General features: G+C 39.8%; 1 protein-coding gene and 2 long non-coding RNA genes across 9 annotated transcripts; 1 reads left to right on the top strand and 2 right to left on the bottom strand.

Moving 5' to 3' along the window:
• Positions 1 to 42,162: 42,162 nt before the first annotated feature.
• Positions 42,163 to 67,001, bottom strand: LOC137167088 (uncharacterized). The gene is made up of 3 exons (XR_010923985.1): positions 66,932 to 67,001; positions 51,809 to 51,888; positions 42,163 to 42,217 (listed from the first exon to the last, which is right to left on the bottom strand). It is a non-coding gene; the product is annotated as an uncharacterized lncRNA (long non-coding RNA).
• Positions 67,002 to 81,871: 14,870 nt separating this feature from the next.
• TUT7 (terminal uridylyl transferase 7) lies at positions 81,872 to 141,292 on the top strand. 7 transcript variants are annotated; one of them, XM_067568516.1, is made up of 29 exons: positions 81,872 to 81,981; positions 94,538 to 95,058; positions 100,768 to 100,946; positions 101,359 to 101,475; positions 102,603 to 102,780; positions 103,240 to 103,328; positions 105,293 to 105,344; positions 107,962 to 108,031; positions 108,973 to 109,099; positions 111,173 to 111,292; positions 112,859 to 112,990; positions 115,819 to 115,999; positions 116,908 to 118,055; positions 118,180 to 118,330; positions 119,116 to 119,202; positions 121,528 to 121,628; positions 122,331 to 122,388; positions 123,154 to 123,257; positions 124,852 to 124,941; positions 125,019 to 125,132; positions 125,258 to 125,335; positions 126,875 to 127,052; positions 128,032 to 128,079; positions 128,168 to 128,259; positions 129,802 to 129,917; positions 132,534 to 132,856; positions 135,100 to 135,176; positions 135,383 to 135,446; positions 140,266 to 141,292. In XM_067568516.1, exons 2-29 carry the CDS (start codon positions 94,569 to 94,571, stop codon positions 140,331 to 140,333), a joined length of 4,632 nt encoding a protein of 1,543 aa, XP_067424617.1. In that variant the 5' UTR covers positions 81,872 to 81,981; positions 94,538 to 94,568; the 3' UTR covers positions 140,334 to 141,292. The 7 variants fall into 7 exon arrangements, with proteins under 7 accessions (XP_067424617.1, XP_067424615.1, XP_067424616.1 ...); XM_067568514.1 differs by lacking the exon at positions 81,872 to 81,981 and adding an exon at positions 83,792 to 83,926; XM_067568515.1 differs by lacking the exon at positions 81,872 to 81,981 and adding an exon at positions 91,641 to 91,688.
• Positions 86,959 to 87,725, bottom strand: LOC137167117 (uncharacterized). The gene is made up of 2 exons (XR_010924007.1): positions 87,626 to 87,725; positions 86,959 to 87,103 (listed from the first exon to the last, which is right to left on the bottom strand). It is a non-coding gene; the product is annotated as an uncharacterized lncRNA (long non-coding RNA).
• Positions 141,293 to 144,179: the final 2,887 nt, after the last annotated feature.

Here is a 144,179-nt window from a genome sequence, read left to right as displayed (position 1 = left end):
TCACTTTTTGCCTTGCACTTTCTACAGTCTTTTTTATAGACCTCTCTCTCCTACTTTTAGGGTTCTGCTGGTTTATCAACCATTCTTCATGTAGGCTCAGGTGCTGTCTGTCTCTATTTCTACTGTAGCATTAGCAGCACATTCAGATATATTAAGTTGTTCCTTATGTAGTTCTGGGATGTTCTCATGTTCTGAACACCATTGCTATTAGGGGAATGGATGGAACAGGCCTAGTGAAGGCTCCTGAGAGGTAAGAGCCAGGAGGCTGGGAACCAGGACAACTGCTCTGTCTGACTGTGTTAGATAAAATGGTCCAGGAGTCATTTGTTAAATGTACTGTGTAATGTTATTGCAAACATTTCAGAGGAGGAGAACATAACTCTACTCTTGCTGCTCTGTCTAGTGTCACCACTATTAAGAAGAATATGTCTTGTTAGAACAACATGGTGTTAGTTCTGGCTGCCAATCCTAAAAATGCTGTCATACTTTTGGAGCAAAGCAAATGCCCATTCATCCTTCCCTGTCTCCTCTACTGCTAAGCAAGCCAGGTAAGGACAAAGAGCTGTTATAGCCATAACACTGCAGGTGTTATGCATGGAGGCACTGAGCCCATCTAATTGCAGCCAAAACAATCACCCACCTCATTATGAAGAACATTCAAAGAGTCTGAGGATAGAAGTCAAGAAGGGAAAGTGAGATTAAGAGCTCAGTCATCGAGTCTAGAGGTGAGAAAGGAGATAGTGATGAGAGAGATGCTTTTAAAACTGCATGTAAAGAGGAGTATGTGTGGAAACATAAGGGATGTTTTTCAGTAGGGGTTGGACAGGGAGCTGGATGTTTTAGGGCAGTGTTTCTCAACCCGAGGGGAGTCGTGGGATGGTTTGGGGGGGTTGCAAGTGTAGGACAGGCGTTAGGGGGTGGCAAGCAGGGCAATTGCTTGAGGCTGCGCGCTACAGGGGACTCCATGAAGCTAAATGGCGGGGCTCCAGCTTTGGGGGTATTGTAGTCTGGAAAGGCTGAGAACCACTGTTTTAGGGAACTGTTAACTCCCCAGACTGCCGTACACAGAGCTGTAATTATTGATGGCCAAAGCTCAGATTTCTTGTGGGTTCCATTTGGAGAACAATTGAAAAGTATCAAGATTATCCCAACATCTTTGGTCCAGAAACAGGGCCAGAAATCTAGCAATAGTAGACTCTGAGATCTGTGGAAATGGTTGGCTCCAGCCTGGTTGGAAATACCCAATAGTTTTTCTCATGATTTGTTTTGGAACAGCCACTACCACACCAGGATAAAAATAAGAGGCATGTGATATTGTTTGTTTGAAAAGTGAATTGGACTATGTCATACTGCAAAAAAAGATGTTAGTATTTAGGGAAGCTTTAGCTAAGTTCTTACTTTATACAAATCGCTTCATCCATCCCTAGTGAGAAGCTGACTTCACTGACCACAAACACAAGGAATCACTGTAGCTGAGGCTGTTATTGATAAAAAGGAACAGGGATCATCTATATTGCTTCTGAGTCCTGGAAGATGATCTACAGGTTTTTTTCCCAGTTGCCCCTTACCATAGAAATCCTGTTGTTGGGGCGCTTTAAAAAGCAACACCAGAGTCTTCTCCAAAGGTTAATGATCCAAGCTTAATGATAATGTATATTGGCATTGAAAAGTGAGAAATGGAATTACACATCTACACAAGCTTGGAATGAGAATCATGAAGAGATAACATGTGGTCTGATGTTGCCAGTTATTTGATTTCAAGAAGCCTTTTATTTCATGGATTCAATTGACTCGCACTATGTTGTTCTCTGTTTATTTGTTTGAATAAAGGGTGGGCGAGTATTTCAGTCTCTATGTCTGCGCAGTTCTTACTCTCTTCAGTTAAACTGTATATAAAAGTGCCATTTGTTGCCAATTATAGTGGTAGGTCTTGGGATGTGGACATTTGTGGAACTGGACTAAAACCAATCATGTAGAAGACTGGATTTTTTTAAGGGATTGATAATGAAGAAGAGATCCTTTCATCCCTAGGTCATTGCTTTAAATACAACCAAGTTCAATTGTAACTGAAACTAATTATTATGTGATGGCAGGTTAGTGGTTTAAGTGAAATGAGGACTAACATCACAAAAAGCCCTCTTTCAAATGTCATTAATTTTCACCAGTATTGGCAGACTCATCAGAGAGGCCCTGGATTAAATAGGCATGGGGCACAAATTAAACATAACCCATGATTTTTGTATATATATACCTGAGTGACATAGTGGATTAGCTTTCACTACTGCTGCCCAAGCTGCATGTTCTCTGTTAATATTCTGTACTATGTTGCTCTTTCTCTGTTAATAGTCTGTATTCCATATCTCCAGGGCTGTCCATCCAACTTTGTTCACAAGCACTACATTTAAAAAACACAAAAGACTGGATTCATTTTGCACAGGCCATTGGACAGCCATCAGATGGTAACAACCCTGAGTGGTTTCTCTTTCCAACCAGTGGTGGCCTCGAGATGAGACTGTCTATATTTCATTACTTGTGCCATCCCATCCCCCTTTGATGTGTCTTCTATTGTTTCTTACTTATTAATGTTTTTGTACAGAGTGGCGGTTCCTTTCTTGCCACGTATGCCACAGTACTGGCTTTGTTCCATTTGAAACTAATGTCATTCTAAAGTCTAATACTCTCAAAGCGGCATGATTCTTGAGTAGGAAACTCCTCTAAAGTAGCAAACCAACACAGCAAGTATGAAGAGACAACCTCTATTCTTCTCCTCACAGTGCTTGCATTGTTATAAGAGGTTTCCTTTAACACTAGTAACTTAACGTTGTGTAATTATTCCACCAGCATTATATTATTCACTCAGATACAGCGGCAACTTTTGCCAGCAGTTACCATACAGTGTTATTTGAAGTGCTACTGTGTTCCCCGTGGTTAGACTAGTAACCACTGTTATACATCCTGTCTATCTACCTTCTAGGCATTTATACCATACTCATCACCATGGTACCTGAGCACCTTAACCATTGTGTAGTATCTGTGCAACAGATTGTGACTTTGCTTATTTCAGTTTATTTATTGGATATTAAAAAAGACTCTCAGTAGTTATATGGGAAAAAAAAGTTGACTTCTTAGTGTTAGCCATTCACTATACAACAATGATTTATTTGACACACTTGCACAAGAGTGTAATATTTTAGTATCTGCATTGTATTCAAATATTTCTTTATATAAGAATACTTCGTAATAATATGGGCTCACATAGTCGGCCTAATTCAATATTCCTTGTCCAAGAGACTCTTCCACTATTAATATCAACAGGAGATTTTCTTGCCCAAGGAGTACAGATATGGAACCATACTCAAATTTTAACCTGAAACGTTTCTGCTATCACACTTGCAGCTTTCACATGATAGGTATTGAATGCTGCTTGTCACAGCTGTAGATTCTGGCACCTAATTATTTGTTATGAGCAACTTTAGCAGGCAAACCATTCCAAGAATTCTATTCTTGATCCAATCAGATATAACATTCCAGTAGTTTTTCACAGCAAACCTGGTAATGAATCGCTCACTTTGTGCACCACTATAAAATGATATCATGATTCTTATCTAACAATATGAGACACAATATTGCCCACTATCATCTGTCTTCTGTGCATACCTGCCCCCAGGGTGACAAGAGCTATATTTGGCCATTTCTCTTCTCTGCCTCTGTCAGGATCAAAATTGGTGCTAAAAGAAAATATCTGCAAACCACAAGCAATAACAAAAGGAAAGCTTTAGGCACAAAGTACATGTATTTCACTTCAAAGGAAAGATACAAATAACAGCTTTTCTCCTCAGTAAGCTGGTAGCAAAAGGTATTATTATTAGGATCACTGATATACAAACATCGGATTCTAGAAAGCTCAGTAGGAACCGCTAGAAGGTGTTGTACATTTAAAAGGACAGCAGTATAAAATACACAAAAGAGCAGGAGAGAAGGCTGAAGAGGTGACATGAGAAAAGAAAACAGGATAAGGATGGAAGAGAGTTTATGAGGTAAGGAAGCAGGGTGACCCAATTGATAGTGACTGAGTCAGAAGACTGGGGTTCTAAGTCCCAGCTCTGTTCCTGATCTGATCTGTGACCTTGGACAAGTCATTTTATTTCTCTGGATCCCCTCACACCCTTCATATATCTTGTGTATTAGGCTGTAAACTCTTCAGGGTAAGGATTCTAGGTACTCCTGGAATACAGATAGTAATAAAATGATCTTTTTTTAGGTTGCGAATACAGCTTTTATCCTTGTTTTAAAATGAGGGAAATTTGTAGTATAATATGCATGTGTATTGAACATTTTTAACTTTGAGATTATGTCATTAAAAATTTTTCCATAAGGATCATAATCTCATGTAGCCACCCTGATTAACATTACACAGGACTTTCTGGGTCTCATTCTTTTATTCCAGTTCCATAGACAGTACAGTTACATAGACTTCAGTGATGTTACTCCTAATTTAAACAAAGCTGAGAAGAGATTCAATCTCTACCAAGTGTGTTTTAAAATAAAATGTACAACTGTAAATTAATTTTGACTCATAAACTTTGTCCTATAACACAGAAGTGGTGCACTCATTATGACTCTCTTCCAGTTTGTCTTTGAAAGGCCAATGATACTGGAGGGAGGGATATGCTGAAATGGATCTAGCTGTGGAATCCCATGACAATCTCATCTTGTACAGTCTGCAGTGCAGTGTACAAAGCGTATACCATTATTGGCTACCAGCTATTTCCTTGGCTTCTGGTCCCATGATTTCAGTATTGCCATCCCTAAGCCTTCAGAAATCATGAGGTTGGCTTAAAAATCATAAGATTTTAAGAAAATTATATGGGGGGGGAGGAGGGAGGGCATTATTTGCCTTTTAGTTTTTAAGTCTTTAGGGTATACTCAGGTCACATTTTCAAGCTTTTCTTTTCAAACATAAGGGCAATAAACTTACTTTTTAAAAATGAAAGCTGAGATTCTCACATAATCACATACCTCCTGGAGCTGGAAAGTTAAAAACCACACAGAATATCAGGAGACTTGAGATAAAACGGTTAGAGTTGGCAATGCTGCCTTTGCCTAGCCAGACTGTGTTCTTTCACAAGCCACCTGGGGAAATGAGCACTTCTGAAAGACCTGAATAAAATGGTACAAGAACTTGAACAGCTGAAAGATGGAAACATGTGAAGAGGTAGAGGGGTAGACTCTGAGTTAGCACTTGCTGGAACAGACTAATGGGAAGTAATGAAGTGGTGAGGGGACGATAGGATGGAGATTATGGAATGGGTGAACCAACTCTTGTTAAGTTTATGGCCATTTAATGTTTGCCATATTCCTGAATCAAACGTTTAGCAAGCATTTTTCTATATTAAGGGCAGTTCTTTGAACAATAGGGCCCTTTTTCTGCAATTCACAGCTGTCAGAGATCATTTCACTCCCTATATAATTCAAAAAAGTGATGCCTTTAATTAACAGCATAAACACTGTTGAACTAGCGTGCACTGAGCCTGGATTTAACTGTCGAGTGGCGTGGCATAGTTTGCATCTGTCTGGATTTTTAAGGAAATGCTGAATAAATAATGTTAGACCTACATTTGAAGATGAAAAAAGTTGCATTCTGAAGTGTTATGGAAGTGCCTTAAGCCCACAATAACCAGGAAACCAAGAGTTAAAGGTGAAATTCTTTCCTAAAGCACCTTTCAAAATAGCCACTTCCCATGTGCAGTGCAGCATCTGCCCAAAAACGGGCTGAGTTAAAGATGGAGTGGCAGCCCTAACTCTGCATTTCCTGGCTTTTGTGTGTTTAACAGGACCCTTAATATTTTAACACAGTTTATATTTAATTTCCTAATTGCTGGTTGTTGGTTGGTTTGTTTGTTTGTTTTTACAACTTCTCATAAAACGATCATAGAAGAACCAAAGGGCCTTTGTGTTATTCTTCCCACACTTACTTATCTTACTGTTCAGAGTTCCACTGAAACCAATGGTGTAAATGTCCTATTCATTCCATCAAGACTCTGCAATGTAAACATACAAAATCCAACTAGTAAAGAACATGAAACTGCCACCTATACAGCTTAACAACACTGTCCTGCAAGTGTCCTTCATCCTAGGTGATGTTCATTTGAACTCAAAGTAAAATCCAGGGTTTATGAAACCATTCACATTGAAAAAAGATACTCCCTGGGGGAGAAAAAACACACACTGCAGTTTGAAAAGCCTTAGATGTAGTCACAAAGCAGTGGATGACTCAGTTAGCAATAAGGCTCTATTCAAGGTATATGACTGAGAGAGCTCTTACCTAATTTAAAGTTTAGTTTGGGACTTTTTTTGTTTGTTTCTTTGTTTTTTGTTTTTTGGGATTTTGTTTGTTTGGGAATGTGCTACAATTTAAAGCATGGGGCCAAATCCTCATTTGGAATAAATCAGCATATCTCTATTGAAGTCCGTGGAATAATGCCATTTGCATCAGTTGAAGAGTTGATCCACTCATCAAATGTCACTGTGTGGTTACCTCCCTCCAGCATTTTTGGACCCCTTTTTGTAAGCTAGCAAATTCAAACAACTCATCCTCTGTTTCAAGGCTCACCTTCTCTCTTGTTTGGACATTTCTGAATTAAATTTTTTTTTAAAATGTCATTGCAGAAAAAAATGATATTTTGACTTTTCCTCCTTATTCAGGTTTCAAACGTAAGTTGGAATACCAGAACTTCCTGTGGGATAGAAATACTGTTTTCCATCCAGCTCTAGTGTAGTCAGCATGTGGGTGGCAGAAGGGAGTGTTGCCAGAGCAGCTTGTGCCCCAATGCTCCTGGGACAGCAGAATAGTTCCCGGGCGCTGTTCATGTCAGCATAGATTAGTGTACCTCTGTGGCTGCTGTAAGTTCCACTGGATACTGAACTGGCCTCTGGTTCAGGGAAACGAGATATTTCTGGCAATCGGGAGAGCACAAAGATGGTTTTAAACCGTGTTATCTCTCCCACTCCCTGCTAGAAGCTTAGCATGGCCGGCGCTGAGGCGCTGGCCCTGTGCCTTTTCTCACACTGTTTCCTGTACCTGAAATAACCTCCCTGATCCTGTAGAAGACACAACCAGGTGGGAACTCCCCACAGTTCTTTGAAGCAACTAAAGACATCTTACTTGGCTTCCAGTTTAACCATATCACTTTCCTCTTTGAATCCTTCTTCAATCTCCCCATATACTAACACATCACATCTAAACTGCTGTTCACCCCTTTCAAAGTTCTGTATAAATCTGCCCCTTGCTCGCTTTCCTTGTCTAGCTTTGCATTCTCCCCACACCCGCTGCTCTGCCCATGTTCCTGTCTTTGTTAACCTCTTGAATAATCGCCTCCATGCCTCCTTCTACATGGTCCTCTATGCATGGTTCAACCTTCCTGCATTCACCCAGAAGAGCCCTAGCCATTTAAGTCCTTCTTAAAAATCTACTTCTGCTGTAATGCCTATAGTGGATCTTGTTGATTTGTATCCCTTTTATTGTTCCTCCTCCCTGATCTTTGTCTGCCTGTCTGTCCACACTTGAACTTTGAGTTCCTTGGGGCAGTGACCATGCCTTCTCATGTGTCACGAAAATGGGGATCACATTGTTTGTGCTATAATCACCATCATCAACATGCTGCTCTCCTTCACATCCCTCCTTAAGACTCACTTCTTTCAGCTAACCTTACAGTGCTATCCTAAATTAATCTTTTGTTGTCTTACATTCTCAAAATTCTTTAATCTACAAACTCCACTTAAGTCTCTATTAGGACCTACGTTTATGTTAATAGAGCACCCGGCACAATAGGACTCTGGTACAGATTGGGGCCAGGTGCTACCACAAACTCAATCTTAGTCACAATGACTGAAATGCGAATTAGCATGTTTTAATATGAATGTAAAAATGAGCCTGTTTTCCCTTTCACATACACCAGTTTCACACTGGTCTGGGACTCCATTGATTCCAATGGAGTTGCTTGCGATTTACACTGACACATGAGGACAATCTGTGTGCTTAAGTAAGTTTGAAAACTTCCATTGTGTACACATTTTTTTTTAAGGGAAGCTATAAGATAAGCTCAGTAATTGTCAGGCATTTTTTACTTACAGGCACATTCCTGACATTTGGCCATCAGGCCTTTTTGCAGGGAAATGTCAGGAATGTGCCTGTGAGTTATAAATGCCTTACAATTACTGAGCTTATCTCTCAACCTGTTTATTTGAAGGTGTGCACATGATAGTTTGATGCTTATATATATACAGACTTATGGCTTAACAGAGAAATCTTTGGTCATCTTAAACACAAAAAGGAAGCTTACAAGAAGTGGAAGCTTGGTTAGATGACTAGGGAGGAGTATAAAAATATTGCTCGAGCATGCAGGGGTGAAATCAGGAAGGCCAAAGCACCATTGGAGTTGCAGCTAGTAAATGAAGTGAAGGATAACAAGAAGGGTTTCTACAGGTATGTTAGCAACAAGAAGAAGGTCAGGAAAAGTGTGGGCCCCCTTACTGAATTGGGGAAGCAACCTAGTGACAGATGATGTGGAAAAAGCTGAAGTACTCAGTGCTTTTTTTGCCTCTGTCTTCACAGACAAGGTCAGCTGCCAAATTATTGCACTGGGCAGCACAGTATGTGGAGGAGGTGAGCAACCCTCAGTGGTGAAAGAATAGGTTCAGAACTATTTAGAAAAGATGGACATGCACAAGTCCATGGGGCCGAATGCAACGCATCCGAGGGTGCTAAGGGAGTTGGCTGATGTGATTCGACCGTTATCTTTGAAAACTCGTGGCAATTGGGGGAGGGCCTGGATGATTGGAAAAAGTCAAATATAGTGCCCACCTTTTAAAAAAGGGAAGGAGGAGTATCCAGGGAACTACAGACCAGTCAGCCTCAACTCACTCCCCGGAAAAATCATGGAATAGGTCCTCAAGGAATCAAGCCTTTGGAGGAGAGGAAGGTGATCAGGAACAGTCAGCATGGATTCACCAAGGGCAAGTCATGCCTGACCAACCTGATTGCCTTCTATGATCAGATGACTGGCTCTATGAATGTGGGGAAAGCGATGGACGTGATATACCTTGACTTTAGCAAAGTTTATGATATGGTCTCCCACAGTATTCTTACCAACAAGTTAAAGAAGTATGGGTTGATTGGTTGGATGAATGGACTAAAAGGTGGATACAAAGCTGGCTAGATCATCAGGCTCAACAAGCAGTGATCAACGGCTTGATGTATAGTTGGCAGCCAGTATCATGCAGAGTGTCCCAGCGGTCAGTCCTGGGGCCAGTTTTGTTCAACATCTTCATTAATTATTTGGATGACAGGGTGGATTGCACCCACAGCAGGTTTGCAGATGACACTAAGATGGGGGGAGTGGTAGATATGCTGGAAGGCAGGGATAGGATACAGAATGACATAGACAAATTGTAGGATTGAGCCAAAAGAAATCTGAATCTGATGAGGTTCAACAAGGACAAATGCAGAAACCTGCATGAAAAAATCCCATGCATTGCCACAGACTGGGGACTGACTGGCTAAGCAGCAGTTCTGCAGAAAAGGACCTGGGGGTTACCGTGGACAAGAACCTAGATATGAGCCAACAGTGTGCCCTTGTTGTCATGAAAGCTAATGGCATATTGGGCTGTATTAGTAGGAGCATTGCCAGCAGATTAAGGGAAGTGATTATTCCCCTCTATTTGGTACTGGTGATGCCACATCTGGAGTATTGTGTCCAGTTTTGGGGTCCCCCCACTACAAAAAGAACGTGGACAAATTGGAGGTAGTCTAGTGGAGGGCAACGAAAATAAATAGGGAGGTGTGGCACATGACTTATGAGGAGAGGCTGAGGGAACTGGTATCATTTAGTCTACAGAAGAGAAAAGTGAGGGGGGAATTGATAGCAGCCTTAAACCAGCTGTAGGAGGGTTCTGAAGAGGATGGAGCTAGGGTGTTCAGTGGTTGCAGATGCCAGAACAAGGAGCAATGGTCTCAAGTTGCAGTGGGGGAGGTTTATTGGATATTAGAAAAAACTTTTGCACTAGGAGGGTGGTGAAGCTCTGGAATGGGTTACCTAGGGAGGTGGTGGAATCTCCATCCTTAGAGGTTTTTAAGGCCCAGCTTGACAAAGCCCTGGCTGGGATGATTTAGTTGGGTTGGTCCTGCTTTGAGCAGGGGGTTGGACTAGATGACCTCCGTTCCTAATCCTAATCTTCTATGATTCTATGATACATGCATATTAAACTTCCTATTACTGTTGCATATGTCAAGTATGACACATTCACATACAAATAAAAATACTTTTAAGCACACAGGACATGAAAGTGACGTGCATTTAAAGTTCTATGCACATCCCCATCTGCTCTCTGATGAGGCCAGATTACTGCCTTTTAAATCAAGTACAGTGTATAAAGATCTGATCATTTAAAAGAAGTACATGGAACACTGGAAGCTTTGTCTACCTCAGAATGCTTTAGTGTAATATTATCTTAACTCAGTGGTTCCCAACCTTTTTGGCTCGAGGGCCACAGAAAACACTTTTACAACCCTGAAGGGCCACCAGTCTCCGCCAGCAGCCCCCCTCTCCCGCCTGCAGCCAGACAGAAGTAGTTCAGCGAGATCTCCCATCCCCCTGGCTGCTGCAGGGAAACTGCACACGTCACTCCACCTGGGTCCCTAGGCAGTGACTCCCTTCTGCAGCCTGGGTAACGGAAGATCAGTGCTCCCCTCCCTGTGGCTCCAGCAGGGACCCAAGCACCTATGGACCCTGGCAGAGCACTTTGCCATGCTCCCTGCTACAGCCGGGGGGGCAGGGGAGCACTGATCTCCTGTCCCTTGGCTGCAGCAAGGAGCCTGCACCCATCTTGTAGTCCCGCGACAACATGCTCCACCTGGGTCCTTGGGCAGCAACTCCTTTCTGCAGCCAGTGGGAGGGGAGCAGCGGGCCACTTTGAAAGACCCCACGGGCCACAGGTTGGGAACCACTGTCTTATCTTATAGCCTCCTAACCAAGGTAAGAGGTTCATCTAGGATCCAAGTGCTCAGCACTCTCAGCTCAATTCTCAGGAGGTATTCAGCATCTTACAGAATCAACCATAAGGTTCAAATCTTGGTGCCATTAAACTCAAGGGGAGTGTTACCACTAACTTTAATAGGATCAGGATTTGGTCTTAAACTAAAGAATTATTGGTACTGTTTTTTTTAAGGAAAAATTCAGACCTGGCTTAATAAGTACAATTCCACTAAAACCATTTTAGTTGCACCTGCTTACTGCAGTAAATCCACCCCGCAGAAAAGAGTAATGCTGCATCGACCTGAAAGCGATTCTGGACGACACAGCGCAGTGCAGACGCCGCGGTAAGTGAAAGTTAGTAAGTCAACAGGGCATACACAAGTTTTAGTACATAGCTTGCATATCTCCCATCAACGCCGCTGACGGTGTAGACCAGGCCAACGCAATAACATTGCTTTTGCACGCTGATCAAACATGGGAAAGCAACTTCACTGAACCAAGCCGTCTATTGGAAATCTATTCAATGCCACGATTCCTATTCTTGTCCCATTAGGCAATATTTTCTTCCAATCAATACCACGGAACATCTATTGTATTTTATTGTAGATTTTATACGTTGTGTTCTCAATTAAACTGGTGTAAATCCAGAATAACTCTAATTAAATCAATAGCTTTAGTCCAGATTTAGAAGGGTGTGACTCAGAGCCAAATTATAACCTAAGCATTTGGAATTTGTATGGTCCTATTGTTGTGTACTTTCTAGTGTTAGTGATGACAAAGGCAGCTTACTTGAATGGCTGCACAGGTGGGGTAAAACAGCCATTAGATGACTATAGAAATGTCTTAAAAGTGATTAGTTGTTCAAAGGAATGGTTTCAAAATAAATAACTGTCAAAGCAGCACTACATCATGTGTGCAAAGGAGGAATGTGACAGAAAATGCCGTGTTAGTATGTATTTCAGTATAGTGTTATGAAAGAGTTTCTGTGGAAAGAGTTAGAAAAAGCCTTACAACACAGCTTGGTTCTTAATTTTTCCAGCCCAATTTCCCCATCCTTAATATTGCTCTCCAATAATACCAGCACATAACATTTATCCATCTACGTACCTCAATTTTTTAATTAGAAATATCAGTGGACTCTCCAGCCAAAGAGCTCCTTTGCTGGAGCATTGGCAGAAAAATGGTTACATTCACTTAAAGTAGAAATCCCAGATGAGGATAAATCTCACGATGACAACGCAATGGAAAGGGATCTGCTAACAATATTAAACTGCCTAACTCTCCACAATCTTTCATTCGACAGCTCTCATTCTCATACCACAATACCAAACAGGTGGGATCATGCTGCAGAGGAATTTTTCTTTGATGAGGCTAAATAAACCTCTCTTACAACAATGAAGGCTTCCTAAACAAAGGATTAAGAACAAGTGGAAAGGAAATGAAGTCTTGTGCTGCCACTCAGCATTCATGCCAGTGCAAAACAAGAGAATTGGTTTATTTATTCTAAGCCTTTATTGCATGTAATTTCTTAAATCTGAATGGGGTAATTTTGGCTTTTCTAATTACGGCAGCCTCAGACAGTCTCGCCCAATCCCTGTTTACCTATGAGTTTTCTTCTCTACTTCTTCTTTCCACATACAGTGTAATGTGATGTTCTGTATTGCCAGAAGAACAGAAGCAAAGATAATGCTTTCTGGCCCTGAATAAGAAGTGGCAGGACAAGTAACAATATCTCATTGTCTTTGCATGGCAGTGTCACTTTCAGAATAGGGCTGGGAACTTGCAAGGTGTTTGCTCCGGAGATGGCTGTAGACAGGTTGATGAACCAGGCTTAGCTGCAGTTACACACAGACACTCAGGGTTACAAGGTAAGAGGTGACACAACACCTTATGATCAGGATTGCACTCAATTCACTCAAGTTATATTCTTTATTTCATATTGAATCATTTACTGTTTGATGATACTTCCAAAAATTCAGAGGTCAGTAAGGACAAGAAAGCTGCAAATATAAGTAACATCAGTTTCAGGGTGAGTCAGATATTCCCTTTGTTAGAACAATCTAATGACAACAATATGTTTCTTTCTCATCACAAGGCAAAAAATTCCATTTCTACAAAGTTCCTCAGTGACAGTCTGAGCTCTTACTGTGGATTCAGACGAACCCCTCTATTAAGACACAGGCATCAGACTTTTGAGGGCATGAGAATGCTTCACAAAGCTGAAGAGAATTCTTGAGATAAAGTTATCTTCCTCTGATTCAGATAAGTAAGAAAACCGGAGCATGACTTTGATGTTGTCAGATTTGGCTCTGTCTCTTTTACCACTTCTGAAGATAATCCTCCTTCCTCTGGACTGCATTGGACAGAGGTTTTAGAACTAAGGCTTGGAAACCAAACTTTTATTTTATTTGGATGCTACACTTTATGCAGCTCTATGGAGAAGAAGAAGCCAAGCTAACTTTACCATAGAACAGTAAACAACATAGGGTCCAAAGAGGGAGTCTGAGAGGGTTCCAATCCTCACGTACCAGATTCAAAACATTTTTATGAGGAATCTCTCTGAGAACCTCATTAAACCTTTTCTCATAAAATCTCATCCACATACTGTGTGAGTCATTTGTGTTCCTACTGCTGCGTACTCATGTAATCAGTTAAAAATTACTTTGAATAGTATTCTTTCTTTCTAGAACTGTGCTAAATATCTGTAACAAAACCCGCAAATCAGACCCAACTCTCCAGGTGTTGATAGAAACTCAAACTTTGTCCCAGGTTTGTTGGAAGGCTTCTTAAGATTTGCACACCCTTTGGAGTCTGGACTGTAAAGTAAACGTGGACTGTTTTATGGTTATGTGTCATAACCAGCTGAAATGTAGTGTTTTCATCAGTATTTCAATTCAGTCAATATGAATCCATGAAGAGCAAAATCATAGACAAGTTCGCATAAATCCCCATGTTTTGCACATCAAGAAGTGATGGGCTCAAGCCACGAAATTTGATCTGTTTCAATATAGAATTTTCTCAAAGTTTCAGAGTGTTCAAACCTGGAGTTTTGGCTCATCCCATTATTAGGAATCTGGATCAGCAACATTCAAATACAAATCCAGATCCAACTGTTCCTGAAGTGCAGAAACATTCAGATCTAGAGTTTAAGTTTGGGTCCATCTCTAAAGACTAGCGGTTCTTTCTGCCTCTATTATAAATTATGCACAAAAAGTCCCATGTAAAAATAATCTTGCTACAGTGAAAATTCAATTTACTTAGAAGTATTCTGGGGCAGGTTTTCTCATCCTTATACTGGTTTCAAATTGATGAAGCTCTGTTAACTTCAGTGAATTACACCAGTGTAAGTGAGAGGAGAATCATATTGACTAATTGTCATGTCACCAGAAAGGCTCATTCACTTTGTGGTGATCACCCAGGGATATTTTAAAGTTTTGTGCAAGGAGGGGAGAGTACCTTTCTCTTTTTAAATCCTCCCCAAAAGCACAAAACATCTGAGAAGAATGAAAATAGAAAGTTTGTGTGACTGGTGATCCTTCTTTAGATAACTTATCTCCAAGACAGTGGGAGTTTTTGATGTTTTACACCCTGTCAGAAGGAACTGGCTCCCAGATACAAGAGATTAGTCGAGCTTTTGATGACAAAGAAACATAGACCAAAAAGAATTTAAAGAAAACAAGAGTCTTTATCCCACTCATGCTGATGTTAGTTTTCTCAGTTCTTTATTTTTTATTGTAAACATTTTTAAATGAAGAACGTTGTTAAACTGAGATAATCTGTTATAGAGTTAATCGCTTTCTCAATATTTGCTATCTTACAATTATCTTCTCAAAGTGATTAAATAACACCTGGCTTCTTGACAGTAAAAAGAAGATGTCAGGGAGACAAGCTTAAGCCTTGTCTACACTGCAAAGATAAGTTGATCTATGCTAGGTTGACTTACAGGCACTACATTAATTACTGCAGTGGCTGATGTCCACACAACCCTCCTTGGGTCGGTGGTATGCGTCCTCACCAGGAGCACTTCCACTGACCTAAAAGGGGCTGTGTGGTGAGCTGATAGCCTGGTCTCTCAGCTCTGCTGGCAGCTTCCTGCCAGGACCCTGGTTGCCCCACAGGCTCCCGGGCTCCCAGTGGGCTCCCCAACCCCATTCCCCACCGGGAGCTGGGGGAAGCCGCCCGTGGCTTCTCCCCTCCCTGTTCCCTGCTGGGAGCCAGAGGAAGCCACCTGAGACTTCTCCCTTCCCCATTTCTCACCAGGAGTGAGGTCCAGCCACTCAGGCTTCTCATTCCGCTTCCAGCCGGGATTGGGGTCCAGCCACTCAGCTCTCCAGAGGACCAGGGGCTGAGCCATGAAAATGACAAGAATGACAGCCAACAACTGATGTAAGGAATACAGTGTCTACCCTGACACTGCATCGCCCTAACTACACTGAAACAAGCCCTACATGTCTCGTTGAAGTGGTTTTATTACGTCTGCATAGCAGGGGAGTTACATTGGTGGGAGGAGCATTTCTGTGTGTGTACCTCCACTGTTTTGTTGACAAAAGCTGACTTTTGTCGACAAAACTCTGTAGGGTAGACCAGCCCTTATTTGCTCTCTCACCGTCCCCTTCTGCAGGATAAACCATGAGACATAAAGTAATAAAATAGGATTGTAATCAGCCCTTCGTAGTCACAAAAGTTGTTCATGAAAGTCATTCTGGGCTACATTTTTAAATTATTGCACCAGGTAATGAGGCCATTGTTCCAACGCTAAGAGAACACAGACTGGGCTATGTTCACAAAGAAACATAGGTATGATGATGTTGAGAGTCACCACACCTAACTTTTAGGCAACTAGAACACCACTGGGATTCAAAAGCCTGAGTTCAGTGTCTAGGCACCTGTATTATGAATGGGGAGAGATAAGCACTTTAGAATACAATTCACAAAAGCAAGCATGCTATGCGGCGCCTTATCTAAATCAGCCAAAGGAAGGAGCCAAGACGTGGCATGTGTGTTAAACCCTGCCCCTCTCTTAAAGGTAAGTGCATAAATTGAGGCTGCATAGAGGCACTTTTCTCTGATTAGGATTCTCAGCTGCAAACCCTTTCTGGGTGGTAGGCACAATGCTGTTTTAGCAAGTGGAACAGCTTCAACAGGAGAGAATGAGGGAGGCTCTTCACAGGCTATCTCCTATAGCTAGGCAGCCAGGGAACCCACCTGAGAGGTAGCAGATTACTATGCAAGTCCTTCTCCCCCTCAGGTGAAGGGGGGACTTTAACTGGGGGGGTCACCCATATCCCAGGTGAATACCCTAATCACTGGACTAAGAATTATAAGGAAGCGCTGCTGCTGCTACCATTTTGTGTAAACTCATCTATAGGGGCCCCATGTGGTAGGCGACTCTGAGCATGCTTACTAGATTGGGGCCCACAGACGAGTTAGGTGTATGGATGACTATTTTTCCCCAGTTCATGAATCTCTCTGGGGCTTATGTGCCTAGACACCTGGCATGGAGCTGCAGTGCACATGCTCAGAGGCAGAAACATAGGCATTTCAGGAATTTCTACTGCAAAAATGTAGCTTTGAGTGAGTTTAGATGCCTACCAGGGTTCAGGGACAGCTGAATGTGAGATATTGGAATCCCTATGGGGCCTGATTCTGGAGTTTAGGTTCCTAAAGTGGCAGGTAGGCACCTACCTCCTTTTGTGAATCTATCCCATGGCGTTTCTGCCCAGAGCAGACTTTTACAGGAAGGCATAAATTCGTGCAGGTGGTTACTGGAGCACAATATTTTACACCAGAAAGTGCATCTGCAAGTGAAGCAGCTCAGACCAGCTGCTTTACATTGCCTCATTAAACCAGCCATTTAACAGAGAGCAGCCAGCCTGATGCAAACATTCACAGTGGCAGGTTGTGGCTGGTCTGCATAGCAATAGAGCTGAATGAATAGTTCAACTTTTTTCTCCAGAAACATTACCTCAAATTAAAAAGCTGAATTCACTTCAGCTGTGCTTGAACTCCTTTTATGTTTGCTTTTCTCAAATATTCTGATGAATGATTCTAGCAGGCATGTTCATGGCAACAGTAAATTTTATGTGAATATCAGGGAATATTTATAGACACCAAATTTTTAATTCTCAGATATGAGCGTTTGCATTAGATGCTTGATTTTAAGAGTTACATTCATCCAATCAAGAAACAAAAACGTGCCATGGGATCAGTGTCCAATAATCACAGTTCAGATTTGGAATATTGAATACTTGCAACCAGCAGCTCATAAAGCATCCACAGGCCAAGAATTATTCATGGAAATTACTCGGCAAATAATGTTGAATAACAAACAATTTTTTAAAGAATCACCATCTACATATAGACAACCTGTGAACATAAAAAGGTTTTATTCATGCAATACATTATCTGCTAAGTGTTGTTCACTCAGTTCTGCAGACGGAAAATTGCTTCCTGCTCACGTTTTTGTCAACCTGGAGCTCAATGAGAAAAAAAAAAGGACCACAGACCTTTAAGTTACACATTGCCTGCAATGCCATATAAGCGGACTGAGCGCCTAGGCTACATATTAGCTTTTTTTGATTTGCCACAGAAGGAAGTCTTTCTAAGACACAGAGCTGACACCCAGGCTCTCTGGAACCTCTACAAAGAGTTGTTAGAAAATCTGACAGCTCAAACACACAGGAGCCATGATACACACCATTGGTGTCAGAACCAGGTGGTCTACCTGGGCCTTGGTCCAACCACTTTTTGACTGACCACAGCCCAGCTCGGGGCAGGCAATCTGACAACAATAGGGTCAGGAAGCAAGCGCTTGGGGCATCACATCATGGGGGAGAGTTCCACCTGCAAGCTGTGACAATAGTCAGCAGGCCAGAGAATGGAGCTGAGAGCTGGGCTATCCTCACACGACAGGAGCCGCTGTGGGATGAATGAAGGGTGGGCTTGCTCTTCAAACCGGGGCGTCCCACCCGTGATGGCAGAACCGTGATGACATTAATTAATTGTATAATATTAAGCACATATATCCTGTTTTCCTAACTACTTATTCACTTGTGTCCCTTCCAGTAATTATCCCCTCAAAACACAAGAAAAGATTACAAAAAAATAAAGGCATAGCTCATGATTCCTGTCTGAAGTCCAGAATCTCTGAGAAGAAAATGATAATGCTAGCCATCAAATCATCAGAGCCATCACTGAAAGAATTTTTGACTTCTTGGAAAAGAGATCCAGGTGCCTGGAGGACCTAGTTCTGGAAAGTTACATTTTATGCAATGTAGCCACGATGTGTGAATGCACTCCATGTGAGGCATTAAAACCTCATATGCAGGCCCAGAATCAGACTGAGTGAACCCCAGCATGTCAGCCCAACATGCCAGAAAACATCAGACAAGGACAGTTTGAACACAGTTTCTGAGGCATTATCAAGATGCAGCCTTACCAATCTGTCCCGAATTCATGATCAAGGGAGATGATGTGATGTGGCAAAAAGAAAGAAATGAAAGAGACACGCCTTCCTCAAGAAATCACTGTATTTGTAAGTAAATTAATGAATGCCTGGCACAGGGGAAAACGCCACAGGCTGCTAAGTATAATTCAGTTTGTCTCAATTTTAAAGTCAAAGACCACAGGCAACCACACTGTAAATAGCACCAGCTCCCATTGGTAGCAATGCAAACATAATTTAAAACGTTAAACTAATTCACTTGGCAATATTAACAAAGGACAAGAAGGATTTTTTTTTTTTTTTTTTTTTGTTGCCAGCCCCTCTTGACTTTATTATTTTAAGAATTTAAGAATTAAAGAATTGTAAATTAAGCCGACAAGCACATTTAAAAAAAAATCACTTTGTGATATTTACGTTTTCTGCTTTTGCTTCTTTCTCAGAATGCAAACATACGGAATGAGACCCCTCCACTTGTGGCTCTCTGCAGCCAGACACTATGTTGCATGGCACAATATCCTGCGGTGACTCTAGACAATCAGCCTCCAACCCGTGATAAATAGACTGTGGGACTGCTAGTGCATCTTTATCAGTCTACACTGAAGCTCTCAAATTGGGAGATGTATCTGTGACAGACATGGCAATTTCCTGCAATATCCTGGACAAACCTTATGGAATGAAGTTAAACTTTAAGTATCATAGGAGTTCATTGTATGAAAAATGTAAAGGTTTATGTATTACTGTGGGATTGTATATCTCGAGGAAGGAGACCCCTGAGAAGTGTTATAAGCTTCAAAAGACTATATGAAGTAATGTGAACCTTTAAAAGTTAAGTGGGTTTCCAGGAAATATCTAGGGGGGAAGTGTATGCAAATGTAATTGCTCCAATTATGCAAAAACTCAGACTTTTAAAGCTTCCTCCTGAGAAAGGGACCTTTTGTCTGCTGATCACCTGTTACTTGAGGATAGATCAAAGTTCCAAACTGTATAAAGAACTGACTGGATGTGCTTGTTGTGAGCAAAGGTCTTTATCAGTCTACACATCTGCTAATTGTTGGAGCTGGGGTGATCTTTGGTAAACTTACTGGCCTGTTTGTAGGTTCTTTTACTGTTTCAGTATGTTTTCTCTGTAATGCTTTCATTTTAATTGGGAGATGTATCTGTTATAGCTTCTGAAGGCAGGCAAAGAGGACTATCTTAGACAGTCTGCCTTTCTGGGGAGTTCATGATGTAGGCATGGAATGGAAGCCTTGGAGAAGTGACAACTGGGGAGCCAGAAGCAAGATTTTAGGCTCCAAATATTCACAACAGATGCCACAAAGTGGTATTTGTATGCTGCTCCTGGCAATGAGTGGGCTTTGAAGCTGCTGAAAGACTATTAGGACCCTGTAAGGGAATGGTTCCATGACCCGAGGACAAATCCAAAGGCCTGGCTCACAGGGCCTCCATCGTGAGGAAGACCACCAGCTGCGTGTCCTGTCAGGCCTGAGGTGCAAAGGGCCAGCATGCTGAACTGTGATCTGGGGAATGGCCCTCCCCAAGGCATGTTAGGCAGAAAGTATGTGCATCCAATTCTGAAAAGGTGGAAGGGACACAAAATTTACTGCTTGAATCTATTCTTTTTTCTCCTGGCATAAAGGCTCACAACCAAACTACATAAAATTATCTATCTAATCTAATCTATCATCTATCTAAAACACCTAAACTACAAGCAGCTAGCATGAGATTTGGGTTAAGACCAATATAATGGAGTGGACTATATACACAGAGCTAGCCATTGAAAGGAAGGAACTGAGGTAACTGTGGCTGGCATGGCCTTTTATAACTTTAGCTCCAAATATTCACTGCCACAAAGTGGTATTTGTATGGCCCCAATGAGTACTGCTGGAAGGTTTTCAGAGTTCAGCCGTGCCAGGAGGCTCATCCCACAAGTGGAAATATAAAGGCTGCCTTGAACAAGAAATATACATTTTGCTAAAGGTGTTCATTTAGATATAGACACCCAAGACCAATTTTTATTGACAATGAGACTCACAATCATCATGGCCGTGTGGAGGTTAAACATAAAAGCAAGAAGTATTGGTGGTATATGACAATTGGATGCTGAGTTTCCTGAACACCCAAGGATAATATCATAATTCATTCCAGGAACATCTCAGCAATTGTTGACTGGTAGAAAGTAAACAGATTTAAGTGTCAGCATGCCATCCCACTGCATGTCATTCTGACATGGGCATTGTTCCTAACTATATTTCCTGTGAGTAGAGAAGTAAAAAAAAATCTAATTTCAAAAAAATTAAGAACAGATATGTACAAGAATATATTTTTAAAAGCCTTTATTTATCATAGATGTCTTGGGCAAATAAAATCACCATATAATTTACTACTGCCTAGATTTAGTAACTCCTTTGTCATCTGAGGATACCAAATACACCCATTTGCTCTCCTTCAGTTTCTCACAACACACCATATGAACAGAGGAATGTAACAAATCCTTATAATTGGTGAAGTCTTTTGGGCTCATCAAAAGTGACTACAGGCTTTCATGTTTCTAGTTACTATTAATGGAGTGAAGTACGTTGCCATATTATGAAAAACTGTTCAGTGTATAAATAACTTCTTATTGTATAACAATCACCCTAGCCCTCCACCCCCAAAACCACCTTTATTTAATATTTGCTGTTAACAGTGTGATTAGGTTCTCTGTTCTGTTCTGTGATAAGAAACCATCTGCAGAGTTTCAGATCAACTAGAATTAATACTCTTGATCGACAGCTAATTTTTAAAGTCATAGTATTTTAATGAGACCAGGTGAGGTAATATTTTAATGGTTACCTAAAACTCACTACACATATTACGCACTACTGGGACTGTGGATGGATCTAAACCATATGGTATTATTTCTGCTCCCTGACTGGACAACAAAGACATTGCTAAAAAGGAAGAGGCTTTGGACACATGTGAATATTAGAGCAAACTTCTGTTTGCCCCAGTGTTTACAAGGATTTCAGTTTCTACAATTAGTCGTATGACTAAAAACTCACTCATAAAGATAGTCACCGACATCTAATTAAAAGAGTTACAAATTCCATTGAAGCCACTTTTCATTTTTTACAGTATTTGACCATTGGGAATGATGTCACAGGAGGCCCTGAGAATGAGGCATTGTGACTCAAAAGGGGAACTCCCAGCTGACAGCTGAGAACTGCAGCTACTAGGCATGGAGGGAAAAGGAAGTCCATCAGGGGAAAGATGGGAGAAAAAGCTACAGAACAGAAAATGAAGGCACACAGCAATTCTCATCTTCCCCCCAAAACTGTAGTTATTATAGCTCCAGCCCATTCTGCCCCGTTCGTAAGAGCCAGGCAGAGCTTACTGCTACCCATGAACTCCTTCCCACAAGACAGCTTCATATCTCCCAACCACATGGCAGGTTCATTTCCCTGCTGCCTAGCCCATACATGGAGTGGGTTATGTATCTCCAAAAATTGAGCTAGAACCTCAGCTGGTGTAAATTGGTGTAGTGCCATTGACATCAGTGGGGCTAATTTAATTCACACCAGCTGAAGATCTGACCCGTTATGAACCACATTTTCATAGCTGCACGCACACTTAATTTGTGCCTGCAGTTCCCATGATTGTGTGAAGAATCACGATAACTGCATATGCAAATGACTAGTTAGAGCCTAAAGGACCATATGTATACCCAGATTTTGCACAGCCATGGTAATTGTGAGTGCAAATTATATAAACGCAGTGTTGTGCACACAACTATGAAAATCTGACCGTCTTGTTATTGGAGTGGATTATGTAACATTCATCAAGCATTAGGAACAGGCTGTTTGAATGGAATGCTGGAATTCCTTTTGAGATACTGTCATCACTAGTAATAGCTAATAGGTAATAAATGTTTCAGGTGGGATTTTCGTCTGAGACATATATTGGATATCTCCACACAAAAATACTGCAGTTACGTCAGTAATATAAATGTTATATTGGGGAAAGAAAAGAAAAAGGACTTTTCACTTTACCATGATGTAATCCCAGGACTTTGGTAGATAGGAATGGGAAAAAATCTGTTACATCATTGAGTCTCTGCCCTTGAAAGTGAGAAGATAGTTCTTTAACGAGGACATGTCAAATATTAAGTTGCTGTTACCCTTAATCTTAGCCTTGGGCCAAGATTCCATCTGGCAGCTGTCACTCTGGAAATCTGTAAGGACTGGCAGCTCTGTGACACATTAGTCCTGGAAAATTCTCCAAAAGGTACAGAGCATATGATAAGGATTAGATTTCCCAGTCATAATCCGCAGTGCTGGGATGGATAATGCATTGCATGCCTGTTATTGACTAATGTTTTTCAGGAATTGGCTCATGTCAGGTATGAAATGGATCTCTGACATTCCAGGTTTGAATGTAGCAGCTAAGCTTTTCACCAACATTTGCATGTTCAGTACTAGAACTGAGTTCCTGTTCCAGCATTCTTAATATTTTCTTTTGATGTGTATGTTATCAAGTCCTGACCTTCACTGTGTCTTCAGTTACAGATGGCAGGATGAAATTCCACAACATTAGACAGGCATCACACTAACTCTTTAATGATTGCGCTGTCCTCTACAAGCTTTTCACTCTACTATACAAGGAGTACTTATGCTGAGCCAGAAACCCATTTTCCTCTTCTCCCCCTTTCCTCCCTCCCACCAGATTGCACAATTCACGGAAAGAAAGAAAGGAAGAAAGAAAACTGCAAGCCCTGTGAACAAATAAAACCTGCATTCATGGCTGCAGTCATTGATGGTGGAAAGCACTAGACACCAATATCTTTCTTTACCTGTCAGGCAAATAAGTTGAAAGTGGAGTGTAGAAACAACTATAGCTCATGAAAAGGAAGATTACGTGATGTGCTTGTTATACTAACAAGAGCAACAAAGGGTTAAGCAATTTACATTACTGTACTTATATGCATGCCTAGTGTGATTGCAGGCCGCCCCTGAGTTGTGCTTGGGTGGTCTAGCACAAATTCTTATGTGGCAATCTATTAGTGGTATCTAGCAGTGATTTATGCAGTTGTCAAGCTGCCTTCATCAGTACAAGTGAATTGTGGGCACCATCAGCTAACGCGGACTGCTTCATAGTGTTTAAAGTAAACGAGGGCCAAAGTAAAAGAAAAACAGCCTAAGGTACCACCCACTCATCTTCTCAGTTCTTTAATGACAAGTTCCCTCTATAAAAAAAACATACAGCTGCTCATATGAGACCACACTTACAGAGATCCTACTGTCTAATCACAGACATCCTGTGAAAGTTAGCTTTCACGGGCTCAGTTGGAGCAAGTAGAACAGGAAGGATTGGCAGAGTTCCACCTAAAACTAAAGTAGGATTGATGGCAAATAAAAATTGACACTGGACCAAATCAGTTAGCTTTCATAATAAATACTGATGCATTATTTTGTCACAGAATATTATAAGCCATCTGATGACAATATAACATACCCCTGCATAGTGTGGCTGTTTCTTTTCTTTTCAATATGTAACCTTACTGTAGTGGTTCCTATGATATGTCAGCATAAGCCACAAATTCAATGGCAGCAACCCATGGTTTGCAATTTTGTGCATACAAACCTACCAGCCTGTTGAAAAACTATGGGAATGGCACAGCACTCCTGGAACAATGTATACTTAAAATGTTGATCCTAGCAATAATTCTTGATCAGCTTGTGTAGAGGTGAACTGAGAGATACTTCTTGGCCTAAATAACTTTGATGCACAGGTGGATCATAAAAACTATTCAACCACTTGTAGGTATGTTTGTGCATGTACACACACACTTTTTCAGAGTAGATTTGCTTGATTAAATTTGCTTCTGAGCTTGGGAAAAAACCCTTCTCTTCAAGACTGCCACCATGAGTCCTCTGAGGACAAACTTCATCTAAGGCCATTTTAAAGCAAGGGAAAATAATATTTGTGCAAAAAAATAATGCATTATTAGTTGCTTCATAATTATATATGAACCCTTTCTCTTAACAGACCCCCTTTTCCTAAACTAACAGAAGTAAAGTAACTAGCAAGTGGCATGTTTGTGTATGGTTCAGCATTTCCAGGAACTTTTTGAATGTAGGTAGGCAGTGTGGAGGAATCAGTCAAAGTTTTTGGAGAGTCAGAGAGCCGTCTATTAACAAAACATTCATAGTACTCCCATTCGGCACCATGATTTAAGGAAGACCTAATAGTCTCACTTTATACTTCCTCCTAAAGACTTGTTCCAAATCCCATTGAAGTCAATGTGAAGATTCCCATTGACTCAGTTGGACTTGGCTCAGACCATATGTCATTCTTATAGTCTCTACCCTCCTCCAAAAAGAGGGGACTGCTTTATCTGGAATCAGATGGGCACCTGATGCAAATCTTTTAGTTGATCTTGGCTTTGTAATAGTCCTTGTCCCTGATCTTTTAACAATTCACTTAAAAGTGGAGGAAAGGGACAATGTGGCTTAGTGTTGTTCAGTAGCATCCCTGCTGATTCAGTTAGATTAGCTACCACCAGCACAGTGCAATGGAAGAAGCACAGCAAAACAATGCTTATGAAGTCTCTAATCTTTGACCAAAGTCAAGGTGTGGCCACTGGAAACAATTGGAACTACACCCACTGACACCAACAATGAATTTGTCCTTCAGTCTTCAGTTGCAAAATACAGGAAATAGATGTGATCTTGACTTTCACATCACCGTTTTAAATATTTCACAAATCCCATTGAGCTATTTCAGGACATTTGCTGTCAAGTGCAAGTGGCCTTAAAGGTGTAGTGCTATGACCCTGTTCTTTAGGACATTTTCTTTCTCTCTGACACTGGACATAGTGTAAATAGCTGCATTGGCAGTAAAAGTCATAGAAGGGATTCTGAGCAACTTTCCCTTTTGTGATTTCCCCCTTTTTCATTATTGTTGAGTCTTGAACTATCAAGCTTTTGTTCGAGATGCAAAATCACAAATATTTCTCCTTTCTTCTCTCCCTGGCAGGTCTCAGATGTAATTGCACAAAGGAAATCTCTGAGCCATGCTGATTTTAGAAGGAGCTCTTTTGCTGGACAGTTCCCTAGTGACCCAACACAGAGAGCAACTAGTTGTAAAAGGCAGTTTCTGCATTTTGAAGACAAAAATTCACTGACTGGTTGTTTTTGGTGAGTGTCTAAAGTACTAATATGGGAGAGAGGGGGACAAAGTGCAGCACAAAAGCCAAATAAGAAAGTCTCCTACAGTGCAGGCCACAATCAAGCTACTCTGGTTGCTTCACAGTGAGGACAAAGCTGAGCAACTGCAAATTTTTCACTCGTGAATTCAAACATCAAACCTATTGAGGTTAATTGGACAACTCACCTGCTTAACATTAAATGTGTGTTATTGACTTTATTAGATTGGGATCAGAGTGCTCAGAATCTCACAGAATCAAGTTCATGGGGTGCAAGATCATGCTGAAATGAGCTCATCTAGAAAACTGCCCTGGAGTCCTTTCACCTGCAGGGTTCTGCATTTTGAAAAGTTTGGATTTTTAACTAGCTCTAAGATGCAATTTTTTATATCTCCAGGGACAAGGAATGGCAGTGGGGGCAGGCTGAGCAGAAGAACGTTAGCCAGATGGAGCAGAAAAAGAATATTTGGGTTTGGGGAGGGTGGTGGGAGACAGGGAAGGAAGTGGGACTGGACCATATTTAAAAGCAGCACATATTCATACATTCTTTAGGGGTCAGGTTTGTGTGAATGACTCTACCCAAAATTACTAAATTCATGTACAAAACTGACTCCAGTTCAGGGAACTATCTCACCTCCAATGGCAAGAACCTATATGACATACAGTGTGTGGGACCTCAGTTAGACAATGGTAACCTCAATGTCTAAGGATGGGAGAGTGTGGCAGTTGGGTGCATAAGGAGTGCTTGTTACTAGGAAGCTATGGGAAGGTGCTCAAGGTCCTTCTCTCAAATGAGTGAGTGAGAAGGGTGCAATCGACTAGAAGGGACTAGTGGTGTTGGAGGAAAAAGCAGGTTTGGGCAATGGGGAAGGAGATTGGGCCCAGCAGTTCTATTTTGGCCACCAGGTGGTGGTACTGGTATTGTTTGTCCCCCTGCCCAATGGCTCACTGAGTGAATGTTGGAAGGACTGTTGACAAAGCAGAATTCTGACAGCACTTTTGACCCATGCCCAGAGCGTATTGTGACAGGCTGGAGCAGCACAGCATGCAGCCATGCAGAGTCACACATCCAGTGATGCAAACTCTTTCCTGTTTGTGTTACTTAAACAAATCATTAAAATAACAATACATTTAAAATAAATTCTTTCACTCTTATTGAGTACCTTACTCAGCAAGTAGTTAACTTCCGTTATGAACTCCCATGATGGCGCAATCTGGCCTTTCATGACTTTGCTTTTTCTTTAACAGTGGTAATATCGTTGTCATGCAACTCATTTTCACTCAGCTGGGTATATTCCCTGTATTGGTTTATGACTTTATAAAAGCTCATTTTTCATACGTGCCAGCATGCAGCTTTGGGAGGCAGTCAGAATTGCTCAGTCTGCTGAATACAATACTTTTTTAAATTTAAGTTTACCATGCTTGGGGTTCTATTATATAATGTAACTCAGCATGACCCTATTACCACCGGGCACTGTGGTGTCGTCTTCTCATGTCCTTGTCACAAATGAGATGTTTTTCCAGAATCGTCCCCAAGTGATGGCTCTTTCCATCACTGCAGCGAGGTCTGCCTTAATACAGAGTCGGCAAATGAGCCATGGTCTGCACCTCACCACACCCACGTATACTCGTGTCATTTACAGTAGCCCCATTTGATCATATTAGTCCTTGATCTGCCAGCTTGTATGTGCAGTCAGTTCAGGCATCGCCACGTTCAGTGGTAGAAGTCTTGCCTGCCACTGTGGTATGACTGGTATAAACTATATCTCCTCCGTGCGAAAAGGCTGTAACTCTGCATGGCTTTCTCCTGCACCAGGGATACTATGGTTTGAACCCATGTAGATTTTGATTCTGCATATGCCTAGCTTTAAGTATAAGCTTAAGTACCCTACTGGGACTACTCATTTGGGAGCAAGATTAGGCATGTGCTTAAGTACCTTGCTGAATCAGGTGTTTAAGTACTAACATGGATTCAAATTTATATGATAGAACCAAGTTTGTGATGTGTGCAATATTTAAAGCTATCCTTGTATGTCTGGGTGAAGTGTGCTGGGATGAGAATTTGAATATTTAACTTATTTAGAACTGTGTACCTGTACCTGACAAGCATATAGAACAGGAAGGAAGGAAATGACTAGTAGCAGGAGGGAAGGGACTATGAGTCGGGCCTCTTGAGGACTGAGGTTGAGCATTAAATGGTGTCAATGGTCCAGAGGTAACACTGGTGAAGTGCACTGGAGGTGTAGAAAGCAGAAAGTGGCCTTGAACAGAGACCCAAGAAGAAAGCCTTAAACAAAGAGAAATGATGTCTCTCAGAAAAGGTACACAAAGAGTCCCAATGCCTGAAGCAAACAGCGGGAGTGCTTGTCATAGAAATAGGGCAGAGAGAGATTGGAGCCCAAAGAGAAGGGTCTAGATCTTGAAGCAGAGACCCATGTGACAAAGGCAGAGCTGATAGCTGAAAGAGTGCCTAACAAGACAGAGAGATAATCAACTTCGAAAAGAGAGAACAAGCATCTTGGAATCAAAGAGCGGTTAGAGAGAGAGAGAGAGAGAGAGCATGCTCACAGCGACAGAGATTAAAGGCATGGAGAGAAAAAACAAAGCTAGAAAGGGTTGTCAAAGTTTCCAACCTCAAGTAATTTATTCAGCCAACAAAATTATAAATCAGAATATTTTATTTTTGGCAGAAGATATAAATGAACCATTTTTAGTCATGAAAGTGTTTTTCATTGTGTTCTGCATAATTTCCCATAAGTAGAGGCATCTTTAAGTTTAAAAATAAAAACCTGTCTAGAATGTTTTGCAAAACATCCTGACTTTCTTCACATTCCTCTGAATCTAAAAGTTTGCTGGCAGCTCATCTTCCTTGGATTCTTTTATCTCTGATTGTTTCCCACAAGATCATGCTCAAATGTCAGGAGAGCTGTTTGGCCAGACTCCAGTGAGTGGAGCCTAGAAAAAGCATATTTTTATAATTTCTTTTAAATGGTCTTTGCTGTCCCATTAAAAGCAGAGAAATGTGTTGCACAGGGATAGAAAATCAGCCTGGGTTTCCTGGATTTTTTAAAATTTGCATCACAGTGTAAGACAGTCTCTTTTAAGGACTAATTGTACCCCAAAAGACACATAAAATAAAACGAGGCCCCTGTGAAACAGCTTTATGAGTTCATTCAAAAGCAGCAGCATTAGAACACCAAAAATATTCAAGGCTTTAAGTACTTTGTTTGGAAGCACTTTAAGTCGTCAATGTGTTTACTATTTGAGCCACACCACTCACATGAAATAATAACAATATGTTTTAAATTAAGAATTAATTTCTCACTGGAGTATATTTTGCCTAATGTTTAACAGTAGTTTCTCTCTCTCTCTCTATTTAAATACATATGCACTCTCTGTACGAATCATAGTCTACTGGGTAAGGCCCTGGAAGCTAGGAGAATTGGATTCAGTTCCCACAGACCTCCATGTGACCTGGGGCAAGTCATGAGCCTCAATCTGCAAGATTTAAGCATGTGCTTCACTTTATGTACTAACAGGCTCAGTTTGTAAAATGAAGCACATGCATGAATCCTTAAGGGCAGGATAAGGACTTTAATTTTTCAGTGCCTCTTCTGTATATCCTATTGGATTTGTTTAAATTGTAAACTCTTTGGGACAGAGACTGTATCTTACTGTGGTCTGGTGTACATTGAAAAGTTTTGCTGGCATAACTATATCAATCAGGAAATCAGTGATTTCCCCACACTCAACTTACATAACTCTGCCAGCAAAAACCCAAGAGTAGATCCTGTTATACTGTAGCTTATTTTTTTCAGGGAATTAGCTTAAACTACACAGGCAAAAGCATTCTTTTGCTGCTATATATTAGGGGAGGTTGCTGAGGGAGTTATGCCAGAAAACATTTTCAAGTGTAGACAAAGCTTTCATGTATATGTGGCGTAGCACAACGGAGGCCTGTCTCATACTATAGTATGAATAATAAAACATAATATTTACATATAGATCTATGTATATTAAGCTCTTACCTGGAAAGGGGCAAAGGAGCAGAATATACTCCGCTCCTTTCTAGGTAAGAGCTCAATGATTAGACTCAACAGTTGCAGTGACTGAGCTCATGCAGTTACAAGCAGCAAGGTCACCTCATCTCCCTTTCAGAGAAAGAACTTGTCATAAAGTTCAGACTTCCATATCAGGCTCTTCAGAGAAATGATGTGGAGATGAAAACTCAGTCTTGCTAAGGAAAAAGATTAATTGTTCAATGGCTTCTGGCCTCCTCTTAGATGACCTGTGGGGGGGGAAATAATCCACTTCGCAGCTGGTGATGGGAGAGGTGTTTTTCTTGTTAACAATTAACCACTTTTCACATTTTTAAATCAATCTATTATCATGGACATCATATAAGTAAACTGCTTCTACTAATGTTTTAGGGCTGGACTCTTTCCCTTCTAATCTTAAAATAAGAATGTTGCCACACACACAAAAAAGTAGCATGACTATGTCATTGTTATGAAATATTACAGCTATGTTGTGCTCTTAAGTCACAGTCCCATACTGGGGCAGCGTGGAGATGCAGTACCCTGGCAGAAGTGCCAGGTCAGGACTTCAGCACATCCAAAGGCTTGCATGGGGATGCTGGCAATGCTGCTGTCTATACCATAACATTTCTCTAGACCAGGGGTTCCCAAACTTTTTTTCCCTGAGGCCCACTTCTGCAACTGCAATAGGCTCTGTGGCCCACTATTAATACTTCTTGAGGAAAATTATTAGTTTTAATTATTACATATACATCAACAATGACACTGTAAATAAACAATGAACATGTTTCCTTTTCATTTTAATGCAAACAATTGTTAACGATAGAAATCCCTAGCAAAACGCACTCCAAGAAATGTTTCAAGATCTTTGAAACCACGCAGTTTTTAGTAAAACTACACTTTTAAAAAATGTTGAGAGCAAAATGTGGTTGTTCAAACAGGGAAAACACAATTTTGTATAAAATGGAACAATAAGCAACACAACGTTAACAAAATCGTTTAAAAAATTGTCATTTGATTGTAAAACAAAATAGTTGCTCAGCTTGGAACACTATATTGTGTTCTCAATATGCTTGTAAAATCTGAATTTCTGTGCTGTGTAAGTAAAGACCCAATCCTACTGTTTCTCTACTATTTAGAAAAGAATCAAACATTGTAAATAAAAATATAAAATAACTTACAGACCAGGAGTCTTCTTAATGGGGTAGATGCGCCTGCTTCTCCTTGCACAGTTTTTCCAGTTTGTCCATATGGGGACTTATGTTAGTGAGTCTCAACCTGATCTCATCTTCAATTTTCAGCCAGCTCTGGGTGCAGGCAGGTGTGTAGCTAGGGGTTTTGTGCCAGGTGGCGTGCAGCTCAGGATGCAGAGAGGGACTGTGTCCGAGGGGGTGCTGCTGCTGTGGAGCCTGGGCGTGCGCTCAGTCCTTAGTTGACATAGCAGGGGTAGCTCCACTCCTTGTGGCTGTGTGTGTGCTGGGCCACGCCAGGCCACCCTACACAGTTACTGTGGCCATCCAGTGGTTTGCGGTCACCAAGGACTACACCGATCTGAGCCTGGAGGGCATGGCAGCTGTTACCCAGCCCACGTGGGGAAACTGACCTAGATGCACAGAGCTCCTGGCATCGCCACTTCCTCTCTCCCTGCAACTCCACCCAAGATGGTGGACCACCCAGGACTGTGTCACAGCCCACCTTTGGGCTGCAGCCCACAGTTTGGGAACCCCTGCTCTAGACAAAGGGCTTCAAGCCCTAAAGCTTCATGAGCAAGGCCCAAGCATAATTTTTTTTGGGCCCAGTACACACTTGTAACACAAGCCCCCTCCCACACACATACCACAATCCCTCATCCCATACATACAATCTCATGAGCCATGAAAAATTTTTTCCTCATGGTAAGGGGGGTTGCAGCCTGGGCCAGGCCCCCCAGGGCCTCCAGGCTCCAGTAAAGTGTACCCTTTTCCCTCCCATGTGGGGGCCCTGTTCGTGAGCACTACACTCACTGGAAAAAAAAATATTAAGTTTGTTGCTGTTTCTTATTTCTGAGAGAGATGTCCGTAAATATACATGAGTTGAGGTCAACCCCTTAGCACAGCAGAGCCCTAATGGTCTGTATAACTTAAAAACCAAAAACCAAAATCAAACAACTGAGGTTAAAACCCATCATGAAAACATTGCCGTTAGAGCTTTTCTATTTTGACCTTGATTATTTTGCCATGTGAAGGCTGCCATTGGTTTGGAGTAACAAATAGGAAACTGAGGCTAATTTGGGGTTTTCTTTTAGGAAGAAAACAGCTCATTTATTTAAAGTACAGCTAAAAATTAAAGTAAATGTAGCATCTCTATTTGGGCCTGATCCATCGTCTACTGCACAGACTCCCTCTGATTTCAATGGGTTTTAGATCAAGCCCTTCCCCAAAAAGGGGGTGTTGGCTCTTCAGAAGTGATGAGATAGGCTATGAAGATTAATTATTATTAGTAACATTGTGTACGGGTCCCTGGAAGCAGGGAGCAGCGTCCAGGCCTCTCCCTCTGGGTCCTTCTCAGAGGGGGACCACCCTTCCCGGCTATCCCCCGCCGGGAGCAGTCCTGAGCCCCTTTCCTGGGCAAACAATCCTTCGCATGGCCCTTATGCAGGGCTGACCAACAGTCAAGCAGTCCAAGCTGACCAAGCAGTCTAGGGCCAGGCCCTCAGGCAGGACCGCCAAGGTGAGCAGGCCGCTCTCTGGAGCAGTATGGAGGGTGAGGCTCTCAGGGCTGTTAGGGAAGGGGGAGGGGGACACAGGCCCACCCATCTCCACTGCGTCTCAGCCCAGGGCCCTTGCAGTGGCAAAAGGCGTTTGCCACGGGGTCAGCGGGGCTCCTGCCGCAACACACTGTCCGGGTTGCCCCAGACTCAGCCACGAACTTGTGGCTGCCCCGGGGCCTCTTCCTCCCCGAAACCCCCGGTACCTGCTTCCTTCGGGTCGCTGGGGCGTGGTAGTCCCACGAGGCCTTCCTCAGCCAGGGGTGGCAGCTCTGCCAGCTCCATGGGTTTGTCCTCAGAGGGCAGCTCTTCCAGGTCCCACAAGATCCATTGCAACCTTTTCAAAGGGCGTCCCTACCAGCAGAAGCGGTACAAGGGGCGCCCTGGGTATGCCCGGGGGAGCCGCCAGTTGGCACTCAGGGCACTCAGGGCAGGAGGCCCTAATTCCCGGCCAATAGAAGTGGGCCAGGATCCGGACGAGGGTTTTGTCCAGTCCCAGGTGCCCAGCTGCAGGAACATCATGGGCCAGTCTTAGCACGGCCCGCCAGTGGAGTCTGGGCACCACCAGTTGGGCTCGAGGTTCCTGGGTCCCACTCCATGCGATATAACCGGTCTTTCCACAGCTCGAAACAGGGCCACTGGTCGGCCCGGTCAGGGCAAACGGCGACCCCATCCTCATAGGCGAGCTGCTCATACGCGTGGCGAAGCGTGGGGTCGTTCCTCTGGTCCTGGCAAAATTCTTCCACTGGGGTCGTCTGCGGGTCTTCCCCACCTGGGGCACGGCCAGCCTCCCAATCCGCTGGGAGGGGGTTGCTGGGTGGTCCTGGGGTCCCCGGGGCTCCTGGGCCCTCCGGCTCTGGGGGCTCCCCTCAGGGTGCAGCCCCCAAGAGGACTACTTGTCCAGGGTCTGCTTGGTGAGTGACGGCCTGGAGGATTCTGGCGAACCCGGGCCAGTCCTGGCCAAGAAGGATGGGGTAGGGCAGCCCCGCGGCAACCCCAACTTGTACCACTTTGCTGATTTAAAAGCCAGAAAAAAGACATTTTAAAATGATGTAATGGTAACATAATATAATAAATATATTAAAAAATATTAGCGAATTCTAATGTAACATTTATTTAATTAGTGAATAACTATTTTGTTTTCTACCTATCCTGTTTTTCTTGAATTATTCTGGCCCTACTATAAAAAATATATTTTACTTTTACAGTATTCTAGTTCAGATAATGAAGAATAAAGGCACAATTATAATGTCTGCCCATGGCGCAAGAATGGCTTGGGCCGGCCCTGGGGCCATGCCCCCACTTGTCCCCCTTGTGCACACCCCTGTTCACGATCACAATTTCTTTTCCCCATGTGGTTGACACCGATGATATGTCAGCAGGACGCTTATTTGCCATAGAGGAGGACTTGCCTGATCAGATGCAATATAGTTCAGTTGGCATCTCTTTTCAGTTTTAGTTTATCTAGTTCAGGATTAGCCATTGCAACATGTTGACAACTCTGAACCAGAAGAATAGGGAATTTTAAAGATTCTTGCATGCTTGGCATTAAAACCCAGATACCAGAAAGCACCTAAGCATGTACTTAAGTGCTTTGTGGAACCAGATTGGTATCACAAAATGGTGACTCAGGTTCTCCAGCTTTACGCATCCAATAAAAAGATTTTTCACAGTTGACGTTTTGCTGACCATTTGAACAGAATGCTCTTGAACTTCTGTACTTTGGCAAGGCAGAAGCAGCAGCAATGATTGCCCATGGTGTTCTTGAAACAACAAACACCCAAAGTTCATAAATGCTCATTATGTTAACCTTATTGGCCTCTTCTTTAAAAGTGACATTTTCACTGGCTCTCTCTCATCATTCTGACAGCACAATGACCTTTAGCAATTATTTTGTCAAACAACCAAAAAAAAGGGTGCAATCTCTAGCATTATGGTGTAAGAGCAGTTCGTTTTGCCAAACATTTCATTCTGATTCAGTAGGAATATCCGTCCATTCACACCCAGGACATAGATTAAGAGCCAGATTTTCAAAAGTATTTTGACACCTAAAGATGCAGATGGGCCCCAAATAGGACTTTCAAAAGTTCAAAGTTTCAAAATTGACTTCAATGGAAGTTAGGCACCTAACCTGCTTGAGTGCTTTTGAAAATCCTTTAGCAACCTAGCTGCATCTTCTGGTACCTATATACTTTTGAACATCTGACCCCAGTGTGTCTACTGAAATGTAAAGCTATGACAATGTTTCTGTGTACTACATGATTTACAAATATCAACAGGGTAGACTGTATGCAGAGACTAGTAGCCATTTAGTTTGAGTTCAACGTAGACTGTTACAAAGGAGACAAGCACACGGTGTGCTCATTGACAGAGATTTTAATTTTCGTTTTTCTTGCTTACTCTCAGTCTAAAAGCAGTTATTCATACTCAGGTATCTAGCTGAAATTTGGTATGGAGAAACATAAGGATAACTGACAAAATAGCCTTAAAATGTACCCGTTTATTACAAATATTTTGCTTTTATGCTTTAACAATTACTCCGCTGTTTTGATCATGTGAAGTAACCTGACATCACAGTCCTCTCTGCTACATCCAGTATTGTGAATATCAGGATTTGTGAAGGCTGAAGTTCAGAGCCTACTAGATCCTACTAAAAATTGCATAATACAAAACTCTCCAACATTTTCATAGATAACTGTATTTTTAGTATCAGTTCTTGATAATTAATAAAACCATTGAACCTACCTTCACCTGGAGAGACAGAATCACCAACCCTGAGGTGCTCAAGTGGGCCAGCATACCCAGCATGCAAACACTCCTTACACAGAGATGCCTCTGCTGGCTTGGGCATGTGTGCCGAATGAATGATGGGCGCATCCCAAAGGACCTCCTCTATGGTGAACTGGCATTTGGAAAAAGATTGAAAGGATGCCCAGAATTCTGTGCAAGCGAGACCTCAAAGAAATGGACATGGATATGGATAACTGGGAAGATCACACTCAAGACCACAGCCTTTGGAAACAAGAGCTCAATAAAGGTCTGCAAAGCTACGAGAGCAAGCAGTCCAGCTTCACAGAGGAGAGAAGAGCTCACCGAAGGTAGAGCCCAAAGGCTTTAAAAAACATGATTTTTAAATGTGACAAATGCAGCAGAGATTGTCTCTCTCGAGACAGTCTTTTCAGCCGCAGCCGTGGCTGCCATAAAACCAGCTGAGTAAACTTTTTACCTCTCAGGGGTGCATACCCCTGGTCTTTTGAAGGATGCCTACTACTACCGCCTTCACTTTATCGTTGATTGTGGTGAGTTCTGTTGCTTTGGTTTTGTATTGAAAAAAAAAGCACATTAAGCTAAACAGAAGTCTTTTTTTATTTGTTTATTAGGGAATAACATGCTGTTAAATGCCATATGTATTTATATACCTTCAGACAAGGAATCTTAGAACAGAGTCATGTAGAAATAAAAAAGCAAAGCTCTCCTTTGAAGCAGTTAGGCCCTGATCCTCAAAGTTATCTAGGTGCCTAATTTCCATGGGAAGATATGGACCTTAGTGCTTTGAGAAGTAGTCCCAAGTTGTCAAAAGCAAGGTATGGTCTTGAGACTAAGCATCAGCTACTACCATTGACTTAAGTCAGAGCAGCAGGTCATCAACACCTTTGAAGAGCAGGTCCACAGACACCAGAATCTCCACAAAAAGCAACAGTACAGAAGAGCTTGCACCATTAAATATACAAATGGCTGTTGTCCAGCCTCTTTCCTCACAATTCTGCCACCCTGGGAATAGGACTTTTTTTTTTTAAAGGTAACAACTATAGTTAAACGAGGCTTAGTTTTATGGCACACTAGTATAAAGAAGAAGTTTACTTGACACTAAACAAGGTGACTGAGGTCATCATTTACTGCTGTGATATTTTAGCAGCAGTCTTTAGACTTAACCAGCAATCTAGCTCGTACAACCCTAAGCAGCCTGGTTTATAAAAAGAAAGTTGGAGTTTTGATAAATTCACACACAACTGTAGCAAGGCAGTTGTGCTTTGTTTTTCTTTTAGAGCAGAAACCCAAAATGTTTTGTACATAGCCACTCCAAACAAACAGAATAAAGGGATGTAAGAATGAGCTCTGAGTTATATTCATGACAAAAATCCAAATGGAGAGAGATTTCCTGCCAAGTTGAGGATACACCATTATTTATATCCAGTTTAGAAATTTTCTTTCTCTCTTAAACGTTGTTGAAATGTAATGAGGCTGGGATTTATTTGTTATTGTTTTGAAGTTGTTTCTCCGCACCCCTCTCTTTTTGGATGCTGTTAAGTATTTTTCCATTTAAAAATGTGGTTTTTTCCAGATTATAGTATGAAGAATGGTTGTTTTCGTTTTCAAGGGAAGAGCTGGTATGGCTTCAATTTTAACATAACTATAAAGGCCTGGTATTGAACTTTCTTTTCTGTACTAACATTGATGGCATTTGCAAGCTGAGAGACCTTTCCATAAACAAGTAGAAATAGTTTACTAGGAGTGTTTATCCACAGGAGCTGGTCAGGGAGCGGCAAGTTATCTAGGCCTTGACCTGTCCACTTTTCCGCCTAGACTGGCAGAGTTCTGGGAGGAGTGCCACAGACTGTTCTGGGGGTGTGTGCAAGTGTAGCACCCTAATGTGCATGCTAACTGTTCTGTGTAGGCACTACTGCAGCAAGCTGAAAGCCACCTACTGCATGCTGATGTCATCCAGTTTGAAACTGGACTATATCAATGTACACTAGGTACCTCTTTTGTTCATGTCAGTAGGGCAGTGAGGGTGCTACACCTTCAAGCGCCCTCCATATGCATCCCCAAGACCAGTCTGCAGTGACACAGAGAAAAGCCCTGCGGGGTAGGAGCAGAAAGCCCAGCTCCCTGACTGCCTCTTTAACCATGGATGGAAAGGGCAGAAGCCCTGTTTTCTCCAGTGGGAGAGGAGAATGGGGAATGGAGCTGGATGGTCCTATTTTTTTTCCAGTGGGAGGATAGGTCTCTCCCCACCTCCCACCCCCACCACTTTAAATGGTGCTCTGCATCCCCTGAAGTTAGTCTTGATTTACACTGCTATAACCAACTTACACACACCTACTGCTTTTCCCTCCTACAAAATAAAATCAATAGTCAGACTATCCCTAAAGAGATTTATGAGTGGAGTACTTACCCGCCTGCTTCCCTCCTTTGGTTTGAACAGTGAGCGTTTCAAAGCTTCTGGTGGCATATCTTGCCCATCTCTGGATATAACTAATATGCTTCCAGGGATGATGAATTCTATCCAAAGCCCTTAATGAACCTTCTGAAGAGCAAATATTTTGTCTTGGAACTGTAACACTTTGCACAAAATGGAATGTGTTTAAATTCTCTAGGGAAGAAAACCCTGGACCCCACTGCAGGTGCTTTACCCTCTTCCCCCTGAAAGTTACTCCATTTCAATAGAACTCAATAGCTGTAAATATAGAAACTTGAATTGTCCCTACTATGTGGGGGTTTTATGCATTTAGACTACCATTTAGACTACCATTGTCTCCTTTTCTTCCTTCCTGGCTGATAAGCTTAGTGATTGGGGGAGGATATTTCGTGTCTGTTCCTTCCTCCAGTGAAGTCAATAGCAAAATTCCCATTAACTTCAACAACAGCAGAGTAGGGGGCCAGGGCACCTCTGTTGTTTAGTGTCTAATGCTCATTGCATCGTGCATAATAGAAAGGAACCAAATGACAGGGATGGGATCCCAAAAACTGTGTTCACCAAATACACACAACTTGCAAGGCCCAGTTACATATGCACACTGTTACTCAGGTTAGGTTCTGGCAACATCTTAAACATAAAACACTAAGTGCCATTAAAGGGCTCACATCCTATTTATGGATACCAGCCTATTCCTAAACACCACACTGATGATTTGCACTACTTATCTAAACGAGAGGCTGAATAAACAGGCATATTCCTCCGGAGAGGGTAAATCTGATGCTGCTTGTTTTCTCTCTGTAATTAGGATGAGTGAATGTTCTCTGTTTCTTATCAGAGCTCTGGTATCTGTTACTCCTTTCAGAGAGCTCATCCAGCTGGCCTGTGGATTTCATGGTTCAGCCAAGAGAGTGGTTGTGTGGGTGGAGGGGAGGGATTATCCCAATAGTTTGAATAAATTACACACATTTATCAGTCCCCTTGAGTTCTACACTCAGGCCAATGCCTTTTATGGCAGACCCAACTACAATGATATAATAGCATGCCATACTGCATCTGCGTGTAGGGAGCCTGGGATGTAATTTATGTCTCTATACACGTCTTGGGTTGCAATCTTTTTCCAACAGGAAAATTCGGAGAAACTGGGTGTGTGTAATTTGGATATACCAATAAATGCAGAATTCAATATTCCTCAGACAAGGGTAAAGTATGTGCTACTGGCAATTTATCAATAGCCTAAACAACATAATCCCCCCCGCCGCATCCCCCCCTCCCCCCCACAATATAGGTTCTAATTATTCTTTCACCTCGTTTCTGTGACTTAGCTTTCTGACAGGGCACATAAACCCTGTGCCTGGTGTCATCCAGTAGCACAGCACAAGTTTTAGCTAAAGAATATCACACATATTCATAACTTACAGTACAAGGACGATACATACATATAGATAAGATTATCATACTTAGCAACTTGTAACCTTTCTATTGGTACTGGCATGGCATATCTTGTAAGAATCATTACAATTTTGTCATATTGGTATTAAATAATATTATAAATGGGCACCCCTAATCCAGACAGCACCACAAGTCCCTCCAAGGTTCAGGGGAAACAAAATGAAAGGTGAAGGAGAAGAAAAGAAACAACCAGTCCCAAAACAGCCTCTCCCCTTCAGAAGGGTCTTGGGTAAGTTGCAGTCTAGCTCTATGTCTTCAAGTCAACTGCCACAGAGTATCTTGGTAACTGTTTATAGTCCAGCCCACCTTTCTCTCAGGATGCTTGAACTGTTGGTAAGCATGGGAGCAGACTCTGCCCTCTGTCAGACCTTTCCCTAGGAGCTGGGGAACTAGAGATCCATCCTCCTCTCAGAACTACCTCTTACTGAGCTGGGCTTCTCCCCTTTTGAACTCTTCCTCCAGTCCTGGTATGCCTGGCAGGTGTGGTTTGGTGGGACGATTCGAGCCCATAGCAACTTTTTAACTGCTTCTTGGCTGCCCGTGTGCCATGAGCTTGTCTTTGAAACACAGAATGTACAAGCCACGTGGCAGAAACTATAAAATGCAGCTTCACCATCTCCATTTTGTCTTCATTCTTGCTTCCCACCTCTGGATCAACTATTCTACATCTGAAGCTGTGAAACAAAGGACTGAGACCCACCCAGGTACTGGATGTATTCCAGAGGAACTGTACAAGCCTGCAAACTCCACAATTCTGCTATGAATCTGATATATATAGATATTGAAGTCATTTGTATGTATCTGATTGCTTGACCATTTCACATCTCTCTTCTTGTTTGTTTGTTTCTTTCGTTTTGTAATAAACCTTTAGTTTTAGTTATTAAAGGATTGGCTGACAGCTTGGTATTTTGGGTAAGATACAAACCAATATTGATTTGTTAATGTGGCTGACCCTTTGGGGATCAGGAGAACATTTTGGTAAAGGGAATAGAGTTTTAAATAACTTATCTCTTTACTGGACCTAGTTGCTGATTGGGAGCCAGAGACTGAAATGCAAAAGGGAGCTTTGTATTTCTTTTTTGGGGCTTCTTGATAACCAGTGCGGGAAATCAGGAGCTCTGTTATGACTGTTTGGTGAATCTAACTTCAATATAAGCCACCAGTGCTGGGAGAATCTGCTCTCCTTTTGCAGCCTGCCCTGACCTTGGCATTTTCAGGTGGACTACCCTAGGCATAGACAGATCACAGGGAAAAACTCCAGAGGAACTCAGCCAGAGGTCCCAACTCAGATGGCAAAAGCCTGACTGAGGACATGACCCCATCACACTCCACGGGGGTGTTACAGAGGGACTAGGCCCTTGACACTTTCTTAATTATTTTGCTTCCAACAATGCTATTCATTTTAGGCCAAATCCAGTACAAGGTGAACATGAGAAAACACGCACCAGCATGCTGAATCTGAACCTTGCCTATGGATTCACAACCAAGTTTGGGTCAGAGAAATTTGTTCAAATCTGTACATTTTCATGCTTCAGGGCCTGCAAATCCACATAAACTGATTTGGATGCAAAATTGACAAACCTGTTCCAGATGCAATCTGGAAGGGCCCACACAGCTCAGGCATATAACCCTCCATTTCCTACACCTTAATAAATGAAATTTTCATTGTTGTCTCCCGCACTCTGAAATATGACTGAAATTATGACTCAGTTATAATTTTAGGCAGCTCAGGGTAGTCATCCTTTACTAGATCTACTTGAGGTTTTCCACAAATAATTTCCCTAGTTTGCCCCATCCCTACTTTATTTCTTTCAAGATCAGATTGCTATAGGTACCCCGTAACCAAAGAGGAAAATGAATGAGAGAGGACCACTTAAAATGAACCATCAAAACTTTAAAGCAGGAAACCATAGGCTAAGTTTAAATTCTGATGGCTTCTCTTTGGAATAACATTTCTTATCTCTGAAAGAGAAATTCCTACTGCCAAAGGTTGCTAATGCCTTGTGAAATGTAACTGAGAAAAATGAAGAGATCAACACTGCCTGGAAGACTGCTGATGGAGCAGTTGCAACTCGCTATTGTGGACAATGAAGATGAGAAAACAGTTACTGTATATCACAACCTTCAGTTACTGAGTCAGAAAAGAAAACAGCCCTCTCCAGAGATTTATACTTCATGTGAGTAGTTTACTGCTATGCTGAAATAAATTACCCTAACCCAGAAGAGGGCAACTAAAAAGAACAAGCCATTGCTCAGAAATTCTGACCAAAGCATGGAATGGAGAATAGGAGAAAGACCCTGGACCATCTCACTTTCTAAAAAGCGGCAGTATTTGGAGGGAGTGGGAAGGGTTCTGTCTGGAAATCTTCTTAAGCATTCTAGCAATACAGAAGTAAACAAAGAAAGGGTAGAAAAAAAGTCACAAAAGTCACAAAAACATAGTAAACTCAGGAAATTCAATAATCATGGTTTCATGTGAGTTGGAAATGGACCTATCTCCCTGCAGTGAGTTGGGATTGATTTAATTAATCCCAAACCAACCCTAATAGATGGGTGTCGAGTAGTCTATCTAGTCTGAAGACTAGATTCCCCTGAAGGCTCAACTAAACACGCATCTCCTGGAGATTAGTTAGATAATTAGTTAGTTAATAGTTAGTTAATAGTTAATTAGTCCTATCATGAGGGATGTGCTCTTAATGAGATTGCATTTCCAGGGAGGAGCAGTTCAATAGGAACAAATTAAGTTACCTACCCACTTAGGAGGTTGACACTTAACTCTGTCACCTTCATAACATCCTGAATTCTATTTTTGGGATAAGCAAATATCAAAGCACATAAATATTAAAATATTGTTAATGTAATATAATAATGATGCCCCTTCTTCCAACACCAGGGTCCCATTCTGACACCAATTTTGCACTTCTGAAAAGTGGTAGCAGGTATCTGGAATCTTGCAGAATGGCTTCCCAGTGGAGAAGAAATCAATGACATGAGTCTGGGTATATTCTAAGTGTAACTTCTTTTATTACACACATTCACCAGCCCTGGAACAGAGATGGGCAGACAGCATGTAGGCAATCCTCTTTCAGGAGTATCAATCCAACACCAATGCCCAGGGAGCAACTCTGCTTCAAGAATTGAGTCCAGTTAGATACCAAGTCAGAAAGGAAATTTTTCTCTTGCTACACAGATCCCTCTCTAGAAGTTGCCTCTACATAAAAATTTAGATAGCCCAAATTCTAACAATAATTTGTCTTCCGAAGATTGAGTATTTGCTTACATGTTAAGAAAAAGGTGGAATAGTATGTGTAATAGTACCACTTGCTGATGCCTGCCATAACAACAACAAAAACCAACAATTCATTGCTTTAGATGCTCTTCAAACGTATAGTAAACTCAAAATTTAAGACAAGATACAACAAGTGAGTGTAACAAAAATGGGGGAGGGAAGACAAGGGTCACAGTGATAGCAAACTATAGCTACGTTGAATAGCTCTGTGTACAATTAGCTGTTTTTGAGTAATTTTTGTTTTTGTTTTTTGTTAGTGATAAGATATAAACAATTGCTACAGGCCACCTGCCTAGCCCCTATTGACAGGACAAAATTGCAGGAAGATGCAGAGATCTATGAAGAACTTGTGTATTGGCCAGAAAATTATGGCCCTGAATTCACAGGAAAATAACATTATCATATCAATTAATATACGTAACTTTGTGGGTATGCATGCTTTGGGAACATTCTCTGAATATGTTCAATATGTAGTTAGCTTTTCAGAATTATGCAAGAGTTACATTTAGATGTCTCAAATTCAAAGGTGTGAGCGCTGTTTTGTGGACTCCTCTGAGTTCAGGATGTTAAAGTTCATAGATCATGCATGAAGCATCTGAAGCCTAGTTCAGTCTGAGAGAAACAGCAGGACAATGGGCTTGTCACATACATGCTGAATAGTTAGAAACATGATCACATGAGGTTAGGGTAGTCCTCATAACTGATGTTAAAGTCATATCTTGCTTCTGATGAATTTCAACTGGTCTTGGTCTGAAAATATTCAGCAGATGTCTTTTTAAGTTCCATAAAACATTGCATGTATATTGTATACAGAATTATGGAATAATTTTACCTAGAAAGTCTAATAACAATTCACCATAGGTCCCTTTGGTTACCTTCCTACCACATTCATTAAGTTGGAAAATAGGCCAGAAGCGCAAAGATTCATAGATTTTTAAGGCCAGAAGGGACCATTATGATAATCTAGTCTGATTTTCCGTATAACACAAGCCACAGGACCTCACCCAAAAATGTCTGCAACAAGCTTATAATTTCTTCTTGAGCTAGAGAAAATCGTTTAGAAAGAACATGCTATCTTGAATTAAAGACTTTGAGTGATGGAATTCTGGTCACCCTATTTCAAAAAAATATATTACAATTGGAAAAGGTACAGAGGAAGGGCAACAAAAATGATTAAAGGGTATGGAATAGCTTCTGTATGAGGAGAGATTAAAAAGACTGGGACTTTTCAGCTTGGAAAAGAGATGACTAATGGGATGTGATACAGGTCTATAAAATTGTGGCTAGTGTGGAGAAAGTGAATAACACATAACACACAAACCAGGGGGCAGCCAATGAAATTAATAGACTGCAGGTTTAAAACAAACAAAAGGAAGTACTTCTTCACATAACATACAACCAAGTTGTGGAACTCCTTGCCAGGGGATGTTGTGACAGCCAAAATTATAACAGCGTTCAAAAAAGAACTAAATAAGTTCCTGGAGGATAGCTCCATCAATGGCTACTAGCCAAGATGGTCAGGGATTCAACCCACTGCTCAGGGTGTCCCTAGCCACTGACTGCCAGAAACTGGGAATGGACAACAGGGGGATGGATCACTCGATAATTGCCTGTTCTGTTCATTTCCTCTGAAGCATCTGGCATTGGCCACTGTTGGAAGACAGGATACTGGGCTAGATGAACCATTGATCTGTCCCAGTATGGCTGTTCTTATGGAGAATCCACAACATCGCTTGGTAATTTTTTGCAAAGATTAATTACTTTCCTTGTTTAAAATGTATGCCTTATTTCTAGTCTGAATTTATCTAGCTTCACCTTCCAACCTTTTGATCTCATTATGACTTTTTTCTGCTAGGTTAAAGAGCCCTCTAATATCAGAAATCTCTTTCCCCATGCAGGTACTTAAAGACTATGTTCAAGTTATCTCTAAACCTTCTCTTGGATGAACTAAATAGATTGAGTTTCTTAAAATCAATCCTATAGATTAAACTTTTTATAGATGGAGATTTATATTCTTAAATCTCTCAATATAAGGCATGTTTTCCAGACCTTGAATCATTCTTATAGTTTTTTTCTGACCCCTTTCCAATATTTCAACATCCTTTTGAAGTGTGGACACCAGAACTGTATTCTAGTACTGGTCTTACTAATGTGGTGTGCAGAAGTAATACCACTCCTTCCTACTCCTACTTGATATTCGCCTATTTATACACCCAGGAATCACCTTCACTAACTTAACAAAAGCATTCCCCTGGGAACTCATGTTCCATTGGTTATCTGCTGTGACCCTCAACTACTTTTCAGAGTCACTGCTTCCCAGGATAAAGTCTATAAATTCTTTGTTCTTAGATGTGTAACCTTACATTTGGCTGAGTTACATACACATTGCTCAAATAAGCCCATCTTACCAAGCAATCCACATTGATCCATATAACTGACCTGCCCTCTATCATTTACTATTCTACTGATTTTGCATCATCTGCAAATTTTACCAACAACGATCTTACATTTTTCTCCAGTTCATTGATAAAGATATTGAATAGCATTTGGCAGAAAACTGGTCCCTGCAGAAACCCACCAGAATCACCCACCATAGGATGTTAATTCTCCATTTACAATTACTTTTGAGTTCTATCTGTTAAATAGCTTTTAATTCACTCTTAATGTGGGCTACATTGATTTTTGTGTAGTGCTAATTTTTTATCCAAAAACTGTATGGGAGCAAGTCAAATGCCTCACTGTTGTGTCTTTGCTCTCTACACAACATTAAGAATATGTGGAAACCACATGGATACAGTTGAGTTCCCAGTTACTGTGTTTATTACAAGGCTTAGCTCCATATATACATGTTTGATTTGTTAGGCTCTACAGGTTTCTGCAACAGAAGACAGGAAGATCCACTAGATGGCTCCCAAACTATTTAGTGGACTATTATCCAATTCCTATTCACTACACTTACAGAAGTCTAAGCAGCACAATTGGGTACTGGTTCATGGCTAGGTGCTACAGTAATACAAATTAATAATAAATAAAGCAACACAGTTATCTTTATCAATCAAAGTTGTAATCACAGCAAAAATTATATCAAATTTGACAAGACCTATTTTCCATAAAACCACACTGACTAGCATTAATTATGCTACCATCCTTAAATTCTTTACTAACTGTGTCCCATAGTAGCCTTTCCATGATTTTGCTTGGGAGCAATATCTAGCTAGCTAGCCTATAGTTACCTAGGTCATCTTATTTACACTTTTTAAATATTGGCACAATATTAGCTTTTTTCCAGTCCTCTGGAACTTCCCCAGTGTTCCAACATTGTTAAAAATCAGCATTAATGGCTAAAAGAACTCCTTGGCCAATTATTTTAATACTCTTGAGTACTGTCTTTAAAATTTATAACTTTAACATTTGCTATTTAACAACCTCCCTAGTTGCTGGTGAAATAGAAGTATTTCCTTTTCACTGTACGATATGATTTCATCATCCTGCTTCTTTCCAAACATAAAACAGAAATGTTTATTGAATACTTCTACCTTTTCTGCACCATGACTGATAATTTTATATAGTTTTAGGTTGTGAACACTGTGTTAATTAGGAGTGATGATTCAAAAATATTATTTTCAGATATAAAAGGTGAATTTATTTATACCCAATAAATTGTGGGTAGAGATTGTGCTTGCTGTTCTATTTTATTCTATGTAAAGTTGGACAAAATTATCTGGCTGTGATTTAACTAGTGCTCTTCATTGCACACAGAGTGACATTTGCCTGCATGGTTCCATTCTCATATGTTTTGCAACTATAGTGAAAGTATTTGATTCCTTGAGGTCAATGAACATGTTTTATCTCTGTTAAGGCTCCAAAATATATAATACAGCAATATAGTACATATCTGAGAGTTTACTGTATTATTACAACCCCATATGCTAGCCTTGATTCTAAGAGTTATTGCTGGAAGGATAACATACAATAAAACCAAAAGTTTCATTTACTGGGTCAAAGAAAACTTCCTCTAAGAATTCAGCGCAAAATAAAGTCTGTTGTCATCTAACTACCTGTGGCAAGCTGGTTCTTCCAGGAACATACTTTCAGGAAGTAAATCCCCTCATACGAATAATGACCAGGTACAAGGATTTTGTTAACATTGAGTAGAGTTGGTTAGATTTTTATTTTTTAACACACAGATTTTTGACTTTTAGTCAAAAACCATAAAGCCTTTGGCTGAAAATCAAAAGATTCTGTTGAAAAAATTTAAATGAAATGTTTTGGTTTGTTGAGCCAAATAGGAATATTTCATTTTGGAGTAGTTCAATAATAAACTGTCCATCTGTGCTGATTCCTGTGAGCTGTAGTTCAGTTGCCTCATGTCTCCATTCTTCCTTATTAGTCAGGCTACATGCTCCTACTGCATCTTCCATGAAGCACATAGTCTCACCTCTTGCTGACTCATCATGGGAGTCACATGGCTTTGATGCATCATGGGAAATGTAGTGTCCAGAGAGTCCAGCCTTGGGGAGAGGGGATGCATGAGGCACCTGAACTACAGCTCACATGAGGCACCACAGCAGCTCAGGGGGATATCATTTCATGTTGAACAAAGCCAAAACGAAACATTTTGATATGGGAATTTTGAAACATTTATTTATGATTGAAAATGTCAGAATGAAATGTTCTGACATTTCTGAATTGAAGAACTTTTCAGATTTTGGGTGTTCTTTTTTTAATGAAAAGTCAAAAATTTCTACAGAAAGTAAACACTTTTCATTAAAAAAAATGTAATCAAAAATCTAATTTTCAATAGAAAAAGAGTTGCAATAGAAACATTTTTTGACCAGTCTTACCACTGAATTTCTAGTTTCTAAGATGCCATCTATACTTGTGTTAAAATTGTTTTTGCTGAAAAGGTTTTAAACACTGTTGAAAACCACTTCAGCTTAAAGCGGTTCAATGTGGTTTAGCTAGTCAGTGTGGAATAATGGTTTGTCCCATCAATAGTGGCCAGCTCAACCACATTAAAATTATGTTAGCCTGAAGTGGTTTTAAACTTACAGTATGTTTAGTCTGTCTCTGGAAATATAGTTCATGGCCCAATACGGATGATGGTGCAATTATAAACCCACAGCTTTGCCCCAGTACATCCCAGTCAAAAATTGATGTTTAAAATGCATTATTCACCTTGGTCATTTGAGCATGTGAGAAACTGTTCAGAAATAAAAAACACGGCTATGCAGATGTGATGACTAACAATGAAAATGTTAACCATTTTCTTTGAAACCTCAGAAATGGTTCAAAGTTCACTTTGGTCCAAATTTTGAATGAAGATTTGTATTGAACAATATTCTGAACAGGTTTTCACGTGTCCCTAACTCCCAGTCCCCAAAACTGCATTCCATAATTTGCCTCAGGCATTGTTTACACTGGGCGTTTTGCACTGGTGTAGTTACACTGATGTAGCTGCACCATCACAACCTCCTAGAGTAGAAACACTGCAACAGAAAAAGCAGGGTAAGCTGTACTGGCACAAGTCACAGTTTATACTGATGAAGTGAATCTATACGAGGGGGTTGTACCAGTATATCTACACTGGTGAAAATGAAGTCAGTGGAGAAAAGGCCTCAGTCCGCCCTTTTTATATAAATGCCATGCATATTTCTGTAAATGCCAAGTCCTTTTGTGTTGAGATGGAATCTTTCCCGTGACCAGTATATTATATTTTAATGCATTTTTGGTCTTGCCTGGACTTCACCCATGAGCTCTAATGTGAAAATTTTGTTTCCAAACCAATTAATCAACCACTTGCAATAAATTTATTTTTTAAAAGCTTCATGGGAAAATACCCACATTAATAAAGTATATAATTCTCAGATGGCATTTATTACATGTTATCAAGTTCAAAGCTCAGATTATTACATATGGTTATAGAAAGCATTGGGCTGGGACTGAAGTACTGATCCATAACCAGTTAACCAATCCCAGGTACCCCTACCTCCAAAGTATAAGTGCAGGTGATCTGTTTGGTATGCACAAGAAATTACCTGAAAAAGATAGCTGCTTATGGCTGGGCTGGACTAACATATCTCATTAATATTCACAGCAAAAAGGAGAGGAAAGCATGCACACAAAAAGTAGGCATAAGTGATAAACATACTTCTTTGGAACTGCACTATTTGCTAATTGTATATTAGACTTTCACTCCAAAAGTATTCCCCAGCTGCCCTAACTCAAGCCACAAGCATATCTGATATGTTTGATAAGTGGAGGGGTCAGCAATTAGGTCAGACTTCTGTGTGACTCTTGTACATAACGTTGTTTCAAGTCCACCAAAATTAACTATATATAAGAAAATAACCTACATAAAAACTAGGAATACTCCATTTAATTTCTATAAGTGATGGGACGTTCTGTGATGCACTGACATAAAATCTGAGTTTGCTGACCTGACCAACTCCGGAAGAGGAGACCCCATATTAGAATGATTCTTCTTGCTCCCAAACAGTGAGATCTGACAATGAAAGTGCGAAACAGACCCTATGCCTCAAGAAAACAATACAGAGAATAACAGGGAGCCAGGGCTGTTCAGGAGAAGGGAATAAGGTCTGTAAGTGATTGCAAAGAGCTTGGGGGAATCTTGGGACAATAAAGCTAATTATTCAAATTTATGGATACCTATCCACACTGAACAAACTTTTGGAGGCTCACCCATCATAAATGTAAATTGTACCAATATGGCTTAAGAGTACAGGCAGAGCAAAGATGCTGCAGACACAAGAGTGAATTATACTTGGATTCAGATACACTAAGCTGCCTGAAATGCAAAAATTGAATAAACTTTCAGACTAAAACCTACTTTGAGAAGATATTTGTAATGTTTTTGAGGGTTTGTTAGTTGGTATGACTCTGTTCAGTGTTTGGTGGGAAAGAGGTAAAAACACTATCCATGATATACAGATTTATATGGGGTGTCAGCCCTTGTTGCAAGGATTTCAGAAGAACTTTGCCATGGTGGGAATGAAACTGAGGTCACTTCTTGCTGATGTATCCTATTAACATGGGGGAAACCACATCAGAATCAAGAGTGTTTGGGAAGAAGGGTTGGGGGAATAAGGCAAAAAGGCATTTGTGGATATTTTTACAAACTGAACCTGTCAGTTTCTTCTGCTGCGATTTACAATCTCTTTCATTCATGTAAGTTCAAGTGAGTGAATTTTTATTCACAAGAATGCACAGAGAAAATCAACAGTGTTGCAAATGTCAAAGGGAAAAAAAAAAACATTTTAAGTTTTTGCACAGGAGTGCTTTCACAGCCTTTTGGAATTTTATTTAGAACAGCCATTTTGATAAGCTCTTTGTTTATGAGGCTTAGATCATGTAATCAGGGAAAAGAAACAATACCATGTGACTGAGGTGGCCCATCACAGGCCTGTGTGCAAATACCCATAGTAACCATTCCGTAAATAAATAATAGATAAAAATATTTTAATGGATACAGAAAGGTCACTCCAACAGAGGGCTGACCTGCTACAGTTTTGGGATTTGTCAAGGACTGGTGAGCAATCTTGCAGGACTGGACTGTGAGGCAGCAGGGACACTCCAGGACTGGCTTAAGGAAGGAAAGGCCAGCACATAAGTAGGCTTTTACTTAGGAGAGCACACCAGGCCTTTAGGCTTCAAGGGAAAAAAAAGGAGGCTCTGGGGATCCAGCCTGGGGAAGGTGAGGCCTGAGTAAGGACCCAAGAAGTGTGCACAGTAGCTGCCATTGTGGATATGTAAGGATGTGGATATGGCTGCAGAGACCAAAGATCATCCTCCATCTTGGAAAGCAGGAATCACGGCTGTCGGCAAGCCCAGATTTAGTTGCTGTTGTATTAGAGTTATGTAAAACTAATGTAGGTGTTAAATACAAGTTCTCTGTGGCTTAGTAAGGAGAGCAACGCAGGAAGAATGGCCCAGGGAAAGTAAGTAAAAAGAGCATACCAAGGACATCTCTGGGGAAGCCAGTTAAACAACCAGAGGTAGCTCTGGAGCTGAGTTAGGGCTAAGAAAGGCATGGTGGCCCAGGAGGCTAGCCTCAACCATGGGACTGTAACAGGGACCACCTCAGCACTCCAGCCTGCAGAAGACAGAGCTTTGTAGTAATCATTAGAATCGTTAATTGTGTTATGCCCTAATAATGCTCTCTATTATTGTTTAGTGTAACCACTTTTATCAAAACACCCTGCTCTCGAACCTGTGTCTAAGTTTTGTCCTGGCCAGCCTGGAAGTACTGTACAGTCCTTGTTTGTTTTGTGACCCTGGCATGTGAGTTTCATTCCTGCATGATCCCACTGAGTATTAGATATCCATGTGACTCTACTAGTTGGAGTGCCTACATTGCTTGCCTCCAGGGTTCATGGTGTAGTGATCACAGCTGTCAACTCTAACTAATTTCAATGCACTAGTCTCACACAGGGTAGGCTTAGGCCTATCAGAGACAAGAAGGGCTCGGTTAAAATAGGTTTGCATAAATTATTCAGCAAACTGTTACAAATAACAAAGACATTTGTATGCTAACCCAATCATGGATGATTCATAAAGAGAAAAAAGGCTTAATTCTTCTGTTTAATTATTCTCGTTTAATCATTTGACTAGATCAGTTAGAGAATCAGGTACCTTAGAAGGCAAACTTGAGTAGATTTTCTGAGACACGTGAAAACAGCAAAAGACTTGGCTGCAATTTCAAGACAGGCGGCTTTATTCTTTTGTGTGTGCATGTGTGTGTTTAAACGCTGGGTATAAGAAGCCATTTATTTTGTGTTTGATCATGGTGAGCATAGTCCTGTCAATTGCTGCCAAGGAGCAATAGTGGGCTGGTTATGTCCCTATAGTTGGTTTTCCACCTGCTGAGACAGACCTGATGTTGTTTGTCTTATGGTCAGAGACTTGACCAAAATGATTATTCATAGTGCCAGGAAGCTGCAGACATATCAGGGGGTTGCTGAGGCAAGGAGGAGCCTTCCATAACTTCTGAAAGGCTGCTTTGGACAACTAAGCAGTATAATCCAAACTTTCTGTTTTATCAGTTGCATATAGATAGTGTGTAAATTGCCAGCTATGCCAATACTGAGTATTAAGCATGTCAATATTCAGAGACACTTGAATAGGTTTGACCCATCCTATAACTTATAACACCATTCTAAATAAGCTTTGTTTTATTTAAAGGCTAATATCCAGTGCTCTTTAGAGTTCATGGACTCCCACTGACCATAATCAGAGTAGGGTCAGAACCTAAGTGAACACTTCAAAAATTAAGGAGCTGCATTATGTTGTTCAGCAAGCAGTTTTGGAGTTTTAAAGGATGAGTTTTTTTCTAGTTAAGCAGAACTGATGCATGTCAAAAATAGTTATCGCACACTGCATTCACCACCTGTCTAAAGGGTATACGTACCATAGAAGTCATTCTTTTTATCTGTATCTGTCTGGACATAGTCAAACATTACTACTGTCTGTCCTCTAAATCCTTTGGCCCTGTTGGATTTAAAGAAGTAAGCAGTCAGCCTATCACCATAAAATTCTGCTCAGAAATGATGGACAAAGTGCTACACTATTAATTTCTTGTTAACATAATTTATCCAATTCAGCTTTGCATCTATTGTATCTTTGCATCTATTGTCTTCTTAGGTAAGATTATGTTCTTCAAATGAATAATTTGGAAAATTTAAGGCTTGTTTCACTGCTGGATTTTAGCTTTTTAAAAGGGTTTTAAAAGAATCAGAGCTACTTATGCAAAAATTAGAGAATTAATGTGCTTTAGATGAAATAATGATTGTGTATGAAACACTTGAAATTCAATTTCTTCCCCCCAGATCCCACTGTTCTATCGCAGATGACAGCAGAATGTCCAAATAGGCTCACCTCTTTTACATTTTGTAGTAGAGTGTTCAAAGATTAGTCTTTTAGTAGTTAATATTTGTATGACACTATAGTAGCCAGTCAGGAGTGGGGTCCCATTGCACTAGGTGCTGTATGAGTACATTAGGGCTGTAAGTCAATCAGTTAATGCATGCGATTAGCGCAATACTCAAAACAAAACAATGTAAACCTTTACAGCCTACAAATCCACTCAGTCCTACTTCTTGTTCAGCCAATCACTAAGACAAACAAGTTTTATTTACAATGCCATCTAAAACTGAGACCAGATGTTTACACAGCAGTGTTGTAACTGGCATTGCAAGGTATTTATGTGCCAGATATGCTAAACATTTCATATGCCCCTTCACGCTTCGACTTGTAGGCTCTGAAGTTTTACATTGTTTTGTTTTTGAGTGCAGTTATGCAACAAAAAAAAAATCATTCTACATTTGTAAGTTGCACTTTCACAATAAAAAGACTGTACTATAATACTTGTATGACCTGAACTGAAAAACACTATTTCTTTTGTTTATCTTTTTTACAGTGCAAATATTTGTAATAAAAATAATAATATAAAGTGAGCACTGTACACTTTGTATTCTGTGTTGTAATTGAAATCAATATATTTGAAAATGTAGAACATCCAAAATGTTTATAATACATTTAAATTGGTATTCTATTATTATTTAACAGTGTGATTAAAACTGCAATTAATCACAACTATTTTTTAATCTCACAATTAATTGTGATTTTTAAAAAAAATTGTTTGACAACCCTAAAAGACATACAGAAACATGGTCCCTGCTGTGAGGCGTTTACAATTTAAGATGACAGGAAAAATACAAAGGGCAGAGGGAGAGATATATGCAATCAAATATATACAATTTTAATATACATTTGCAACAGTACGAAAAATATTTTAACTAGATAAAGTGAGTGCCAGCTAACCCACCTGTTCCTGAAGCTATCATTAATTGGTTGATTTCTTTTGGTCACTGTGGCAGAGGCTGGTCTTGAGAAGAGATCTGAATTAAGATTAGGAGCCTAGTGAAACAGTTCCAAGGTCATTCCATGCATAAAGGTCAGCATGGACAAAGGTACAGAAAACTTTGTGTAAGAAGTTGACAGACAAGTGAACAAGGCAGATGTTAATGGAGCAAATTAGGCCGGAATGACAAAGTAAGAGACAAGAATGAACAAGTAGTTGGGCGAAGTTATGTAGGACCTTAAACAGAGCTATTTGTGACTCCCAGACCATTACTCATTCAATTTACTAGACCAGGGCGTGCCCAGTAGATTCACCCACCCACTCCTGCAGGTTGAAAACTTGGATGGGTGAATTCTGAGGAAATGCAACTTTTCAGTTTTTCATGTGCTTCAAGGTGGAAAACTCTCATTTTATTCAGATATTAATGAGACTATGTACAAGACACAGGCTGGTTTTTCTATCAAACATATTTTCAAGTGAATATTTTGCACAGCTCTAACTGACATGCACATGTCACATTTTAATTTTACATCTAAAAATTCATGACACATAATTTACCCATGAAAGAGTTAACACAAAACTTGTCTCTTTTTCTTAATGCCATTTCAAGAAAATGTTAATCCTTTAATTATACAGAATGTTCAGCTGACAAAATGACTTTCTTGATGTTGAAAAGTACTTTGTTATATGAAGGCTCTTGACAAATCTTTACCATGGGGAAAACTGATAAATTTGCTATTGAGACAATTTTATATAATAATATATTGTGGAAAATATAATTCTTTTTAAAAGGACTAGTATGTAGCTACAATGATTACCCACCAAGTAATTCTAACTTCCTACCTGATTTAGCTGAATTGTAAAGACTAATGCTAATCAACCTTTACTCCCACACTTCCAAGTGGAATTTTCAAAGTAATTTGTAGAGAATTTAACTTCACATCTCTCATGCATTGCTTGGAAAGTGAACCTCCATTATACTAGGATACTAGAGTTACATTATGGCCCTGATTCAGGAAAGAAGTTCTATTAAGGACAGCACTTATGCATGTGTTTAAGGCTCACTGAAGCACTTAAGCACATGCTTAAAGTTAAGCACCTGCTTATGTGCTGTACTGAATTGGAGTCTATGTGAGCTATTTAAAAAAAAATTGCTCTTCACTAGAGCCACTTCAAATTGGTGACAAATAATTGGTTCAGGAAGTGAGAAATTTTTTCACCAATTTATTTTGCATGATTTCTCACCCCCCAAATTTTGATTTTTCACGACATTTCAGGAAACTAATAATTATTTGAAGTAGAACATTCCAAACTCCCAAAAGTCACTTTGGTATAAAAATATCCCATTGATGAAATCTGAAGAAGGAGGCAAATCAAACAGAAAATACATACTCAACTCTCAAGACTTTTCTGAGTCTTTATTGATGGGTGCTTACGATGCACTTTGAGGTCCCTGAATGAAAGAGGCTGAAGAACATAGGCTAAATTGACTCTGATGTAATTCCACTGATTTAAATGTGGCGTCCCCCCTGCTTACACAAGGGCTCAACTGGACCATACAAGTGCAAGTATTATTAATAAAATGTTATAAACAGGAAGGACCAGGTTTTCAAAAAAACTCAGCACCAAGCATCTCTCATTTAGATGTCAGCTTATTTCAGGAATTTCTGGGTGTAGAACACTTTTGCATATCTGGACACTTTATTTAGGTGCCAAAACAGGAGCTGAATGCGTCTGAAAATCTGACACAGTTCTGGGTGCTGAGCACTATATTAAAATCTGCCCTGAAAAATCATGAAGTAAATATTTTCACCTTGTAGATGCTACAGAAGTTATATCAAGGGAGACCGCACTGAACAAAAATATTGACTTGAGGAATGAACACTTTGGTGCACATCTTGGAGTTTATTAACATAACAGGTAGGCTTTATTCCCTTGCAAATGCTGTCATCCAGTTTTCATTTAATCAGACTGGATCTGATGACAGAGGGCCTCATCTAAAACCCACTAAGTCAATGGAAAGATGGCCACTGATTTAATTCACCTTTGGCTCAAGTCCTTACATAGAATTGCACTACTAAGTAGTCATTGTTTAAAGAAATTTTGAAAGAGATTAGATTTAAAATAAATTATACAGGTGAGATGAGATGCATTTTAGGGGCATCAGTATCCTGGCTGAGCGGACAGATGGAGCTCCACAGGACAATTTAATTTTGTAGGCTGTGTACTTTTTGACTAAAAATGGTCAATAGACCACAAAGGGTTTTTAAAATAATTATGACTGAGAAAAAAATTAATATTTCAGATTCTGTGTATCTTTTTGCTTTCCAGAATTAATGACTTTCTTAATAATAACCTTCAGTTTCTAGGATGAAAGATACTGTATGCAGTGGGTGGAAAGTCTTACAGAATTCTTATGAGATCAAAATGAAAGTCCAGTGGGACAGATGGAGTAGAATTAAACCATTTACAGGAATAATTTACAGTGAATCATTTGGTAATATTTCCTGTTGGCAATACAGGATCTGATCCAAAGCCAACTGAAGCCAACGGCTGTCTTTCCATTGATTTCAGTGGTCTATGGATCAGACCCATTGGAGGAATTATTGTCTTCATCTGAAGCCCACTCACTAATTCTCAGTCCTGGATGTTGGGTAATCAGATCAGACCTTTCCCATCACAGAATCTCACTAAATCTTATTCAAGAATGTCCTCCAACTGTTCAAGCTTTATTATCCACTTAGTTTTAAAATCCCAGATCAGTGGGGAGCGGCACAGAAATGTAAACCACATCATATTTTTCTTGAGACTAATCAGTTTTGTGAAAAATAATGATGACTTCCATAATGTGCATGGACAGATAATAAGTTATAAGTCTACTAGCCCTCATTATATGTTCTAACTGGTGGAAAATTGATTAGAAATTTGCATTGACTTCACCTTCTATTGTCTAATATTATTACATAAGGATGATTGTGTTTCACACTAATTAGCTAAGAGATTAGGACATTAATCCCCTATAAATGAAACGCTCCTATGTGATGTGACAGAAAAAGGAGTCTGAAACTTGCTTGATTACATTTAGATTGACCCTAACTGTGTTATGTACCATGTTGACTAACACATAGTGAACTACAGCCCAAAGTATTTGTGCTTTAACATTATTGTTAATCCCTGCTAACTTTTCCTACAAGCTTTAGGGGTATATTGCTCAGAATACAAGCAATGTCGGTGGAGGGGAATACTAACTTTATACCTCACTGAAATGTTTCATGTAGTGTTATGACACTCACTTCTTAACTAATGTCAGTAGTGGTTAGGTTAGAGTATGGGGCAACCTGCAAGTATTGCTGGCATTTGGTTTCACAGTGGGAATGTGGATACCCACTTTTTAGGTGGACATCAGACTTTGCACTGAATTAGATCCAAATTGGTTACATACAGGAGAGTATATGCATTGATACTATGTTATCTGAGCCTTAAAGGTAAAATCTGTTGATGGCAATGTAAATTGTCTCCCTCTTGTCAATCCATGATACGCCCACACTTTGAATATTGCGTGTAGATCTGGTTGTCCCCTCTCAGAATATTGGAATTGGAATTGGAAAAGACAACTAAAATGATTAGGGGTATGGAAAAGCTTCTATATGAAGAGAGATTAATAAAACTGGGACTTTTCAGCTTGGAGAAGAGATGAATAAGGAGGAATATGACAGAGATCTATAAAGTCATGACTGATATGGAGAAAATAAATAAGGAAGTGTTGTTTACTCCTCATAACACAAGAACTAGGGATCACCAAATAGAAATTAATGGGCAGCAGGTTTAAAGTGAACAAAAGGAAGTATTTCTTCACACAATGCAGAATAAATGTTGTGAAGGCCAAGACAATAACGGGGTTCAAAAAAGAACTAGATAAGTTCATGGAGGATAGGTCCAGCAATGGCTATTAGCCAGGATGGGCAGGGATAGCTGTTTTCCAGAGGCTGGGAATGGGCAACAGAAGATGGATCACTTGATGATTACCTGTTCTGGTCATTCCCTCTGAAGCACCTGGCATACCATACCATATCCGGAAGACAGGATACTGGGCTAGATGGACCATTGTTCTGTCCCAGTATGGCTGTTCTGATGAGCTGGGGATTCCCAAGTTATAACTAAAGGTTTTATGTGGTGCTCATTGTACCTGCCTGTTACAGTATATGATAGATTACTGCTTTGAAAACTTCTAAACTTTTTTTTAGCTAGTAGGTAAAACAAGTCATGCATTATATTATCCATGGCAGAAGGGAACAGAATGGCTTAGTGGCTCATCTTAGCATGCAGCTTCATGTTTGTGGTATATGGCAAATAAGGCATGTGGTCTCAGACTATCAGTCACATTTTTGGTATACAACAGCCCTATATGATATAAATGTGTCTTAGAATCATTACTGGTCAAACTGGCAGTCTTGCGCCTTCAATTGTTGAAGGCCTGTGGATGAGAAGGACTCCAGTGAACAGGATATTATTATTGAACAGCCTCAACAGTAAGACAAGACTTCAAAGATCTCCAACACCAAAATGCTAAGGAATGGATATTCTGCCACCTAGTGGAATCAAACAAGGGTTTCCTTTTATCATAGACTATTCCCAGCTCCCCATTATTATTTTTCTCTTTTAAAGGCATGTTAGTTCTCTGTGTACAGAGATCTCCTCTGCCACCACGGGTGACAGGATTATTGCCAGATTCCTCACACAAAAGCCTTTCTAAATCAAACAGCTCAACTATGTGTACAAAGTGCAGAGCTGTAACTTTCCAGTCACCAGAGAATTCCTAACCTCAGCAACAGTGCCAGGAATCAAACCATAAATCCAAGATAATTAAGTTTACAAGAAATAGCCTGCCCAGAAAAAAAAAATTAAACACTGTGTACAAGGCTTATATAGAGATTCTCCCATGCTTAGCAATGAATTAGAGTCCAACCAAAAAGGCCTGCAAAATAAACTTACTTTAGTGAACGATAACTAATAAATGGTAACGTTAGACCAAGTGCACCTGCTCTTCTCCTGTGCAGAGTCAGTCTAAGATGGCTTTGCACATGGGTACAAATATCAGATATCACAAAGCAGCTAGACAGACTTTTGGTGAATGCTGGGGAGGAGGCTGTGGTTGTGGTACATGTTGATATCAGTGTTGTAGGGAGACATAGGAGAGAGGTCCTGTAATATATATTTACTAAGTAGAAGGCTTTGGCCCAGAGCCTCAGTGGTGTCTTTCTCTGAAAGGTTTCTAGTTCCAGGGGAAGGTCCAGTTAGGCAGTGGAAACTTCAAGTGTGTTTGAGAAGATGGTGCAAAGAAGAGGCATTTAAGTCTATTAGGCCCACTCTAAAGAAGAGGGATCTTGTATAAAAGGGATAGATTCCACTTTAACCAAAGTGGAACCATACTGATGTCATGTGAAGTAAGTAAGTTTCTGGAGGAGTATTTAAACTAAGAGCAGGGGGAAAGCTGGCTGGAGCTACTGAAGGAGCGCACAAGTCAGAGAGACACATCTGTTACAGACAGTAATAAAACAGTATTTGTGTATACAGTAAAGGGTGAGATGCAAAGTACAATCTAACTAGAGCAGGGAAAGGATAAGAACACAAGATAAATTCTGTAAGATCAGTAGGATGTCAGATGAAGGAGTTAAATAAAAACAGGCATCTAGTAAAAAATATAAATGTCTATGTGCAAGAAGCTTAAAAGCAAAAATAGGTGAACTAGATTGCCTTCTGATGAAGAAGGACCTTAATATAATTGCCATTGTAGAAACATGGTGGAAAGAGGGGAAAAATGGTCTTTTTGAACCCCTGGTTACAAACTATACAGGAAAGACACCTTAGGCTGAAAAGGTGGGGGAGATGTGCTGTATCTAAAAGATACTGTAGAATATAGCAAGATTAAAATTTTGATTGGAGAGGCCCACACAGTTTCATCTGTATCTATGTATATAAATCCTAAATTAGAAGAATGTAAATATTGGAAGGGCTATATTGCTGGAGTATGGATTAAGGAAAGGAAATGGAGTGCACAATGTTGAGAGAAATCAAAGACGCAACAAAATCTAACAAATTAATAATAATGGAGGACTTCAACTACCCACATATAAACTAGTCGAATGGCACAACAAGGCAAAGTTAGAAAAGCAATTTCTTGACATTCTAAGTGATTGCTTTTTGGAACAGCTTGTTCTAGAGCACAGAAAGGAGCTGCTATTCTTGACTTACAATTAAGTAATAAACAGGAGCTCCTTCAAGAAGTGAAGCCATTAAGTAATAGCGACCAGAATATAATTAGGTTCAACATCAAAGAGACAGGTAGGGTACCAAAAATGACACAGTAAGATGTAATTTTTAAAGGGAGACTTCATAAAATGAAAAGGTTAGTCAAAAAGGCCCTAACTTTAAAAGTAAAGCAAGTAAAATTCTTACAGGGCATGAATGTTACTTAATAATAATAGAATCTCAGAAGACCTGTGTATCACTGAACAATAAGTGAGTCAGGAAGGCAAGGACTTAAACCAATATGGTGAGATGGCAAGGTCTGAGATGCTAGTTGAGCCAGAGATCCTTCAGAATTGGAAATCTGACCCTAGTGAAGTCAATAAACAGGAGCATAAATTAGAGCAGGCAATAAGTAAAAGGGAAATTAGAAGGGTCAAAATGGATTTCAAGGAGCAAATAATTAAAGGTGTAAAGATAAACTACTAAAGATTCTCTATGTATATCAGAAACAGGAAACCTGAAAAGAACTAGCAAGTCTGCTGGATCACCAGGGGTTAAAGAGAGCAATTAAGGGTGATAAGGACATTACTGAGAAACTAAATGATTTCTTGAGTCAGTCTTCACTGTGGAGGCTGTTGGGGAGCTACCTACCCTGTACCTGCTTTCCTCTGGTAATAAAGATGAAGTATGCAGAGACTGAGGTGTCAGAGAAAGTAGTTTGGGAGGAAACTGCTAATTCAAAAAAGCAGTAAGTCACCAGCCCCAGATGGTACATCCAAGAGTTCTGAAGAAGCTCAAGTAAAATGTAACTGAACAAAAACATTCAGTCTCATTAAAAACAGCTAGTGTTCTAGGGGATTGGAGGGTTGTGAATGTTGTATCTATACATAAAAAAGACTCTAAAGGTGAACTGAAAAATTAGAGACCATTAAGTGGTACATCTGTGTCTGGCAAATTGTTAGAAATGTTCATTTAAAAACAGAATGAGAAAACATTTTTGGAAGAACATGATTTGATAGTCTAACCAGCATGGATTATGCAAAGGAAAATTGTTTTACTAATCTCTTGCAATTCTTTGAATGTGTCACTAAAGCAGTGAATAAAGGAGAACTGGTTGACATAATTTATTTAGACTTTAAATGAGGCTTGTAGAGAAGCTAAGGTCTTATCTACATGAACTTTTAGTGTGCAGCAAACAGGGCTGTGAATCTATCCAATGCTAACTTCCCATGGACTGTCTGTGTGGACAGTGCTGACATGCATTAACAGTTTAATTTCCTGGGTTTGTAATGCTTGATAGTGGGATAATTACAACACCCCTGTAAAGTTTTTCACCATTAAGTTACTAATATATACATTCCATTTTAATGCAGTTTTATTGTCTAGGAATACACTGACTGTCAATATTAAAACTTGAAAGTATCTGGAATGCGCTATTTAGATAACAGGACATTAGAGTTAAATTGAAATGCACAAAAAGAGAGAAAACTGGTTAACAGAGAAATGTCAGAGGTAATATTACAGCTTATGTTGTCATAATTTTTATCGCTCGGGGGTATGAATAAACCACTGCCTGAGTGACAGCAGTTATACTGACATAAGTGCCAGGATGGACAGCCACTCATGGGGGCTGGAGTAGTTAAGTCAACAGGAGAGAGCTCTCCTGTTGGTTTAGAACGGCTGCATTAGAACACGTGCAGCTGCCCCTCTGTAAGCTGTCTGGTGTATTTGTAGCCTTAGGCTTGGTCTACACTTACCCCGGCGATTCGGCGGCCATCGACGGGAGTTACGCAAACTACACAGAAAACTTGCGTAACTCTCGTCGACTGCTCTGCTTCTCTTCTGCGCGCCGTCTTCACTGCACTGCGCCGATGGGAACCGTGTTCCTCAGTCGATCAGTCAATCCAGATAAGTCGATCTGACAGTGGCAACTTTGCCGCCATCAGTGTAGACATAGCCTTAGAATTGGATGCTTCACAGAGGACAGCCCTAGTGATAACTAATGTCTGTTGGCTTATGGCATAAAGCTAGTGTGTGTGTGAATGAGTGAATCCAAATGTCCTTTATGTGAGTGCAAGTAGAAGCAGGTTTGTGACTAATTTCAAGGTGATGTGCTTTAAAATTACTTCCTAACACAGAATACCATTTGTTAAACTGGGTTTCTTTGTTTCTAGAAAGCTAGGGGAAAGACAGGGAAGTGTTGTATGTTAAGGAGGGCCTCGAAGTTTCTCAGGAAAATGTAAAACAACTCTACAGCCACCTTAAACAAAACTAAACTTAAACCGCCCATGTCCTTTCATATGTTTCTTTCCATATGTGCTAATTACAACAATTACATGGATGTAATTTATAAAGGGATTCATCCCAGCATACTCCAAACAGGAGAAAGTGATCCTGCAGTGAGGCCATAAGCTACACTTACAATTCTGAACCAGAGCCCAGCTGGGTGTGGGAGGGGGGAGCACCGCATGGCCACAGGCCCCTGTAGGCATTTCACCTATGCAGAGAAGGAGCAGGCATGATCCCTCTCAGTGCTGGATCAAGCATGCTTAGGAACAACAGCTGCTGCTCTTGTTCATCGATCATAGTCTGTACCAGAGATGGCCAAACTGCAGCTTGCGGAGCCCCCAATACCCCCCCATTCTCCACCTACCAGACTGAGCTGGGGAGCTTGGGACTTCTGCTCTGCAGTGGGATGGTGGGGTTAGAGGCTTCTGCCCAGTGGGGAAGGAGATCTTGGGGCTTCAGCTCCACAGCTCCTGCTGGGGCTTGGGGCTTCAGCAATCTGGGAGGCAGAGGCTCCACAACTCCTGCTGGGGCTTGGGGCTTCAGCAACCTGGGAAGCAGAGGCCCCAAGCCCCACCACCCCACTGCAGGGTTGAAGCAGGCGCGCCCTGGCTCTTGAACTTCTGAAGATTGCTGTATACAGCTCGGAGGGTCAGTACATTTGGCCACCGCTGGTCAATACTATGTATAGCTGCAGGGGGCAGTGGTGCACTGATCACACCTCCATTCTCTGTCCAGCCGTGGGTGCAAATAAGAGCAGATGAGGGGCTGCTGTAACATGCATTCTCTGACAATGGTCCCCAGGGGACCATGAGCCAGCTGGGAGCTACTGGGTGAAGCACCCTCTGATCACTCTTCCTTCCCCTCTCTCTGCCCCTGACATGGGTAGCATAAAAACTGGCTTTGTTGCTACTAAGGATTGTCCTCACAGCAGGACAAGGCTGTATCAATTTCTGTATCAAATGTATACTTATGGCAAGTTTCCTCTATTTTAAAAGGTGATGAGCAAATCAGAAAATGTCTGGTAGTTCCATTTGGATGAGCCCCCAAACGTTCTGGTGCTTTCCTTTGTTCTGCAAAACTTTCTCAGCAGTTCAGACAAACCTTGGGGATTGCAGCATTATGACAGCCTCATAAACTATTTGGAGGTTTCTAGAACTAATCTGAATGTTTGAACCTGTTCTTCCTGTTGTTTAAATGCTTTTTGCCAACGGTGATTCTGTTTTAAAAGAAAACCGGTTTCTCTACCTAAAGGAAATCAGGAATAGAAGAATCCCCAAAAGCTAGACTGGCACAAATGGAAGCCTATGTACATTATATAGGCTTGTAATTTTTAATGAAACTTTTTTCCTCTCTGCCCACTCTTTCCCACTCTTTGCACAGTCTCTGTTTTTGTTTTGTTTCCTCTCTGCTCCATCGTTCATGTTATTTTTTCCAATGGATTTTGTCTTCTCAGCCCCTCTCTGCTCCTCCTGCCCCACTCCACCCCAGTTTCTTCAAAGCAAAATGTGATCTAGTATTTAAGAAGGTTTATACTAATTTTCATGTACAATAGATTACATATTTAAAACCTTGTATACTGGCACAAGAATACACCTTTGAACTATATTCAATAGAACAGTTCTAAGATTTCCAGGATTTAAGTGGGGAGAAAAGTTGCATCATAACTGATCTATGTTTTCTTCTGTGTATGGAGTAACATTGCTGTAAATCTTTGCCTTCCCCGCAAGTTTTATTAAAGAATTTAAACCCCTGAAAAGCTGGCTGTGTGAAAGGAAAAGATGCAGACTTTTGCTTTGCATAATGTACTGTAGTTATGTTCAAAGAAAATATATTCCTAACCTGATATGTAGCAAATTCATCTGTAATTACTGAGTTTTATTCTGACTTTTACTGTCTATAATCCACTCCCTGTACTTATTTTTTCCTTTTTGGAGAAATACATTCTGGTTGCTAGCCGTGGATGACAAATTCAGATGTTAAATTGTTTTTTGTTGAATGAATTTCACCTAAATCCCCAGCATAACTGTTTTTTATTATATTGAAGGAATCTGGATTATAAAGTTTGAGCGGGAAATGTTTCCATCATCAAGACACTTTTTCTCTTTACAATGTCTGGGCTAGTAATAAATTGACAATTGATAAAATATCCTCCTCTAACTGTCTGTTCTTGGATTCACTAAGCATTCCAGCAGACACATCATTCAACAGCTCATTATTATCAAATTATTCCACTCCAGCCTCTGTTCTGGGACTTTCTACAGGACAATGTTCCATTTCTTTTTTCTTTTCTTTTTAAAAATTGGCATCTTGTGCCTCTCACCTTAGTATCTGGCTTAGTTTCTTCTCAGCTAAACTACTGCTCATGTTGTTTATCTTCACAATCCCTCCCTCAACTCTTTCTCTCCTTCACAGGTGAGATCCACACTAATAAATTGTCCTCACTGCAATGCAGTACTTGAAACTGTTACAATAGAAGCTCAGTTTATATGAAGTCCTCCTGCACCAATATGTCTGCACACTCTGGATCTGATTCTCATTTACATTAAAGCCCTTTTGCACTGCCAGAAGCAGTGTAGCCTTAGTGTAATTGAGAATCAGGCTCTTTGTGTTCACTAATTATGTTACTGTCCCCTTGCCTAACTGTGTGGGCACAGTACACCTCATCAGAAGTTCACAGCAGTTCTGCAGTTCAGCTAATGCAATTCTGCCATCTGATAGAGGAAGAGGTGGGCGGGAGCTGGACAGGCAGCGCCTCCAGACACCTCCTAGTAGCAACAGGTCTGGCCCTGTCTATATTGGCACTTATAGTGTTGCTAGCACTAGTGCAATAGCCTTATTGCTTGAAGTTGCTGTAATGTGTTCTAATTCTTTCAGTGTATACAAGGTCTGAATGCTCACTGTTTTTTTCTTTTATGTCTCCCCAAAGCTGTTCTTGAGGAGTGATCCTCCTCTCTGGTAGCTTACCACAAAGCCCAGGCTTTGACTTTGCAAGTTTCAAAGAAGTTGTTTAGCTGTTACCATCCCCTCCAGTCACCCACTCCCATGCAAAATCCCAAACCGTCAAAGGGACAAAAAGATACAAACTGTAAGAGCCTTCTCATGTCACCACTCCAAGCATGCAGCTCCCATGCATATCTTGGATTGGAAAGCTCTCTGAAAATCTCCTTTTTACATTTTGCACCACTGTGGTTGGGGGGTGGGGGGTGGGGGGAGGTTTAATGGCTAACACTAAAGGACAGCCCATTTTTGTTGGATGAGACTAATACCGCCTGACTGATATTTTGGAAGCTTTCATATTTGAAGTTGGCCAAACTATCACTATTTTTCTTCACCCACATACCATTAGGAGCCAGCAAATGATGCAGCTGCCACTGTAATGCCGCCAGACTGGCACCATGGCCTTCTTAGAGCGCCATCAACTGTGAAGAACTAACAGGTAGCAACAAGAAAGCATAACCCATGTTTGTGTCTTAAAACAAATTGAGTCAAACAGTTCTAACAACCTCTGCAAAATTTCCTTGAGGCTATCAGTATATTTATTTGCTGAATTAGAAATACCCTCCTTCCTGGCATAAGAAAAGAAAGCTCTGTGTGAAGTCAAAGCTAATAAGACCTGCCAAGCCCCGGTATTTGTTTCAATACATAATATTTTTCTACCACACTCACAGTAATGCTAGCAAATGACTCAATATGATTTTTTCTTTAAAAAAAAAAAAAAAGCTTATTTTTAATCCTTTTTCTCCTTCATTTAGTCTGGTCAGTTTCATTGTGGGCTGATGGGTTATCTGAAATATTGAAAATATTTGCTTTTTGTACCTTTTCTGGGTCAGAATCTCCAGGACATTCCAGTTAGCAAGGCAGCACAGCTAAAAACCTTTCTTGGATTACAACAGCTTCACATCAACAGAGTGGTGTAAACATGGCAGAATGAACTGTTGAATCTGGCCCTCCAAGGCCCTGATTCAGGAAAGCATCTCTATTCAACAAAGCACTTAAGTATGTGCTCAAAGTTAGGCATATGCTTAAGTCCCATTCACTTCAAGGAGATTTATATACATGCTTAAATTTAAGCTTGTGCTTAAGTACTTTCCTGAGTAGGGATAGATTTAGGCACACGAGTAAGTGCTTTCTTGAATCAGGATCAAAGTTGTCAAGGCCGCACTGCTCTTAGTGCTATAGAAATGGTAATATTGAAATATCTGACTTACACAGAGAGCAATAACCCTCTCGCATTGTTTTATCCCCCATTTTCTTTCCTCTTGGCTAATAAAATGCTGGAAACAAATATATATATATATTTTCACCAAAGATTTTGTTTGCATATGACTCATCTGATTTTTCTTTTTCTTTCTTTCTGAATATAGTTTGTTGCTTCTTGTTAGAGTATTTTAAGTAACTGGACAATGGGAAGCAATTTACCAAAGTTTCTCCCAGGAGCTCAAAGACTGGAACTTGACTTTTAAATAGCTTTAAAAGGAGAATTTCTAGATATCAATCATACTGACATTTGTTTCTAGCAGGGAGCTTTAATAGCCCATAAGGTTCCAATTTGTCTTTAAAAAATTCTTCAAGAATCACACAGCTAGGTGATTTGGAACTAGTGATGTCTATTCAATAAAATTAGTTTTCCAGGAGAAGGCTTTAGTTAAGCTGGCCAACTAAAAAACATGGAGAGAAGAAGAAAAGATTTTCAACTTGGTTTCTCAGTTAATGCTCTATACAATACCAACAAAACAGAAACCTCAAACTGGTGCCATAAGCGAATGGGGCTTGAAGAGGTTTAATAGCATATTTTGGATGGCTTTCTTTACAAACCTTTGTTGAAATGTGCAGAAATCCAGACCCTCAGCTGTTATAAACAGGGATAGGTCCAGTGAAATTAATGAAGCTGCACCAAGTCACCCCAGCTGAAGCTCTTGTCTTGTATATCAAAAAGATGAAATTCAAGTTTGAGTTTGAACTCAAAGTTCCAAAACAATAACTGAGGAGTAAGGAGTTTTAGCAAAGAACCTGCAGGATACTAAAAGAGGAAGTTCTTAAATATCCAAAGCATAGGCATCCTCCCTGCAGATTGAACTTTGCTCCTCACCCCTACCCATTTGGAATAGAAGGAATGGCACCTTAATCACTCACCTAGAATCCTGCTGGTGTCCCTCTACTGGAGTTTGCATGGTCAGGGCTCTGCAGACGCATAAGGTTGAAGATGGGATATAAGCAAAGGACTGGCTGCTTTCTGCAGCACTAACACATGTAAGACCATTGACTTCCAAAGCGCCACTCCAGATTTAGAATAGTGTGAGAGAATCAGATCCAAAGATGTCTTATTTTATCTAAAACAAAATAATATGACTTTAAGGAAACACTGACGAACAAACTGTGCACATGAATAATGAAACTTGGCTTAAAAAACAGGTATATGTTACATACATATTTGATTTGAAAAAAAAAAAAAAAAAGAACACTCCAGGTGCCTGTCTCTCATTCACTGCAGCAAGGAGCTTAGGTAAGCAAGGAACAGTACCAAGAGTTTATCAGACTTCTTCCCAGGAATGTAGCTATGAAGGTGAACCTGCCAACATAACTTCTCTGCCGAAGTGTCTGATGCTTTTTATTGTTTTCTTTATGCACAATTATGCTTCTAAGTCATTTTTACATTTCCATTTGGGTATTGATCATCTACTGTTGACAATGGAAAGATTTCCATTGACTTCACTGGATCAAGCCCTTAAAGAGGTACCAACAAAGAAAAATTCAGGGGAAGGGAGTGGGAAATTATCTCAGATTATTTTCTGCAGCTTTGAATCAAAACAATGCTAAACTCAACTTCAAGAACAGTTTTTTTTTTCTATTTGCATAATAAAAAACAAAAAAAAAATTGGGTCAACAGCAGAGCTAAAGCCTGGGATAAAGCAGTGCTGTGTAACAAAGCTAATGGACAAGCTGACTCTGAGGAGTTCCATTCACACTGTATCAGATTCAAAGAACTCAAACCAAGAGGATGCCAAATGACATTCTTGAAAATCTTACGTAGATGGCCTTTAATAAAAACAAAGGAAGGTGGGACTTGGATTGTGGCTGGGAGGGCAAGGGGGGTAATAATAGTAAAATAAAAAAATAACATTTGAGGACAGAAAGAGAGGGCTTGCGACCCATCCACATGATTCGTGTCCCACTTACTGTTTAGCAATAAGGTATGAGTAGAAAATTCACTGCAAAATCAAAAATGGAAAATTTTAATCTGGAACTTTCAGCCGAAAACTGAACATTTTTATCTGGAAATGCCTCTGTGGTGCCTCAGAGGAGGCGTGGTTCAGGTGCCTCATTTCCCCATTCTCCTCTATGGGATGACTCCCTGCCCCGGCCACATCTCCTAGGACGAGTGATGGGCCACTTCTTGCTGATCTGCCAAAATTCATCATTGGAGGCCCTGGCTGGGATGCATCATGGGAGAGGGAAAGCCTGGGCCATAGAGCTAAATGGACCTTTTGGGTACCTGAGCGACAACTCCCATAGATGGCAGTATTTCTGAGTCAAAGCTTTTCAGTTTCCAGCAGAAAACATTTCAGATGTTCAGTTTTTGACAAGTCAAAAAATTCTGTTTGGACACCACTCGAACCATGTTTGATGTAATAATTATGCACTGGTTACAAAAATATTATCGTATTATCATATTTATAGCATGAACAGGGCTTGAAAGTGAACCATTTACTCCCTTAAATTCACCTGCACATAAGGAGATCAAAAAAATAACACTAGATGAAACCTAAGAGGACTCTAAATTAAACCATCTAGAATATAGGCAGATGACTTAATGGGAGGGCAGGATCTGGGCATCAGCCTTTAGTGGTGTTTACTGACCAGTTAAATATTTTTCTGCTGAAAATTAACATAAAATAAAAGGGAATCTTAGGTCTAAAAGATGAAAAATAGTGACCTTGAGTTGTTATTGCTTCATAGCATCTTATCTTCTTAACCATTAAGATAATATTCTTTCACTTGTGAATCAAAATAACTTTCAGATTAAGCTGCTACATTCAGTGAAAATTTGAGACAGCAGCAGGCACTACACTTGTAGCTAATTAAGGGAACCTGGATAGATCCCAGATGTGGAGTATGAAAACTGATTGTTCTTGTTCTTTAATAGCTGGTAACCTTGAAAGCATTTCCTTGTTTGTTCACTTTTTCCACCATACCACGAAAAACTAGCTCCTGAGATGAAGAAAGCTGGTTGCTAGGAAGCAAAACTGTCAATGGCAGTTATTCCCATCAGCTCAAACTGACATATAAGGTAGTTAACAGATTGGATGAGCGCCATCCTTTGAGTCAATACTTGCCATTTAACCATAATCCAAAATAGATATAGCAAATAGTTGTCAATTAGAGACTGAAATTAGAAACCAACACCCCATTATGACTACAATTTGAATAGTCTGTAAAATAGTGATATTTCATTTTTGCTGGGGGGGAAAACAGACAGAGTGGTGACTGGGCCAGGTTATGCTACTTTTACTCTTTTAGAGTAGTCCTATACTCTGTAAATAGCCCCATTTACATTAATGGGGTTATTTATGGAGTAAGGTGATACTCATCATGAGAAAGAGAGGCAGAATAAGGCTTAGTAGTAGTTCAGTGCCAACAGCGTGCTACAGACTGATAAAAAATCAGGTGCAATAGAAGATCTGTCTTCTAAATGAAAATGTATTTGCTAATCCCCTTTTTAAATAAAACATGTTGACAGAGAGGCTCAGGATTGTTTGGTATTGTATCTAATTATGAATGGAACACTGGTGAGAAACTGCCAACTTTTTTTTTAGTAAGAATAAAATGGTGGTTAGAGAGATGCTTATGCTGATTTTGCAGTGGGAAACATGCCCATGTGCTTGACTTTACAAAGCTGAGAAGTCATGGTTTGGCAGAACAGTAGATTCACCTCAAATCTTTTGGTAGAACAAATAATCTTATTGTTAAACACTAGCAATTCAGTATAACTGCAGGCTTAGACGTAACTAAGGAACATTTTAAACAAAAAGGTTGACATTTTGTGCTGCTCTCATTACAAATAAGTATGCTTTTCCCAAAATAATACATTCTTATGTGTTTTCTTTAAAAATAATAACTTGTTGAATTGATCTTCTCTATTTGTTATAATTACATTGACAAATGTTGCAAGATACGCCAAGGAAAAGTTTTGGGATGAAGAAGAACAGATGTTCCACATCCTCTCTGCCTAAGTGAACTTAATTTGATACTTTCATATTTTCCATTTCTGCTAGTAAAGATAACTACACTGATCAAATTAACCTGAATGGAGGGAATTTTCACTCCCTGCTTTTGAAAGCCCAGTTAAGCAAGGTATTTTAAAGCACATGCCTAATTTTAAGCATGTCCCAGGGAATTCATGCTTAAAATTAGTCATGTGCTTAAGCACCTCGCTGAATCAGGGCTTAAAAGAGGTGATGTTTTAAGCAGCTGGGCAAAAAATAATCATGATCTGTTTGTATTACCATAGCAACTAACAGCCTTAGTCATGGTCCAGGACCTTATTGTACAAATGCAAAACAAAAAGACTGTCTCTGCCCCCAAAGAACTTACAATCTAAGTATAAGAAAAGAGCCAACGGATGCAGACAGACAGGGAAGTACAAGGAAACAATGAGACAATCTTGGTCAGCATGACAGATGGTGGTCTCAGCACACTACTAGCCTAACCATGGTCAAGTTTTTGTAAGCATCACAGCAAAGGAGGGTTTTGAAGGAGGATAATAAGGTATCTTTGCAGACATTAATGGGGAGCTGTGCTCAAGCACAAGGGACACCATGGGAGAAGCACAAAGGTGCTTGTTTGAAATGTTCTAAGGGAAGTGATAGAAGTCCCATCAGTTGGGAAATTTACAGTTAGATAGGACCAGGTATGTAAATGTGCTGTAGGGCTTGGTCTGGATAAACAGGATAATAGATGGCTCTAGCAGGTCCCTTTCACTTCTAAATTCTTTGATTCTGTGACAGTAATAACAATAGATATGAATTATGCGTAGTAGGCATTCGTTTACATTTGGAGCAAAATCATGTTGGATTAAATTTTTGTAAGCAATTTACAGTAGGAGGTGAACAAACATTGGGACCAAATCCTGCAAACACTCCATGTGCAGGACTGTTATTAAGTGTCTGATACCTAATCAAAGTGAGTCAAGGATGGAGAATCAAGGCTTTGGTGGGATTAACTGCCAAATGTGGCTATAGCTGATGCATCCCTTGATGCTCCATATATACCCATTGCATCTGACAAACATGCACTGCATGAAAAAAGAGGATAGTTAGATATGTAGTTATCCAATTGACACTCACATACATATGCCAGTGTGCCCATGCACACTGGGCACATTTGCTCTGTTCTTCACTGACATTTTGGCCCAATCTGAATAGAAATGTTTTCATGTGTTGCTTTTTTTATTTTTACTTCATTGAAAACATTTTTTCACATTTCAATATTCCCCAAACACTGCAGTATTGTGCCAGTGTGGCAGAAACAGAAAATGAACCAGGCTGTAAAGAGAATACTATATTCTATATTCTCTTTACATTGTTATAGCCATGACTGTAAATTGATTCACCAATTTTCATTGCTTGTGATGAGTGAGATGCTAAAAGCAAGCAAAGAGTATAGATGGTTAAAAGTAAATTTGATTAAAAACCTTTCAGTTTAAATAATCTGAAGTACTAGCAACACAATTAAGGAAATTTTAGACACATGTGGGGACAAATTCTAGGGAATTACACCCATGCAACACCAGAATTTAGCCCATAGTTTTTATCTTGACAACATCCCTATAGATATAGATCATGGAGGCTAAATAATAGTATCAATAATTGGCTTTTCTTTCTCTATCTTTCTATTATATCTAAAAAAGTTTACAAAATGGAATCATGTTTTCCAGTGTATTCCCTGTGTGTACTAGGGCACACTGAAGCAGACATCCTGGTTAATAATTCAATTTTTCAAACAGTTGGTGTGTATATTTTCATCAGAAGGACTCTCTGGCTACTCATACATTTCTAATGTAACCTCCGTGGCTTTTCAGTTCCTTAATTAGACAAAAATTTCTTAAGTAAAATAAGGCTATACTTCTTCCTATGGAACTCGAGACATTAACATAAATCTAATGACCACAAAGTCAATGAAATTCAACACGGTGGTGTATATGGTCTTTAAATATTTCCGTGCTCCTCCCCTTTCCTCCCAGTCGTCTAGCAAGAGACCTAGAGTATGGCACCTGAGCATTTGAGTTCTCCAATAACTCTCCTGAGTTTGATATTTTTAGGGTCACTCTGAAGGCTCCATTCTCCTCTACACAGCAGTGCCTGTACTGCCAATATTTTAACAAGAGGCTCCCTAAAAATATTCTACTTCATTTAGCAGGTGGCATAGGTGACATTCCTTGAGTAAATTACTATTTCACTCCACCCCCAGAAAACCATCAATTCTACATTCATTCTCACTCCTCAAACTGTCCAACAATTTCATATTCTTTTTCACCTTCTTCACAACAATCCTTCTACACGGTCTCTTGTCCCCTCAACTCACCATACTTCCCTTTCCTCACCACCTCATGGAAGCTTCTCTAGGTCGGTCTTCTCAGTGACAGCTGTTCTTCACAGAAACAGCAGTGGAGCAGGTGGGTGTCCTGCTGTCCTTGTTACCAGCTATGGTAACAAGTCAGTTTTCCTGTGATGTCTGGCCATTTGGATGAGGAGGAGGTCCCCTGTCGTGGTGGTTGGGAGGTCAATTGGAAAATGGGTCTCCTTGTTCCTTGAGGTGGGTAGGTCTCCTGATGGCTGTCAGCCTCCCTTTCCTGGTGTGAGAGAAATCAGGTAGGTAAGCAGGTAATCATAGGAGTGAGGCTCCAAATGCCCTCCTACAAATAATTTTACAAACTCCCTGAGCAGCCTGGGCAGGCAGGTCTGAGAGGGAAAGAAGGAAGCTGCACCAGCTGCAGGATTCTCACTCACTACAGCAGCAATATGTTGTACCTTTCCATTCTGGTGCCCTGCTGTAACACCTGGTAGTGCACTCCTAATGGCACTGGCCTGGGATGCAGGACGGATGTCCCCATTGTGGCTGTGACAAAAGCAATTGGGTAGAACCCAGGGCTCAGCAGATGCCTGAGTGAGCAGCAGCTAGCTCAGTACCAACCTCTTTAGTGAGCTGAAAATATTAATAAGCTGAGGTGGCCTTCCCATTTGGATGGGAAAGGAGGGCACCTTCCAAATCAATTTCCTTTCTCAAAATGTAGCTGATTCCAGTCCACCCTAATCACACATCGCACACAGGGCTAACCTGAAGATCTGGGGAAGAGTCAGTGAGATGATTTGGGGGATTTGCCCATACATAACTGATGCATAAATAATTATTGTGTGCACAAAGCTCATTTAAATCTGCCAATTTTCATCTCAGACCCTGCCAAAGTGCACGTTTTGCATGGATTCAACTTTAAACCATGAATCAATGCTGATTTGCTTGAAACTGGTCCGTGGCCTGGGTTTTGACTTTCTTACCCAACCTGAAACCACATATATTAGACATGTTTTGGGGTTTTGCTGTGAACGTTTCATATGGGGCTCTTGAAGGATAACCTTTTCTTGTGGGTTTTAAGCATTTCCTATCCTGGTCAAAATCAAAAAGCAAAGTCTGGAAAAGATTAAAACTGCAGCTATGTGAAAAAAGTGGACTTCATTTTTTGAACCTCAGATAAAGTTTGGATTCATTTTGGGTTTGGAGTGAAGCTGGAGTCGATTCCTATTTTACCTTACATAGGCGCACTAATGAGAAATCACTTCCCTTCTAATATAAAATCATGGAGCTTGCTAGTCATGGAAATTACAAACACTTTGGAGTGACTTATGAGTATTAGCTTTTGCAGCAGCATAAGAGCAGATATTTACAGTGTACATCATGCTTCACTTAATTTCTAAATTATATTCTCTTTGAAATAATCTGTATTCCAGAAGCTGATCACTGCTAATACCATCTCCATCCTCAGCAATTCCCTTCTCACTTCTGAAGGCACTTTTTTTCTTCCCACCTTCCTGTATTCAGAATTTGTGGTTTGAACATGGGAACCCAGGAAATTTTCAGTTTTATATCAGATTTGCCACTGACCCAGTCTGTGACCTTGGGCAATTTTATTTAACCACTCTGTGCCTCAGTTTCCCTTCTGCAAAATGAGGATAACCACACCTCCCCTTAAAGCAGTATTAATTAGTTCATGTCTGTAAAGAGATTTAAAATATAATGTGGTATATAAATGCTAATTAGTGGTATTATGATTGCTCACTGGGAGTTTAAAAGCCCAAAGTAGGCATTAGTTGCAGATTACTTAACCCAATACTAAAATGTTCTTTCTCTGATCTCAGTGAGCAATACTATGATATGAACAGGGGGTAAATAATTACATATGCTGTTTTTTCCCCTCTGATAAAAATCTGCAGTGCATGATTTGCCATTAAACTCTGCAGTAAAAGTGTGGTAACCTGGCTTTGCCTGTACAATAGCTAAAACCATCTGCATACGTGTAAAATCTGTTGGCAGGTTTCCATGTGTGGTTCATGCATTCCTTTGCCTGTGCAATTTGAAGCTGTCAAAAACTAATTAAATAATTACATGGTTGTTACTGCAGCTGTGTGTATTCTTCATTATGTTATAGGACTGTGGTTTGAGGCACTCTCCTGTTTTAGGTTTCAAAATATTAGTAATGGAAGGTGTGTTGTTGGTGCATGTTCAACTGTTGCCAGAAAAAGGAAAGGGAACTTCTTTAATTTCAGTCTGTCACTTGCTGTGCTTTGTACTATATATTCCCTGTATACATCACAGATGTGCAGTTACTAACATAATTCTTGCTGCTGTTGCTTCTGCTGTTGGTCAGAGTCAAATACTGCCTACAAGCATAACCAATCCAAGTGTAGGGATACAGAAAATCCACTGGAGTTGCAATGGGGATATGTTTTCCAAGGTGTAAATTCAGTTTTGTATCACTTGTGATTTTGTGAAGATACTTTGAGTCCACACCGTGAAACAAAAAAGCATCAATCCAGGTATGGGGGAACTATCTGTGAAAGCCATATGGTGTTGTGGTTAAGAGACTGAATGGGGATTCAGGAGATTTGGTTGCTGTTCCCAGCACTGCCTCTGACTCACTCTGTGACCGGAGTCAAGTCACTTCATTTTTCTGTGCCTCAATTTCTCTGTAAGTAAGATGTGGATAATAATGTTTATCCATCACACGGGGATATGATAGAATGATTCCATTCATGTCTGAAGCACTCTTTTAGATACTCAGACAAAAAGTGCTATACAAATGCAACATATTATTGTTCAGTCCCATGTTTGGCCAAATCATTATCTTTTGCAAGTATTAGAATTAGTTTGTTCTTTCAATAGAAAAACAGAAAGATATCACTTCAGAGTATTTCCAAGTCCTTCCCAGCAAGAATTTATCAAATAATGATAAATACAGATAGAAAATATCACAATGCCACTATATAAATCCATGGTACACCCAGACCTTGAATACTGCATGCATATTAGAAATGGAAAAGGTGCAGAGAAGGGCAACAAAAATGATGAGGGGGTATGCAACAGCTTCCATATGAAGAGAGATTAAAAAGACTGGGACTATTCAGTTTAGAAAAGAGACAGCGAAGAGGGGGATATGATAGAGGTCTTTAAAATCATGAACAGTGTGGAGAAAGAGAATAAGGAATTGTTATTTACCCCTTCACATAATATAAGAGCTAGAGGTCACCCAATGAAATGAATATGCAGCAGGTTTTAAACAAACACAAGAAGGTCCTTCTTCACATAACGCACAGTCAACTGTGGAACTCATTGCCAGGGATGTTATGAAGGCCAAAAGTATAAATGGGTTCAAAAAAGAATTAGATAAGGTCATGGAAGATAGGTTCATCAATGGCTATTAGCCAAGGGATTTCAGGGATGCAACCCCCTGTTCTGGGTGTCCTTAAACCTCTGACTAGATCTCAGCAAATCCGCAGATACCCGCTTTATAGGTGCAGATTATTTTTTGGTGGATGGTGGATCTGATGTGGCTCTCAAAAGTGGGGAAGCAGCTCTGTATAGATCATAGCCTTTGAGGCTGCTTCCCCACCTTTGAGATCCTGGGGTAGGGGCTGGCTGCAGATCAACTGTTGCACTGGGCTTCCCTGCTAGCTGCCAATCAGCTGTTCCATGGGGCTCCCCTGCCGGACAGATCAGGCGGCTGGCAGGGTAGTCCCCACAACACAGCTCTTGGGGGAGCTGCCCTGAGGGCTGCCAATCAATCAGCTGTTCCATGAAGCTCCCCTGCACGCCAATCAACTGGTGGACAGCTGCCTGGAGGGGCTTGGGGGTCCCAGAGCTGCAGGTGCGGATGACTATACTGCAGATGGCAGTCGGTGGTAAGATGTTTGGGGTGGATGCGGATAGGATGTGGATCCACATTTGTGGATCCGCGTAGGGCTCTGCCTCTGACTGCCAGAAGCTAGGACTGGACAACGTGGGATGGATCACTCAATAACTGCCCTGTTCTGTTCATTCCCTGTGAAGCATCTGGCATCAGCCACTGTCAGAAGACGGAATGCTAAGCTAGAGAGACCACTGATCTGACCCAGCTTGGCCATTCTTATGTTCTTATAAAATCATGGGTGTTTCTTCACGTTATGTGCGTCTGGCACATCACTAAGCTGAGGCAGAGACATTGAGACAGAGTCATTATTGCTGGCATAGGCCTGATCCAGCCAGGCCTGCTGATTCACCCCAGGGAGGGCGAATGACATTATTATCTTGGGGAAGGCATCTCTGATCTCTTGCAGGAGCTCCATCGGAACCCCATTTGCTGAAGCTTCTTAATGAATCCACTGAATCAGCACATCTCTACATAGTTTGACATCATCAGAACAAGATGGCAGGGTAGCTGATCTTGAAGATATTTTCCATTTAAATCACAGTAAAACCTTGATTCCACATGGAGTTAACATTTTGTACGTGAAGCAGCTGGTGGATGGAAAGGAAGTTATTATTGCAGCAAAGTGATATACTACATAACGTCTCCCACTTAATGAGCTTTATGGAGCAATTTCAATTTTAATAGGCTTTTACTCTAATTTATTAAAATCTTTCATCACATCTGCAGTTGCCCACTCAGCTAGTTGATCAAAAATGATAATAAATGAGAATATCAAATGCTAAATTTATTTTAGATTTCTACAGCAGGCTCACACACTATGATACATTGCTGCAGGTGTTTTTCCCCTAAGGTCCCCACGTGATTTTATGACTATCAGTCTACAGATTTTTAGCCACCTCTCAGAGCACTAGGCACCTATGACACAATAGTTTAAATTCACTTATTATCTAGAGTGGCCTTTATAATAAGGGTTTTTTAGGAATTTCCTTTTTTTCCCCTAGCAGAGTTTCCAGGTTTCCATTGTTTAATTCCCAGCAAAATGTCATGTGTTTACTTCTAGTGGCTCTGCAGCAGAAATCTAACATAACCACCATACATACACTCACACAGATGTATAAATCCACAAAAATCTTTGCCAATTTGCATTGAAACTTTTTTCAAGTGCATTTCTCATTAATACAACCACCAAAAGTGTAAGGAATTATAATTTAGGGCCAGATTTTGATACCATTATTCATGTGAAATAATATGTTACTCCACAAAGTGTCTCACTGTACTCAATATGACTACTTGTTAGCGAGGTACTACCCAACATGTTAGCAAAGGTATCAGAACATGGCCTTTAATCAGTTTCTGCTTCAGGGAACTTCTGAGTGCCCAGCTGGTCATCTGAGAGGACTGCGGAACTCCTCATATTAAAGACAGTCACGGGAATTGGAGCACAATAGGTTTTGGTTGGTATGTTTTCTTGGGACATTATATTTCTGTTTTGTTTTCCCATGATCGACTTTAGGTTAATGGTTGAAACATGATAAATGTAAGTTGGATAGTAATTAAAAATGTCATGTCCTTTCTCTTTGCATTCAAGATATCTATTTTTATTAAATAATTCATTTATCATGTTTATTCACTGTTCTGATTAACCTGTTAAAGACAGAAAGGTTCTGCTCTGTGGCTGAGGTAAATACACTAGTTCATATACTGAACGAACCAGCAGGGTTCTGGGTAACAACATGCACCTCCTCTGTATTAGCTTCCGAGTCACCCCACGCTTTCTTCACAACCACACATAATAATACACATCCACATTTCCACCCTAAACCTCACCACAACATATTCCCTTCTGATATGAACCTGTTCCCACACATAATCCACATATCTAATGACTCAACATCAAACACACAAACTTAACTCAAAATATTTGCTTTAAGCGTTTACATTTTTGACATTCCCAACAGTCAATTTCTCCATCTGTGAAATATCTTTTCCTAAATCTCATATATGCAGTTTTCTACATTAATACATGAACTGAAACATACATGCTTGTAAACAGATAAATTAACATAACATTCCTAACATTGGATATACAGTACTGTACTATGATGATCAGTGTTTTAGACATATATGTTAAAATACAATATTACTTGTTTGTCTGTTGTAAGTAATTGTTTTTCTGGTGGGTTGTAGTCCTTTAGTAGAGATGCAGTCAATTTTTCACAGAGGTATCATGCATATTCAATATTTGGAAAAAAAAGTAAAATAATGGTGTTAAAATTTCCTTAAAAGCCAATGCTTTTTAATTTAATGCTTGCTGGAACTAAATCCAAATTTTCTGATGTCAAGTGCTTTCCTTATAATATATGGGCTAAAAAAGGAAAATCAGCTAAAAAGTGATGTTGGTCACCAATGTTCCATACCCCCCTTTTCTCTCTCTCTCTGCTTCCAGACGCCTCTTCCCCTCTCTTGAATTCTCCTGTTTGCATTGTCAGAATCCAACTCCCTGCTCTCTCTAATTCAAGCACCATCCCTCTTCCTTCAATTCCAAAGGCCCTGGACCTCACTTGTTTCTTGGGGCTTCATCTCTCTTGTCTTACTTTCTGTTTGCAGCAGACACAAAGCCTTCATGACTTCTCCAGTATATTTCTTGCCCTTTTCTCTTGCCCAGCATTCTCTTCTTCTTTACAGACCTGTTTTATTATGCAACCACATAAGGCCTTACTCCATTGCACAGGCTACCTGAAACATAAATTGCAGTATGGGCTGTGCGAGGGAAAGCTGGCTCAGCAGAGCAGCTACTTTATGCCACCTTTTCAGCCCCTAGATTCTGGAGCTAGCTGAGGTCTGGTCTGGTCTGATCCTTAGGAGAAATCAGAGCATCCTTGAGATATTCTTGTTTACATTTATCTGCACATAGCCCCAAGAGTCATTTTGGCAGCTGGGAATAGCTATAGCTATATCCCCTTATTCTCAGCCATGCCCCCTACACCAAGGGTTGAGCCATTACACTGCTAAATTAAAAAGCCCTCTACTTCCAGAAATCTCTTCCCCCATAGGCACTTGTAGACCATGATCAAGTCACCTCTTAATCTTCCCTTGGATAAACTAAATAGACTGAGATTCTTAAATTTTTCATTATAAAGCATGTTTTCCAGACTGTAAATCATTCTCATAGCTCTTTTCTAAACCCTGTCCATTTTGCAACATCTTTTTTGAAATGTGGACGCCAGAACTGGACACTATTCAATAATGGTCTCACTAATCCTGCATACAGAAATAATACCACCTTCCTGTCCCTGCTTGATAGACCCCTGTTTATACATCCAAGGATTTTGTTATCTCCCTCAGCTACTGCATCACTTCGAGTGCTCATGTTCAATTGGTTATCCATCAAGCTCCCTAAGATAAGACAAGTCACACGGGGAAATCCAGTTGTCTATGTTTTGTTTTTTAGTGAAACCAGACTCATACAGCCCTACAAAATACTGTGGTGACAGTACTGTAAGCTGAAGGGCTAAACCCACATGTCAGCCCCCACTTTGGCTAGCTGGACAGGGAGGAGAGGATTCTTCCCCACAAGATATAGAGGGGCTTCAGAGCTGTTTGCACTAGAGGATCCTCTGGCCCACTGCCCTCGTGTCCTGAATTGTGTTTGGTAGTGCCTCTCCACCACTGATTTCACCAGCTACACCAGCTGAGGATCAGGCCAATTATATATATATTTGTAGTTTACATTTTGTTTTAACACTTTTTACAATTTTAAATTCTTTATGAAAGCTAAAAATAAATCAGTCAATAGTAAAATTATGTATACTCCTCCTACCACTATTAAAGGATCAATGGTCTCAAGTTGCACTGGGGGAGGTCTAGGTTGGATATTAGGAAAAACTTTTTCATTAGGAGGGTGGTGAAGCACTGGAATGGGTTACCTAGGAAGGTGGGGGAATCTTCATCCTTAGAGGTTTTTAAGGCTCGGCTTGACAAAGTCCTGGCTGAGATGATTTAGTTGGGGTTGCTTTGAGTAGGGGGTTTGACTAGATGACTTCCTGGGGTCCCTTCCAACTCTAATCTATGATTCGATGATTAGTTGTCATATTCTCCATATCTAATTTAGGATGATGGTGATTGAGAAATTAGATAAACTAGCAAATGGAATACATGTGGGGATTGTAAAACTATCTAATACAATAAAACAGTAATAAAATGTTTGTTAGCTGACTAGCTGGGAGTCAGTGGGATGCAGGGGATTATTACTTCATATTTTCCATAACATCAGCAACCTCATCAAAACCTTCTGGTTGCTAAAAGAGTAGGAGAGAGAGATTTTATGAGGTAAGCACATCTTCTGGATTGCTGCCCTAGAATACTGTCACAACCAGAACTCATTATCCCAGCACAAGAGAATACAGAGACTGGGGATTGGTCTATGCTTCAAAGTTTTGCTGGCAGAGTGATGTCAGTTAGGAACTATCTGACAAAGTTATGCTGGCAAAAGCCCTAGTGTAGATGCAATCACACTACACTGCATTACAGCTTATTTTATTCAGGGAACTGGTATAAGCTATAACAGCAAAAGCATTCTAAACTGTGTCTCCACTGTATGGGGGGAGTTTTGCCAGTATAGATCTCACAGTATAGTGTAGACAAGCTGGGACAGAGATTGTGGGTGTGATGCTCCACTGCTTTGCACCTTGTGTGGTTATTTGCACCTTAGCAAAAGGAGCACAAAGTGGATGTAAAGAGCTGCAGCACAGAGTGGTAGTATTTCACACTCACTTTGCACAAATGTAAATATGCAATGGGAGGTGCAAGAAAGTAGAGAATCAGGCTCCTGGTGTTCTAATGCCAGAGTGTAGGATTTAGAGGGCCATTTTGTCCTCTCACACCAGTTTTATAGCAGTGTTGTCAGGAAACAGGCCCTGCTTCAAGACTGACTCTACCTCAAGCTCTGAAGCAGAGCCAATCTCTGGGTTACATAGCAAGCCCATCTGGTGTGTAATAGGCTGCCTGACTGCCTGCATTGCCTGATTAGTTGGAAGATTCAGCAGACCAGCTCTTAAGACCAGCCGCAGTTCAGGACATTTTCTAGTCCCACCCATATCGTGGTCATTAATCAATATAACTCCTCTGATTTTGTTGGTATTATCTCCAATTTACACTGATGTAAATTTTATCAGTCTCCAATAGCTCCTTGTTGTCTTTATGTTTGAAAAATATTCTGCCTGCCTCTGAACACAGCTAATCTTGTAAAAAGATTAAATGGGGGAAAGAAAAGAAGAATACAAAAAGATGCATTTTAGATGCTAACAAGTAAAGGTCCTTCAAAGCAGTTTTTGGGCCTGATTCTAATATCACTTAAACCAGTTTTACGCCAGAGTAACTCCACTGATTTAGGGGGAGTTTGTCCTCATTTACATCAGTATGAGTGAGATGGGAGTGGGGCCACTGATTTCCAAAATTGTTTAATTTACAATGTTGTTGTAGATACAAGACATTTCAGAGTCTAACAGTTTTTCCAGCTCACAAGAAGAGATAAAATATAGTGCAGTTTGTAGCGTTCTTTTTAAAGGAATAAAGATAATCAGCTAATGTACTCACAAGAAAATATATAATGGCTTCTATGTCTAGGATGTATGAAGAGGAAGAATAAACAGAAATTTCACAAGGAATGACAGCTCTTTTGTATAGTTATACTCTTATGCACTGCTCTCAAGAGCCAGTTCTTTAGGTAATCTTTTTCAAATGTATTATTTTGAATCTGCTGCCATCTAGTGAGAATAAGTAATTTCTCAAATTCAGTTATAAATAGCGCTATGTTTTGTGAGCTTCTATGAAAAATAAGAAGTACAGTGTCCTATCCAGCTCTCTGCCCACCTATAAGTGGCTCTGTGGCTCTGTAGCTGGTGGGGTAGGTGTGGACAACTTTGATACTTGCGTGTTGGGCCCCTGGATCAGGAGGTAGGATCAGTCTAAGACCACCACTGCAAAACAGTTGTATTTTGCCAGTTATTATTCACAGCAGTGCCAGTTGCTGATTAAACTATTAGATTATTAAACTATTTTTCTAATATTTAGAAATGTGTAATTAGTTCAACTCTGTGGATAATGATCTATCTACAGGCAGAACTCAAAACATATTTATCAAGACGACAAGTTGGGTGAGGTAATATCTTTTATAGGACCAAGTTCTGTTGCTGAAAGACACAAGCTTTTGAGCTCACACAGAGCTCTTCTTGGTCTGGGAAAAGTATTCCAAGAGTCACAGCTAAATTCAAGGTGGAACAAATTGTTTAGCATAAGGAGTTAACATGTTGCAAGAGACCATTTGGGATGAAGTAGGCAATCAACAGTGCTGCAGTCATAGGACAAAGGAAGTTTAGCAGGTTGTTGTAATGGGTCATAAATCCAGTGTCTTTACTGAGTCCATGATTTTTAGTTATGAATTTAAGCTCCTAGGTTCATCTTTTTTGAAGGTGTTTGTGCAGGTTTCCTTTAAAGATGAGGACTAAGAGGTCAGATATGGAATAATTGTTTTGTGAAATATATTCGTCCATGGATGACAGTGTTTTTGTCTTTTATCATTTTTCTGTGTGAGTTCATTTGAGAGCGTAGTGATTGTCTGATTTCACCTACATAGTTGTTATTAGGGCATTTAGTGCACTGGATTCGGTATACCACATATTATGATAGGCATGTGTAGGACCCATGGATCTTGAAAGATGAATTTAACACACCTTTCAACATGTTAATTCCTTATGCTAAACAATCTGTTCCTCCTTGTATTTAGCTGCGACTCTCCAAGTACTTTTTCCAGACCTGAAGAAGAGCTCTGTAAAGCTTATCTCTTTCACCAATAGAAGTTGGTCCAATACAAGATATTACATCACGCACCTTGATCTCTCTAGTATCTTGAGACCAACACACCTATAACAACACTGAAAACAAAAATATGTATTGTGATATTTTAAAAAAACAGACCAACAATTTTATAATTAGGCACCTAAATCCATATTTGGGCACATGAATCAAATTGGCCTGATTTTTCAGAAGTGTTGAGCACCCAGAACTTTTATTGGGCCAGATTCTCAGATGATGTAAATCAGTTAACATCACTGATTTCAGTGCAACCCACCTGTAAATTAACTGGTAACCAGTCCCGAGCACAGAGGTGATATTCCATTCTGAATCTGCCCTACTTAAAAAATAGGTAGCTACATTATTCACTAACTGAAGCTTCTGGGTAGTTTTCACATTTATTTCCAGACAGAGAACGTTGTAATAATCAAACTCTGAGGTGACAAAGACAGAAGACTATGGCAAGGTCTGCATCTCCAAATAATTGGTGCAGTCTTCTGGCAGAAGATGAAAGGTGTTTCTGACCACTGCTGCAATTTAGGAATCTATGAGCAAAGAAGAGCCTCAAACCAATTTGATGATAGGCAGATGAGACCTCACAGCTGAAGCTGGTTTTTCAGAACACATTTGTTGATAATCAGCATAGCACTGATAGCTGCTCAGTAAGTTACTAGCCGTAGGGATTAAAGATGAGCCTTTGGGAATCTTAATACATGAATCTTTACTACCTGAGCTAACAGATCTGGTTGTTAGTAGCCTCATTAGTCTTTAGTTGGCCTAGCTATCACTAGCAGAGGAAAGACTACCACAGCAAGTGGGTATGTTGTTGACCCCTCACCTGATCATGAAGGGTCTATAGGTTTGGGTAGAAATATCTTATCTACTAAGCATGCTTTCAGAAATAATAATGGACATTATTAAAGCTGTAATTGCAAGTAGGAGAACAAGTAACTGAGTTGTAAGCCTTGCTATGATTAAGGGTCTGTTGTATTAGGCCTGGTGGGAATAGTCATGCTAAAAACTGAGATTTAGCTGAAATATTATAGGCCTAAAGAGAGAGAACCCTAGGTCATGAATTCTGCTCTCTCATTCTGAGAAGTTAAACAAGAGACCACAAAGGGTACAGGACTCCACAGAATTTGGCAACTGTAATTTTTTTGGGGTGCTTTCACAATCTGGTTACTAGGCAGTAAGCAGGTTGTTAAACTGTAATAATGTATAGGAATTATTAAGAAATGTGTGATGTAATTTATTAATATTAATGATTAAAGGTGTAGTTATAGAAAGACGAATGGATAAAAGGCAGGTATTAATCTTGTTATGGTGATGGAAATTGATCAGATATGGTTGTGTATCTGATAACTTACATATAGAAAGGGGTTTAAAGAATCCAGTTGAATTCCCTATTTTCAGGTTGTCCCTGAGGCAGTGTGAACTGAATCAGGCCCTCTCTTCTGATAGACTTTGTAATGAAATGCTAAACAGTACTACACTGTTCAGCCATAAAGTGATGCCATGTGCAAAATACCTTATTAAATAACCTCAGCCTTATTTGGCAAAGCATTAAAGGTCTTATGATAAACACGTCTGGTGTGCATAAGCAAACTCTTTAGCCAGTCCATATCTGGTACAGGAACATGACATGGTGTCAGGAATAAACTAAGAACAGAAACAGAAGGCTCAGAGCAACAAAAGTTGCAGGATCTCATCAACATGCCCCGCTTCAGTGCCTCAGAGAACTTCAGCTTCGACAAAACTTCAGAATGGATAGACTGGAAACAAGATTTTGCACTGCACAAAGAAACTGGAGATATACGGATATTGTCTCTAAATTATGCTATGAGGAAGCAAGCACAGCATATCTTTAAATCCTTTGACTTTGCTGAAGACAGTCACAAAGATGACTGTGAAAGGGTTCTGGCTATGTTTGATGCATGCATTACATCTCAGAGAAATGTGGCTTATGAAAAACCATGTTTCCATCAGAGAATTCAAGAACCAGGGGGAAATGTTGAATGTTTTATAAGAACTCTGCATACACTGGCTGAAAACTATGATTTTGGGGAATGCAAAACATGAAACTATGAAAGACAGGCTGGTTATTGGGTTAACAGATAAAAAACTCTCACAGCAGCTACTATTAAACAGAGATGTAACCCTAGCCACACAGCTATACAGCTAGTGAAGAAGTCAGAATTAGTTAAACAGAACAAAAGGCAGCAGCAACTTGAAAAACCTGAAACTATCATAAAACCCCTAAGGCAAGGAGAGAGGACTCCCAGGCTAAGAGGGACAAATTCCAGCCTGCATGCACAAGGTGCGGAGAAAGTCTCATCCTAAAAGATGATGCATATCCACCCAGATGCACACAATGGAATACATGTATGAAATATGGACATTTTGCAGCTTGTTTGCCACACCAAAGCAGTCGGGAGTTGACTCACATTAGTCATTTGAGAGCCATGGTTTCTGGGATCATCACCTGTGATGACATATAGAGCCTACTTGGTGAGTGAAATTGAATATTTATGGCAAGACTATTGACTTTAAAATAGACTCAAGACCTGATGTCCAATGTCATGTCAGGAGGGATTTACAATCACCTTAAACCTTGCCCAGAACTGAAGTCACCTGACACAGCCTGGAGGTCTTCTGTATTGCATGGGGTAGTTCACCACAGAAACAATTTACAAAGACAAAAGCAATGCATTCAGAGTATATGTGATCAAATTATCAAAGACCAACAACCTTCTCAGCTGCAGCACAGGAGCCAGGGTGGGCCTAGTTGGAAGGTGGATGAACTTGATGGAGGATTTGATGATACTGGACTTCTGAGAGGAGATCCAGTACAAATCAATGTAAGAGACAAGCTGAACCATACAGCGTACAAACACCTCTACCAGAGAGAGCTTGGGAGAACCTAGCTGCAGATTTATATGAATTCAGAGGACATCATTACTTGGTCATAGTGGACTATTTTTCCCATGTATATAGAAATAATGTACTTGAAAGACATAACACATTGTTGAAGTGTTATTCAGAAAGTACAGTGCACTTTTGCTCACATTGGTCTTCCAGAACAACTAGTGACAGAAAATGGCCCACAATTCACCACAACAGAATTTGTCATTCCAAATGAAATGTGATTTTGGTCATATTGCTAGCGACCCATATAATCCACAAGCTGAGAGAGCTGTACAGACAGCCAAGAAAATCTTTCCATAGGAACATCCATTCCTTGATCTTCTGAGTTACAGATTAACACCAATAGCTGCTGCTGGATATAATCCAGCACAACTCCTGATGGGAAGACAACTCAGGTTTTCTTCAGAGATGACATGTAACTCTTGATGGTGGGGATGGCACAATTTTAAAAGTTCTTGGGGGGCAGTTGCCTGCCCCCATGTGTCGCCTCTGGGCTGAGCAGCAGCAGAGCCAGGGCAGCAGCAAGTGAGCACTTTTGGGAGCACCTCATGGCAGCTGGGCTCTGCAGACAGACGCTGGCTCCAGGGACGTCACTGCCTGGTACCAGGCTCCTTTGGCGGCGAGGCAAGAACACATTGGGGCGCAGCTCGGAGCTGTGCCATCTGCCCTGCCAGGGGAGCACTTGGTTGTGCAGAAGTGACCTGGCTCAGGGAGCAAGGCAAAGAGCGCTGCTGGGCAGCCAGTCAGTTCACCAACTCTCACAGTGTGGAGAGCTAGAGGTCCAAGCAGGCCAGGCAGCTCCCACCAGCTTCTCTTCTGCCGGCTCCTCCAGGAGGCGACAGTGTTCAAACTGTGGGATGGTTTTCAAATAAGCTGTAGCCTAAACCCCAGTCAAAAGGTAGTTGGACATGGGTCCTTGCCCAGAGTGAGGCAACGGCTAGGGCTTTCCTTGAGCAGGCCTTGGAGGGGTATCAAAGTTGCAGTGACAGATGTATCACAAGGGGAAGCATCTCAGCTTGCAGGAACACTGTCAAGGCTGGTATCCGATAACTCTGACTGTGGTTTTGTACCTGAAGTGGATTGCGAAATACTGAACCTGAAAATTATGACATTTATGTATAGAAAATCTACTTTAAGTAATTTTGAGAAGTTTCTAACTTCTCTCTATCCGCAGTCTGTACAAGTGGATGTATGATGCTAAGGGAGCCTGGCTTTACAATGTGAGGCTAAATTCACATGGGAGGATTATTTCTGAGTGTAGGGAGGGGCCCAGGAATCCTTGTTATGTGTACGGAAGAGGGAGCAGTAGCAGGGGACCTTTTTTAGAGCTAGCTAATCCCTGAAAGAAGGGAAGATGATAAAAGCTAAATGAGCAACTCCCCAGCCCATGCAACCACATAGGTCGTTAACAACAGGACGAAGAGGTTGAGAGAGTACAAGGAACAGACACAAAATTCCTGAGCCACTGCAGACGATGAAGGGAAGGAATAGGAAAAGAGGAGCAGAAGAGCCATAGCCAGTTTCCATGCTGCTGGAAACCAGTCACCTTGGCTCAGGTCTCTCTTACTCTCCCCACTGCAAGCAGGACTGACCTGGCACTTCTGTCGTTCCTTTCAAAGCAGCCCATTCAACTACCATGAGGAGAGGAAAGCCATAACTGAGCCTGCCTCACTTCCCTCTTCTTTCTACCAGTAATTTTAAGTCTATATACTTCTTGTCAGCTACTCATTCCAAGTAATTTATATTTACACTCTTGATTGGTTTGATTAGGCACATGGGTCACATGGGATTATTTCTGGTCCCAGATTGGACAAGCAAATTAAATTATGTTCAGTGAATATTCTCCAATATTAGCATTTGCTGTTTCTGTGAATATTTCTGCTGGTAAATTCCTTCACTGGAGTAGTCCCAGAAAGTGAATGCAAAGCTAATTCTGTTTTTTATGTAGGCACCCTGTACTTCAGGGGCCTTGGAACTTGATTGGGAGTTTACAGTTGGGAAGATCCTGGGAGACTACAACTCCCATGATGCCTTGGGGAAAAGGAGAGAGACTCTTCCCCTTCCAGAGAGACAGGGTATAGCATGTGGGGGACTCCATTTTGGTGCTAGGGTGGAGTGCAGCCGAGGCTGCCTGCTGCTGGCTACTGTCTGCTGCTGGAGTCCTAAAGCTGCTGCCGCCTACTGACTGCTGCTGGGGTCCCAAAGCTGCGGCTGAGAGCCTGCTTGAGCAGGGAGCTTTGGAGGTTGGTGGCATTGCCCAAGCCAGGGCAGGGACTGAGCCTGGAGCTGCCTGAGGTGGGCCTGCAGTGAAGGTGGTGTGAGTGCCCCCCCACCCCTGTTGTTTGGGGCAGGGCGTGTAGGGGAAGGGGCACTGCAGAGAGACTTTCACTGGGCCTGAGTAGAGGCAGAGAGGGAGAGTCGTTTCAAGCAGGGCCAGGACTGCAGACATTTGGTTGGGCCAGCTCCACCTCTCCGGCGTGACAACTGGGCTGAACTGGAACACCGAACCCACAGAGTCCTGTCTTCTTCAGATCTTCAAGCGCGCCCACGCAAGCAAGGGGTTAGGGCTCTGAACTCTTGGGGAGTGTACACTCTGCAGGTGGGGTTAACGGTGGCACTGTAAATGCAAGTTTAGACAAGTTTCATTTGTTTTCATACTATTTTTATTAATTGATTTATTCAGCTGCCCTGTGGATTTAACATAATAGTGGTGTGTAATTTCAGTCTTTTATGCCATATTTCTTTAATTTGTTAAGTAAAGTTGTGTTAACTCTAAGTATATTGGATGTTTAGTTTGCATAAGTGCAATTGTTGTTAGGCCTGTCTGATTATTATTATTATCAGACTAGGTTTAGTCCTGGAAGCTCCCAAGGCCCGCTATTAAGCGTGTGCAGGGGCCAGCCAGGTGGAGGCACCGCCAAGTTTAAATTCCTTTAAAAGTAAAGGGACTGCAGCAGGGGTGTGGATAGAGGATTCCCATCTATTCTACATCACCGCTGGGATACTCAGGATCTCCTTTGTTGTTAACAACCTTAGGCGCCCTTGCACACAGGTGAGTGTTGCCAGCTCCCAAGTAACCCAGAAATAGAAGGGGGTTACATTTATATTAGCTGATATTCATGGAAAATGTGTGAAGTAGTTTCCCAACTATGAGAGAGAGCATTTTAAGTGTAGTTCTCCAAGACTAATCTTCCTTGTGTCAACAGTGACTTGAAGTCATTACCATCTGGAGCCTGTTTGATGAGCTATATATGAAAAGGATGTTATGATCTCAGTGCTATTTCTAGTGGCAAGATGTATGTGACCGAGAAAAACCCAGTCGTGTATATTACTAGTCATGTATATTGAGTCATCTTCTCAATATTTCACCAAAGCGGGGGGATCAAGTGTGGTCTTTGCTGAAGGCTACAAACTAGCTGATTTTCATGGTTAGTGGGGGATGTTTGTATGGGGAATAATTTTAGAGTCATATAACATGTAGGTTAGATATTGTGTCCCAAAACTGATGGAAGTGAAATTTGTCACCTGAGGCAGGAGACTCTCAGAGCTGACTCAATCACTACAGAGAACAATAAATATCCGTAAAGCCAGCCCTGCATTTACTGTCTGACCAGGTGTGGGCTTGAGCATTTACAAAGACAAAAGAACCCCAAGAAAAGTCTCTGGATAGGGACCTTAGAGACAATAGTCTGTAACTATAAAAAATGAAAAAAAGGCACAAGATGTTATCCTCTGGTAGAAAGAGTATATCCTGAAAGATAGATCCCAACTTTCTGGACTAGACAAGCACTTTTGGAGCTGGCCAATGGGTGAGAAATACCTTATTAGCAGGAAAGTAAGTTGTTAATAAGTATAGACTAAAAACTGCATTTTGTTTTTCTTGTAATTTTATGTTTCCAAATGCTTTTACTTGCTTTTATTTACATCTCTATCTCAAACTGTTAAATAAACTTCAATTTGGTTTTACTACAGACATATCTAAGTGCCTTTTGCTAATGAGACTATTAAACTGAAGTGAAACCAGTGAATTAGGACACACTGCTTCCGTTGAGGCAGCGAACCACCGTACCTTGAGGGTGCATAGAAGATAAGGGACTGAGCACTCAAGGGTAACAAAGTGGAGTGTGCAATTGCATTGGGAAAGAACTGGGCTTGTGGAGCCCAGAGCAGACTGCATGTGTTGCCAGCAACTGATCCCTTCAAGTTAGAGTGGATGAACACTGGCAAAGTAGATAAATTTACACCATCACTGCCTATGCTTGGCATCCTTCCTATTATTTCTGAGATAAGGATGTCCTGCTTTTGTTGTGTTGACCTAATATCTTCCAAGCCCATCTCTCTGCATATAAATATATCTTGAAATACACTGTGTTGTGATGATGTTTTTGAAGCAATAACATCATGTTGCATTATAACATGCCGATGAACTGGAAAGTTCTCACCATCCACCTACCTTACATAAGTGTTAGTCCTCCTGCAGCTTGCACTCACTAGTCTTGCTTCTGACGGGGGGAAGGGGATCACATGTACATGAACTAGGACTATGAAGGGACCATTCCATTCTTTTTAGGTAACAAATCTGAGGAATTGTCCCAGACTGTTAGCCAGTTAGCCTAACTTCAGGATCAGGAAAATTAGATGTTACTATAGTAAAAAACAGAATTATCTGACACAGATAAACATGATAGGCTGGAGAAGAGTTAACATTACTTTTATAAAGGGAAATCATGCCTCATCAATCTATTGGAATGTTTTGAAGGAGTCAACAAGCATGGGGACAAGGGTAATCCAGTTGATATAGTGTACTTGGATTTTCAGAAAGCCTTTGATAAGGTCCCTCATCAAAGGCTCTTAAGCAAACTAAGCAGTCATGGAATAAGAGGGAAAGTCTTCTTGGGGATCAGTACCCAGTTAAAAGCTAGAAAACACAGGGCACAGGATAGGAATAAATAGTCAGTTTTCACAGTGGAGAGAATAGCAGTGATCTGGAGATCTGTTCTGGGACCAGTAGTGTTCAACATATTCACAAATGAGCTGGAAAAGGAGATGAACAGAGAGAAGACAAAATTTCCAGTTGATACAAAACTACTCAAGCTGTCTGTGAAAAGTTACAAAGGGATCATACTAAACTGTGTGACAAAATGGCAAATGAAATTCAATGCTAATAAGTAGAAAGGAATGCACATTGGAAAAAATAATCCCAAATCTACATACAAACTGATGAGGTTGAAAGAGATCTTGGAGCTATGGTGGCTAGTTTGCTGAAAATGTGTGCTCAGTCTGCAGCACTCCAAAAAGCCAACCGAATGTTGGGAACCAGCAGGAGAGGGATAGATAATAGACCAAAAAGTGTCACAATGCTGCAATATCAATGCATGGCAGGTTCACATCCTCACTCTACCTGGGGGGCGAGGGCCATGATATGACAGCTGTGTTGCAAGGGCCAAACCACTGCAGAGGGAAGTGGCAATGAATGCTGTTTATGTATTTAAAGCAGGGGGAGGAAGAAGACGGTTCACTTTAAAAGGGTGTTGCGGCCTCAGAACAACTATTTTCTGTTGCCTAGAGGATGGAGGGAGGCACGTGACAATGGAATTTTAGTTTTGCCTCTAGTGTCATGGCGGCCGGAGTGGTGATGTCATCACTGCGCGCCGGGTAGGTTACGGTGCGCGATGACGGAGGGGGAGCGTTTCCGGAAGGGCAGGCCGGACGGGTTTGTGTGGGACTTGGGGCGCTTCCGGCTCTAGTCGGCACAATGAAGAGGGAGCAATAACCGGAAGGGCCGAGAGGGAGCCGGGGGTGAGTGAGGGCCCTCCCTGGGGCCGCGGCCGCTCTACCCGATCCCCTGAGTCCCATGCGCCGTCCCTGGCTGTTAGGGTTCCGGGCGCGCGAGCTTGACAGCCCCCCCCCTAGGGTGACCGGGGAGCAGTTTTCTCGCCTGGCCTTGCGTCCCTGCCCGTCCCCCCCGGCCGCCCCCGCCTGGGGCCCGGCCTGTCTCGCTGCCTCGCGGAGCCGTGGCTGGGGCGGGCGCAGGGGCAGAGGCCGGGCAGGGAACAGCCCCTGCCAACCTCTCACTCCCCGTTGCTGGCCCGGCCACTCGACGCCAGCGAGCTGTGTGCGGGGTGACTGGCCTCCCTCGCTGCCGGCACCGCGAGAGTCTGGGATAGGGCGGCCCAGTGTGAGCGGGGCTGGTTTCTGCGGTGTCCTTGCGGGAGCCCGTCAGCTCCTACGGTGATGGTGCAGCGCAAACGCGGGCGCAGCCTGCGAGGAAGGCAGCAGCGGCTTGACAGCTCAACCCGGTGATTCCTGCTTTAGGGCAAACACCGTCACGTTCTTTGACTCAGAGCTTCCGCCCTGTGTGTGGTGCAGCTCATTATCTCCCCTTGTTGTTGGGTGTGTACACTTGGGTTCTTCTGGGACAATTATAAAACATGTTGCTAGGCCACTAATATGTAGGTTGTATCGCTGATTCTTTGGGAATCTGTGAAGTATGTGGAAAATTAGCTTTACACCCATCAAAGTGTCTTTAGCTATTAGCCTGGAGCAATTCATGGACTTAGTATTGCATTAGCCATCGAGGCAGTCACCTAGTTTATTATGTCTTAATTTATGTCATGCATCATCTGTGTGAAAACAACGAGAGTTCTGTGGCACTTTAAAGACTAACAAATTTAATATTTGTAGGCATATGCTTTCGAGAGACTTCAGCTCTCTTCTTCAGATGCAGTAATACAGAAAATAGGTAACACAGAGGCATCTTATAGATATCTTATATCTTATAGATATCCAGGTGCATTGAGAACAATGGGGGAGGTGGAGTCCAGTACTTAAGACCTAATGAGGACCCATTGAGTAGGAGGTGAGAATGGGTGACCAAAGTAATTTACCCAGTTTGAATGTGTCAAGTTTGCAGATCATTTCTAATTAAGCAGAAATGATCTGCAAACTTAACACATTCAAACCGGGTTTAAACAGAGACTTGGAGTGGCTATCTTACTACTGAAAGTAAATTACTTTGCTCACCCATTCTCACCTCCTACTCAATGGTAGTCATTAGGTCTTAAGTACCGGACTCCACCTCCCCCATTGTTCTCAATGCACCTGGATATCTATAAGATGCCTCTGTGTTACCTATTTTCTGTATTACTGCATCTGAAGAAGAGAGTTGAAGTCTCTCGAAAGCTTATGCCTACAAATATTAAATTTGTTAGTCTTTAAAGTGCCACAGAACTCTCGTTGTTTTTGCTGTATACAGACTAACACGACTACCCCTCTGGAACTATCATCTGTGTGGTTTAGATCACTTCATTTGAAAATAACCTATTCTTATTTTTAGAAAGTTTATTTTCTCTCTCTCTTCTATTTTATTGTAGACTTTGGGCCAGATGTACAAAGGTATTTAGGTGCTTAAAGATGCAGGTAGGGTCTAGTGGGATTTATGAAAGCATTTCAGGAGGTTAGGCATCTAACTCCCAGTTAGGAACGTAGCTCCCTCAGGGTACATCTGTATTGTAATAAAAGACCCATGGCATGGCCACAGTTGCCTTTGGTCACTGGGCTCAGCCTGCAGGGCTGTAAAATTGCAGTGTAGATGAGGGCGGAGGGTCTCAGAGCTCAAGCTCCAACCTGAATGTCTACACTGCAATTTTTAACCCTGCAGCCTGAACCCCACAAGTCTGATATAATCTTAGGTAGCTCATTGGATTTTTCAAAAGGGCCTGTCTGCTTCTTTAGGTGTCAAAATACCTTTGCACATCTGGCCTTTTCTCCCTCTGTGTGTATGCTGCTATATGTAAACCTAACAGTTTTCAAATGGGTGACATGTTTTGTTTACTCATGCCGGGGTTGAGCCCTTCAAAGTGTTGTCTTAAATCTGAGTTACAGCTTTCTGTAATTTCAAATTAATTTAATACTGTAGTATTGTTTTGATATAGAATATAGAAATACAGTAAAAAGAAAATGCAAATGCTTGACATTTAGTGATACAGATCTTATTTGTGGATTTTTTAAAATATTGGTTGTGATTCGAGCTGACTGAATAATTGATTTTTTTTTTTTTTTAATTTGATGGCAGAACCAAAAAAAAAAAATTTGTTTACTTCAAAAATAACTTTTTTCAGTCTTTCTCACCAAAAACAAAGAAACAAAAAATATGTGGATAGGTTAATACAAACAAGTTTTTACTGCCAGTTTGAAAAAAACCTTTTGATTAAAAACAAATGTTGAAATGAAATGTTGAAACATTTTTTTAAAAATCTTTTTTTGGTTAAAACTATGTTCCATATTTGCAAATAGTTTTGGTGCCCTGAAAAATTCATTTGTTGGAAAATTTACTATTTGTGGGGGGAAAAGAAATTGCCCAGCTCTAGTCTTGATAAATGGACGTGGTGTACTGGGGAAAACCACAAGTTACTTGTTTCCTGAACCTATTATGTTTTTATTCCTATTTAATCTGTTCTTAAACAATTGATTATCTAAAACTACCTCCTTTAATTTATTTCCAGGTGCAAATTATTTTATTGAACAGCAATTACAATGGGGGAGACTGCAAAACCTTGCTTTGCCAAAAGAAAAAAGGAGTGGGGAGTTTTAGATGAAGAGGAGTTGAAGAGGAGCCCTTTACAACAGGACTACTACCAAGCCATGGATGATTATGGACATGGTAACAAAATAGAAAGAGGCTTTCAGAAGAAAAAGGGAACACCAGGTCACTATGGAAACAGTCCAAGAAAAGGATCACATAGTATTCTGAATAGCCCAAATTCATTTAAAAACACGGGTCTCAACCAAGGGGTAAGAATAAATGATATCCAAAAAGACCAAATTAAGAAGTGGATATCCGATGACCATCGTGGTAGTTCAGACAGCTGGAGAGAGTACAAATCTACAGTTCGGATTGCTGTGCCTAATAGGACAAGAAAAGACTCTTTTCATGAGGTTGAAGGTGGAGTAAGCAGAAATGTAAGAAGACAGCTTCAGAAAGACTTAAATGAAGAAATGTCAGACACACAGAAAGGAAACTCTGGTAATTAACACTTTTTTTACATAGTTTTTAAAGTAAAATTGCTTTTTATGTGCATGTCTGCAAAGTACAACTTTAAGGTTGACTGTTAATGCAAATAAATAAATAAAACCATTTCTGTTCCATAACACTTCTGTCTTGCAAAGTATTGACTGTACTCAATGGCAGCATTTTAAGCAATATTGTTGTGGTATAGGATACAAAGTTTGTCTTTTATAAACTGGTCATACTATAAAACTATCTTGTTGGTTTGGTAAGTTAATCACTATATAAAGGGTAGTCAAATATATAGCAACAAGTGTGATGTCCCAGTCTGCAACTTTAATATTCTATTTTTTTCCAAGATACAACTTGATTTAAATCTCTCCAATCTTTAGGCATTGTTGAAGAAGTCGCACAAGTGATTGACATTACTTGCTGCAAGACTACATGGTAAACTTACACGCAACTTGTTCAGTAAATTAGCTAAAAAAAAATGAAATGGAAATGGGATAAGACAAAGTGGAAAATAGCTAACTTAATATGTTATCTTCTCATGCAGGTAACTTCTATACATGTTTCAATCTGTAACTTTAAAATAAAACTATAAAAGCCTTACATTATTGTGTAAAACAGGAAGCAGTCATGGAGGGGGGCATATTCTGATTTGAATAGGAACTTTGCCTCTGTAAGGAGAGCAGAATAAGAGCCATGTTATAGAGACATATTCACCAATATTGGCATAAAGCGTCCTCATAATGTATTGACCTTCAGTAGAGAAGCACTAAACTGGATGGTGAGACACTGAACCACATGTTTAGAAAGGATTTAGTATTTTAAAAAGAACAATGAATGAATGACTTGTCTCCATTCTTCTCCCTCTTTTGGGAGGGAGAGAGGGGGAGAAGCAGGGGGAGTGTGTATTTTTTTTGTTGTGTTAAACCATGCTGATGGCTGATATCTAAACATTCTCTCTTTAGTCAAACTTCCTTGATGTGTAGATTTCCAAGGCCATTGCACAGTGCTAATGGCTGAGAACTACAATAGCTTGATAAAAGGGGAATTTTGTTAAATTGGTATATGATAGCATTTTGTGTCTGAAGATATAAATGAGATGATTGACAAGATAGGAATGGCTATACTAGGTCAAACCTATGGTCCATCTAGCCTAGGATCCTGTCTTCCAATAAGTGGCCGGTGCCAGATGTTTCCGAGGGAATGACCAGAATAGGGCAATTATAGAGTAATCCATCCCATGTCCTCCAGTCCCAGCATCTGGCAGTGAGAGTATTAGGGACACCCAGAGCATGGGGTTGTGTCCCTGACCATTTTGGCTAATGGCCACTGATGGACCTATACTCCATGAATTTATCTAATTCTTTTTTTAAATCCAGAATATAATAATGTAAACATCCCCTGACAACGAGTTCCACAGGTTGACTGGGCATTTTGGGAAGAAATACTTCCTTATGTTTGTTTTAAACCTGCTGCTTGTTAATTTCATTGGGTGACCTCTATTTCTTGTCCTATGAGAAGGGGTAAATAAGACTAATTCATCTCTTTGAGAGGCTGTAGTTAGGTCAACAGAATTCTTCTAGTACTGTCTACACCAGAGATTAGGTCAGATAGCTATGTCTCCCAGGGGTGTTGATTTTTCACACTCCTGAGGGACGAAGCTATGCCGATGTGAGTTTCCAGCGTAGACCAGCCCTTGGTTGTCCTTATCTTTTTATTACATCTCCCCATCCTTCAACTTTTCACTCAGTAAACTTCCATAGAATCTATGGCTCCCCATGTTCCATCAGGTAGCTTCTCAAGCACTCTCTCTACCTTTTACTAGAAGCTACGTTTGCCTCGTTGCAGCTGTTTAAGCAGCACTGAATTTGTGGTGACCCATAATGAATGAGTGAACCAGATTTTGAGACTGAAGCTTGATCTAGGGCACTAAGGGTATGTCTGTACTGCCAAATAAACCCTGCAGCAGTGGGTCTCAGAGCCCAGTCAATTGATCCGGGCTCTTGCTATGGGGCTAAAAATAGCAGTGTAGATGCTCCATTTGGGCTGGAGCATGGGCTCTGAAACCTGGCAAGGGGGTACAACTCAGAACATGGATTCCAGCACAACCAGGAACATCTACACTGCTCTTTTTAGCCCCATAGTGTGCACCTGATTTAGTTGACCTGGGCTCTGAGACTTACTGCCGCAAGGTGGTTTTTTCAGGGTAGATGTACCCTGAGCTTTTTGGTAGCCTCTTGTGGAAATTCATAGCTTATATTTGTATCTCCTCCTGTACTTGGCCAATACTGAATAAGTATATTGAATTTAAATATACTGGATAAGTGGGAACAGGCAGATCAACTTATCATATTAAAGAGTTTCTATCTATTTAGCAATCATTTCAGACCAAGTGATAAAAGAATAGACTACTAAGATTGAGAGATTTGGTGGTGTCACCTTTCTTGTTGCACTTTTTGAGAACTAAAGAAAAGATGATATAGTGAGGACCTGGGATGAGTTGCTTTTTTATACTCTGTTTAATTACTTAGTCTGCCATTTAGTTAGTTTCAACCAATATTATAGCTACCAAGTAATGTCAGGAGTTTTTACTCACTTTGCATATTGTTTTATAAACAACTATTTCAGTACTCACAAAAATTAGTATTAACTTATTATGAGTAGCAGAATTCTATGCATTGTTGTTTATTTGATGTCCAAATGTTATTAATCGGATCATTTATATTTATCATGGGCAGGCAGAGTTCTGTAAGAGCATAATTGTAGGACTGTGGCAGGGCTCCAGTGTTTTTCTGCTATTAGCTACACAGTCAGTATGAAAAAATGGCTGGAAAGGATGACCAATTAAGTCAAAGATGGGGAAAAAACCCAATCAGACTTCCTTCTTTACCTTTTACATACTAGGACTTCTTGCAGAGCACTGTCTCTAGACCCCGCTTCCTCATTCTCTGTTTACTGTCTGCTTCTGGCTAGTAGGCACCAGATAGATTTGAAGAACACCATACTAGCCTGCTGCTTGTAGGAAGAAAATACTCTGTCCAGCCTTCTTGCAGCTAGATGTAGGTGGGGTTTCTAATCCTGTACCCTTACTTCAGCCTCTGGTCTACTGCAAGAATGGCGGGTTGTGTGCGTCTGCTTTTGGGTGTTCAGTTATACTTGCAGCCTCTGGTCATAGCTTCCTCTAAGTGGCAGCTGTGTGAAATTTACATTTTTCTTGTCAGTTACACTGCTGCCCACTGTTTTGAACAGTAGCATTGAAGCTGCAGTCATGGTGGTAAAGTTGGACTCCCAAAAGGATTAGAAATGTAAGATGTTGTTGTTCTAAAATTGTGCAGAAACTGATGTTTAGACACCCCCCCCCCCCCCTCGCGAGTAATATTTCCTACTTGCTATTGGCATGTGGGTGGGTAGATTTTTCAAGTTTTGATTTACATATTGGATATTGAGAGTCTTCAAAACAAATCTTGCATTGGTGAATCTTAGAATTGTTGTTAATTTTCAAACTGCTGAGGAGTATGTGAAACACAATGTGTAAAAGTCTTCTGGCCCCTATCCCAGCACTTTCTGCAGGATTTTAAGCTTTTAAAAAAGTTTTTAGCCTGTGGTGTAAACTGAGCAGTATTATCTTCCTGAGTATGCAGGTAGAGGGCTCTGTTGTTGGTCCCTTTGCTAAACTATAGAAGAATGACACTAACATGGCTGTGAACAGTTTCATGGCTGCTTTTCAGAACCCTGAGAGCCAGTGTTTGAAAACATCCTTGACCTGAATGAATAGAAATTTTGACCAGGTGAGTGGAATGAGTGAAGCTAGAAAGCTGCTGGCTCCTTTCCTTGAAGGAAAAGAAAAGAAAGGTGGCCACTAAGCTGCTGCTGAATTTACAGGCTCTGAAGCCTAGGGAGGGGGATGGGTTTCAGAGCCTAAGCTCTAGCCTGAGACACAACTTCAAAGCGCTGTTTACACAGCTTTTAGAACACTAGTGTGAGCCCCTGCTAGCCCATGTTTGTCAGTGTTGAGTGGGAGGCTTGCTTCTGCCCCATCCAAAATGCTGTGTAGACATACCCATAGCCATTGAGCTAATTCCTCAAGCAATTCTATTAGCAGAAGTGAAATGAGCGTTTTTATACTGCTGTTTGAGGAAAGCTATCAACAGCAGATGCAGGCGCACTGGATTTATTTGCTGAGGTGGAAAATTTTTATTTATTTTTTTTTAAAGGTAAAGAGATGAGTAAAATAGCAGAGGCTGGTCTTTCCTAGGTATTGCAGCAGACTGAAGGTCCTTGTAGTTTTAGGGGTTACTTATAGCAATGTTTTGTTTTTAAAAGTACAATATGGAATATCAAGTTGACAATGTCTCTTGAAAGATTCAGGATCCAAAAGGAACCTTCCTAAATATGAGCATGAGTTCTCTTTCTGCTTGTTGGATTTTGCTTCTAAAAATCAATACAGGAAAAAATCTGATGCTGGTGAAAGGATTTCAGAGTAAGAAAGACTTTCAAAAGCACTTGGAAGAGCCCATTGTTCTGGCAACTTTATTTAAGTGCCTTTAGAGGTGAGCTGTATTCCTGGCTCTCATTTGAAAATCTGGTCTGGTCTGTACTCAATAATTCCTGCTGGAGCCAAAGATCACTTGTTTTTTATTTGTACACTTTGGACCAATAACTACTGTTGCAGAAATGCTGACAAAGCTGCACACAGAGCATAGGTATTATATTTACACCCTCACTTATGCCACAAGATTAGCTGTAAACATAAAAAATTTATCATTTGTCTATTTTGCAAGGCTTATAGCTATATTAAGTGGATATAAGTGGATTATTTTATTGAGGTGAAAAGGGGCTTTGCTTCCTTTTTGTGAGTAGCTAAAATAGATAACTGTCTTGTTTTTAATTTGCTATTTTAATTGTCCCAAGACAATCCTAGCCAATATACCAGTACAGTTGGACAGTGGGTGACACCATAACAGTAAGAAACTTTCATTTCTACGTATGAAACAAATAGTGTTGCCATAGCCCTCATGTCAAGATATTATACTTCACTTGGGAGTAAGGAAAGGGGAGTTTTGGGAGGAAACCTGCAGTTGTGTCTTAAATGGAGATCTTATTTAATCATGTATGTCAGCTAGACTCTTGCACCTGCCTGATATGACACTTGCACTGCTTACTGCCTGGGTATAATTTAGGTTTAGTGATGCTAGCCTTCACTTGTGTTCTGAGGGACTCTGGAATGCTGAAGTTTCAGAATTCCTAGATTAAAGTGAGGTGTAGTCACTTATTGATTGATCCAGTTTCTGTAATTGGGTGGGGATAGTATGTCTTCTCGTGTCTTAATGCCTTAGAATTTATGAGAGTCTTAAACTGACAGTAGAATCTGTTACCATTAATATTAACCAGTCTTGATTCAAACAAGAATTTCCAAATAGTGTTACTGACTTTTTGTGGGTCAAACTGTTGGTTGATACTTCAGACATCATTCTCCAATAGTTGGTAAGAATCAAAACAAACATACCTTAGGATATAGTATGAATATGCACCAATTGAGGGTAGCGGGGGGCATATTGCAGTTGTCAGAGAAGATGACTTGCATATGACAGAAAAGGAAACTGTGTAGAAGTAGATTATCTTGTCTGCCTTATTTAGTGCATTAATTTCACTTTCCATTCTATTATTTGTATTTTGAAATGATCTTACAGTGTATTTGTTCTGATAACTCTTTATAAGAAATGAAGAAACATAGGAAACCAAGGAGATCAAGAAGGACTAGAAAAGAGGAGTATGATCAAGATGATGATATGGACGGCCCTGTTATAGATGAGTCGATGCTGTCAGTGAAGGAACTACTAGGGTTGCAGCAGGCTGAAGACCGATTAAAGCGTGACTCCATTTACAGATTAAAGAAGGTAACAACACTGTCTTTGTATATACAGTATTCTCATATTTTAATACATATGGTTTTAATCTGTGAATTGAGAGATCAAAGGTTTGCACTCTTACTGAAGAATTCCACTTTATTAAGCTAAAGGGTTTGTTATTAGTGATCAAATCCATATAATTTTAACAAAATGAGTGTTCAGTGGCTAGAAATAAATAAACAGAAGACTCATGTACCTTAGCTTTTGACTACATTAAGTATTATAATTTTTCCAGCACCTCTCTCTGTAATAGTCAAATAGCTTGTGTCTGAGGTTGGTATTGGGAAAGAGGGAGGGTGTAGTTTTGGACTTCCTAGGACAATCTAACTGACTTTAGCAGATGTGTTAAATGAAGGTAACATCTTTCTGCATCTTAGTCAATCAACTATCTCAATTCTAGCGTCCTCGAAACTACCCAACAGCCAAGTATACCTGCAAATTATGTGATGCTTTCATTGAGTCAGTGGCATTTGCTCATAAGCATATTAAAGAGAAGAAGCACAAGAAAAACCTAAAGGTGAGTTAATAACACCTAAACAAATATAAAGCGTGGATTTGTAAAACTATTGTTATTCTGCTAATGATGATACAATTATATTAGCCCTGAAGTCTTGCCTTGTTCTTACAATGCTTAGTATTTTGCTAGTGTTGTATAGAGAGTTCTCTAAACTGTTACTCCATTGAAATTGGTAAAAGCAACAAATACGTAGCTTAAGACTTTTTTCCAGCATAGCGTGAACTCAGGATTGCCTCTAAGTTTTTGAGATATCAGTAATATCTATCATTAAAAGGAGCTTTCATTTAATGTATAATTCAGTATTATTGTGTAGGTCATAATCTTTAAAAAAAATTTTAATAAAAAGCTATAACAATTTAACCTTATTTGACCATGAGTTCTGTAATAGTATAATTAAATATATCTGCTCTCTGCTTGTGTAATTTACTGGCCTGTTCTTACAGCTATAATATACTTGATTTAGAATGACTTGGTAAGAATGAATTTAAGTTTTTATTTGCACATATAAGTGAAGACTGCCATTTTGAAAATAGCCTAGATAAAATGAAAGGTTGTTGAATACTCCAGTAAGAAAGGGGGATATATATAAATAATTAAAAGAATAGCTTTATATTTATTTTTAAGCATAATCAAATATTTATAACTACCAACAGTATAACTGCACTTTGACATTTTATTATTATTGAAAGAAACTCCTGCTGCACCTGGTCCCTCTTCCCCACCTTTGCCCCGGAAGACAAAAGGAATTGAAAGGCATGTACAGGGTTTCTCTTTTGTCTTGAACTTTATTATCCAATCCTACTCCTTACAAGGAAAAAGGGATATTTTTCTATGCCTTTTATATAGGTGTATGGATTTTTATAGATTATTGAAGTCTCCCAATGAAGTCTCGCTAACTCTTTATCTAGATAGATGATATACAATGATTGTTTATATCTACCATGGTGTCTATAAAACTTAATTATGTCCTAAAATATCAACTGTTTTAAAGACCTGCTTACTAGCTCCATAATATAAACAGGCACACAGAAGTATTTATGGCGGTAGATTGTGTGTACCTGCCCCTACCTCGTTAAAGCAAATGAAGAAAGTCATTTAAATACGTTAAAATATGGTTGTCCTTGAAGGAAAAGCAAGAAGAACAACTGCTGACTACTCTGCCTCCACCAACACCTTCCCAGATACAGGCTATTGGTGTTGCCATTGAAAATGTAGTGCAAGAGTTTGGCTTAAATAATGAGGATTTGGAACAAAGACTCAAAATTAAAACAGCGATGGAAGATTTATTGCACCAGAAATTGCCAGGTATAACTCTGCCATTTGGTTTGATTGTCAAATATACTAAAAAGAAAAGGCATCTTTCTCCACAAGATTTTGACAGGTTGTACCACTAATGTAATTTGTTTTTGTCAGCATGTCCTGTGTGGTGATGTAGTGCCTGAAGGTTGCTCTAAATTATATCAGCTGCACTGACCTCAAAGGGACTATGTCGTGACTGGGAATCAGCAGGACATAGGGAGGCCCAAGCCATGCCCTGTGGGTCTGGCCTCAGTCCCTTCACCAGCAGTAGAGATAAAGTGTAGGAACTATTAGGCCAGACCTGTGCTACGGAAAGATACTTCAGAGTTGGGGTGATCTTCTTATGGCTATCTACACCAGCTCTAGGGCTAGGATCTGCTGGCAACACATTGCAAAGTGACTGCACTCCAACACTGATTCGGATCAAGTTTATTGAGTAAATGCAAAAAATTCCTTTCTTTGCAGATTGCTTGCTAAGACTGTACGGTTCTTCCTGTAGCGGATTTGGTTTCAAAACTTCTGACGTAAACATTGATGTCCAGTTTCCAGCTAATGTAAGTAAGAAGGTTTTTATTATAGGTGTAAAATTGGCTTACTTGCCTTTTGCAATAACATTTAAGCAAGCAATAACAAAGATGCAGTGTGATAATGGGTTTTTTATTTACCAAAATAGCTCCTCTTTGGTTGACACATAATTAACTGTATCTTAACTAAAACTGTCTTGATCTGTTGTTAATAGTACTATTAGTAGTGGCATTACTCTGTGCTACTAGCATCTTCTATCCAATGAACTCAAAACACTTCACAAACACTAATTAATTAAACCTTACCTCCCAGCAACTCTGTGATGCAGATATGGATATTTATACCTATTTTACAGATGGGGAAACTGGGCTACAGAGGTTGTGACTTGCCTTAGGTCACATAGTGACCCTGCACCAACCACAAGATCTTCCTCTGTCTTTTAAATATGGAAATATTAAAACTCCAACTTTGCATATATTATGTGTATTTTTAGGTACTCCTCTGTTGGGTAGTGATAGAACTGGCCAGCTTTAAACAAACAGATTTGAAAATTCTGATCTTTCATATCTGTATGCTGGGAGTCTGTCAGGAAAGCAGCAATTGCTATTTAAATAGGTTTCTGCCTTCCTGTGCAGAACACTTAAAGCCAGCAGCCTTTCTCACTTATTCTACCTGCCACTGCTTTGGAAACAGATGTCGTGTGTTTGAATAAACCCCTAAATTAATTTTTTTTAAAAAGCGCGGAGAGGGAGTCGTCTTAAAACAGTGGGTAGGTCAAAATCTCCCGGCTTACTTCCACTGCTCAAGGTACTGTCCTCCTAGGAGTGCATCTGGTAAGAAATAAACTCCAATTTTAAAAGCTTTACAGTTATTCTTGACAATACTGTACCAGGTGGGAACTGCACTGTGAGATGTGTTGTCTTCTGTATGAAATATTAACAAAGGTTCTTGCAGATGAAAGATCAAGATCCAAGTAAACCTAACGTAACTTCAACTACGAAAGGAGACAAATATTTTATTCAGTTTGTTTTATGCATTTGACATCAGTCTGTATATAGTAAATTTTACATTCCTCTGCCTAATCGATTTTGCAGCAACAGGAGAGAAACAATATTTTTCAACAGAAAAAATGTGATTGTAAAGCCATAGCAGTTTGTAGAGGTGGGGACAATAATACCTGAAGTTACTTCTTTTTTTTTTTTTTTCCTTCGCCCCCAACTGACAAGATCACATGGCACTACTTCAAAGATCAGGAGTTATTAGTTCCTAGCCACAGTTACTTTTTTCTCCCTTCATGCTGCCCTTCCCCCAAATAAGTAAAAGCATCCACTAGAAATATTTTTGGTTGTTTGAGTTATTAATAGTTTTCTTAATGATTGCAGTAAATACTGAGTTTACTGTTAAATGTCTAGACATCCCAAAGTATCAGAGCAAAACTAGAGAGGCATTTTATAAACCCCAAATATATTGCATTCCAACTGTTGTGTTGTTCTAGTATGAAAAATGATTTTGGGAGGGGGGAAAACTGTTGTGGGATTCCATGTTTCTTTCAATAATTTAAATATCAAATTTCATTTTCTCTTATGAACTGAACTCACATCTCTTTCTAACTGCTAGCCCTGCAAACCCAACTTGGGATCTGAGAACCAGACTAAGCTGATTCATTCTTGCTCCTCTTTACCAGTAATAAAAGTTCTGTTCTAAGTGCCCCTCCGTTGTTTTCACTGGGCTTGCGTAGGTTTAAGTGATTGGCATTTGAGAACATATTCTGTTGTGTGTGCAGAAACATAATCCAGCGCTCCCTCAATTGGCTCAACAATGCTAACAGGAGTAAAACACATTAAAAACTTATTCTTATCTATTATCTGTAGTAAATTAAGTGCATACAGGGAATCAATCTTTTGTGTGAGAAGTCACTTTTCAGAGTAGAACCACGTCTTTCAAATGTTTCAGTAGTTTAAATAATAAACTTCATTTGGGTATCATTTCACAGATGCCTCAACCAGATGTTCTCTTACTTGTACAAGAAAGTCTGAAGAATAGTGGTAAGAAATATTTGTTCACTGCTTTCAGTTCATTTCAAAATCACACTCCTTCACTCACTGCAAAATTTTTTTAAATAGTTGCATCAAATCAAATGCGTAAATCATTTTTACAGAATAATGTAAGTCTGTCTCCATATGTAGTTTCATTCTTATATACTAGTAAATTGGACAAGTACAAGAGAAAAGGTGTTAAGTTTACTTAATTGAAGGAGGGAACATTTTGTACATTAAATTCCAGTTTGTCTTCACATATGGGGCAAACAGTTGGAGTTTTTATGTTGCTATATTCACTTGGTCCATGATTAAGGTTAAGGTTTTGTCATGGTTATTTTTAGTAAAAGTCATGGACAGGTCATGGGCAACACACAAAAAGTCATGGAAGCCATGACCTGTCTGTGACTTTTACTAAAAATAATAAATGGGGACTGACTGGGCATTACTGAAGGCTGAGGAGGGAAGATGAGAGCCCTAGCCTTGCTGCAGGCGGGGGAGGGTTCATCAATCGCCTGCTGCAGCTTAGAGCTGGGGGGTACTCCTCCACATGCAGTGGCTTTGAGTTCCATGGTCCTCCCTGGTGGCTCAGGGATCCAGGGTCCCACCCCCGCACCCATACACCACCACCTGCGGCAGCTGATAGCTGTGCAGTCTGCCACTGGGGGCTCCAGGCTGCGGGATCCACCTACCGCCTGCCATGGCTGGGAGCTCCGGGCCTTTGCTGTCAGCCACCGTGGGCGGTAGGGGGAACCCAAAGCTCCGAGGTCCCACTGCCTCCTGATGCAGCTCTGGGCTTTGGGGTCCACCCGTTGTGGCTTGGGGCAGTGGACCCCCGTGTCTGCTGAGAGCTGTGGAGTACTCTGCTGCCCGTAGGAGCTGAGAGCTCTGCCACGTCCCCTCCCTCCCCTCATCAGCTGCTGCTTGCGGTTGGAGGAACCCGAAGCTCGGAGATCCCTCAACTGGCCATCGCGGCTAGAACTGTGTGGGAGCGAGGGCTGTGTGGGCTGCTGCCAGCAGCAGCTGGGAGCAGAGAGACCCCCTTCCTAGTTCACAGCTCCAACCGCGGCCCAGGGCAGAGGAGGAAAATGTCATGGCAATCTCTGGAAGTCACTCTCTCGAATCCGTGACATAATCTTATCCTTATCCATGATCTTGCAGACACTTAACATGTGCTTAACTGTGCACTGTGAATATTCCCATTGAAGTTAAGTGAGACCTGGGGATGAATGAGGTTGCTTATTGTTGAACCAGAGTGGAAGGACAAAGTTAACAAACACCAGAGTATAAAATAGTAACCGCTGCTTTGGAACGTAAACTCTAGTTGGAAATTGGAACTCAGAAGAAGGCATTTATCTGACCAGTTGCTTGTACTAAAATTGATAAAGAATAAAGTGTTTCCTTCATTGCTTCATAGTCCATGGAGCACTTTCCAGTTAATTTCTGCTTGTTCTGTATTGTCATCAAATAATGGTTCTGCACTAATAAGTTACTTATATTTGTGTGTATAGAGTATTTGGTTGCCACTTTAAAGCAAGCATGTAATGGCTCCATCCTGAGGAAGTAGGTATTTTCACTTACGATAGCTCTCTTAATCTGTTTTTCCTGTAGCTGTGGAAAACATGCTTAACAAGGCAGCAGATAGAGTAGAGTGATAGATACTGATAATTTTGACTGGCTGATTTCAATGCTGTTTTGAACTGGTCAGCAAGTTTAAAACCCCAAAATGCCATGGTGGATGCAGCTTGTTGGCCATTTTAGCAGTGGCTGACCCCATAAATATAAAGCAAAAAAGTAAGTAAATTGAGGTGATATCAAAGCAAGAGACTGAACACTATCTTAAAAGAAAAAACAAGAATGAAGAAGAGACCAACAAAAAGAAGAATTGGGTGTGAGAATTGGGTTATATGAAGTTGATAAAGGAGAAACATTTAAAAACAGAAATGTGGAGTGATCCAAATAAAGACGACCTATTAAAGGCAGACTTATATAATGACAGTGGCAGTCTTACATAATGTCAGCAAGGCTGCTGTAGTATTTAGATAAATGGCCTTCATAGGATATTAGAGAAAATGAATTTAGGTGGTTTCATTTTATTTAACGGAGATAAGCCTACACCACTTCATCCATCACTTTTGTAATGTCATCTCTTACCTGAAAAAGTACTGAAATTATTCTGGACCTTAACCTGTCTACAGTAAAACCAACAACCTAGATGAATACATTGAAAATCATGTTAAGCAGGTATGCTTATTGATGACTATACACTATTGAAAGTTCATTTTAATTTTTCCTTGTAGCATTTTGTTTAACGCAACTGCTAAGCCGCTGCCTCCTCTATCAACAATAATGTGATGTAGTTTAGAAACATTGCACATTTACATAGTTGGACTACATTTTCCCCTTCATATTTTAAAAATCTAAATTAACACAGTTTCTGTCAGTATTGACCCACCAGACTTGACTTCGACTTTCATGTTTGAGTTCCTCAAATCTCTAATTTGAGGAGATAGACCCAGAATCTAATTTTACTCCTTGCACTAACTACATCAGTTTCCTCTTAAACACAAACCTTTTTATTAATACTGTACTTAATATGCCTTTTTCTTTTTTTCTTCCCCCCTAGAATCTTTTGTGGATGTTGATGCAGATTTCCATGCTAGAGTACCAGTGGTGGTGTGCAGAGAAAAGCAAAGGTCTCAGTTGTCAATTTGTGTGTTCTAATAGCATATAGCAATGTAAATTACACATACCCACACCTGAAAAAATGACGTTTCTGTACTAAATTATTACAGTTCCATGGATCTTGACACACAAACACTTATGGGCAAAGTCATTCCTAGCCTAGAATAAGAGGGTAAGGGTTATTTCTTCCTCAACTCCCTCTTCCCCAGTCCTCTAAAAAAAAAAATACAAAACAAACAAACAAACAAAAAAAACCCTGTTGCAGTTTCCACCGTGCACCCCTTTGCATTGGGGATGATTGCTAAAGTAGAAAATGTCCTTTCTTCCTTTCTAGATAATGCAGATTTAATATCAAATGAAAGAAACCTAAAAAAACAATGTAAGGGGGGGCTTTTAAGTAGCTTTAGTGCTGAGAAAGGGAAAGGCATTTTATTTTGCCCACTTAACACATACCACTTAAGATTCTTGAAATATTGTGTAACTAGTTACTGATGTAGAATCTATCACCGATTGTTTGCAGCGACTTGGTTTTTCATTAGTGATTTTTGCCCTCCTGCACTCTAGAAATAGTTTATGAACTTTTTTTATTAATGGGGCTTGGTACAGTGAAATTATTTTAATTCATAGAAGTAAATGACATTGTAAGATGTTTTAGTTCATTGACTAAATGATTTAGTTATTTTAAAAAAAATAATCCAGAAACTGAGGGATGAATTGCTGTGAATTTTAAAACTTTTACTCCTGTAAAAGCTTAAAATGTTTAAAATCTAAAATTAAATACACAAATCAAACCAGTTTTGTTTGCTTCCTCTAATTGTAAATGTTAAGTCTCCGAGACTGTTGAATCTCTCATTATATCCTCAATTTAAGATAGGTTGTAAGATTTCATTTTCCATATCGCTTTCCTTAAAAAACATACAGGATTTTCAGTTTTTTTTTTTTGTCATTGTAGCGGCCTTGTTTGTAAAGTAAGCGCAGGGAATGAAAATGCTTGTTTAACGACAAACCATTTGGCTACCCTTGGAAAACTAGAACCAACTCTTGTACCTCTAGTGATTGCCTTCAGGTACTGGGCAAAGGTGAGTCTTGTTTAATAAAAAAGCTACAGTTGGGTGTATATGTCTCAAACAATTCTTTTTGTTATCCAACGCTTGTGTAATGAGTGTCTCAAAGCAGGCCCCTGGGTAAAAGAAGGTAGGTAGCGTACAAAAGTTTAACCAAGATACATCCTAGTTTTCATGGCATTTATATTTTAGTCTGTCATGCTAGTAAGTGTGCAGCTATAGTTTAGAAATGCAATTGCTCTAAGTCTGTTCTTGGGAAAGAGTTATTCTTTAATCTGAAATTCTGTATGACCTAGAGCAGGGATTCTTTACCTTGGTGGGAGGCACAAACAGATTGCTGTTGCTACATTAGGCTAGATAAAAGGTGTGCCCTAGTATGGAAAAGAAGCTTCCTGTGCAGAAAGCAGAAAACTGCTGATTGACTCTTTTTTTCTAACTCTTGAAGAAGAATCTATTCAGTTGTTTGAATGATCTAAATATGAAATTATTTTATGCTTTTAAGAAACTTTCAGTTGCTTTATTATGTTCTTATAATTAAAAAATGTGTTTGAACTTTAAACGTCACAGCCAGGTTATCTTCCTGTGAGGAATACATACTTTGGGCTGGTTCACACTTACTGCGTGATTCGGCGGCAGTCAACGGGAGTTACACAAACCGCGCAGAGTAGTTTGCGTAACTGACGTCGACTGCTCTGCTTCCCTTCTGCACGCTGTTCACACAGCGTTCCCGTCGACGCAGCGCTATGCTACTTGAGGGGATGGACTTACTCAGTCAGCTGCCTGATCGATTGAGCGGGTCTCACTGACCGCTCGATCGATCCAGAAAGATCGATCTGGCGGCAGCGATTTTGCTGCCATCAGTATAAACGTAGCCTTTGTCATGTGCAGTATATTATTTTCCTTGCCAATTATGTTCATGCATTGAGGTTATCTAATTGATGCACATATGAGTAGATAGTTGCACTAGCTTATAGTATACACAGCAACCACAGCTGTGCCATATTACTTTTATAGATAAAGATCTCTTATACATAGACAGCATTTGGTACATGATGAGAGGTTGGTGTGAAGCTATAGTTTGAAATTTCTTGACTTTGTACAAAAAAATAATCAGCCATAATATTGCTTAAACTCTTAAACACTTGATGAGAATCTAACTACATTAATAGCAACACTTTTAGTTTATAAATACGTTGGTAATGCATATGTTCATCTGTTAGTTTTTTTAAAATTGCATATTAAATCCCAACTTCTCTGCACCTGAGTATCAGCTGCAAAGTGCCTCAAGTGCATAGAAAGGGGAGATGTTTGCTGAACTGTCCAGATTATTTATAATGAATGCTTAAAATTTGTCAAATGAGGTAATTTTCACATTTTACATTAATGAAAACAAATTTAAAAGAGCTCATTTGGACAAAATGAGTGAAATCTTTACGTATATGATGCAAGGGTGGTATGTATTGAAGGAAGGTAGAGTATGTTTGTTTCATATAGCGAGTCTTTTTAAAATAGTGAAGTTTGAAGTCATAAATAACAGTCATCTTTGTGTATAATGTTAGACAGCACTCTCGGTATGCATACCATATACTGTATGCCACTTTGTCTTGATTTCTGAAATAGCTTGAGAAGATTATAGTACAAACATAAGTCTCAATTCTGAATTTATTATACCATAACTCTTTAAATTGAAAATGAGCAATTTATCAAAGGAGCTGACGAGAATTATGCCCAGAACTCACTGACTTTCAATTTCCCTTCACCCTCATTGAAAATCCCAACCACTGCATACAATCAATAGCTAATATGGCTGGAAAATTATCAAAATGGAATGCATATAGGAAAAGTGATTTCAGTAGTCTTATACTAGAGCACTGGCTGTGATTTTAATGACTACATGAAATCCTTTAGAACCAAACACATCCCACAACATGGGGACAGAATAGCTATATAAATCTTCTCTCTCTTTTACAGTATTTAAATTGACTGATGGTTTTGCAAATGGGAGAATGATGATAGATACCAAAAAAGACTATATGTAATAAAATGCTTGCTGCAGAGAAATTTTAACGTGTTTCAATTTTTTTATAGCTGTGCTGTGCCGATCGTCCTGAAGAAGGAGGTTTACCATCTTACGTTTTTGCTTTAATGGTCATTTTCTTTCTGCAACAAAGGAAAGAGCCATTTCTGCCTGTTTATTTGGGATCATGGGTATGTGCTATTTAAGTATTATCAACATGAGTGATTTTTTCCTAGAGCTATTTGTTATAATTATAACTTAATTATTACCTGCCCGTTTCTTGCCTATCACTTGCACAGGAGAGTTGGGGCTGGTCTACACTACAGTTTTTTGTCAACAAAAATCAGCTTTTGTCAACAAACAGTGGAGGTGAACACACTGAAATGCTTCTCCCACTGATGTAACTCCCCTTCTATGCCAGCATAATAAAAACCTCTCAATGAGAGGTGTAGGACTTATGTCAATGTAGTCAGACCGACCCAGTGTCTGTGTAGACACTGCTATTACATTGGCTGTTGGCTGTCATACTTGTCAATTTCACGGCTCCAGACAGCTAGCTCCCCAGCTGGGCTGCTGCTCCAAGCCATGCTGCTACCTAGAGGAGCCCAATTGCCACCCCTCCCACGCTCTTAGCTCTCCACTCCGCATGGGAAGCAGGGCTGCTCCCAGCTGGGAGCAATGTTCCGACGACCCCGGGCAACTGGGACCCTGCTCCTAGCTGGGAGGGATGGGGGAGGATCCCAAGTGACTGGGACCCTGGGGCAGCTGGGTTCCCGGCTGGGAGCTGTGCAGAGTTGAGAGCCCTGGCTCTTAGTCCCCCATTCTGCCCTTCTTCAGTTGGTGGAAGCTTTCCTGGTTAGGATGCAAACCACCAACAGAAGGAGAATAGTGTGGACATCTGCCACTGTAGTAATTACTGTGGTGGCTGTAAGTTGACCTAACGTAGGTTGCTAGGTTTGTAGTGCAGACATGCCCTCAATGAGCAGCTATTCACTATTTTGTTTTCCCCGTTGGTCAGTGTGTTGGCCCCATCTACTTCGCTACACAATCTTGATTCACCCCTGGTGCAGGTTCATACTGTGCATTGAATGGGGCGGAGGTCCTGCGGAAAAAAATAATATGCAATCGTATAATTAAAGACTGTATCACAGTGCTTGCGTACAAGGGGGAATGATTAAGGTGGTATCAAATGTGTAAAATTTTCAAAAACAACTCAGTAACTTTTAAATGGGACTTAAGCACTTAAAGTTTACCCTAGGTTTATAATAGTCTTCTTCAAACACTGATCTATTTCACCACTAGCATATTTCAGAATTCTGTACACACTTGTCATTTACATACAAGTGGATAAAGAATTCTTGGTTAAAGAATCAAAATCCATCTGTGTGTATAATTGCATTTAAAGCCAATAAGGTACCTTGTGATGGAACCTCTAACAAAATAAAGATTACAAATATAAATCATAACTAGATGGATATTGGGTGTAATTTCTCCTCTTGAAAATCTACTAATGGAGTTGTACTGCGAATCAGTGACATTTAATCAGAAAACAGATTAACTGGGGCGTGGGGGAAAGAACTCTATTAAATGACAATTCAGTAAGCCAATCTTTATTATGGGTATAGTATATGATGATTTTCGTTCATCTTTAAAATACTGACTTTTTTCTGGATGATTCTATGGAAGAGGTTGGTTTGAAATCCTTCAGATAAAAAACATTTACAGTGTTTTTTCCTCTTTCCCTCTGCTCTCTCCAGATTGGACAATTCTCATTAAACAAATTAATGAACTTCAACCTTAAAGAGGTTGAGAATGATATCGTGGTCTGGGAGTATAATCCTGCTGTCAATACTGACTCTCCAAAAGAAGCTTCTCCTAAAAAGGGCAAGGTTTGTACCATTTCAGTTACCTCAGATAGTAAGTTAGAAGTCATTCCTGCTACTATCAGCAATGACATTCTATCTTTATTTTAAGTAAAGTAAAATTGTTTTTGTATTGCAAAGCTAAGCTGCATAATTCAGTGGCTGTATGCAGTGTTGTTACAGCCATGTCAGTGCTAGGATATTAGAGAGACAAAGTGGGTGGTGATAAAATATATTACCTCATTAACCTTGTCTCTAATTCAGTGGCTGTTTATCTGTTGTGTATGAGACTTCCTAGCACCTGAGGACAAATGTAACAACTAATAGGAGATATGGGAAAGTAATTCTAAGTCTTAAGGTATTTGTGATGCTTGCCATGGATACCCCGCGTTTTGAGGCACCTTCCTACCTCTTACCGTTAGCATGAGGAAAACTTTTCTATGCTCACTATGGATCACTCTTTGATTCCATCAGCTACTGGCAACACATGCTTTCCCTCCAGGCCACCACAGGCCCCACTCTCTCTTTACAGGTTAGTGGTAGGCACACTCCAACACCCAAGTCCTCCAAGCATCTGCCTGCAATGTCCAGTCCCTAAACCACTGGAGACTCACAGAATTACCAGACCTGCTGTTCCCAAAGGAATAGTACATCACAGCTTACTAGTTGCTCCTTAGACCACAGCTCAGTTTAGCACACAACACTTAGATTTGTTTATAGTGAAAATAAGTTTACTTAAAAAAAGAGCTGCAAATGATAATAAGCAGAAATATTGGAAACTAAGTTTTACATATTAAAATAACATAAAATACTTACTAGGGCCTAAATTGAACTAACAAGACATTTTTCCTATCTCATAAAGGTTGTTTCACCCCAAAAGCAATCTCTCTCAGCTTTTAGCAGCAAAGTTGGCTGTGATCCTGTGTTCGTAAGAGAAACATGCCATCAGCTTGTCTCCTGGGTGAAGGATGCAGTTTCTGTGTCTACGGTTATAATCCAAAAATCTATTGCCTTAACTTGTAAACAGATTCCCCTCCTCTCTTCCTGCTGTTTTTTCCTTTGTGCTCCTTTGTTGTTGGTTTTTGCAATCTCTTGATTAGCATTGGGTTTAAATTATAGATAGACTTCCATTTGTGAAGCAGGCAATACATAATACACTCAATCAGCCAGCCAGAGATAAGCATCTCTTCCTTCTTGCCTGGCAGGAATATGTTGATCACCTTCTTGTGAACTGCCTTAACTCAGACCTTAAGCACATAATTTTCAGTGTATATGTACCTAACTCCTTACATATTATCTATACACACATCTTGCTGTGATTAACAATAACCTGTGTTACACTGATCATCATAGAGACCTTACATGACACTTCAATGAACCAGTATGTAGATACCAGACCAGGGGATCTCTAACCTTTATGCACCCCTGTGCCCTCAGCCATTTGGCACTAAGACCTCCCAGAGTCACAGTGTTTGGTTAATAATATCTGTTAAACCAGGGGACAAATGTAGTTTACAAAATTCAAATTTAACTATGTCAAACGAATAGCTCTTAATTTTGAACTGTTGTTGCAGGATAATTACTACTAATGCCTCTTTATTTTTCTTATAGCCTAATAACATTGCTCTTTTTTAAAAATAGCATAATTGTATAAATTCAATTCTAATCTCACAGTTGACTGTTAATACAGAAGTTACATAAATTTAATCCAATAATGGCTAATATAATTTTTTTAAGCCTAAACTGCTCCGTTCTCTTTGCTAAAAAGATCTTATTTGGTAAAATACTAGGCAGTCTTTATATAGAAAAAATAAGGAATCTTTAAAATCATTTGTGCTGGGTTTATAAATCTGAGTTGTTATAAAATTCATGTAAACCAAATTCTTACAAAATAAGATAATTTATAGCTGTAAAAACTAGGACCATCTAAACAGGACTAATCTAATGAAAAGTATAATGTACATTAAAAGACAATGTCAACAATTTGTCATAATATCAGTGGATTAGCAGTTAATCTCAGTATCCACAATGTCTTTTGCTTCATGGCAAATAATTGATTGTTCACCCTTAGAAGCAACTGCAACCAAAGAGGCCAGACTTTCAGAATTGGCAGAATAAATATCCAAAAACATTCTAAACTATATAATATGCTGTCCGTTGCTTCACTTTCTTGCTTGAGGTGCATGTTTTGTGCCTGAATATTTAATATACAAGATGATTCGTTCTGAAAAATTATTTGCATTTGATGAGGCTATATCCTTCATCCTAACTGAGTTTTTCTGCTCTGAAACGCTCACTTTGAAATGTATTAATTATACCACAAGAACATTTTTATTAAATACACACTCACTATAATCTTAGCCATAATCATAAATGTCACTGTCTAACTATTATTAAATTTGATTAAAAGAGTTTGAGGTGTTAGTGTAAATTAAGGTAACTATCTCTCTAAATTGTCCTTTTATGTAGCTGTAAAATGTGTATTTAACTCTGTATTGTAGTTCCCTTATTTGGGTAGAATATTGATCTTTATCATTGAGACCTGAACACTTGTTGCAAAGGTAATTTCTAGCCATTGAATTATCTGTTATGGCTTCATTACAATATTATCATTGTGACCTATTCTTCCCTTTCTTCCACACCATTGTAACACTTAAGTTACAAGTTTATTTAAAAACTTACAATGTTACTTTGCATTTTTACTTGATTCTGTGTGTGCATGTAGGTATCAGTGACTGTATGTGTGTCAATGAAATGCAAGTTTTAGATTGGCAGAATAATTTTTCTGCCCAAAAAAGGGGTTTTTCATATACCTTAAAACTTGAGGGTTTAAGCTTTTGCTTTCTAATTAACAGGTTCCCTTAGTGTTTGATTCAGGACACCAGTGTTCAGCACCAATTGGGCAGCTCTGGGTAGAACTGCTTCGCTTCTATGCACTAGAGTTTAATTTGACTGATCTGGTCATCAGTATACGACTCAAAGAAGCAGTGTCTCGTGAATCAAAGGACTGGCCTAAAAAGCGCATTGCTGTGGAAGGTACCTTTAGTCTGTCAAGATTTATAGGTCCTCTGACTTACCAAGTATGCTGTCGGATATGTAGGAAAAACAGTTTCAGCAATATGTTTCTGTGTGATACCATTAAATGTGTTAACAGTTTCCTCCACATAGTATAGCGTTCTAAAACAGTGTATTAAGTTAATTGACAATATATCTAAATATTATAAGACAAAACAAATCAAACTAGGGATGTAAAAATTCGGTTAATGAGCAATCCTGTTAAACGTTGTATATTTAGAAGTTTAAACAGTTAAACTGTGAGCTCTTTCCACTCTGATGTTCAGTTGGGGAGAAGGGAGGCTAAGCAGAATCCTATGGGTTTGGTTCCCTGGAAGGGGAGACCAAAAGGTGTGTAGGTCAGACTGTGTTAAGTGTTTGCTCATTTACTGCAATGACCTTCTCCCTTTGTAAGTTTAAATAATGACACACACTACATACCAGCTTTATAAATAGTTTTAATTGTTTAAAAGTGAAAATAAAATGGTTAAGAATGGTTAAAATGCATAAAAAGTCTGATTTTTAAAAAGTCTCATTTAAATAGTGAATGAGTTAATGACGAAGAGTTAATGACTGGGGCAGTTGTGTTGATGACTGGGACAGTTATTGATTTGGGGAGTTAATGATTTGTGTTAATAAATGAGTTACTCAGTTAATGAATGAGTAACTCCTGCCCCCAGCACATGATCTCTGAGCCGCAGCAGCTGGGCGCTTGCTTAAACGTTTGATTAATTTGCTAAACGGTGAGAATGCTGCTCACCGTTTAAGCGTTTATCCTGTCACATCCCTAAATCAAACCTATCTTTACCTCTCTGAATAACTATATTAATCAATGAAGTTATAGACTTCTGTACTGAGTTAGCTCATTGCTTTTTTTTTCTTTCTTCCAGATCCTTACTCAGTAAAGAGGAATGTGGCAAGAACGCTAAACAGTCAGCTAGTATATGAATATATTCTTCACTGCTTAAGGGCAACTTACAAATATTTTGCTTTGCCCCACAAAAAACATACAAAATCCAGCCAAAAAAAGCCTTTGAATGTCAATGAGGAGACATCACAAAGATTAGAACCTGAAAAGGATGCCATAAAGCATGATGCTACTAATATGCAAAATGTAAATGACAAAATGGGGGAAGTGGTAGCAGCTGATTGCATTAATATTGTTAACATAAGTATAGACACGCCTCAGGCACAAACAATTGATCCTTCAAAGGTGTTTGGCTCTGAAAGCCTGACTGAAGAAGAATTGGCAGATAACATTGGACATTTGGGAATTGCCCATGAAGATTCAGACTGTGTAATTGAAGAGATTATTTCTGGTGACAATGAGGACTTTAAACCAAGCTGTGAAGAGACAGAAAGCGGAAATGAGGAGGAGGAGGAGGAAGAACTTGACCAAGATAAGAAATGGCAGAAAAATACGATAGTTATCGATCAAGGCTTGGATGAAGATGGTGAAAATGAAGAGCTCCCTATTCCAGCAAGTGAGCATGATATTGAAACATACAGTATTTCAGACTCTGAAGGTTTTCAGAGCACTGTAGTCACAGAGAGTGATGAGTTTGGTTTAGAGTGCAGTGTTCTACTCGATGATAAGGCTGACATGGATGAGGAGAGCACAGAGGGGACTGATGAACTGGATGATTCCCTGAACAAATTTGCACCTTCATTACAGGACCAGATATCTGAAATCAATAACTCAGATGATGAGGAGGAGATAGAGGAGGGAGAACAGAGTTTTATCATAAATCAAACAGAATGTGGTGATATTGTGGCTGCTGAAGATGAGCTGGACAATACTTACACTGGATCTGGGGATGAAGATGCACTGTCTGAGGAAGAGGAAGAATTGTCCATCCCTGTTAAAAATGAAGAAACAGAGCTGGGGAAAAATGTAGATGCATCTCTAAGGGTAGATTTGAATGAAGAGGATACTATAGAGAAAGGAAGCCTTTGTGAAGAGAGCATATCAATAGGACAATTTATGGAATCTGAGCTGTTTTATGAATTTAATAAACCTGCTTTCACAAAGGGCAAGGTAAGCTCTTAACATCTAACCACCAGAAAGTATTACTTACAGTTTAGGACATATATCTAAGTACAGTTCTGATTCATTAAAGAGCCGTAGATTTAAAAAAATGTCTTGCTTTCTATTCACACAGTCTCCAACAGTTGTATGTAGCTTATGCAAACGAGAAGGTCATCTAAAGAGGGATTGTCCAGAAGACTTCAAAAAAATTGAGCTAGACCCTTTGCCAGCATTGACACCCAAGTTTTCAAATATCTTAGATCAAGTTTGCATCCAATGTTACAGTAAGTCATCAATATAGCACTCTTTCAATATGTTTGTGGAAAATATTAATTAGTTTGATAGATTTTAATAGTACTTTAGGGAATTCTCTTAGATCAACAGCATCAGTGGAGCTGGGTTTTGAAATTAGTAAAACTGAGATTCCATAGGGTAATGACATTAACAGTAGACTAGTTTAATTGCTAAATTTTACCTGATACAGTTTAGACTTATGAATGTTACAAGTATCTCAGAAGAGAGGAAAAAATCCAGAGTTGTAGACTGAACTCATGACTGACTATAGAAGCTTGAACTAAACATGGAGTCAGTGAAAGCTGCTGGATATTTGATACTCATGAAATTTATGCATCTACATGTAGACTTCAGAGTTTAAGTGTAGAACATCCATTTTCTAAAAATGTTGGATGACACTCTTCAGTGTGGTTCTGTGTGTGATATTTTGTATCTCATTACCAGAAACTGCTGTTTGAATGAACAAAGGCAACAGATTTCTACAACGAACAAAATGCTGGTTTCAGATTTTTCAAATCATTTCCTCCCACTTATTTGGGCTTTTAATATGGCACTCTTCATTTCTGACCAGACAAAATGTACTGTTTTCCTAATATATTATTATTCCTAATAATATATTTCTTCTTTGTCTCAGTATTCTCTTCTTCCACTTGCTCCTCCATCTCTTCCCCTTCCACCTCCATGCCCTCTTTTTTTCCTTCCTGTCACTTAACTATGGCAATATTTTTACATATTGTTTTGCCTGAATTGGTGTGTTTCTGCCTTTTTTTTAAAGAGGATTTTGCTCCAAATATTATAGAGGATCAAGCTCGTGAACATATTCGGCAAAATCTGGAAAGCTTCATCAGACAAGAGTTTCCAGGTAACTGTGTAGCTTCTTTTCATGCTCATATTTAATTTTTTTAATATATTTTTTAAAGTTTCACTTTTTTAGTATTTTCAACAATTTCATTGTACCAGTATAAAGAACAAAGTTAGCTAATTTAAACTTCTTAATATAGTCTGTCAGTTGCTTAAGTTTCTACTATGTGATCTTAAATTAATTTGGAATCTCAACTCACTGTTACAGCTTGATGCCTCCACCTCATACATTATGCCCTGCCTCCTTGAGCTTGTGCTGTTTCTTAAAAAAAAAAAAAAAAAATCCCCCAAAAAAGAGCTAAAAAAACATGTCAGCTTTTTATTTTATTACATCCTGTTGGTGACAAATAGTTAGTGTCCTGTGCGGATACAAAATTTGTATTTGCATCTGATCCATGATCCACAAACATGGTCCGCAGATATCCGCAGATTTGCAGGGCCCTAGATATAAAATTTGGATCCACATCCTGTCATGATCCGCAAACACAACCCATGGATATGAAGTGAATATCCGCAGATTTGCAGGGCTCTACAAATAGTCAAAAGTTCATGACATCAACAGGAATGAATAACAGCCATTTAAGAAACCAGTAATCACCATTTTATAATAAAATTGTTTTATAACTAGCATTTTAGTCTCAAATTCATCAGTTGAGTTTCATGGTTTAAGTCATTGTATTCATTCTCATAAGACTATTACAAACTTTCTAAAACTCCTGGCAGTTCACCTTGTAATCTTGATCTCAAGGTTGAGAAACAGTGGCATAGGCCAAAAGTATCCCCTTCCTTTCACTTCATCTAAGATATAGCTTTATTTTTCTGCCCTTATTCTCAGTATACAAAGAAAAATGTACTGCCTGTATATCACAGGCAGTCATCAGAAAATCCAAGAGACTTTTCTTGCATGGGGCCAGGAAAGCAATTTGCTTTTGGAGTATTCTAAAGTAGAGACTTAACATTTGGCTATCAGCAAAGCTCAGTAGACTACAGATATGGTTTCCATTTCTGGAAATATATCTGATGGCCACCTGGGCTTCAGTTCATAGTCTTGCCAAATTTGCATGCAGGCTGGATGTGGGATCTTTGACTGAAGACTTAACCTGAGAAGAGTTTTTGTATCACTTATCCAGATCCTCACAGGATTTAGCTTAAACCCTAATGATGATAATCTAGTTAATCACTTAATTTGTTCCTGGGTAAATCTCTTAATCACTGTCTTCATTCCAATTTGTAAAATGAGGATTCTTCCCTACCTCAGAGGGGTGACATGAGATAAAATGTATTGTTTTTATGAGGTACTCAAACACTATGAATATCGTAGTTATACAGGAAACCCCATTAAATGATCATGTTTTCTTCTGGGCTTGGAATCTATGAAAAGCCAATAAATATATTAATTTCAAATTTATCCTAAATTTTATATTTAATCTTTTCATTTTTTAACAGACTGGTGGCTTGTCAGTAGAGGGAGTGGAAGGTTGTCATGTTGCTGATTTAGTACTTCCACGCTCTTTATTCCAACCCAAATCCTCCTTACTACTCAGACCCCTACAGGGAAACTAAAAATCTATCTCCATAGCACCTGCTCCCTGGGCCACTGCAGGTTATTAAAGTTGCTCAAAAATTAAATGGGACAAACAAAAGCCAGAAAAGAGACAGAGGGATATTGTCATCTTGTAAATCAAATTGAAATATGAAAATGTTGTACATACTCTGTCTATAAACAACACCTACGAATAACTGAAAGGAACTGGGGGAAGTGGGGATTTTGAAATTTATGCTGGTGCGTTTTTCAGCACCTCATGCATAGTCATAGCTCTCTGTCTTCAGTTTCTTCATTGCTGAAAAGAGCCCTTTAAATATTAGTAAGAGAGCAGAGAACCCTTTATTCTAAAGAAAATGGGGGGAGAAGAAAATTTCAGGATATACTGTTTAAATAGTGATTTACCTGAAGCTAGACTTAGTCAATTTCCAAACATACATATTGACAATGATCCTTTTAAAATAAGTTTGCTTTTCTACTGTTTGTGAACCTTTTCTCTTAATACCAAAAATGATTAAAGTTTTGCTGAAAGAAAGATGTATGATTTAGTTATGGTTTTGATACAAATGCCTTTTACTTATTACTCTTAAAATTTAGTAAATTAGATCAGTAACTGTACACTTGTTATCATCCATTGAAAATCAAGGAATATGTCCTATATTTAATAAATATTCTGGGTAAAATCCATTATTACAGAAAAGTGGTGTTCAGTATTGGTCCAATCAGACCCTGCCTATTAAAAATGGACTGATGTGTCATGTGGTTCTAATATGTCCTTTACAGGAACCAGGTTGAATTTGTTTGGCTCATCAAAAAATGGCTTTGGCTTCAAACAAAGTGACCTTGATATTTGTATGACAATTGATGGACTGGAAACTGCTGAGGTAGAATTAAAGCACTTTTATATAAATGTATAACTTGTACTGGTATACTGCATATATACAGCTATTGTTGCTATGACCACTATCTCTTGATATCGTTTTGAAAGAAGGACTTGCATAATAGCTGAAAAAGTAAATAGAACTTCTACCAACAAAATTAATTGGTTAGTATTCTAGGTTCCTCTTGTTGCTATTTCAGCTAATCTATTTTAAGAATTTCTTCCCTTACTCCTGAGCTTATTCATGGACTCTGCAGTGAAGTATTAATATTGTTTGAAATGGAAATGAATGAGACCCATCTGGTTCAGCATCATAGTGTTGATGCATGCATGTTAAGCTAGAGAAAAAAAAAGATGGGTGAGAAAGAAGCAAGTCTTCCTTTTAGTCTGATACAAATTAGCAAATGTTTTAAGTGCAAGTTTATAAATCCTTTTAAGAACATTCAGATATCCTGTAGTGTTGACTTTAACATATTCCGCATTTTGAAAGCATCAGGTATGAATGTTGCTGAGTGCACAATTTAGCTATCTTTTTAATGATATGGCTTTAAGACTAATGACAGGCAATGAAAGGCATGTTGGCCGAAATGGCTTGGCTAGGAGACTTTCCAATAGTAATAATTATACATAGCTTTTCTAGAATTTTGTGATCAGCACAAAACATCATCAGTGCACTGAAATCTTCCCCCTCCCCTCCCCTTTTCAGGGACTTGATTGCATAAGAATAATTGAAGAATTAGCAAGAGTTCTGAAGAAACATTCAGGTACCTTTCTAAAAAAATAAGAGTTGGTAATTTTGTGTACATGAATTTGCAAACTATTTATGGAGTGAGAAGGTTCAGGAGTATAAGTCATAGATACCATTAAGATAATTAAGGCACTAAAGAGTTCAGTGTTAGCAGGATTGGGTACTTAGATGTGAACATTTGTAGATCTTGCATGACTAGGCCCATTGAAGGGTTCTAAGGGTTATAGGACCAGGCGTAAGTTAGACTTTGATACTGTGTTAATAACATATGTGAAAACAAGTCCTAAGTTAGAAGTTTGACCCTTCAGACAATGGTTATAGTTTTGTATTTACATGTCAACAAACAATGGATAAGTTAATACTGAAGGGCAGTGCTGAAGGTGGCACATTCTAGATATTACAGTTTATTTATGGGAATATATTGTTACATTGATCACATTAATGCTTTTTTATGAGGATTTCATAAGTATTTTAAAATTATTAACTCACTCTTTACTAGGTAAGTATTTTTGCTATTTAGTTATTTAAACAATTTAGTTTCAGCTAATCTTAAATAAAAACTCATTTTATTAGATTCATAATGTTTCTGACAAGTGTCTAAAATCAATATTAAATTAATTTATATTTTATACTCTTAATATATGTAGAGTTAAAATATAGCTTTGATGTCTGTTCACAGGCTTTTAAAGAAATTTACTGCATTTATTGTAAGCCCTTGTTAGTATTTTTGATACCGTTGTTGTATTAAAGTGAAAGCCAAAACTTAAATATTCCATTCTAGGTCTAAGAAATGTCTTGCCCATAACAACTGCTAAAGTGCCAATTGTCAAGTTCTTCCATGTCAGAAGTGGTCTTGAAGTAGACATCAGTTTATATAACACACTGGTAAGATAATGATCATAAATTATATATTCCAGTTAATTTTTAGATCCATTTGACTCTTTCTGGGTGAAGTCAAAGGAGGCAGATCAGCCATTTTCTGTTAAGTAAAAGTAGTTAGTTTAATAATGGCAAACATCAGTGTTTTGGGGTATCTTGCTCCTTTTGTAGGACTGGCAGGGAAAGGATTAAGATTCTGAGCAGGGAGAAGACCATCACTGCGTGTGTTAAGTGTAGGGATTGTCAAGAGATCAGGGCTGTCTTATCGCCCATAAAATAAGTTTTCCACTGCATGCTAGGCTCTGGAGAATTAGGCTAGTGAAAGGAGGAAAATATTAGCTGGAAATATATCTTTTACCAGATTCAAATCTGGCCACATAAGCCTTTTATAACTCTCAGGTTCAAACCCTGAAAATGGGTTTCGGCTATTTTGTCTGGTTTGTGAAAAGCCAGGTGATCCTGTCAGTAGCACTTTGAGAATGGTTCCAACCTCAACTTGCCTGACTTGTTACGTTCTCCATGGAAGCAAAATTTATGTCCTAAGTACTTGGCCAAATGTTTTCAATCAGTGACTCTAAACTTCAAAAGCAAATTCATTGAAACAGCAAGGAAAAGTAAGTTTTAATGCCAAGCAGTAAAAACCTTCCAGAGGCTTGGTCTACACTTACCCCGGCGATTCAGCAGCAGTCGACGGTAGTTACGCAAACTATGCAGAAAACATGTGTAACTCCCGTTGACCGTTGTGCTTCTCTTCTGCGCGCCATCTTCACTGCACTGCGCCAGCAGGAACCGCATTCCTGTTGACACAGTGCTACGCCACTTGCGGGGTGGATTAACAGCGTGGACTTCTGGATCAACTGAGCGGGTCTTTACTGATCACTTAGTTGATCCAGATAAATCGATCTGACGGCGGCGACTTTGCTGCTGTCAGTGTAGACATAGCCTAAGTGTCTGTATCAGCAGAGGTGAACCATGGGAAGATATTTTAAACGCTTGCTATGATGAAAGTCTGTTCTTAGGTTACCCATCTGTATGCATCAGTTGGTAGTGTTTGCATTTCTGGGGGGGGGGAAAAGATTTACGAACTACCCCAGAATTTATGTGTTACCACATGCCTTGGAAACAGTGGTAGGTTGATGCTTACTGTTCTGAGGTATTATCTTTTGGATGCTTCTTCATATTGTTTGTGAGCAAATGAAAGTTAAGGAACTAGTTAAGCAGCTCTCAGCAGAGTGGTAACTCCTCTCCTGATGAACCCTTTCTTTCTGAATAAAATAGGTTTTAATGTGCATATCTGCATAAGTTATTTTGCTGAGCTCATAATAGCTGCACTGTTTGCTTTGAATTCAGTGCACTTTACAGTTTAACTTGTAAATAAGGTGAAAGTGTATGTGATCACACATTTATATACGCATGTGTGCATGTTTATACATATGCAAGCCTTTCAGGCCAAGTGGCTGTGAATCATTCTAGGTCCCTGCTCCTCCCAACTAGAGATGTCATGTTTTCAAAGCCTCCCTGATCAGAGGCTTTCACTAACTACCACTTTTTTCCACCTCATATTCTGTTTCCCGTACTTGACTTCCTTATCTATTTACAGGCCCTGCATAATACAAGACTCTTGTCCTCTTATGCAGCCATTGATCCCAGAGTAAGATATCTGTGTTACACAATGAAAGTCTTTACAAAGGTGAGTAACACTTCAGGCACTCTGGAAGTAATAATGCCCATAGTACAGAGTTTTATAATTAGCTTTTCTCTTTCCAGATGTGTGACATTGGAGATGCATCTAGAGGTAGCCTGTCCTCCTATGCATATACTCTTATGGTGCTTTATTTTCTTCAGCAGCGAAATCCACCAGTCATTCCTGTTCTTCAAGAGGTACCGTATATCAAGAAATTGATTGGTACCAATTAGATTTTTTGGTGCACTATTGACCAAAATAGTGTTCCAAATCATCAAGTCTGAACAGCTGTGCTCTAACTAGTTAACCATTCTGTTCTTAGATCTACAAGGAGCCAAAGAAACCTGAAATTTTAGTTGATGGTTGGAATGTTTATTTCTTTGACAGAATAGATGAGTTGGTGAGTCTTTTATATTTAGTTTTCTGATATAGCATTATTTTGCAAAGTGAAACTTCAAACTATTTTAAACTGAAACCTGCATTATTTTGCGAAGTGAAACTACCTCCTGGTAAGACATGTAATAGAAAATGCAGATTAACATAAAAGCTAGTTACTAACAATGACATTTGCTCATATGTTTTACACATGGGCCAAAAAAGATGACTTGTCCTTTCCTTATCATTTAGTTATATAAAGTGTCAGGTATTATTGGACACAGCTATGTCAGGCTTTTTAACTGTGAAGCGATACTTCAGCATCTTGCTTTAGTAATCTAAAAATGTTTAGAACTATGCTGAGAATGTTCTTAATTGAATTTTCTAAATATTTTTCAGCTGTTAAATGTCAAATATTTAAATGTGTCAAATGTTAAATGTCAAAGCCAAATATTGTTATAACAAGACATGCCTTAGGACATGATATTTTGTTTGGAGGAGAAAAGAATAACGTTACTCAAGACAGAGAGCCAAGCATTAAACTTGAAAGCAGAATATCTTATTTGTAAAAGGCATGCCAGGAAACTTTTGTGCAGAACTGTACATATTCATATTTATTGGCTTAGCCTAATAAAATACAAAAGATCTTCCAAAATATGAAAGTCTCTAATTTTATTAAAACACTCAAGGCAGATTTCCAAGGCAGTATAGGAGATAAAGCCGTTCATTTAAAATGATATGACAAATGGAGATTTTCACACATCTTTCATTATCTTGTGCTGTCAAGTTACCATAACATAGTTGGTTGTATATAGTACATGAGACTGATGTTCCTGTGAATAATTTTTTTTGCAAAACCTGAATGCTTTGCATTCAACAGTAATTATTTCGGATTTATTAAAGAATAATTTCTGATGTACCATACTGCTGCTTTCTTCCCCACCTCATGTTAGGTGACATAACTCTTCAGTAGAACAGTTCCAGAGGGGTAGCCGTGTTAGTCTGTATACAGGAAAAACAACGAGAGTTCTGTGGCAGTTTAAAGACTAACAGATTTAATTTTTGTAGGCATAAGCTTTTGTGAGACTCAGCTCACTTCGTCAGATGCAGAGGTTCATTCTACCTGTGCATCTGACAAAGTGAGCTGAGTCTCACGGAAGCTTATGCCTACAAAAATTAAATTTGTTAGTCTTTAAAGTGCCACAGAACTCTCGTTGTTTGCTTACATTCAGTAGAATAACTTTGACTTGAAGGGGCACCCAGCCTAAACATAAATTAACAAAACACAGATCCATTATGCTGGTTATAAAAAAAAAAAAAAAAAAGTATTGCTAATGTTAACACTAAAAAAATACCCACTAACCAGTTAAACAGCAACATTTAATTATGAATATTAACCTTTAAGCTATAAAAGGATGGAAAGTGATTTAGAATAACTCTAAACCATGCTTGTGTATAACCACAATTACGTGTAATTTGACACTCGAAATTATGAATGTGCATTTACTTAATCTAGCTGCATTGCTGAATATCAGAACAAGAAATATTTTTCTTTAACTTCCAGCCAGCCTGTTGGCCAGACTATGGTACAAACACTGAATCTATTGGGGAGCTATGGCTGGGACTTCTCCGCTTCTACACAGAAGAATTTGATTTCAAAGAACATGTTATCTGCATCAGGAGAAAAAATCTGCTTACAACTTTCAAGAAGCAGTGGACCTCCAAATATATTGTTATTGAAGGTATTGTAGGAGTTAATACAGAGCTCATTTATGTATGAAATTGCTTTAAAACCCATTTTAAAAAAAATCTGCTGTTCCCACATGTTTTTCGCTTTCATACTGCTGGATTAGGAACCTGTCCTCCTAAATGCTTTGAGTGAAATCTTGGCTCCTCAAAAGTTAGAGGCAAAACCCCGATTTGCCTTCAGTAGGCTCAGAATTTAGCTCTTATTTTTCAACTGAAATAAAGTTGAATAACAAATTTTACACATTATTTTGTTTTTTTGCAGAACAGATTGTGTTGTGAGAATTATATTTGTTTGAGGGCTGGCTATCAGAATGGCTAAGAAAACTGGAATTCAGTCCATAGTGTGACGTTTCCCTGGTTCTTTAGAATTTGTTTGATTTTTAGATTGCTTCTACTCCAACTCTTAGTGCTTATGTCCCTTATTTAGAAAATATTAGCTGTCTACTTAGTGTCTTAAGCATTTCTTCAGTTAATTATACAGAATGTTGCAAGAATGCAATGCGTTGTTTTAAATCAGTTCCTTTTTGTTAGAAGACCCAAACCCTAATCTAGTAAAGTACCTACATGCATGCTTAGCTTTGATGTTTATGAGCAATCCTACTGAAGTAAATTTAATTTAAATTCACCCAACGTTTAAGTGCTTTGTTACATCAGGTCTATCTATATACGGGAAATCTTGTCAATGCAGACATTAGTTTTCTAGCCCATCTGACTTGGACAGAAGGGTTTTTTCCTCTCACCTTTAAAAATTGCTCTTTTTCAACACTTCAGTCTATTTGGTTCATAGCTGGACTGCTGAGATTCTTAGTCTTTGGAATATGTCCTCTTTCAGTATACAGAGAAATCTATTTCAGTGTATTGATTCTGCATCAGAAATAGCAACATTGGATTGTTTGTGCTCATGTTAATCAGTTTTGTTCATAGTTCACATTCATATGCACTTTAGTAATACCTACAATATTCTTCACTCAGATCCCTTTGATTTGAACCACAATCTTGGAGCTGGCTTATCAAGAAAAAGTAAGTTACCTGGTCTACAAACATTCTACAAAACTGGTGAGGATCTTGTTCTATTTAAACAATTGATTTTTTTTCTTTTACTTCCTAGTGACAAATTTTATAATGAAGGCTTTTATCAATGGTAGAAGGGTATTTGGTACCCCAGTAAAAGGATTTCCTAAAGAATATCCCTCAAAAATGGTAAGTGTCTTTAGAAGATAGAAATACCAACGCAGAGGGTGAGTGGGTGTGTTTGAGCCCTGTACCTACTATGAAGCTTCACACATGGCTCGCATGAAAACAATTGCACTCTGTTAAGAACTTACTGGTTACTGATGCATGGCAACAAAAGAGTTTCCTTTCAAAGTTCAGTGGTAATTTTTGTAGTGGTTCTTTTTGCTTTAACTATAAGTTTTTACTTTTGGGTTGTTTTTTTTTTTTTAACACTTATATTGTGTTAGCACTTAGAAACATCAACCAGGTTGGGGCACCATTGCACAAGCATGGAGTAAATCGCAATATCCACACCAGACAGCTTAGTCTGAAATGTGTTGTGGCAAACAGGCTGTCCTAGAAAGAAGCAGCAGCCAAAGCGTCAGAGATCCAGTTAGAGGAAGCCCTCACATATAACTATGTTACACAGCTCTGAATTGCAGTCTATAGGCTGGCGACTTGGCCCAGAAGGGGCGGTGCAACCCTTCCTTGGCCCAGACCCCAAGGAAGGCCACAGCGCCTTGTTCTAAGGCAAAACAAGAAGCTAGCAGTTTGCGAGTCTTTAGCCCCCGGCCCCCAAGTGTGGCGAGCTGGTAAGGAATCTGTAGCTCCCAGCCCTCAGGCGGGGTGGAGCTAGCAAAGCCGTCTGTAGCCCCCAGCTCAGTATCCTCTGTGGCAGCAGGTTCAGAGGAGACAAGGACCTCCGGGGTGGCTAGGGAAGGGGGGGAGGGGGACGCGTCCCAGCCCAGAGCCCTATTAGTGGCAAAGGGGCTCTGCAGATGGCAGCTCCTCCGGGTCACAGGGTCCTGGTGGGTCCTCCAGCATACAGGGCTCCGGCAGCTCCGGTGGGCCCCTGTCAGGGGGCAGCTCCTCTAGGTCAAGGCCAGCATCAGGGGGTTTCTCCCAGTCAGCGGTCTCGAGTAGCTCTTCCCAGCCACTAGGGCCCGGCGGCCCTGGAGGCTCTAGTCGGCGGGGTGTTTGCTCCACATAGCTGCAGTTCCTGGGTTAGGCCCAGACTGCAGCCTCAGGGCAGATACATCCTTCTCTGGCAGCAGCTTCCCCCTGACTGAGTTGCTAGGCTGGCCTTTTATACTTCCCCGTCCTGTCCTAGCCATGCCCCTCTGCTTCCAAGGTATTTGGCCTGCAGGGTCCTGATCTGCTCAGCAGGGGCGTTGTGACTCTTCCTCGGGCCCAGGCTCCGAGGAACGCCACAGCGCCTTCCTACACAGTCCCATTACATAGTGGAATATGGCTGTGACTTTGTTCTCATTGAGACTAGAACATTTATTGTCACATAGGAAGTCTGGGAAGCTAAACTGAGTTCTTTGTAGTGCAGTGGTCAGTTAATGATGTTCCTGATTCTACAGCAGGTACCACTACAGAGTGATACAAAGCACACCTATCTTCACTCTTTCAGGGAGTTGCTTGCACTGATATGACCTCACACCTAGTCATAGCTGGTTTAGGTTTCTAAGTCTTTTAAAAAAAATTTTTTTTAAAAGTGCATAACACTGCATACTTTCCTTTTAGGAATACTTCTTTGACCCAGAAGTACTGACAGAAGGAGAGCTGGCCCCAAATGATAGATGCTGCAGAATTTGTGGTAAAATTGGGCACTTCATGAAAGACTGTCCCATGCGGAGAAAGTACGTATATTTCTAAGGGTGGTCTGTCTTTGGTAGTACAAGGTTCTTTATCTTTATTTAAAATGTGGATTCCTTAAGTAATTCTAGAGCAGAAATAGTAACTTGACACTGCAGACTATTTTACATAATTAAACTGAGAATAAGTGTTGCACTTGGAATTTTATTTTTATTTATTTATTTTTACTTTTGTTGGGTTTTCACTCTTATTACTTATCTCAATGTCTTAGTGTTTTTGTATAGGAAAATTATTTCATAGATTATGAAATACGTATTTCATCCGTGGTGCTGTTCAGCTATATCAGGGATATTTGCTCTGGTTTAGAAAGCAATAGCATTAGTGGAGAGAATATGAATGCAAAGTCGACTAGCTGTGCTGGAGAGAGAGCTCATGAAAACTTTCTATATGTTGTGTTTAATAGCTTCTATTTATAGAACCCAGGATCTCCCTGGCAAAGGTACCTTTTATGATGTTTACTGGTACCTAAAAGCAAGCAAAAGGCACCACAACATGATTTTAGACACCTGCTCCCAAAAACAGAGCCCAGTTTACATACAAGAACAAGGCTGCCTGGACTTGGTACACATATTCAAGGTTCAGTCAGATGTCATGATTCATTACTATAGGAAACAAATGCTAAACTAATATTTTAAGGAACCCTAGACTTTAGATGGTAAACTCCCTGAACTTGCATCTGAGATGGGTAATGCAGAAATCGCTACTGAACCAGTTAAGGATGGCAAATCATAAAATGGTGAAAAGCAGTAAATAAATTAAATAGGAGGAAATCAAATAAAAGCCTTAGTTGTGAGCTGAATTGAAAATATGTTCCATTACAGCCTAGATGGCCTAAAAAAAGTCTAACTCAGGCATATGTATTATGAGTCCCTTGGAGGGAAACTAAATGATTTGTATAAATTTCTTAAATGTTCAATTCCAGAAATACTGAAAATTTACATAGTTGAGTGCCCAGTGTTTAAGGGGCTTGGATTACTGATAGAAATGTAAAAGTAACAGAAATCAGAGTTCATCCCTTCAGTAGGAAAATTTGAGCAGAATCGTTTAAATGTATGAGAAGAAAACAGTCCAGCATCTATCAGATGACGATCTTCACCAACCTGGCTCCAAGGACGTGGGCTGTTGCAGTAAGGGCTTGTCTCTTTAAGAGCGCTTTCCTTAAAGGGAAAATGTGATCAGTCATTATTTTCCTAGCCAAGCTGAAGAAACTAACCTGTTTTCTGGGGAACCAGTTTGACTGAAGACCTTCAAAAAACTTAAAAAAAAACAAAACAAAAAACAAACACACTTTCATCGGCAATTGGAGAGTCAGGAACGTAATCAGAGACTCTGAAGTATCATGTGCTATGTAATTTTATATTTGATTAGTGAATTGGGAAATGGATATTGCTGAGACGAGTAGGTTAAGAACCCAGACATCCTGGGCCTACGCAAATGTAACATTGCAGTGGTTCACAAATAAAGAATACAGGGTGATTTTCAAAAGCATCCAAGTGACTCTGGAACACAAGTATTTTTGAAACTACCACCATTTGTTAGAATTTTAACGCTGTTAAATTTCTTTTTTAGCTTTTTGCTTAGTGCCTTTCTCTTAAGTGGATGAACTACAGCAGCCGTTGTCACCTTAAGTAATATTTTAGATGTTTACAGTATTAAGATTAAAACTTGTTTGTGCATTGTTAATAAATAGTCTTTGTTAGATTCCAAGTTAGTGTTAAAATAAAGATTAACTATAGTGTATTTGTACAATGTGGTCTTTTTCGAAATATGTTAAGTATACCTGATAAATAAGTCTTTTGAAGGATATATCAGTTGATGAAAGATTCCAGTAAGTTATTAGAGAAAATGGCCATTTCAGTGTTACTCCTCAGTTGTCAATATGACTCAATACATTAGTCCCAAGCCTTCTGGAGCTGACAAATGAGCTGTTCTAATTTCCAGGTGTATACAGTAACACACTACTAAACTCTGAGTGCTCATGAGCGCTCAGCTGTGCTCTAAACTAACGTCATTCTCTTCCTTAATTTTTAGTATTATGCGTAGTCGAGGGGCTTATGACCTTTACATCATAAATATTTTTCCTTAGATCTATCTCTGTGTATATAGTGTGTAATATGAAACAACGTTTAAGACTTGACATTTCTTATTTGTATAATAGTGCTGTCAGTTCATATTTGAACAAATTTAAACCAATTAAATTGTGGACCGAGTGCTTTAGATTCAGGGTTTTGTAAAAAGGCCAAAATGTGTACAGCTAGTTTAGAAATCCATGAAAATAACTACTAGAGTTTGACACCTTGATTGAAAATATGTCTTGCTTTTTAGCCATAGTTTATTGTATGGTGCTTCTTTACTACCTATTGCTCATATTTTCCATTAGAGTTCAGCGGTTTCCTTAAGTATATAAATTACTAAATTTACTCAATATTTTATGTTGGTTTTCCCACCATATACATGTCTAGGAAAAAGATAGATACATTAATTCATTTTTGTTGCATGTCGCAGAAATCCTTGTGAAGATAACTATTTAACACACAGTTTCTTTTCTACATCTACTGACAGAGCCTTTTTGCTTTTACATCACTGTTTTGCTTCTGCAGATTGAGACGACGACATGATCATGAAGATATTAAAAACCAAAGGTACATAGAGAACAGTGAGAAAAGAAGCAAAGAGGACAAAGAAACCCAGAATAAAACTGCAGAAAAAGATACCTCCGTCAAGGAGGGAAAGATACTATGTACACCTCAGAAGAACAAACTAGGGAGTTCAACAATGGAAACAGGAAGAGACAAGGCTTCCAGGCAGTCAACAGAGAAGTGGAAGCGGCAGGAGGACAGGGACTTAAGAGAAAAACGTTGTTTTATCTGTGGGAGAGAAGGCCACATTAAAAAAGAATGCCCACAGTATAAAGGAGCTGCAGGTATGAAATCCAGATACAGTTTAACACTCTAAAACATCTTAAACAAAACCTATAATTTTGGAGTATTTGAAATTGACTAAACGGGTCTGGATTAGTGTCTCATAAAATATTCTGAGCATACATAGTACTGAATGTTACTACTTCAAGTGGTGTCCTGTGGGTGCTCCATTTCAGGTGTTGGCGCGTCCTCGCATCCTCAGTTGGAGATTTCTATCAACAGTGCTCGTCTGACTTGTACATGCGTTGTCCCTGTCTCACTACGCCGTTGGTGCCTCGCTCAGCGCACATGCGACCAGATCCCTTCAGTTTCTTCCGAACCATCCATGGTCTGAGAGAGAGCCCGCAGCAGTTCCTACCGTTAGCTCATCTTAACAATTAGATAGTCTTTTTATAACTGTCATCAGAGAGAGATACATGTAACATCCACACCTCAGTCGCTGCTGTTTGGCACAGATACCTTCCCAGTGTATATTGCACCTGACGAGGCTCTCTTCCCCCATACCATTTTCCAGCAGAGACGAGGATGAGGGAAAGAGTCTTCTCCTCCCAACTTTCTTCATGTACCATAGACAATCATGGTATGGACCATCATGGTTCGGGCCACCCATACCTTTCCCAATGCAATGGCCCAACTGGGATACATGGTCTGCCTATACAAGGGGTTACAGCCGGCCCCCTACACTCTATAGGAACAGAACCAGATCTCCATCACGATCTGTGCCACCTGTATTTGAACCACCTCTGGAGACTACTGAAGAAAGGAAGGAAAGTATTGAGCAGGAAACATCACCTCCAGAGTATTGCTCATCTTCGTCGCTTGACGAGGCAATATCATCTCCTCCTCCTACGACTGTAGATGACTTCAGGATGGCTCCAGCTGTCAGTGCCCCACACAATTAAGTCAGTGGAAACACTTCTGGTGAGGATCAGCACCACTGACAGATGGGGCATAGTATGCCCATGAACCACCACAGTAATTACTGCAGTGGCTGTACGTCGACCTAACTTAGATTGACTTAATTTTGTAGTGTAGACTTGCCCCAGTAAGAAAGCTGTCTTGCATTTTTTACAAGAATAAAGATGTCCTCTTGGATGACATCAAACTCTTTCTACCTCATGAGAATATCCTACCAACAGTGTTGTATTTCTTTGGAAGAAGAGAAAATGGCACAAAAGTACACATTAACAACTTAAAGCTAGTTATTTCTTTTTTTTTTTTTTTTAATCAAGCCACCCTAGATGTTTGGGTGAAAAAAAGGTATTCAAGGGTTCTAGCCAAAGAGATCTGAAATGAAGTTTCAAATCCATGTTGCACCCTGCTTCTGGCCCTGAATTACTTCTCTTGTTTTCCATATCACTGTGCATCAGATGTAAACTTCATGTACTTACCTTCAAGGCTTTGCCTCTCTGAACTGGTTTCCTTTCACATTTACCCTTACCCACTCGTTCTGCCAATGCTAGCATCAATACTACCACCTTATCTCACACATTTCTCCATGTCTCTCTTATATTCTGTGCCCTATCCTTGGAATTTGCTTCCCAAACCTAATTGGTCAGATTACCTCTCACCTCATTCAAATACCTCTTAAAAACTCACTTCTGCTGTCTCACCTCTGAAGTGGGATGTAGGGGGAGTGAGGACTAAAATATATTTTACTGCATTCAGGATGTCTAGTATTCATTGTGGTGGGAGCAGGTTCAGCTGTTTTTCAGTCCATGTAACCTGCTAAAATTGCTGTATATTTACTATTGTCACTTCTAGCATATGTGAGTTGATGAGGCTGTAAAATTCATATCTAAACTATATTAATTACGGAAAGATGGTTGTTGCTTATCAGTACATGCGTGTATTGGGGGAGGGTGGTCCTGTTGATATGTCCATTGTACTTTGAAAATTGTTTTATGTGTGGCCCCCAAAGTGTTCTATATGATCCAGTGGTTAAGGGACTAGCCTAAAATGTTAAGACCTGGGTTCAATTCCCTGCTCTGCCACGGATTTCCTGCATGACCTTAGGCACAGATGGAGAAGTGACTTGCCCAAGTTCTGTAAAATGGGGATAATAGTTCTTCCCTACTTCTCAAGGGTGTTGAAGTTAAAGAGACTAAGGTGCTGGGATACTACAGTGCTGGGGTGAAGGCATGCATATACCTGCCTTTAGAGAGAGAATGTTGGTTGGAGTTTCTAATAGGAAGGTAATATTTTTACCTTTTTAGTAAATCTTCACTTTATTTGAACTTCGCAGGTGGATCAAAGTCAGAAGGCCTGTGTGGATCCCCTTCTTCACCCAGTGCTGTTAAACATGCTGGTAGACTAAATCAGGTAAACACTGCATAATTTTCAGAATCATATTCTTCTTAAGTATACTTACAGTGATTTAGAGTAGTTAACTACAGTTCGGCTCAAGTTTCCAACTCTGATGCACCTTTTTGTGGGTACAATGCTGTTTATCTGTAATCCAGTCAGCTGTTGCCTGCCTATTAAGTGAACATATAAAATTAAACTATCTCTATATGTATCTCTTTTAGGGAATACTTTTACATGAGGAAAAGAAGAAACAAAAAGGAAAAGTGTTCTTGAGTCCCCAAACAGGTTTGTACAGTAGATTCCACTTACCAGCAACATGGATATTAAGAACTTGTGTTAATAGCAACATTTTGCTAGGAATCAATCCTGTCCCATTGACTTTTTAACATTAGGAGGATTTGGGTATTGGCAATATTATTCCACTTAGCAAGAACATTGTTTTGGAAGAAAGACCCCAGCTCCAGGCAGGTTTGCAGAGTTGCAGCCAGGGAAGGAGGCACAGGGACATGCTGAGCATCCATCACAGGCAGGTTTGCTGAGCTGCAGCCAGGGGAAAAAAGTGCCAGGATATGCCTTGTCTGGCTGCAGACTGCAAACATGCCTGTGCACAGGGACTGCACAGCAAGTATGGGGCTGCAAGCTGGGAGAGGGGGCAGAGCAGGGCAATAGCAGGAGGGGAGCAGGGTGCCAGAGCTTCATGATACCTCTCCTTGTGCTCTCCAGGCTACACGTTGCTGGGGGTGCACCCCAGGAAGGAAGCAGTGGAGTGTGCTGAGTCCTGATCTCTGTTGCAGCTCCCTCTCCCTGCTGCTGCCCTGCCTGCAGGCAGTTTGCAAGAGTGCAGCCAGGGAATGCACTCTTAGTGCTTCCTTCCCTGGCTGCAGACTCGCAAACCGACCTTCCACTTATTGGCAACTGCTGAATAATGGCAATTTTTTGCTGTCTACCAAGGGGTTGCTAATTAGCAGAATCTACTATAACTTGAATTTCTTAATTGAAATTACACTAGCTAAAAGCTTATTTTGGAAATTGAGCATCTAGAACATAAGAACAGCCATTCTGGGTCAAACTAATGTCCATTTAGTCCAGTAATCCTGTCTTCTGACAGTGGCCAATGCCAGGTGCTTCAGAGGGAATGAATAGAATAGGTAGTCATCAAGTGATCCATCCTGTTGGCCATTCCCAACCTCTGGCAAACAGCTATCCCTGCCCATCCTGGCTAATAGCCATTGCTGGACCTATCCTCCATGAACTTATCTAGTTCTTTTTGGAACCCCATTATAGTCTTGGCCTTCACAACATACTCTGGCAAGGAGTTCCACAGGTTGTAACTGCGTTGGGTGAAGAAATTCTTCCTTTTGTTTATTTTAAACCTGCTGCCTATTAATTTCATTTGGTGACCCTTAGTGTTTGTGTGTTAGGAGGAGGAGTAAATAACATTTCCTCATTTACTTTCTCCACATCAGTCATAGACCTCTGTCATCTCCTCCCCTCCCTTCCCCCGGGTCACCTCTTTTCCAAGATGAAACGTCCCAGTCTTATTAATTTCTCCTCATATGAAAACTTTTTCATACCACAATCATTTTAGTTGCCCCTTTCTGTACCTTTTCCAATTCCAATATCTTTTATGAGATGGGGCAACCAGATCTGCACACAGTATTCAAGATGTGGGCATACCATGGATTTATAAAGCGGCAATATGATATTTTCTGTCATATTATTTATCCCTTTTCTAATGATCCCCAACATTCTGTTAGCTTTTTTGACTGCCACTGCACATTGAGTGGATGTTTTCAGAGAACTATCCACAATGATTCCAAGATCTTTCTTAATTGGTAAGAGCAAATTTAGACCCTATCATTTTATATGTATAGTTGGGATTATGTTTTCCAATGGGCATTACTTTGCATTTATCAACATTGAATTTCATCTGCCATTTTGTCACCCAGTTACCCAGTTTTGTGAGATCCCTTTGTAACTCTTTGCAGTGTGCTTTTGACTTATAAAACTACTCCAGGTAGTTATCATCTGCAAATTTTGCCGCCTCATTGTTTACCCCTTTTTCCAGATCATTTATGAATATGTTGAACAGTATTGGTCTCAGTACAGACCCCCGGGGGACACCATTATTTACCTCTCTCCATTCTGAGAACTGGCCATTTATTCCTACCTTTTGTTTCCTATCTTTAAACCAGTTACTGATCTTCTCTCTTATCTCATAACCACTTACTTTGCTTAAGAATCTTTGGTGAGGGACCTTGTTAAAGGCTTTCTGAAAATCTAAGTACACTATATCCACTGGATCACCCTTGTCCACATGCTTGTTGACCCCCTCCAAGATTCTAGTAGATTGGTGAGGCATGATTTCCCTTTACAAAAAACATTTTTTCTCTTCCCCAACAAAACGTATTCATCTGTATGTCTAATAATTCTGTTCTTTACTATACTTTACTTTATAGTATACTTTACTTTATAGTATACTATACTATACTTTACAAAGTTTCAACCACTTTGCCTGGTACTGAAGTTACAGCCTGTAATTGCCGGGATTGCTTCTGGAGCCTTTCTTAAAAATTGGTGTCATATTAGCTATCTTCCAGTCATCTGGTACAGAAGCAGATTTAAATGATAACTTACATATCACAGTTAGTAGTTCTGCAATTTCACATTTGAGTTCTTTCAGAACTCCTGGGTGGATACCATCTGATCTTGGTGACTTATTACTGTTTAATTTATCAATTTGTTCCAAAACCTCCTCCAATGACACCTCAATCTGGGACAGTTCCTCAGATTTGTCACCTAAAAAGAATGGCTCAGATTTGGGAATCTCCCTCATGTCCTCAACTGTGAAGACCGATGCAAAGAATTCATTTAGTTTTTCTGCAATAACCTTATCTTCCTTGAGTGCTCCTTTCTATTTTCCTCAATAGGATTTAACTTCCACCTTTAAAAGTGGACTGCCTTTTTGCCTCAAACTGCTTCTTTTATTTTGTTTAGCCGCTGTGGCACTTTTTTGGTCCTCTTACTATGTTTTTTAATTTGGAGTATACATGTAGATTGAGTCTATTATGATGTCTTTAAACACAGAGTTTGCAAGGATTTCATTTTTGGCACTGTACCTTTTAATTTCTTTTTAACTAACTTCCTTGTTTCTGTGTAGTTCCCAATTCTGAAATTAAATGCTACCATGATGGACTGTTTTGGTGTTCCCTCCTCCCCAGAGGGATGTTAAATTTTATTATGTTATGGTCACTATTATCAGCGGTTCAGCTATATTCACCTCTTGGACCAGTTCTTGTGCTCCACTTAAGATTAAATCAAGAATTGCCTGTCCTCTTGTGGATTTGAGGACTAGCTGCTCCAAGAAGCAGTCATTTAAGGTGTCAAGAAACTTTATTTCTGCATACTGTCCTAAGGTGATATGTACCCAGTAAATATGGGGATAGTTGAAATCACCCATTATTATTGAGTTTTTTATTTTTAAAGCCTCTAATCTCCCAGAATATTTCACAGTCACTATCACAATTCTGGTCAGATGGTTGGTAATATATCCCATATTCTTATTAGTCAAGCATGGAATTACTATCCACAGAGATTCTATGGCACAGTTTGGTTCATTTAAGACTTTTATTTTGTTTGACTTTATGCTTTCTTTCACATATAATGCCATTCCCCCACCAGTACGACCTATTCTGATATATTTTGTACCCTGGTATTACTGTGTCCCATTGATTATCCTCATTTCACCAAGTTTCTGTGATGCCTATTGTATCAATATCCTCATTTAATACGAGGGACTCAAATTCACTCATCTTAGTATTTAGACTTCTAGCATTTGTGTATAAGCACTTTAAAAAATGGTCATTTTTTAGCCGTCTGCCATTATGTGATGTAATTGAATTGGACTCTTTTTTTCATTTGACTATTTATTTCTCATCAGATCCTACCCATATTTCATTCTCTTCAATCCTCTCCTCCTTACTAGGATATAGAGAATCTCCATTAATAGATCCTCCCCTAAGATATGTCACCCCCAATCCTCACTGATGGGAGCTCTGCTTCCTATGTTAATACTGGAGGCAGTTCAAACTTGTTGCTAGCAATCTTTGGGCTATGCCACAGCCTCTTTGTCCACCAGAAGTTTTTCCTCTGGCAACAGAACCAGTCAGACTGTTCCACTCTCCCCTATTTTTGTTGGTTTTATTTCTTTATTTACCACCAATAGATTTTGGGGGGTTTTTTATAGCAGAGTACAGTCTTTCTATTTTGCATCAATTCCTTTCCCTTTTTTTCTCTTGTTTCTGCCTACTTGGGTCTTTTTATGTTTCTTGGGGAGAGTTCCTTTCAAGGAGCCCTTCATTGTGAGACCTCCATCAAAGAAACAGTCTAAATAACCCTCTAGAAATCCACAGGAGCAGTTAATTTAGTAGGGGCTGGGGCATTAAAGCAGTTTTTGTGCAAACCAACTACAAATCAGAATAGAACAGAGCAGTCAGATCATGACAAAAGATAGGATAGTTGGGCTCAAGACAGAGCTTTAAAAACTATGCAAACCTCTGCTTGAGTTAAAAAAATAAAAATAAAAAGATCCCCTAGTAAAGGGGCTATACTTGCACAAGATTGCCACTCTGTGAATTCTTTGTTAGAAGCAAAATAGGACAGTTATTCCTGTACACACATCTGTTTCACTTGCTTAAAAACTTGGCCTTAATAGCTGATTAAAATTTAAGTTTTTAAAAATTACTAGTGATTTTTTTTAGGCATTTAAGTTTTGTGGCTGCCCAAGCCTTGACACGGTATAGCAGTCTGAATTTTGTGAGTTGGGGGCTTAACTCTTTCCATGAGGGGGAAAAAAAAGGAAAAAGTGATATTCCCTGATCTTCTGAAAATTAGAGGTTGAGGTGTCAATCTTTAGTTTACCCTAGTTGAATCTAATTTGGCTCAATCTAAGTTTGTCCAGTTTCTGTTCTTTCCACCGGAATAGGACACGAAATATGGAACAAACTTAAAAATAAACCATACTTCCAAAATCTTATGTTCAGATTATTGCATTTCTTTTTGGTTACAACTTCAGTAATGTGACACTTCTTTTGTTTCTGTTTAGGCAGCCTTTCCAATAAATACATGACTCAGGGAAAAGCCTCACCGAAGAGGACCCAACAAGAATCATGAGGGGACTGAAGAACTCTGAAATTGCAATACAGGTTGTCCGATCACTTCAAAAATTAGGTTCATTTTGGCTAAAGCTTCTGGGCTAACAGGACAGCAGCACAAAACAATCTTCAATTTAAGTTTAAAGAAAACATGGTATTTTATTTTAATTAGATTTCTAAAAGTCAGAGGCAATGGATTTTAATGCAGTCCTCCCACCATGGATTCCTGCTCTTAATAGAATATTTGAACATTTTAATAGAAAGCCATGATGTTTGTATTTGTTTACTAGGTAAAACATGTAGATAAGGGCAGGTGTTCATTTTCAAGGTTTTAACATTCAACCTGACCCTTTCAAAGTGCACCAAAATTGTGTGCAAGCCAAATATAATGTTCTATTTTTCTTCAAAAATTGACTTTTTGGAGGAGGAAATGCTATTTATTAATGTTGATTGTTTACTGAATCCTTGTGTAAAGTGTTTAAAATGTTTGTGGACTACTACTGATGTATTTGCAAACATTTTATCTGTGGAGAATTGAAAACATGGACATTAGTAAACTTTTATGTAAAATCTCTGTGGACACTGCCACTGAGTATTTTTCCCTTTGTAATTTTTATGAGAGTTAATATGCTGCTGTGCTTGTGTACAGAAAAAGACTGAGAAGCAAGTTTAGTCCTGTTTGATGCTGCTAAGAATCTTTCCCATGGCCTATAAAACACAACAGACAAAATTGCTATAAGAAAAAAAATGATAATCAACAATTGGGGGATAGGTGCTTTTCTGTTTTCCTAAAAAGTGAAGAAGATCCAACTGCCAGCCAAGGATTTAATTGGTGTTGTCATCTTAAGATTTACATGAAGTCCTTTTGGAGCTATTACTGTACCATCATACCCTGTCCTGGAAAAAAAATCAATACATGGTAAAAATGAAACCACTGTTATTTATGACTTTGAAATAAAAAAAAAAGTTCAAACTTGAGATTTCTACATTTTTCCTTATACTATACTTACAATTTTAAGTATTCATGTTACAAGTACAAAATTCAGTAAGAACATAGGATAACTTAATGCTACTCTAACTACTTAGCTAAAGGTGTTATGTTTTAAGACTAATATTTCTTTTCACTAAATGTCTACATCTTTATTAAAGATGTAGGCTGGGATTTTCAAAAGGGAAAAGGGAGTTAGGCACCCAACTCCCATTGAATGTGTGTGTGTAATATTCTAAAATTCATTATTTCATAAATCTGTCCTCTTCACTATACATCAAGAAAAATTTTAGAATAAAGACTAACAGAAAACCGTGAAACAAGAAAATATGATTCAGGTGATGGAATGTTTGTCAAGATCACTTCAACTTCATATCTGATGGAACATTTTTTTTATCATAAAACTACAGTTCAGTCTTTCCTTCAGAGGCTACTTCCTTACTTTTTGTTGTATTGTTTATTTGCCTGGCAGCAAAATACAAAAGTTGCTGTGTTCTGTGTTTATAAAATGGCTCAATTAACCCTATCTTTAAAATTTTCCTCTTTGATTGTGGATGGGAGCGAAAGATAAAAACTTTTACAGAACTAAGTGCCCAAAGAGGGAGAGACGCCAATACCCTTACATAGAAGATATTTTAAAAAAAATCATTGTTGGCTCCCTGTCCCACAGTCTCCTTCCTGCCTCCCACTCCCTTGGTACCTTTTGCCATAAAGCATCCAAGTATGAAATCTTCCTTGCGAAACCTGACTTCAGCTGAAGGCTGGTTCTGTGGATGCCTCACCTTTCATTCTGAAGCCATCATTCCCCCTTCCATCCCAGCCTGGGTTGTCATTGGGGTTTGTTGTTCCTTTGAGGAGGAGGGGGCTCGGAGGGGAAGGTTTCTCTAGGCAGCTGTGAATGCAGGATTCCTCCCATAGTCTGAAAACCAAAATCCTAAACCTGAGGGTCATGTCACAGATGATATGCCATAGGATGGACTGTACTGAAACTAGCTAATAATTATTTGATTGGCTATAGTGGAACACAGTATAGTGATGATTTACGCATCTGTATGACTGTATTATAGCTTCATCTGTGTTAAGAGCTAAAACAAAATACTAAAGTGTACATCTTTGAGTCTGACTTAAAGTATAAATTTAAGTCCCATTACTTAAAGCAGAAGAAATGTGAATTATCACCTCCAAGTCTTTGATAGTGTTGCAGAAAGATCCCTTTTGTTCTATCCTATATTCAGTCTTTACGATAGAAGCAGTGAGTTTGCTGACTGTGTTAATTTGTGCTAAAGATAATTTGCTGCACCTGTCTTAGTACACCACAGCTTCTCATGCTCTCTTGATGTCTCTGTTCCCCATCGTCCTACACTTTAGTTTAACGTATTCTGTGCAAGGAAAAGCTGCCGGTATTGAAAAATGGAGGAGAAAAGACAATTTATATATTGCACGTATGGCACTGCTCACATGTATTTTTCCTCTCGGGGTAGTCTTTCACTGGGATTCGTAGGGAAGGGCTGCATGCATGGCTTTGAGACTATCTGTCCTGCACCACGTGCAGCTGCTGGTTTTCATGCCTTCTCCCCTTAGTTTTGTTCCTCCTTTTTTTACTCTGAGGTGAAGGTTAATGGGGAAAGAAGCAAAACCAGCCATAATTTTTATTGCTATAGTGGTAGCGCTAATAGTTAGAGCAGAGATTTAACAACTTAAAGATGGAGACATATTTAGTTGCTTTGTGCTTCAGCAAGATTAGCTTTGAGTGGTCCTCCCCAGCTGTGGCATCTTTCTCCTTAATATTATCTATTGCTAGTTAACGTGTGTGCCCAAGCAACACCAACTGTCTAGATTTATTTGTACTTATTCTGATGCAGAGGCAATTGTCCTAATTTTTTTAAAGTGACTTTGTCACATTTTGAGTGAGAGTAAGAAACTGAGTCCTCCAGTTTAACTGCTCTCTAATGATGGTTTCACAACGAAACTTAAAAACAAGCTCATCAGACCTTAAACAAGACATTGCTTAAATGCTTGATTGATTAATGTAATCCTTGTGAATTAAAAATTTGTATTTATACAGACGGTGCAATATACGTTAGACTGCAGAGTATAGATCAATATTAATTCTTCTTTACTTCCTCTTCTCAACAAAACAGACATCTGTATTGAATGCCCACAGTGACAAATGTTGCCTCTCTTGTAAGAATAAAATAGTCAATAACTTTTTCTGGTGTTCAGTTGAACCTTTCGGTTACATCTTAGGTTAGGTGCTGGGTATGTTGATAATGGTTCTATATATTATATTGAAAACTTAATTAACAATTCTTTTTTAATGGAAAAGCCTTCCTTTCCACCTCATATCCAGTCCTGATATGCTGAGAAAACATGTCAAATATCCAGCAAAGACATGGGGATGGTGCAGTGCAAGATGATCAAGGAGAGACATGAAACATCCCAAGGAGACATAAGAAAGTAAAGCTGTTTTCTGTATCGCTAAAGAAAACGATATTAGGTGAGTTTAAACAACTGTTATCTTGATTTATACTTGGGAACAAAAGAATATTTAGCCTCAAAGAGCTACATTTTAAAATAAATGCCTTGATTGTGCATACAAAAGTACATGTATGAGTGTAGACCACAATTGTGTGTACAGATTGGGTAAGAGGGCAAGCAGATTGCCTGTCTCTTCCATGTCAGCAACACATTACGACTTACAATCCAAAAGTGCAATATGCTATTCTACATATGTTTAATTGGATGTCTGCATATAGAAAACGAAAGCCTGTTCCATTAGTAACACCCTTCATACAGATAAGCAAATGGGGGGGGGGGGTGGCGGCAACAGCAGCCAGAGAAGGAAAAAAAATATGGTGAGGCTTCTGAAGCTTTTCT

The sequence above is a fragment of the Emydura macquarii genome, unplaced genomic scaffold (assembly GCF_026122565.2).
Source record: "Emydura macquarii macquarii isolate MOO-44397 ecotype Brisbane River unplaced genomic scaffold, CSIRO-AGI_Emac_v2 contig_2897, whole genome shotgun sequence".
Lineage (NCBI taxonomy): Eukaryota > Metazoa > Chordata > Testudines > Chelidae > Emydura > Emydura macquarii.
This window is presented reverse-complemented; position numbering and strand designations above follow the sequence as displayed.

What these genes read in the sequence shown, in the direction of transcription:
- TUT7 (XM_067568516.1), top strand. Translation starts at nt 94,569, where the DNA reads ATGGGGGAGACTGCAAAACCTTGCTTTGCCAAAAGAAAAAAGGAGTGG. An exon ending in CTTCTCCTAAAAAGGGCAAG is followed by an intron (nt 112,991 to 115,818) that starts GTTTGTACCATT and finishes TCTAATTAACAG; the next exon opens with GTTCCCTTAGTGTTTGATTC. An exon ending in TCAGTTTATATAACACACTG is followed by an intron (nt 123,258 to 124,851) that starts GTAAGATAATGA and finishes ATCTATTTACAG; the next exon opens with GCCCTGCATAATACAAGACT.